Source organism: Pristis pectinata, chromosome 8 (genome assembly GCF_009764475.1).
Source record: "Pristis pectinata isolate sPriPec2 chromosome 8, sPriPec2.1.pri, whole genome shotgun sequence".
In the NCBI taxonomy this organism is placed as follows: Eukaryota; Metazoa; Chordata; class Chondrichthyes; order Rhinopristiformes; family Pristidae; genus Pristis; species Pristis pectinata.
In genome coordinates this window covers 77,981,134-78,113,039 of record NC_067412.1, presented here as the reverse complement: position 1 = coordinate 78,113,039, position 131,906 = coordinate 77,981,134, and the positions used below count along the sequence as shown (strand labels likewise).

The window sequence follows — 131,906 nt, the reverse complement described above, 5'->3', positions numbered from 1 at the left end:
CGGGGTCACCAATGTAGCGGCTAGCTACACACTACAAAATGAAGACACAGAGTCGCTGGTTCGAAATCAGAAGGCGAATGAATGACAGGGGCGCAGTGCACCTTTAATGTCCCAAAACTTCCCGCGCTACAGTTCCCGCGCTGACGTCACGCGCGGGTCACCTGACCTTCCCGCACACAGGCTTTCCTAGCCCGACGATGGGGAAGAAGGAGGGCCCCGTGCCATCTTGGATCGGGGCCTCCGACAACGTTCGCGATGTCGGGAGCTGGTTCGATGCCGGTGCGGTGAGTTGCTACAACACCACAATAAAACCCTTCACTTTCTTTACTTTGTCTTCAGGCTACTTTTCAGCTAACCAGTAAAAACTTACTATTTGTTCTGAGAGAGGAAAATGGTAAACATAATCACTATATGGGTATCATAACAAATGGTCACCTTGAGAAATATATAGCAACATTCTAAGATAAGATATTTTTATTAGTCACATGTATATTGAAACACACAGTAAAGTACATCTTCTGCTTAGAATGTTCTGGGGGCAGCCCACAAGTGTTGCCACGCTTCCAGCGGCAACATAGCATGCCTACAACTTCCTACATCTTTAGAATGTGGGAGGAAACCAGAGCGCCCGTAGAAAACACACGCAATCACGGGGAGAACATACAAACTCCTTACAGACAGTGGCCGGAATTGAACTCGGGTCGCTAGCGCTGTAATAGCGTTACGCTAACTGCTACACTACTATAATCACTAATGTTGTGAATTGTGGCAAACTTATCCTTGCACTGTGGCCAATAGTCATTCCTAAAACACTTTCCACGTGATCGTAAAATTTTATCCCAACACACTGCTCACTCAGTCAAGAGTTGCAGCATGAAGGAAGTCATTTGGGACTGGGGCATCAATCATCCCAATGAAATTGATATCTTTTCACTGCCATGTCTTTTGCGCGTCAAATGTCTTCTGAGCCCAAACTAGAAGCTACTTCCTATCCTGCCTTAAAAGGGAAACAAGTAAAATAGTCCCATTAAACTCCGATTTGTAACGTTCTTGAGAAATTTCATGCAACCCTGGAGTGTCTTCCTGATGTCCTAAGATTGCACTGGTTTGCTGAACTGACAGTTACTAGAAAATTCAAGGTATCACAATAACATTAGCAACAGTTGATAATAATGAGTCTCAAGACTCAATATCGAGTGTCTGGTGCATCCATTCAATTGCAAAGGCCAAAATCTATCAGCTAAGTTTATCACTATTCTTTGTTTTCAGACTTTGATCTCTGCCAATATTATCCCTGTTACATATTCTGAGATTCTTGGCGTCATTACTAAATCTACCCTCTCCTCATTTCCCTACAGGTCATGGCCCAATTTTTTCTTAAAGTCTGAATGCATACCTGCTCTTTGAATGAATTTCTGTCTGCAGCCATTTCAGCAGCAGCTACCTTGTAACTGCTGGAAAATGTGATCAGCTGCCAAAGTTCCACCCTGCAATTTCACCAATGATGTTAAGAAAATTTGAAGCTCACACACAGAGACTGGCCACTATGGTTAGGTACAAGAGATATTTCCCAGCAGAAAGCAGTACTTTCAGAAAAGTATAGAGGAACAGGATTTTAATTACTTTCTGAGCTTCCCTGGGAGTGAGAAACTTACAGGTTTTGCTATTAAGATGTCAACAATGATTCAGGTTTCCTAGTTTATTTTGTTTTAGTCCATGGTTATATGCTCTAGTGGGGAAATGAACTGGTTACATGAAAAAAGAAATCCCTCCTTTCTGGAGGACCTCTTTTCGATGTTGAGGCTGTCATGATGTGGAGCACATAAAGACCAGTTGATTCATCAGGACTACCCCACACCATGATCATGACTAGCCATCTTCTAACATTCCACCTAACCAATCCCACGACCCCACCACACCCTTTATTATCTCCTGCCCTTCACCCCATCACACCACAGCCTTTTAATGTCTTGTGGGAGGCCAATATACTTCAGCAATTCACTTCTCTTTGAAGCAAAAAAAACAATCTCCAGTCAATTCCTATCTTTACAAACTTCCATTTAAAAAAAAGATGTTAGTCTCGTCAAGTTTTCTACATTAAAACATACTTTGCTCACCCACAAAAATAAAACAAAGTGAAAATAAAAAAACCTGCAGATACTGTAAATCTAAAATAAAAATAGAAAACACTGGAAATACCCAAAAGGTCAGGCTGCACATATGGGAAGTGGAACAGAGCTAACATTTCAGGTTGAAAACCTTCCTTTGGAACTGAGGAGACAAAAGAAGCTTGAAGGTAAATTTTTAATGACAGACTTTTGAAGAGGCACAGATCCAGAGTGCCATCTTTGGCTAGTTAGCGCAAAGCCTAAAATGGAAGACTCATATTTATACAACACATGATTAATGATCAAAAAGCATTGTACAAAAAGCAGAGACATTTTGAAAGATACATATTGACATTTTTGGTATGGAATCAGGTGTGCTTTCTCCATTGTGAGCCCAAATATGGTATTCAGTCATAACTTTCAATGGAAAGTGAATCCAGTTCACTTCTCATCCATTGACAATAGAAATGGACAATCCAGCAGTGTTAATGGATTATGTATGGGAACACTAGTTGATTTGTCCATTTCACAAGTGGTGAGGCTAATTATCACCCTCACGTTCCCACCTGACTGCGAATTGCTAAGTCAGTCAATATCAGTTGTATGAAACGGTTCTTTTGGAATCTTAAAGGTAGAGGAACTCTGGAGACAGTCTTTTTAATTTGAAAATGGTTTATTAACAAAGACAAACACAAGGATAGAAAGAATGGGAACAGATGCACACTCACACACACGCAGGAGACCGCAAACGTGAGGGGGAAACCGCAACGAGGATGAGATACACACACACACACACACACACACAAACACACAATAAACAAGGTACAGCTTATTGAGAGATAAACACTTCAATGCCTGAGTACCTTGACTCAAACAAGCATTGGCCCTAACACTCCCTGGAATCTGACTAAGACGCTCCCAGACCACATGGTAGTGCAGATTCTTACCAGTGGTCTCTGCAGCATTGTCTCACTATTCCTGGGGCTATCAAAAAAGCAAGGGCTAGGGGAGTGCAACACTCTTTTATAGTGCTGGGTGGAGCCTGGCCAGGTGATTTAGACAGGAATGGTCAGGCAGGTTCAGGAATGAAGGTGCTCTCTAGGTCCAATCCCTATGCCCACACCTGATGGGTGGGGTGAAGCCACACCTTGATTGACAGTGGTGTCACTTCCGATCCGAGGAGCAATGCTGTCCTCTGACCAGAGGGGTCAGTGTTGTTACTGTCACGTGACAGCCATGTGCTCTCCTACTACAATATCAGGAGTCAAATCTGGGATATTATATTGTCTGCTGCTAAGAATTACACTGTGCATTGCTGTTGTCCATATGGTCAGCAACATAGCTCTACTTTTTCATATCTTTAAAATAGCAGACATAGAAACATCAAATAGTGTGAATGGTAATGGATTTCTCGCGAGCAATTATTTCATATGATAGCTTGACTAGAAATGATTGAATTAGCATTTGTGTGAGGAAACAAAATGATTGAGAACCTACCTCATGGGAGGCTCATTCAGAAGATTAAGATGCATGGGATCCACGGTGAGTTGGCCATTTGGATTCAGAATTGGCTTGCCCATAGAAAACAGAGGGCAGCGGTAGATGGGTCTTGTACTAGCTGGAGGTCCAAGGCCAGTGGTGTTCCACAGGGATCCATACTGGGACCTCTATTATTTGTGATAGATATAAATGACTAGGATGAAAATATGGATGGGTGGGTTAGTAAGTTTGCAAATGACACAAAGATTGGTGGCATTTTGGATAGTGTAGAAGATTGTCAAAGGACGCAATGGGATATAGATCAGTTGCATATATGGGCGGAGAACTGGCAGATGAAGTTTAATCTGGACAAGTCTGAGGTGTTGCACATTGTGAGTTCAAATGTAAAGGGAAAGTACAAAGTTAATGGCAGGACCCTTAACAGCATTGACGTACAGAAGGATTTTGGGGTCCAAGTCCATAGCTCCCTAAAAGTGGCTGCAAAGGTTGATAGGGTGGTAAAGAAGGTGTATGGCATGCTTGCCTTTATTAGTCGAGGCACTGAGCTCAAGAGTCAGGAAGTTATGTTGCAGCTTTATAGAACTCTGGATAGGTCATATCTGGAGTATTGCATTCAGTTCTGGTTGCCCCATTATAGGAAGGATGTGGAGGTTTTGGAGAGGGTGCAGAGGAGGTTTACCAGGATGCTGCCTGGATTAGGGGGCCATGTGCTAAAAGAAGTTGAACAAGCTAGAGTTGTTTTCCCTGGAGCGGCAGAGGCTGAGGGGAGACCTGATAGAAAGTTATAAAATTACAAGAGGCATAGGTATCTTTTTCCCAGGGTCGAAATGTCTAATACTAGAGGGCATGCATTTAAGGTGAGAGGGGGAAAGTTCAAACGAGATGTGCGAGGCAAGTTTCTTACAGAGAGTGGTGGGTGCCTGGAATGTGCTGCCAGGGGTAGCGGTGGAGGCAGATATCATAGAGGTGTTTAAGGGGCTCTTAGATATGCACAGAATGGAGGGATATGGACCATGTGCAGGTAGAAGGGATTAATTAGGTGTCATTACTTTAATTAGTTCAGCACATCGTCATGAGCCAAAGGGACCATTCCTGTGCTGTACTATTCTATGTTCATGTTCTATGGGAGAAATGCTAAACAGGAAGTTGTCTCATAGGAAGATGTTCAAAGGATTATTAGAATCAAGGAGAATTTAAATCATGGACATCAAGAGACCTTTTGAGGGCAGTTTGAGTGGGCATTAAATGTCACTTTCTGCTAAGTGCTGATGAATTTCCTCATTGCTAATGCAGACGTGGAAATTGAGACCAGTGGGTCAAAAACACTGAATATCCACAGTTCAGATGAAAAATTGGATAAAACTTCTGTCAAATGTTATGATGGTTGAACTCTGAACTCTTACAGCACTGAATGTTCCAATACAAATTTAGAGGAACTCAATTCTGCTGATCAGAGGGAAATGCAGTTAGCTTTGATAAGTTCCATGTGCAGTTCAATGTAAAATTCACATACAGAAAGACAGAAAGGAAGGGCTCTTCTGATGGCTCAGTTGCTTTTGGAAGTCAACAGCTGAGTCAGGAGGGCAGTTCCATTTCCTGTCTCTGCTGAGTTAACAAGTCACACCCAGGAGGCAATAAAGGAGATATTTTTGGCCTTAGAAAGCTAAGGTCAAAGAAGAGATAATTTGCCAGAGATACCTTTTAATCCTTATTCAGAGACCCATTGGAAATGCATGTGTGTAGATGAATAACAATTCAGTCAGACATTTCCCATGGCTATGTTACTTGTTGGCAGTCACTGGTAAGTTTCATTTAAGAGATATGGTGGCTTCAATGGGACAATAGAATATGTAAACTATTTGTGGAACCATACCCTACTTAGGAAGTAGTAAAGGAAGGATGGTGTCATTAAAAAGATATTAAACAAAAAAACAAATGTGAGAAAAAGAATCATGGCAATATTTATTAATAATAATGAGTAGATAGTCTTAAATTTGATGCAATATGATACTAGATATACAAGAAGATTTTCCAAATCAGTAAAGAGTGGATGGAGTATCACAGTGATTCTGGTGCTGTTTTAGTGAAATCAGAGGCTGTATGTTCAAATCTTATGGTAGTAAATTTTGAAACTGACGTTGATTATTGTGACAATTTTTTAGGCTACATCAGAAAGTAAAGATTGCAGTTACTGTTTTGATGTAGAACACCAAATAATGTACTAAATAATGTACACTCTCACCCATATTTCCTATATTTGACATTTAATGTTACTTTCTGTCAATGTTCTCAGGGTTACAAGGATTATGCAATAAATACTGGCTTAGGAAAATCAAGTCTATATGTGATTTAACAAACAGTTCCATTTTCTGGTATCTACTGAGTTAACAGGTCACACCCAATAGGCAATAAGGGCGACATGTTTGGCCTTTGAAAGCCAGGGTCAAAGATAAGATAATTAGCCAGAGACATCTTCTGTTGCAAGATGTGACCAAGGTAAGGTTATAAAATATACTTATCTGTAAAGCTGGGAGTAGGAGGAGTGCACCTCCTGGCCCCCAAATGCAGGGTATTTACTCCCCAATTTCTCTTACTAATTCCATTTCCAATTGCTCTGATCATCATTTCCTGAGGTAGTGCTACCTTCCCAACCCAAACATTTCTTGCAGCCTGCACAGCAAATCCTCCTGTCATCCCAGCAGCCTAAACAGCTGATGCACATCACCCAGTGTTCAACTCCTTCCACATTATCCTTCTTCCCAATTGTTCCTTTCTTGGATCCCTCTGTTTAGGACTTAACCAAATGGCGCTGGATGATTGACAACGTCACGATCTTCAATGATGCCTTGGCAGCACACTGCCTATTACTGCCTGAAACTTGATAGCTAGATGAAACCTGAAGCTAAGTGGACTCATAGAGTTATACAGCAAGGAAACAGGCCCTTCAGCTCAACTCATCAATGCCGACAAAGGTGCCTACCTGAGCTAGTCCCACGTGCCTACATTTGGCCCATATCCCTCAAAACCTTTCTTATCCATGTAACGATCCAAATGTCTTTTAAATGCTGCAATCGTACCCATGTCTATCACTTCTTCCAGCAATTCATTCCATATACCCACCATCCTCTGTGTGAAAAACTTGCCCCTCAGGTCCCCTTTAAATCTTTCCCCTCTCAACTTAAACCTATGCCCTCTAGTTTTAGACTCCCCTACACTGGGAAAAAGATTGTGACCATCCACTTTATCTCTGCCCCTCAGGACTTTATAAACCTCTCTAAGGTTACCCCTTTAGCATCCTATGCTCCAAGGAAAACAGTCCCAGACTATCCAATCTCTCTTTATAATTCAAGCCCTCCAGTCCTGGCGACATCCTTGTGAATCTTTTCTGTAGACACAAGAAACTGCAGATGCTGGAATCTTATCTGTACCCTCTCTAGTTTAATCACAACCTTCCTATAGTATGGCCACCAAATACCACACACAATACTCCAGCTGCTGTTTCACCGGTGCCTTTTACAGCTGTAACATGACATCTCAATTCTTGTATTCAACACCCTGACCGATTAAGTCAAGCGTGCCATACACTTTGTCCACCGTCCTGTCTACCTGTGTCACCGCTTTCAGGGAACAATGTACTTGTTCCCCTAGGTCTCTCTATTATACTACATTTCCCAGTGCCCTGCTGTTCTGGGTCCAATACTGCATGCTCCTTGGATGTCACCATCTGGGTGCAGCAACATTCTTAAGAACAACAGAACATAAGGAAAGGAGAACAGAACATTATAAGAGTTTTTCACCATCTTCTGCCCCTAGGCTGTTTCACAATTAAGTTAATTAGAAGGACACCAAGTGCCATTTCCAGCTCAGGCTACTAACTTAGCATTGCATTGGGTCATAACATCTCAGGAACCTGAAATGGACATGTTTAAATGGACCCCACTTGTTTTGGGTGGGAGTCTTTTCTGTTTGTTCAGCATACCATGTGACAATGTGAACCAGTAAGCATCTGTTGGATCCAAGCAGGATAAACGACAAAGTTATTTTCACAACTTATGCGAATTCCATTCATAGATAAGGCTCAAATCACCCTTTTATGTTCAACGCCAATGTTTGCTATAAACGCTGGTTTTCTGATGGCTCAGTTGCTTCCTAATGTCAGCAGCTGAGTTAGACAGAGCAGTTCCATTTCCTGGATGTCAAACATAAATCCAGATTACTAAAATGTTAAGATTGTAGGAGAAAAAAAATTTTTAGGAACATGATTGTCTGGGATAAATTAATTATTGCAAGAAAATATATGATGAATTTTGATTTTAGATTGTGAGGATGCAGGAAGAATAAATAAGACAATTCCTTTGAAAGAACCATCAATAAGACTGAAAAACATTGATAGAAAATATAAGTTACAATAGCATCATATTCTTAATTCATTTTGGATTAACTTTAAAGAGATTGGTTGTATCTAAAAAGTACAGATTATAGAGGAGTTAGTGCATCAGTATAGAATATAGTCAGAGCATTTCTTTGCATGAAATGTTTGTACTATTAAAAGAAAGAAATTCCTCTAATTAGACAGTGCATGAATGTCAAAATTAACCAGACAGAAACCTTCTAATTAAAGGTTTTAACAGAATGGAAACTAAATTTAACAACTCAAATAGACAAACTCCTAATTTCTACGTACAAAATTAATCAGAATACCACTTCAAAATGAATTTAATACAAGAACATATGCTTCAAACAGTGATTTAAAATATAAAAATGATCATGCATCCTGCTGGAACTTGCAACAGATGCATAAGTTGTACTTCAAATGCAACGCCACTCTTCTAATTTAAAAAGGAAATGTTTTGTTTGTGATAAGATCCATGTCTGGATTTGTAGTTTAAAAGCTGGAAATCATACATTGGCACCTTTTAAAATGACAATAACAGGAAATGTTCTGTTTAAAAATGGCAGTGCCTTTTGGATGACGGAGGTGTATTTGCAAGGAATTTAGGGATAACTGTTGTTCAGGCTTCTCTGCCTTCCTGGCTGAAGCAGGATGTACGGTAGTGAGGGTCTGTAAGGCTAACGACAAAACCCTTTCTTTAGAGAAACTCAGATCTTATTTAACAAAGCAAATCCAAAGGTTACACCAAACAGTCAGTATGAAATTACAAAGAACGAAAACTGTTAAAAGCTGATGCTATTCATCAGTAATTTGATGGTACCAAGTTTGGGTTTTAAATATCTTTTTGTAGGAGGAAGGAAAGACCAGAGTGAAGAGGTGCACAGTTCTGGGCAACCTGGGTAAGAATCAGTTGCTACCAGATGTGATGCAATGAGTTGAACTATGGGCAATAAGGTTGCAGGAAGCAGGAAGATTATTTGTAGTTTACAGGGGACAAGAAAGGTCAGAGGAATACTGGAAATGATATGGATAATAAAATGGAGGGAAGCAATTTTATTCCATTTGCATTATTCTCAGCAAACTAGTTAATGTGCCACATTAAACAGTTTAATGATATTGCTGAAGGAGCATGAGTAAGAATTTACTATATATGTGTTAATGAATCACAGTGGTAAAAGAAATGTAAATTGGTGTTGACACTTCAGAGGGAGATTACAGACTAAAGAGTAGATTTTAACATCTGGGTGCACTATTGGCAAAGTGTTCGGACTAACTGCCAATCCTAAAAGTATAAACAAGCAAAAGTCTATTGATGCTATAAATTTTAAATAAAAACAGAAAATGCTGGAAATACTCAGGCAACATCTGGAGAGCGAGACGAACTGTATTAATGCTTCATGTTGATGACGTTTCATGCTTAAAGTTGCAGAGAATAGGAAGAGGCGGACAGAATAAGGTGAAATGTCTGTGAAAGGCTAGAGATCAAGGGAGACTGAAAGTCATAAATGGCAGTGGTATCAGCTGAGAAAGGATGATGGAGGCTTGTTAATTGCAGATATTCTCTATACTGCGGATATTAATTTATGTTCCTGAAATTGTAAGGCATGCCACATTAGGCCATTTTTAAAGTAAGGTCACATTGCCATAAAGCCAATGAGATTTAAACCCTGAATGACTGTCCTATAGCAGTTAGCATAATATGCGATGGCTCAGAAGCCAGTACAGCTAGCAGAATGCAAGTTGAAGAGGACAACTGCAGTAGATTAGGAGTTGGGGCAGTGGAGGTCCATTTCATTATTGGACAGGTCATTAAATTCTGGAAGAAGTGCTGCTGCTGACACAAGAAAATGTTGTTTCTGTTATCTTTTTGTATTCTTTTTGCCACCCAGTACTACTGGGCAGAGATGGCACAGTATATGCTGTGCTTAGCTATGCCTCAAAATTACATCAGATCCCTTTATAATAACAACTTACATTTATAGAGCACCTTAAAGGAGTAAAATACCTCAAGGTACTTCACTGGACAGTCATCAAACAAAATATTTCACCAAGCTACACTGAGAAATATTAGAATAATGAAGAACAGCTTGATCCAAGAAGAAGGCTTTAAGATATTCTGAAAAATGAATAATTAGAGAAGAAGCAGATGGTAAGGTTTGGAGTGAGAATTATAGAAATTAGTCCCTAAACCAATAATGGGGTGATGCAAATTGAGGGCTACATGAGCCCAGATTGGAGAAGCACAGATACTTCAAATTTCCCAATTTGCTAAGAGTTGTATAGCTCTAGCTAGGCCCCAGAAAATATGACAGCTGAACAGGAGCATTCAGTTAAGTTCACTGCAGCTATTTAAGTTCCCACATCTGAATGAGGATTTGTATATCAAATTTAAAAATAATTTAGAACATAGGACATAGAACTTTACAGCACAGCACAGGCCCTTCGGCCCATGATGTTGAGCCGACATTTTATATTGCTCTAATGTCTATCTAATTCTTCCCTCCCACATAGCCCTCCATTTTTCTATCATTCATGTGTCTATCTAAGAGTATCTTAAATGTCCCTAATGTATCTGCCCCCACAACCTCTACCAGCAGTGCATTCCATGCACTCACCACTCTGCGTAAAAAAAACTTACCTCTGATGTCCCCCTCATACCTTCCTCCAATCACCTTAAAATTATGTCCCCTCATGTTAGCCATTTTCGCCCTGGGAAAAGCTCTCTGACTGTCCACTCAATCTGTGCCTCTTATCATCTTGTACAACTCTATCAAGTCACCTCTCATCCTCCTTCTCTCCAAAGAGAAAAGCCCTAGTTCACTCAACCTATCCTCATAAGACATGCTCTCCAATCCAGGCAGCATCCTGGTAAATCTCCTCTGCACCATCTCTAAAATGTCCACATCCTTCCGATAATGAGGTGGCCAGAACTGAACATAATACTCCAAGTGTGGTCTAACCATTGTTCTATAGAGCTGCAACATCACCTCGCAGCTCTTGAACTCAATACTCCGGCTAATGAAGGCACCATACACCTTCTTAACAACCCTACTGACCTGTGTGGCAACCTTGAGGGATCTATGGACGTGGACCCCAAGATCTCTCTGTTCCTCCACACTGCTAAGAGTCCTGCCATTAACTTTGTATTCTGCCTTCAAATTTGATCTTCCAAAGTGGATCACTTCACACTTTCCCGGGTTGAACTCCATCTGCCACTTCTCAACCCAGCTCTGCATCCTATCAATGTCCTGTTGTAATCCACAGCAACCTTCTACACTATCCACAACACCACCAACCTTTGTATCATCAGCAAACTTACTAACCCAACCTTCCACATCCTCATCCAAGTCAGTTATAAAAATCACAAAAAACAGGAGTCCCAGAACAGATCCCTGCGGAACACCACTGGTCACCGACCTCCAGGCAGAATAGGCTCCATCTACCAGCACCCTCTGTCTTCTACGGGCGAGCCAATTCTGAATCCACACAGCCAAGTTTTCCTGTATCCCATGCCTCCTGACTTTCTGAATGAGCCTTCCATGAGGAACCTTATCAAATGCCTTACTAAAATCCATGTACACCACATCCACTGCTCTACCTTCATCAATATGCTTTGTCACATCCTCAAAGAATTCAATCAGGCTCGCGAGACACGAGCTGCCCCTCACAAAGCCATGCTGACTATGCCTAATCAGCCTATGCTTCTCCAAATGCCCATAAATCCTATCTCTAAGAATCTTCTCCAGTAATTTGCCCACCACTGAAGTAAGACTCACTGGTCTGTAATTCCCAGGGTTATCCCTACTCCCTTTCTTAAACAAAGGAACAACATTTGCCACCCTCCAATTTCCTTGCACTCTATCCAAAACTAGAAAACAAAGAGCTTGTGTCTTTAGTTTTTCACAGAAATCAGTTTGTAATTCTAAAAGTGAGGCCCAGTTCATATTCTTGATGCCATGGTAATTATATATAGTTCCGGTCACAATAACCCAAACTCAATACAATTCTCCACATTCTATATGAAAAACTTGCTTTGAGTCAGTTCACCTGCCAAGCAGAATTAAGTCTGTAATCTGACACAGACCCTGGGTCCTCACTTCCAGCGGAAACCAGTGAGAGATTCGTACAAAAGCTTTTATACTACCATGCCATGAATTTCACATTTTAAAGATACCAACAATGCTAATGTTAATGGTGGGGACAATCTTGGGTTTGAGTAAATGACTACTTTTTTAGGAACACATCTGAAAAGCCTATTTACTAATTTCCATCTCTTAACGCTGTTTGTAAAAAATGAAGAACGTGCCATTTTTAGAGACTTTCATGTCCTCGGGATGTGCTGAAGCACTTTGCAGCCAATTAAGTACGTTTGATTTAAATGAACCATTGAAGCATGGTCAAACTTGACAGCCTATTTGCACACAATAAATTCCCAAAAATAGAAGTGAGATAATTGGATAAGTCTTCAGCTTCATAATGTTGTTGGTTGGGGTCAAAAGATAGCCAGGTTACGGGGGAAGTACTGTGCTCTTTTTCAACAGTGTTAGAGGATTATGTTTGTTCGCCTGGGAGAGCAAACAAGATCCAAGTTTGAGATCTCATCTGAAAAGCAGCACATCAAATAGTTGTAGTGCTCCCCGCCAATTGTTTGGTGAGCTGGTCTTTGAAATGGGACTTAAAAATCATTTCTTTTTATTACAGTGTGGGGACTGCTACCTGAGTCAAAATGATTAGTTCAAAACTTTGACCTTACAGAGATGTACTTTGTGTATGGTACAGTTTCTATTATCTCATTGAAATGCATATTCTTCATCTGTGAACCCAGAGAAGTGTGCTAATGAGCAGCTGTGGAAAATGTCACTGCAAAATCTGATCTTTTCTTCACCGGATAGCTTTGCATTAAGAATCTCTGAATAAGAATCAGGAACAGAAGCACTGGTTGATTTTTACCTCCTCAAGTCGGGACCATTCAAACCAATTATAATGAATCCATCTCCATAAGGGATTTTGCAAAATGTGCAAATGACATCATCAATGGCAGATGACATTTTGTGATCAATTGTGCAGACAAGAGAACCGGAGTCCCCAATCTGTGTTCCTTTCAAGGATCACAAGGGACACATGACTTAGGAATTTTGCCTTTAGCTGTCTTTAAAGGTAAAATAGCTGAAAAAAACAACAAGAATTCCAGTGTGTTAGTAGACTCAGTCTAGTTACTGGGGACTAACACTAAGCAAAACAACAATTATACAGTTGAATACAAGTTGGATGAATTCATGCTGCATTGTACTTTGATCAGACCACATCTTTGCTAAGGTGTGAGTAGCACTTCTACTCACAAGGCCAATGATAGAATAAAATGAACAACTAAATAATCCCCTCTACAATGCTGCAAATGTACATTTCTTTAAAATTTGTGTCACAATCTCCCAGACTGTTCAAACATAATTGACAGTCACTTCAGTTGAGTCAGGCTTTGAAATGAAAAGTTCTCCTCCTGGTTGCTAGCATTATTTTTCTGAGTTGAATTATCTAGCCAGCATTATTCTTCATGTGCATTGAATTAGAGGAGCCCTGTTTTAAAACCCACAGATTCATATTTAGTTCAGGTAGTCTTGACCTTACACAAAATATTAAAAAATAGTTGATCATCTGACCCCTCCAGTCTGCTCCCCCATTCGATATCATGGCTGGTTTGACCTTGGGCTCAGTTCCACTTTCCTTCATGTTCCCCATTAGCCTTGATTCACCCATAGTCCAAAACTCACCTACCTTGAAATAGTAGAATCTACTTGCAAAAAGGTGCAGATATAAGTGATTTTACAATTTGGGGCAGTATTTTCAAAGTTGACACCACAAGAGACAAAAAGTAACCTCACCCCCATTCTTTCTGAGTGTAGATGCAATGATTATTTTGAGTTCCTTATCGAATCCTAAATTTCTGGAGTGAGACAAGTATACCCACTTAATATCATTAAATACTTTGGCTATGAATTTAGATAGATATTTTAATGGTCTCCTTATGTAATATTAACAGTTGGCTGGTTGAGCCCCAAAGATGTGAAGGAAACCTGATTGTGTTAAATATCTTTAATTTCTGGCAGTTTACACATTCCTTTATGAATGGTGGGATTTCTTTCCACTGCTTTTATGACAAATAATAATCCATGGCTGCATCCAAGGGATGGATTTGCTAAACTGGATGTTTCTGCCTCAGATGTGGCCCGATCAGACGCAACATTAGGGAACATTAAACTTCTTCTCTCACATCCTCCAAAAAATATTATTAGTACTTCTATGATACTGTATTCTTTTTAAAGTACTTCAGTTTTCCCTTAAATGTGCTGATTGGCCTAGATTAATATTCTCCTTAAAGCCTGCTTACTCAAAGAATACCTACAGTTCATATATACCTTAGATATTCTCAGATTGTTCACGTGCACATAAAAAATGATCCAGCCTACTTAGTATCGCCACCAGCAGTGCCTGTTGCAACATTGAGGCGGGGTCTGTTTCCTCATTGCTTAAAATGTGAACGTTTTCCTGGGTGTGGTGTCACATTCAGATATTCAAGTTCCGTTAGCAGGAAGTTGGAGTTGTGTTCCATGCTAAATTCAAGTAGCGACCGTTTTCAGCGTGTGGTTAACGTAGCTCAAGATCCTTCTAACTATCCGCTTCTGAAGTCGTGTAATTGATCCGTTTGTGCTGATTTCCATTTCTGAATCGCAGCAGAGCGGCGAGTAGCCGATGGGTGGAGCGAATATCTGGCTTTGAGCAAAAAGCGGCGATTAGTAGAAAAGAAATTTAAGTCTCTATTGCAAGTGGACTGAGAGTAGTAATAAAGCAAAATGCCCAAAACGGTAAGCAGGCAACCATTTGTATAAATGTGACATCAGTGTTTACTGCCCTGTGTGTGATTGAATGTTAACTTCACTCCAGTCAACGTTGCCGGAATATGTTTATTCATGGGTATTTCTGAGCTTTGTTCGTTGCTTTTATTGCCAGTTTATTCTCTTGGCCCTTTGTCACTCGCACAGACCTTTCGAAAGTTCAGTTTCCGCCGTTGCTGCTCCACTTGACTGTTGAGGTTACTGAATTTGGCCGAGGCGGTGCGTTGCCGGCTGCCTGCCAGCGTTGGCCGGGACCGCCCTCCGCTCTCGCTGCGGATCGGTGCAGCTCCCCGTGAGTGGTCGCATCGCTGCGAGTTCCGGCTGCCGTTCAGCCGGGGGGGGGGGGGGGGGAGCAACGGAGTGCGCTGTTACTTCTGTAACGTGGTTTTGCACTCGCTCTCCGGCTTGACAGTTTCACAAAGTACACGATTCGTTACGGTCCCTTTTTTTGGGGTCAAGCTAATTTTAAATCTTTTTGGTAATTAGTGCTGATTTTTACTACATGCATTTCCCTTTGCTTGGAAATCTCCCGCTTTTGGGAAGTGCGTTAATATTTCAATAAAGTTCTTAATTCTACATTTTGGCTGTTGTCCAACTTATAACGGAACTCAAATGACTCAAAGCTTCCTGAAATGCGTCATGTATGGGATTCTTTCCTAACAGTAGTCTGGTTGGTAATGGAAGCGCCTTATTTGGCATTCTGGCTGTTCTTGCGCTCTAGGGTCACAGCCTCGGGACAATGGCTCTGTTTTATCGGAGTCTAGCTTGGTTTAATCATTCTCTCCGTCTTGCTTCCCCACCCTCGGCAAGTCAGTTTACTCAAGTCCCGCTTCATTGCAACAGGGCAGTTTCTCATGAACCACCCACTCTCACTTCAGCTTTTTTTGGTCTTGGTTAATATTGGCAACGTGTACATTTTTATGAACTGTTTCCGACTAAATAAGGTGAAGTTCGAAAAGTTAATTTGAAGTGATGCAACCTACTGATCTTGAGTCCTTTTTAATCATGCTTTCATTGAAGTGCCAATGAAAATCCACGAATAGCATGACTTTATCAAAAGGAAATTTAAAAGCAGTCGTTTCAACAATTCCAAATTTAACAAAGTGGCTTTCTGTATTTTTTGAGTTAGCATGTCAATCTTTCGTACCCACAATTTTAATTCGGATAATAGGGGAGAAATATTTACTGACGGTCAACAAAGTTGCAGCACTGGAGTTCTTTTTTTAAGCATGTTGTGAGCATCAAGTATAGTGCTCCTATGCACCAGAATTTATTTGCTATTTCCGTCACTACCTGCTTCTCTCATGAAATGTAACATTCTTCCTCCGTCCCCCAACCATTTTTATGTTGATGGGCCTCTTCAAAAGTGCCGATTCATGATGGAAGTAGAGCTATAGAAGATGAGGAATGCCTCGCCCAAGGAGCCCGCCCTGTGTAAATTCTTGCTTTTGTGTCAATAACTGAAGTTAGTTGGTAGGATCAAAAGTGGTTTGGTACCACTTTTCATGAGTCTTCATGATTTTTATCTGTTTTAATCAAGTACTCTTGAAGTTGATCTTCAAAATTGCCCTTGGTTTAAGGGTTGATGTTGGGTTGCAGGACACTGACCTGTGAGAATGGAGATTTGTCATTTGTTTATACCAGCCCTCTTGAGTTTTTAAACTTTGGGTATTTAAAATCTTATTGTTAGGGTGCAAAACGTGAGGTACTTATTCATGAATTGATCATTACGCACCACCTTTCCCTTCTCCTATCTGCACTTCCCTCCCAATAACTTGTTGAATGGATTCCATTATTTAGCATTGAATGGCGAGTTCTTTCTTTAGCTTCAGTGACACACCCAAATGTAGAAACTGGAAAGCTGCTGACTTCAGATAGTAGTTTAGAGCCTTTAAGGTCAGTGGTCTTTTTTCCCATTCTTCCCCAGCCTTCTGCTCCAAAAATTGCTGGTTGCTTTTCCAGAAGTACCAGTTTAGTATTTTCCATGTTTTCAATTGAAACACTTGGAACTAGCAACCTATCTCTGGCAGTAGCACAAAAATGGGTCAATGTCAGATCAGCCACCTATTTTACACAATGCCTGATATTTAATTCCATTGCAGTCAATGGAATTAAATATCAGCCACTGTATAAAACAATGTAATGCTGCTCATTTGTGGCACTGGAACAAGTTTCCATCATTTTCTCTCAGCAGGCTTTTAAACCATGAAGTGAGGAATTAAGAATTAAATCTTGGAGTGGTTTCATCCATGTATGTACTAGCAAAGTTTACTTTTGAGAGGCAGTACTGTTATCTTTCCTTCTAATTCCTGGCTGCTTAGGCTACTTTGGTGCTATTGCTTTTGCTGATCTCAATCAGCAACTCAACACAAAAGGGTCAAGTCTGAGTGCTTCATGATCCATTTACACAATACTTCTGGTATGCAAGTTAACTTGTTCTTTAGGGTGGGGGGGGGGAGAGAAGTTTGTAGTGAGGCTTTTTCTAACATTTTGCAAACCTGTAGCGAATCCTATTTGTACTGGAGTCACCTATCTCATTGCTCGCCATCACCACAAGGCAGATGGTATGCTTTATAAACAGTTAAGTAATGTGTAATCTGCATTCTGTATCTCATACAAGTAAGCCAAACTGTCAAGTAAATCATGTCAACAGTTTTGCTGTCTATCTATGGGACTATAATGTACCAGTTTATCAGCAGCTTTTAATTGTGCACCTGAAGTGTCGTATGAAATCATCCCAGTGACACTTTTGGCATAAGATTATCATTTGTGGTAGTTGCTTGCAACAGAACTATTATTTTCCTTATTCCCAAGTGGCCTTAAAATTGCTTGCTCGGGTCCTCAATGTCTTGGAGTATTTTTAAAGAAATATTGTTATTTGGCAGCTATTGGAAATGCTGGAATCACTTATTAGGTCAGACAGAGTAGCAGAATTTAGCATTTTCTAAGACACTTCATTCGTTCTGGCATTTATTTTAAACTATTTTAACTTGGCAGCATCACAGGTAAGCAGTTTGCAAGTAGTAATGGAACATCACGTGATATATTTTGCCATCACACCTTGTTTGGATACATAGCAAATATTGGATGCTGCTTGGCTTTTGTTTTTGCTCCCATTTTCCTTTCTCCACCTCATTGTTAGTCAAAGGTAAATATCAATTTGATGTAGCCGTCTGATCATTAACTGAAAGCATTATCCACGCCAGCCCAGCAGGAGTTATAGAACCATAGTATATAGGAGTTATAGTACAGCACAATACAGGCCCTTTGGCCCACAATGTTGTGCCGACCTTTAAACCTCGCCTAAGACTACCTAACCCCTTCTTCCCACATATCCCTCTTTTAAATTCTTCCATATGCTTATCTAACAATCTCTTGAATTTGACCAATGTACCTGCCTCCATCACCACCCCAGGCAGCGCATTCCACACACCAACCACTCTCTGGGTTGAAAAAAAACCTCCCTGTGATATCTCCCTTGATGCTTATTTAGAGTAGGAACACCGATGTACATTCCTGGCATAGTTCAGAACTGTTTTCTGATTTGGCCTTAACTTCTATGCTGGCTATCATCAATTAAGTACATAACAAGAATCCTGAGGCTGTCCAGTTCAGGGGATCTGATGGAATGTGAATAGACTGTATAATTTATTACATAAACACAGATGGAAGATCAGTGAAGTTTCTGTTGTGTCACTTGATACAGTGAGGCTGGGTTGGAATCCATGTGATTTGATGCCAGATCAAGGTTTAGAGTTTGCTGAAGTAGCACTGAGTGATGAGGTATTTGGTGTATATACAAAGTAAGCAAACAATTTGCTGCTAACTTTACACAGCATCCACAAACTAAAGTGTCCGATACTGAAGGTTGTAATCCTTTACAGTAACTTTAGGATTTGGTGTTCTTAGTTTTGTATTAAAGTTACCTGTCTGAGGCTGGGATCCAACATCAACAAACTGTATCTATAAAGCCACTCCATGTGTATACCCAATTTGGAGCATGATGCAAATCCCAGTCAAGTCAAATGGGTAATTCAAATAGGTTTACTGAGTAGCTGAAATCAAATCACTGGACAGCTGCCAAAAATGTTGACTCTTAGTGACTTTTTTTTACTTTTCCACTGAACATGTTATACTTCACCCCACACCAATTTCCCTCCCACAATGTCTCTCCTGGAGTGATGTAAGCAAAATGAAGATAAGTGGTATATTTGAATTGTTGACCATTAACTTGCACTTCCTTTTCCCACTCTTCTGCATATCCCATGATAACTTGTAACTAGGATATTTCAGCTAATGAGCAACCAAACACGCAGTCATCCATGGTGCTACGTTCTCAATACCACAATCTATGGCAATATTTCTTGTGTTTTGGTGCCCAATTTCAGTACATTTGAACTAAATAACCTTTGTTGGAGTATTGTTCTTCTGATTTGTGCAATTTACTAAAGGGAACTTCAGTTAAAGTTTAGATGTTATGGTGGTTCAGTTTTTAAACAAAAACAAATTTGCTCCTAAGTTCATGGGCAAACTTTTTTAGTTGATACAACAAGCAAATCAAAAGTTAAGGCCACAACAACATGGAGTTAACCTTGGGATATAATGGGGTTTAGACTTTCAGATTGTCTATTTATTTAAAAAAAAGTTCCTTCTTTACTCCATGGTTATTAAAGTGATGACTTTTATTGCTGGGCCTCCATGTAGATATTTCCATGTTTAGTTGTATGTGCTTAAAAGATTAGGCTAACTAATTAAGTAATGATATTAAACTTCCTAAACAAGTCATTGACAGATTCTTTAACAATTCAATTTCATGTCTTGTGCTAACTTGTCTACAGATGTATTTGCATAAACTGTTATTTTGTAGAGTGGCAGCACAGCTGATTTGCACATACTATTTATTTCCTTATCACTTGAATGGCATTCATTCAACCCATTGAGTCTACTGTAGTTTACAGAACAAACCCAGCTGTTCCCACTAATTTTCCTGTAATCTATTCTCTTTATATTCCCATGCACCTACACCAAGCATTTTGCAGTGGCTAATTAACCTACGAATCTGGGATGTGGGAGAAGATCCTCGTGGTCATGAGGAGAATATCCACAGAGAGCCCACAGGAGGTCAGAATAGAACCTAGGTCGCTGGAGCTGTGAGGTAGCAGCTCTGGATCTGTGCCACCCACATCCTGAGCATCCTGTGTATCTGCTGTTATCCAAAGGAGATTTGCTACATGTAGTGGAGATTATTGGCTGTAGAATTAGTTTCTTTTCAAACTGGGTGGTAATAGTCTTAATTTTGAGAGCTGCAATTACTGAGACCTGCATGTCAGGAGCCACTATTCTTAGTGCCACTCCAATCAAAGACTGTAAGTTTTGCTTTTACCATTAAAAGATAACCTCCTTGAACCTTGATTTTGTTTTTTTTTCTGACCACACACACATTAGAGTTAATACTATCCCATCTGAGACCAGCACATTCTAGATTAGGAAGATCCCATGATTCCTTAGTCAGTATGGTTCACCTCCTGACAAGAAACCTGAAGCGGAATGCAGAAAGCATTTACTCCATCAATTTTCCATCATATAACTTGTTCATGTTGAATCAAAAGCTTTTAGGAAATGCAGGATTCAATTTCATTTCAGATCCGAAGGATTTGTAGTCATAGAGACTTCTGTGGCAAAGGTCTGATTATACTGAAAGTCTTGGGGCCATGGAGATAAATAATGGGCAGATTTTAGTACCGTGGTCAACTGGATGGAGACCATGAAACCAGTTTAAAATTAGATACGGTATCCTCAATGTTGGGTGGTGGAGAGGAGAGAGAAATGGGTTTAAAAATTTGATACCTCGTAGTGTGGTACTCAAATGAAAATTGAACAATTTATTGTATGTTTTTAATGTGGGTATGTAATTTAGTTATTTTAGTTAACTGTCAGTTTGACTATAAACATGGACATCTTTTGAGAGAAAGGACTGGATACTTTTATTCTCCTTCCAGTAGTACTACATCTTGCCTCAGAATACCAAATGTAACTGCCTCATTGCACAGTACAAACACAAATCAAACCTCCCATTTGAAGAACAAACAGCAAGAACTTGACATTCACCCGGCTTCTGACCACTTGTACACAGAACACCAGCCAAAGAAATGAAACAGTAGGTGAGCAACTATGCCTCAGGATGATACTGAATATTTTCAAAAGTTCTCCATTTATTTAGCACAAAATTGAATTTTTTCATGCAAGGTAGAATTGCTTTTATTTCAAAAATCTTCATTTCTAAATGGAGCAGTGGGTAGAGGGAGTGGTACCACATTCAAAATGGAACTGATAGATTGAGGTGGATCAGAGGAGCACAAGTCTGACCTTGGTGTAGGGCTGAATAACAAGGAGAGACTAGCAGCATTAGAAATGAGTTTTTTGCAACTTTCACATCTTGAGAATCTCATCCATATAGAGCCAATGAATTTACCTATTCAAGTTTTGTCACTGTTACGTAGGTAAATATGGACCCAAATTATTGTAAGGTAAATTCCTGGTGAATCAGTTTTGGTGTCATTTGTATACCCCACATGGGGAATAGTGCTGATCTTACCCTTTATCTTTCAACTCTAAATGGTGACTTCTCTATTTCTTCACTAGCTCTTGTGATCACAGACCTCTAATTTTTGTCATGTTTGATTTAAATCCTTTGCACTTTAATTAGAATAAGGTAACAAACTCTGAGTAGATATGCTTGTCTCTGACATCAGTTTTGCTGCCCTACTATTTTGTGATGATGGCAAAGAAACTATTTTTGAGGAAAGCAACTTTTATGTTACACAAGTGTTTGCTTGGTTCCAAAGTCTTACCTACAGTGTAGATAGCTAATGCTGGGACATTCAAGGTCTTTATTTCCCCCAAACATTCAAGTGTCAAGCCCATTAAGTAGGGCAGCAAGCTTGGAAAGTATAGAAGATGAATCATTAACTTCCAATTTGTGGGAACCTAATGCAATTTTGTTTGGTCAAGGGAGGAAAAGGAATTCTATAATTGAGTATGCTGAGATTTAGGGGGCTGCAAAGGTGAGGAAACTTTTTCTAAAGAGCACTTCATTTTTCTTGAACTTAGTGTTAGCTGAAAGATCTTTGTTTTGATGTTATTTGATTGGGGAGATGAGGATACTGTGTATCGATTTAGTGACTAAATGTGCTAAATGTCAAGGCTTTAATGTTCAATTGTGCAGAATTGCACCAGTGGTGCATTACTATTGGAAAAATAATATCCAAGTCAAATAGCAAATTCAAACAGGGTTAACATTGAGAACTTGGGAAGCTAGAATCTAGGGCCCTCTAACCAATACTGTAAATATTCCATTTAACTATCTTATACAATGTTAACACCTTGTCAATTTAGCTTGAAGGTGGATTTAAAAACTTTGATCATCTCATACATTTAAAGCCTGGGAGTAAATTCTTGACAGAAGTTTTGCTCATTGAAGAAGTGACGTCGTCTCTCGACCACAGAACATTTGATGTGTAAAGCTGACTTTGCTTCTGGGAAGGAAAACATTGTAAATACTTTTTCCAAAACAATACACTTTGGAATAATCTTTCCTCCTTTATACCTAGTAGCAATGAGCTGCAGAATAACAGCCTGGATTGTACCACATTTTTTTTATTTAATATCCCAAAGTGCTTTATTTTGCATTTAAAATCATCTGCAAATTATATTAGTTGATTTGAAAACCTCTTGAATGTGTGGTTCATGTTGAGATCCATTTAGTCTGTTGTGAAGCTTCATAAATTTTCATGAAAATCGGTTATTATAAATTCTAGTCAAGCAATTTTATCACTTCAATACTTAGTTTGTTTTGAGAGCTAAAGATTTTATTTGAAAATCCAAGTTTTCTGACTAATTTGCTATGAGGTTAAGCTGTTAGTTTAAGAAAATTCTTTCTAGAATGCAAGGGGGCAGATTTTAACCTTATTTTGTTACCTCGTTTCTCTTGCACCCCCCCCCCCCCCCCCCCAAAATCACAAGGACCACTTATTAACAATCTAATAAAAGTAGAAATCTATCTCATCACATTTGCTGTGAGTCCAATGTCCATGATGCTGTGACAGCTTTGGAATTGTGTTCGGCACGTCACAGTTAGGGTTCCACTTTCCATCCTCCATAAACTTCAGTTTGTCGAAATTTGCTGCATGCGTTTTAACTGACAGTCCTATTCTTTCTCCCCCTTCTCCCCGCCCCCATGTACACACCACAAATGGTTTTGGTGCAAGTTGCTGTCTTTAAAGATATAGCTGCTGCTTTGCAATGTTAGTGTTTTGTAAAGTAGCTTGTTTACTGTGCTTCATTGTACTTGTAGATTGCAGTCTGTGATATACCTACTGGGATTTTCAAATACACTTTTTGTTTTTTTTTTGTTGTTCTTCTTAAATGAAACCTGACTTGGCCTTCAAATTAAAACTAGAGTTGTATGGGGGACTAACCATTAGTTGCAGAGTATTAGCAGGGAGTAATCTCATTTCCACTATCCAGCAAAATGGTAGGTATCCACACTGGGATTGTTGTCTGTGATTAAGCAATATCCAGTTATTTTTGCACCTCCTGAGTGTTGAGTTAATCTATTTTCATTTGTTTTCCATTGCCCTTCTTGTTATCACACCTGCCTTCATTTCAAATCTCTTAAGGTCCACTGCTCTTTTATGTCATTGCCTCAACTACTTTTGGTGTTCTTCTTTCACTGTGCCACAAGTAACTAAAGTTGGCCTAGAGCTTCCTCTGTGTGCTGTTTTGACATTATCTGAAGTGTTCTTTGAGCAGTAACCACAAAAGGTCTTCCTGTTTGTCGCTCTTGCTGGAGGCAAATGTTTCTGATCTTTCCTTCCTGCACAGATCACCATTACGAGTAATGACTATGTGACCTTGCCAATGGGCCAGCTGTCACTTGCCTTCTGCATCACCCACAATCTACTCACTGGGTGGGGGGGGGGGGGGGGGGGGGGGGGTAGGTGGAGGAGGGGGGAGAGAAAGGCCCTTATTAATAGATTCTTTAATAGAGGCACTCATGGGTTTGATGAAAATTTGGATGTTATGTGAGCCCAACTCCCTCCCATGCAAGCTTCCCTGCCTGAGTATACGTTCCTCCACTTCCTCTCCCCAAAGCTGTGGTAGTGTGGCTGTTATCTGCCTATTGGTCTATCCTCCCTACTCCCCTGCACTTCCTCCTGTGAACACTTCTTTATCACACACACCCTCTCCTCTCAATTAAAACGTGTTTGTCATGCATCCAAGTCTATCTTGACAGTTCAAGGCAGAATTGGCTAGATTCTTGATGAGCAAGGGGGTGAGAAGCTCCTGTGGAAATATGGAGTTGTTTATAATTGGATCAGTCATGATCCTATTAAATGACAGAACTTGTTCGAGTGAGCGAGTAGTTTAATTCTGCTCCTGATTCATGTCTTTAGAAGAAACGTTTTTCAGACTTTATTTCTTTCAGCCTTTCAGAATCAGGTTTATTATTACTGATGTATTTCGTGAAATTTGTTGTTTTGCAGCAGTACAGTGCAAGACATTAAAAATTACTATAAGTCACAAAAATGGTGTAAAAGAGGAAAAATGAGGTAGTATTCATGGGTTCATAGACCATTCAGAAATCTGATGGCGGAAGGGAAGAAGTTGTTCCTGAAACACTGAGTATGGGTCTTCAGGCTCTTGTACATCCCCGATGGTAGTAACGTGAAGAGGGCATGTCCCAGATGGTGAGGGTCCTTAATGATGGATGTCGCCACTTTGATTTCCTCAATGGAGGGGAGGGTTATGCCCAAGATGGCTGAGTCTACAACCCTCCGCAGCCTCTTTCGATGCTGTGTATTGGAACCTCCATACCAAGCAGTGATGCATCCAGTCAGAGTGCTCTCCACCATACATCTGTAGAAATTTGCAAGAGTCTTTGGTGACATACCAAATCTCCTCAGACTCCTAATGAAGTAGAGCCACTGGCATGCCACCTTCGTGATTGCATCAATGTGTTCATGATTTATACCAAATGATTTCTCGTTCTGATTTCAGCCTTGCATTTTGCTTTCCTTCTCTCTAATTTCTCCCCCCATGTAAGCCCCAACATATTCTACTTCCTCCTCTTCACCTTGCTGAATTAAAGGCCTCTGGTCCTATGTTCTCAGTCACTGTGGCCATCTGTAATTGCTTCCTAATCCTAATTTCATTTTTGTACAGTCTAAGAACAAGCTCTCTTGATTTGTGGCTGCGCTATCTAATTCCTGATCTGGTCAATAACACCCTAGAGCACTTATCTTCAGTCTTTAGGCATAGAGGATGTAGACTTGAATGGAATTTGATTTGCCTCCTAATATTGTTGTTAAATGAACAAAAATTTCATCCAATTAAGTACTGAGAAAGCTGCAGGCCATGTCTGCTCTCTGCCTTGTGTAATCACATCACTATTAACACTTATGGATATGACTAGTATTGCAGTAGATTTCTGAATGTTATCACTTGCTCCTTCCCATCAAGCTTCTAAGTTTTGTTCAATAACTTGATTTGGAATAACTGCATTCAGTTACGATCTTTGCATGTTGAGAGATGAAACCAAACCAGTCTTTCCAACTGAAATGTTTGTTATCAGCACTTGGATGCAATAGAGAATGTTTTTTTTTTGGGGGGGGGGAAGGGAAGGGGAAGGGAAGGTGCAAGTAGAATACATGCATTAATTCTTAAATGCTTGTTCTTTATTCTATATAAACTGATGAGAAAACCACCACTTTGGTCCTTATGTGCACGGAACTGTTTTGATCTGAAGTTGTATTTGACTATATAATGCAATAAGTAATTCTGTATGGAAATCACAATCCATGAATGATTTTGTCTGGGCTGTGTGCAACTTCATTTATGTCCTGCAAGATCCAGCAGTTCACTAAATGTACTGTTCTGATGAATCTAAATTGTTGCCAGATAGAACACTTTAGCATGATAATAATGTTAAGGTTAAAACTTATTTGAGGATAAATTGGGATATGGTGACTTTTGTACACAACCACACCTTAAGGTTTGCTCATAGTGAACAAAATAACCAGGCGATAATTCAGTAATGTTTTAATCTCATTTGCTATGGCTGTAATAGTTCTTTTATAAGAGACAAATAATGTACAACATGTGACTGTCTTGGCTTTTTTAAACTGCAGTAAAGTGTCTAGTTCAGCTGAGGTGCAATGTTTTGGGAGCCAGTTTTCATTTGCTGACCTGCACAGCAGGCCAATGGAGTGGTCCTAGAAGTAGCTTGTAAACTGCGTCCCAGAGTTGTGCACCTCTCTTATTGTAAAGTCGGGCTCCTGCCCAGGATGAGTGCTGGAGCACCAGGGTGGGCAGCCACTCTTTCGACAGTCCCTTTTGCCGAATTTCTTGTCTTGCTGCTTTCGGACCTTTTTTACAGCCATTCCTTTGTGCCCACTGGAGTTAGTGAACATGCCATCAGAGTGTCACTGGGCCTGCCAAAATAATGCTAGAAGTTCTGTAACAAAATTTTGTCTGGAGTATACATTCAGCTGTACAACACAGATGAAACCATGGTCATTTCATGCTGTAATGATAGCAGGAGTAAGAACACCTAAGTGTGATTTCTTTATGCTGCCATAACTATGATATGTTAATTCTTTTATGTCCAACTTGGATCTGTCTTTTTGAATCTTATTGAATGTAAAATCATCAATTTTTCCTCAATGGAAGGTTGGGATTTGGTGGGTATATATTGCTTTCATTAACTTTAGTTCAATTGCAGAGTTTCTGTAAGGGTAGGCATTCAATTTGCTGCTGAAGTTTAATAGTAGGAAATTCAGAAATAGAATTTGAACACATAATGACTTTATTATGAAATAAGAGGAAACCTTGGTGTACTCTATCTGAAAATGATTCTCACAGTGCAGTAACTCGATTTAACAGTTGCCTTTCTATCAATTCTTAATCTTAGAGCTTGGTTTTTTTTCTCAATCGAGTTGTATCTGGAGAATTACCTTCTATTTGCAGTGTCATCTGGTGGAATTAATCCCTGGTTCCTTCTCGATTGTTTCCTGTTAGCATGTAACTCACCATCATTTTCCATAAATACTAAGGTCCACATTCTTCTACATGAATTCTGACTCTCTAATAAACCATACAGTCCTTGTCACAATTGTTCCCTGGCTACTCTTGGCTGAACCTATTTGGAGTGGATGAAATGATGTCTTTGTGACACCATGACCACCTACCCTTGTCTCCAAAGCATTGTCCAATAACTCTGTCTCTGTCCCTGCCTCTGCCCTCCTGGAACTCTCGTCCAATCCTTTCACTCTGGATCAGATTTCTTTAAAAATACATAAATTCCATTGCTCTGGTCTTCTGGCTAGCTTCTCATTTTTGTCTGAAGGTATTTGATCTACAATGTCAGATTTGTAAAATTCTCATTCTTGTTTTCAAAATCTCAACGTGATCCTTTTCTATAATCCCCTTGGCCTTGCAATCTCTGGTCCCCCAATTCTAACCACCTTGTATCCCTGAACATAATCATTCCTCTGCTGGTCGAGATACCTTGGGTATAAACTTGAGGATCATCTTCATATTCTCACCAAAACTTTCTTATTGCTTTCCTTTTAATGGCTTTATGTAAAGTTATGCTTATTACTCCTGTGAAGTGGCTTGAGAGTATGTTCATGCATTAAAGGTGTTATATGATGCAAACTACTTCTAATGGGTTGAAATGAGGGGAAAGTGGTTCTGACTTGTATGTGTTTGGCAAGATACTGTTCTATTTCTATATTAAACCTTGCACAGATCACTTTGTTTAACTTTCAAGATGAGCAAAAGACTTCAATTGAAAACCTTGAGTGATGGAGGGGAAAAGAGGACAAAGTGAAAATCCTTTTCCATTAAATTGCCAGAATCTGCAAATTAAAATGCTTGCATCAATTAGGCTCCCTGTTCTTGGTATTGTTTCTAAGATCCCCATTGAGTTCAGAATAGTTGAACTTATTGGTATCAAGACAGAAATCATTTGGTTCTTGTGCATTACACATTAAGCTAATAAGAGAAACAAACTATCACTGCATTGTCAAGCTACATTTCAAAGGGTTAGGCCTGTAACAAGACTGTTTCATGATGTGGTTTTCAAAGGCTAGACGTTGAATGTTGTCAGTGTATACTATTTAATTCCTCAGTAATAGTATATAAATGTTATATTACAAGCTAAACTTTATTTGCCCCTTTCCTGGTGCAGAGAGGGATGAATGTGCAGCCCTGTTTTTGTTGTGCCGAATTTAGCCAGAGCACCAAGTCTGAACATTAAACCTTATCTGTAGGGAATGGAACTCTACAACATGTTGCAGACCTTTTTTTTGTTGATGCCACTGTTTATACAGTGGAACAGAATTCATGCTCTCAGAACAATCATATAGATGAGCAGAAACAGGGAAAAGCATTCTACTTAGCTGCTGACACCATGTATGCAACATTCCTAAATCCATCACACATGTTCTTACAAGAGACTCAATTGTTAGAACTGCATATGTTGTAATGAATTTGCCATCTGGCTGAGGCAGCTGTTCTGCCATACAGCAACACATTTTGCAACTTCTTTGCTTACAGTGACATTGAACTTCCATTTAGATTCTTTTTACAAATGTTTTTTTTCTTTGGGATGGATAACTTGGAATATTATTCTACGCCCTTTGCATCTTGATTTTACTAATTTCAGTACCCTGTGTGTATATTTTAGCCTTAGCAAGGGTCTAAATTAGTACATGGATTAGCAAATTGAAAATTTTTGGCAATTTCCAGTAGTTCTATTTGCCTAGAGATCAGCCCTGAAGTACTATTAAACAGAGTGCCATAGTGACAGTTTGCATAGCAATAAGCAGCAACACTACTATTCAATGCCATTTTGGCAGAAGAGCATTACTGCTTACAGTAAGTTGTTGGCACACCTAAAGAAACTAGAAGAGTTCTAACTCTTAGAAGCTGAGAAAATTTGCCAACTGCACACACGGCCTACAAAGCTATAATTCTCTGTGCAGTCTGAGATTTGCAACCTTATTTTGTATTCACTCTTTAAGGGGTCTGATACACTGTACCAATGACTGGTGCTCTGTATGCAAAAACAAAGTATTTAAAAGACTGACTTTTTAAATGGAGGTATCCCATGAACATTCAAGCATTTTGAAAGCTTGTTTATAGAATTGCTGTTCAATCTGGGCTACAAATTACCTTTTTGATGCTTTCAGCTTTTTAATGGTTTTGTAGCAGGTATTTTTGCACCAAAATGGTAGTTTACAATTTTAAAGACCTGTCGAGGCAAGAATGGAATCCACTAGATCTTCCTGATTTATTTCTTTGAATAAAGTTGTTAAGATAAGTTCAAAGGACCAAGAAATGCCATAATATTTTGCACAATATTTACCATTTCAGTCTGGATAGTGTTATGAACTGCTACTGTTTTTGACCATTTAACAGACTTGTGGTTTAACCATTGAACAGATCACAAAGTATTACATGAAGGACTAATCTGTGTTCTGGATTTAATATGGAACTGGGCTGAGTTTTTCAAATCTGCACTTCAGAGAAGGGTAAAGGAGAGAATTGGCAGAATTTTTTTTTTCCTTCCAGCACATTCAGTAATGACATGGTTTTAAACTGGATGTAAATCTTGTATACACTTGTGGAGGGCAAGCTGCTGCAGGTCAGCGATCTTTCCTCGGAGTTTTGATGAACAGCTTTGGTTCATTCACCTAACATGGTTTCCTCCTCTCGCTTGCTCACTTTCCAGCACGTGCAATGTTTAGCTTTTGCAGACTATTTTTTGTCACCTTATGATTTTTAAAAATGCCACCTTTTTTTTAAAAGCCAGACCTTGAGACAAATGAGGGTCATGTGTTGGTCCACTACGTGCATTATGAATTTGTATGGTTTCCATGGAAGTCCCACTGCTTATCGGTCAGTAAATAGCTTTTTAAGTAAATCTTGTTGCTTTGACCAAGCTAAGTGACTAAGCTGTCTGTTTTTGGAAGCATTTGTTAGGTGTTGGGATTTGAATCCATCCCTCAACTAATTTCATCAACCTCAAGTATGTGATAATATCCTTTGCACTTTGTCCTGACTGCTGCTGTCAGGTTTAACATTTTAAAATGACTTGACTTATTTTCTTCCCTAGCCCAATCTGTTGACTGACATTAATTGCTTGCAAATATATTGAGATTATCCCTGGTATGGTGTAATGTAATACTCCACCCAACACTGTATTGTACTGCTCAGCTGTGCTTTTCTGTAGCAAACTTTAACAAGTCACACAGCATGGAAACAGGCCCTTTTGGCCCACTGCGTCCATGCTGGCCACTTGGTACCTATCAATGCTAATCCCAATTTCCATAATAGAATTCAACATTGTTCGGAGAATTTTTTTTGTGGAATGAGATTTGGGTAAAGGATCTGATTTTATTTTATCTTTTTTCTCTTTTCTTCCCCCCCACCAAGAAGTGAGTGCTTCTATGGTTACTACTACATAGGTACTGTTTCTTTTGAGTTTTTAAAAGGCTGTTGTAGCGGTTGCTACCGCGGAATAAAACAAGACTCTACTCGGAGGATTGCCAAACAGAACTGGTTTATTTTCCCGCCTTGTGCGGGCCCTTTAAGGGAGAAAAACTCCCGCCCAAAAAAACCGGCAATGACGTAAGTCCTACGTCATCAGGACTTTCCCGCGCGCGGGTTCTCCCCGTCGCTCGGAAAGACGAGGCCCGCCGCCATCTTGGGCCTCGTCGCTCCGACGCCGCGTGACCCGACTGCCGAGCCGGTTCGCCCGACTAGACGGTGAGTCGCCACACTGTCTTGTTTGGGGCATACTTTGCATGAATACTAAATAAAACATGAAATGCAGGAAATACTGTATCTGTGGGAAGAGAAACAATGTTTCAGGTTGAAGACCTTTTTGTCAGAAACTTTGATTTTTATTTATTCATGAATACTAACAGCTTTAAATTCCAATCATAGTATGACATAAAGCATTTATTGTCACTGGTACGTAAAGGTTCTGTGAGGTCATCTTCATTTGAGTGCTGGGGGGGGTGGGGAGAAAGACATTATTTACATAGTTAATTACCTGTATTATGTATTCTGTGCAGTCAGCTACCAAAAGTGTCATACAACTATATTATCACTTTATATTACAAATGGAACGTCACTTTTATATCTTAAAGCAAAGAGATCTGAGGAGGCAACTGATTTGTAGAGTAACTCTGTGGTAGCATATTTAAAGAGACATTGCACAATTCTTTGCAATTTATTAGCTATGCATCAGAAGTGAGGGGATGGTGTGGAAGCCACCCCATCGCTCCCACCCAGGAGTCTTGGACCATAGTCAGGGGCTAACCAAAGCAGAGCAGAAATTGTTGAAGTCACAAGAATAGCAAATAACACAACCAAAATGATACAATGGCTGTGGATGAAGCTATGCCCAAAAAGTGCAGTTGATCATATTTTTGATTTTTCATTGGACAGGTTGACTGCTTCCTGTGCCTGCTGTCAGAGCCTTCCTATCAGTCTCATTCTCCTACTTATTTCTGTCACATGCCTTGACTTTCCTGTCACTTGCCCTCACTAAGGGCAATTTGCACAAGCTAGTTAACCTACCAACATCTCTTTGAGATGCGAGGAGAAACTAGGGCTGATGGGGAGACCCACATGACTACAGGGAAAACATGCAAACTCCACTCAGCTCCCAATCTCAAAATTGAACCCTAGAGCTGTGCATCAGCAGCATAACCTACTGTGTCAATATGCCGTGCTCCTTATCCTTCAAGTGCACCATGCTTGTGTCACCAAGTTTTTGTTGCAGATCACAAACGATTGTAATGCTGACAAGTGCTGTGAGGAACAGGCTGGTCCCTAATTTCAAAGGAATTGGCTACCAAGGACACCCCAGGGGATTTTAAGCCTGAAAATGGGATCCCGTGTAGCTAGGTGACAATAAATAGAATGAATAAAGTACATAAGCTTTTTTCAATTGTAGGAGAAACAGAGTATGAAGTAATTTTGGTTCAATGCCAGTAAGTTTCCTTTGCATGTTGATCCATATAAATAGAATAGATTCCATATAGATACATGTTACTATCTGAGTGCTTAAAAACTGAGCTTGAGTGGATGACTGTAATTTAGATGAATTGAATAGACTTGTATAGTCCATAATCTGTTTTTGAATACATTTGAGGTCTGGCACATTTTTCGTATAGTAGCTGTTCCAATGGAATGTGCTTGAAAAATAGTTTTAATATTTTAACTTTTGAATTGGGTCCTTCAAGTTGTCAGCCAACAAAGACTAGTTAAAACACAGAAGGTAGTTGAAGTATATTCCGAATAGTGTGAAGTGTTTTTTTTAAGAGAAGGTTTAAACTTGCTTCATTCATCAACCAAGATGGTGCTTGAAATACTTGCACTTAACCACAGATTTGGTGTGGAATGTTGCCTTAGTCCTTTCCCCCAACACTGTTCAGCCCTTTTTTTAAACAAAAGCATTATCAACTGTAATTTTATAGTCGAGGCCAGTGTACCTCTTGCCTTGTAGCAAGATGCTCTCCACTTCAGGATGTAACACGCAAGTTATTAAATTTCATGTACAATAAATCTTTACTGGTTTAGATGGAATACTAGTTCTGTTTCAGCTTTGCTGCTTTTTCCTCTCGCCTAGTTTATTGCCTCCCTGAATCACTTTCCTTTGACTCCTTTGTTTGCCCCATGAGCCTTGATTCTTTATCTGGACGAGTATTATTAAGAATTCTTTTGAATTGTAGCACAGGGAAACGAAGACTTGTCAAAGTATAGTTCTGTGTAGCTACATGCATTTTGAAGTGCTGCTGGAGGCTGTATAGTTTTATCCAAAGAGGGTTGTGTCTGGCAGAATCCTTCTGTTGATTTGGATTTGTAGGAATGAATAGTTCTTAAATCGAGCCAAAATAGGCATGGCTTTAATTATATGTAATCCTCACAAAAATTGAAAGCTCTTTCATGTGACTTAATTTGAGATCTGAGCTGTTCTGTAAGCTTGTGTTTTCCTGGGAATAAAAGACCAAGCATCCCAAGGTTTGGCAATGTATAATTTTTGTTTTTTGTCTTGGAACACATTTGCAACAAAGAAGTGAATATTTAGTGGCTTTCAGTACTGCCATCTTTGGTAATCAAACACAGCACTGGTGATAGAGGGGAAGGCAGGATGGGTTGTGGGTAGCGGAAAGAGTCGAATGTTGTATATGGTTAGCTTAGCCTTCCTTGGCAAAATCAAGCTACTCAGTCTCCCAGCTTACCTACTTGCTAAGTCGGCATTTCTCTTTAATTGGGAACTTCCACAAAGCTGGGTTTAACCTGTTGGCTAGGCCCTATAAAAGGAGCAGGGATTTCCACTCCAGTCGGATGGGCCCTTGCAAGCACCATCCACAAATGCTGAGTAAACTTTGCCCAGTTGCTTCTAGGCTCAGCCGGCTTTAAAACAATATGAATGTTCTTCACATTCACAAGCTAGTTTTAGCACATTTTTAAAAGTTAATCACAAACTATAGTTAAAGAAAATGTAAATTACCTTAAATTTACCTATATTACTCATACTTGTTCTTTTCTGAAACAGTCAAGTTTAACCTGACATTGGTTTTCCACATTAGATGGCCCATTGGCAAGCATCTCTAGAAATTCTGGACTTCCTGTAGGCTTGCGCAGGAGTTCTGAGCTACCTGACACTTGTGTAGGAATGAATGGCATTTCTTGGGAAAATCTGTCCCACTTGAAAGAATGTTAAAACACACTAGGATCTTTTGAGAGGCCAGAACTATCACCTTTTATGATAAATGAAAGAAGTAGACAAATATTTGGAGCAACATACAAAATGCTGGAGGAACTAAGCAGCATCTATGGAAGGAAATGGACAGTTGATGTTTTGAGTCGAGACCCTTCCTCGGGACTGGAAAGAGAAGGGGGAGAAGCCAGTGTAAAAGAGTGGGAGGAGGGAATGGAGCGAGAGGTGACAGGTGAATCCAAGTTTTGGGGGGGAGAAAGAAAGGCAGAGGGGGGAGTGGGAATAATGTAAGAAGCTGAGAGGTGGAAGTGGCAAAGGGCTGAAGAAGATTAAATCTGATGGGAGGACAGTGGACCATGGAATAAAAAGAAGGAGGGGTACTGGAGGGGGGAATGTGTGGGTGAAGGGCAGATTTCTCCAACTTCCAGTAACCATTCCTCTCTGTCCCCACCACTTTTTGTTTTCCCTTTTCCCACTGGCCCCTATACTTTTTATCCCCCTCCTGTTTTCTTCCCCCCCCCCCCCCCCCGCCCATCACCCACACATTCCTCCTTCCAGTTCTCTTAATTGCCTCTTTCCCTTTTATTCTCTAGTCCTATCAGATTCCATCTTCAGCCCACCTATCATCTCCCAGCTTCTTGCATCATTCCCACTCTTCCCCGTCCCCCACCTGCCTACCTTCGCTCTCACTTGGATCCACCTATCACCCGCCAGCTCTTGCTCCACTCCGTCCCCCCACACCCCCCCCCCACTCTCTTATAAGATGCCTTTATTAGTCACATGTACATCGAAACACAGTGAAATGCATCTTTGCGTAGAGTGTCCTAGGGGCAGCCCGCAGGTGTCGCCACGCTTCTGGTACCGACATAACATAGTATACTAGGTTCTCCCCTCTTTCCATCCTGAGGAAGGGTCCTGACCTGAAATGTCAACTGTCCATTTCCCTCCATAGATGCTGCCTGACCTGAGTTCCTCCAGCGTTTTGTTTGTTGCTCCAGATTCTAGCATCTGAGGTCTTTCTTGTGTCTCCAGATAAATATTTGGTATTTCCAGAAAAAACGGTGTATTCTGAAATCCTTTTTTTTAAAAAAAAATTCTTGGGCAAGTTTAAATGAAAGACAGCACCAAAACTGTACAGGGAAACATCCTAAGGTAGGAACCAGCAGGACCCACTGTTTTTATTTCAGATGTCCCCTTTGTGGGTGAGCGTCTTAACCTTAGAAAATGTAACACTAGCAGTGAGATGAAATGTGTGTATAGAGAAGTTGTATGAATGTGGATAATCTACTGAAAAATATGCATATTTGGGACTTAAAGTCATGAAGGGTTTTGGCAGCTGCAAAATTAAATTTTGGCCAGAAGAGAAACTAAGATGAAGAAACAGAATTCTTTCCTGCCCAACTAGAAGTCTTGCTTTTGGTGAAAGAACTAGAGCAGATGAGCAGTTTTTAAAAAGTAGAACATCAAAACATTTATGACTCTAATAGAACATATTTGGCAAGGCAGACTCAGGAAATGTTGGAGAAATGTTTTTTTTAATGGTGTTGAGAATAGAATTTCTATGTAAAATGGACAAAAAATGACGAACTATGGTGTTGGCAATGATGGGAAGGCAATTTAATTATTTAACAAGGGTCAGGAAAATGCTCTCCATTTAACATCAGGAACCATAGATGAAAAAAAGACCCAGAAGAGATCAGTTAATGGTAAAGGGAAAAAGATAACCAGGGAACAACATTTTTAAAGAGATTAGGATTTTTTTATTGGTTTATTATTGTCACTTGTACTGAGGTACAGTGAAAAGCTTGTCTTACAAACCGATAGTACAGGTCAATTCATTACACAGTGCAGTTACATTGAGTTAGTACAGAGTGCATTGATGTAGTACAGGTAAAAAACAATAACAGTACAGAGTAAAGTGTCTCTGCTACAGAGAGTGCAGTGCAGTGCAATAAGGTGCAAGGTCACAACAAGGTAGATCGTGAGGTCATAGTCCATCTCATTGTATAAGGGAACCGTTCAATAGTCTTATCACAGTTGGGTAGAAGCTGTCCTTAAGTCTGGTGGTACGTGCCCTCAGGCACCTGTATCTTCTACCTGATGGAAGAAGAGAGAATGTCCTGGGTGGGTGGGGTCTTTGATTATGCTGGCTGCTTCACCAAGACAACGAGAGGTAAAGAGAGAGTCCAAGGAGGGGAGGCTGGTGTCCGTGATGCGCTGGGCTGTGTCCACAGCTCTCTGCAGCTTCTTGCGGTCTTGGGCAGAGCAGTTGCTGTACCAAGCCGTGATACATCCAGATAGGATGCTTTCTATGGTGCACCAGTAAAAGTTGGTGAGAGTCAAAGGGGACAAACTAAATTTCTTTAGCCTCCTGAGGAAGTAGAGACGCTGGTGAGCTTTCTTGGCTGTGGCATCTACGTGATTTGACCAGGACAGGCTGTTGGTGATGTTCACACCCAGGAACTTGAAGCTCTCAACCCTCTCGACCTCGGCACCATTGATTTTAGACAGGTGCATGTACACTACCCCCTTTCCTGAAGTCAATGACCAGCTCTTTTGTTGACATTGAGGGAAAGGTTGTTGTCATGACACCATTCCACTAAGCTCTCTATCTCCTTCCTGTACTCCGACTCATCGCTGTTTGAGATGTGGCCTACAACAGTGGTATCATCTGCAAACTTGTAGATGGAATTAGAGCAGAATCTGGCCGCAGTCGTGAGTGTATAGGGAGTAGAGTAGAGGGCTGAGGATGCAGCCTTGTGGGGCACCAGTTTTGAGAATAATTCTGCCGGAGGTATTGCTGCCTATTTGAGATAGAAATATTTTGAGGTTTTACTGGTACATTTACCAAAGTCCATGCTCCATTCCTATCTTGACATTAAGGGACTGGCATGATAAAATTGCTGGCAACAACAAAATGACCGAAATACTAGTAATGGAGCAGATCTTCTGCTGGGGCCTGCCTGGATATCCTCCCAAAGTATTTGTTCCTAACACTGTTGGTCTAAGCCAGTTATGGGTCTCCCCGAGTACAGAAACAGAGTGGTTATCAGTGGACTAACAGCCAGAGTATTGGACCATTTAATCAAATGACCCAAGTCTGAATCTCTCTGTGGCAGCTGTAGGATTCCAAGTTCAAGTATTTGAATATGGAATTTAAAACTATAGTCCTGAAACTGCTAGATCATTGTTTTCAAAATCCCAGCTGGATCACCAAGGGCCACAAAAAGAAAATCAGCCAACCTTGCTTTGTTTAGCCCATATGCGGTTCCAGATTTCTGTGTGGTTGCTTCCTCAATTTGGGGCAAATGGGGATGGACAATAAGAATCTGCATCCTGAGAATACTCGAGGAAACATTTGGGCTGGTTTACACCTGTCACAAGAACAGTAGTACCTATTCAAACAAATGAGAGAATATGGACTTCGAACATTACTAAAATTTTGGTTTCAAAGCGAATAACATCGAATGTCACAGATGCCTCACAAACAGCTCTAAAACTAATATTTTGACAGCCACTGAGGCTCTGGTCTTGGTGTCAAGGTGGTTGTCTGTACTGAGACAGCCACAGTGCTGTGGAGGGCCAGGCTAACACGCTGGAAGCTATGGTTGTAGAAGAAAAATGTGCTGGGGTCACGCTGACAAATTTCATGATCCAGGGATGGGCAGCCAGCAATTTTGGAGCAAAGGAATATCTGCCTCAATTACTTTTGTTGTATTATAGAACTGGGTAGATTGGATAACAATGACTTTCAAAATTATTAGGTTAGAAATTATATTTATAAAACAGAAAACTGATCATAAAGGCACAAAAATAATCCTGTTCTTGATTTATGTCAGTGCATTTTAACCATGTAAGAAAATGGTGCAAAGTACTAGTCAATTTAAAGTGTGACAGTAGATATCTAAAATACCCACATTTTAAAAGGGGTGGTTGAGGTATTGGTGATAGGAACACCATTTTTCCTATCAAAAGATCACACATTATGTGGTACAGAAAATGAGTTTCAAAAGGGAAACATTCTTGACCAATTTCGTTGAATAGTATGTAAGATTCAGTGTAATATGTAGAGGAAGTGCCTTCCAAGTCTTTGAAGCTCAGAGTAATGTTGCAGAATGGATAGATAACTGGTGGCAAAATGAACTAGAGCAGAGGGGTTTTAAGAAGTAGTTTCTAAGCTGAGATAGGAAGAACATTTCAAGGATCAGCGCAGGAAATTTTGTTAACTTTAACTTCATTAGTTTTTGACTCCCAATTCAAAAGTTTTCTAAATATGTGGATGCAATCAAAATAAAGATGGGAGATTCCTCAAAGTTGAAGTGGGCAACAAATCAATTATTGGCACGTTAAAGCTGCTGCTTGGGTGTAGAATTAGCAAATCTATGGATAAGGGAAGTATCTCACTCTGGTAAGAATGAGGTTGGGTAGTTAGAAATCTAACTTTTGTAGAGGAACAAAGGAATTGAAGTCTAAATGGAAATTGCAGCACAGCAATAGGGAGGTACAAGCTAGGGTTTTCTTGAAAGGAGAAGACAGGGATGCCCTTTTTCTAGGTCTATAAAATCATGAGAGTTTGTGGGATTGGATACAGTGAGACCAAAGACCATCAGTATAAAATGGTCACTGAGAAATCTGTTAATAGTTAAATGTCATTTCCCAGATTGAGTGTGTGGTACTTATCATGGGACCGATTGCAGCAATGGTTCTCAATGTATGCAAAAGAGTTGAGGTTGAATTAAAGAATACAGGGGTTTGCTGAGACAGGATGGATGAGATTTGTGTGCCACATGGTTGGGATAAATAACCTGTTTCTGTATGTCTTGATATTTGTGTTAACCCAAATCTTAGCTTTGATGTAGTTGTAGGAATTGATACACACAATGATCAGAAATGAACAGGGATGGTATTCAAAAGGGATGATAGCACGTGTCTTGTCAAATAACTTGAAGCTTGTTAACAGAGATGGGAGAGTGCAGTGGGTTTTTGAAAATCATGGAGTTGAATTAAGATGTCAAAGTGCATTGAGAACTAGTTGGAAGGTGAAGTCTTTTTCAGAGCAGTGGTATTGGTTACCTCCCACACCACCCAGGGTTTAGTTTGGGAGCCACAATTACTTATCAGATGCATGCAAATGTTAATCTGTTATATATGGTACTGAAATTTGCTGATGCCAAATAGATTGCATACTTTGAGCCAAAACAAGGAAAATAGGCCAAACTACAGAGAGCATTTGGTGTTGGTGAGCATGAGAAGGTCTTTAGGATAAATTTAGTGCTGTTGCTTTATTTGCAAAGTAGGCCCTACTTAATAATGTACTTGCCTTACTTTCACTCGTGCTTTTAAAGGCTTCAGTACTGCTTATTTAAATAATTTGGATGGCTGCTTTTCAACAGAGGGTTTTTTGCATCAACGCAGTTACCTTTAGCTTGGCAAAAATCAGTCATAAAGCAAGGAACCTGTCCGCTGATTCTGTGCCAACATCCAAGCACCCATTTGCACTATCCCATTTTATTTTCCCAGCTTTCCTATCAACTCTACCAGATTCTGGCACTTACACACTTGGTCAGTTTGGTGTCCAATCCTTTCAACGGGATGTGTATAGAACTTTTTCACTCTTCTGAAAACTTCAGAATGCCTAATGGTCGATAGGAAGTGTTTTGTTTAATCCACTTCAGTGGTGCTGCAAGAGCAAATGTCTGTCTTGTGGTTCCATTGATACTAGTGTCCTGTAGATGTGGCAGCTTTTCACATACCATTGAGCAGTCACCTGAGTTTTCTAGGATTACCCACTCAAAAAGGAGCAAAAAAAATAGCTGACACTGTTTGGAGCTACCATTCCAGCCACCTCAGTTTTTATCAGTATTTATTTTTATTGGAAATGTACGATAGTCACATTTGTATCCCGGGGATAGAATGCACTACTGTTTGTGGAGACTATTCATCAACCAAATGCATTTTTTCCATTTTTACATAACTGCTTACAGATCCCACTTTTTTTCCATTCCAGTGAAGATTTTCTTGTTGACTTGTTACTGAATGATCTGTGATAAATACCACTATAGGATCAATAGATTAGAAACTTGTCTCTGGTAACTGTGCTGACTTCATTCACAAGTGGTGGCAATATTCAGCTAGGTTATGTGCCTGTGGTTTTTCTTTTAAGCAGGAAGGGACAAAACTGTGAGGCAAAATAACATTTTACCTAAAATATGGGTTTGGAGAGCTTTTTGAAGAAAATAAGTGTTTTGAGTATTGGTATGAAATTTGACCTTGTGGATGAGGATGAACACCATGTATTAATCCATTTTCTTGGAATATTTCCATCTTCACTTAAACTCATTAATATTAGTACTTTGTCAGCACAACATTGTGGGCTGAAGGGCCTGTTCTGTGCTGTACTGTTCTATGTTCAGGTACATTTACTGTTGCATGTGAAACTGCAGATTTTTTAAATTCCTGGACTGAAGAGGTTTTCCAGGATGCTGCCTGGATTAGAGGGTATGAGCTTATAAGGAGAGGTTGGACAAACTTGGGTTGTTTTCCTTGGAGCATCAGAGGCTGAGGGGAGACCTGATAGAAGTTTAAGATTTATGAGAGGCATAGATAGGGTAGACAGCCAGATTATTTTTCCCAGTAGTGCAAATACTAGAGGACATGCATTTAAGGTGAGAGGAGGAACGTTTTTAAAAGGAACTGTGCAAGGCAAGTTTTTCTTTACACAGACGGTAGGTGCCTGGAATGGGCTGCTGGGGAGGGGGTGGTGTAGTGGAAGCAGATATGATAATGGCATTTAAGAAGCTGTTAAATTGACGCACGAAAATGGAGGGAATATGGGCCATGTACAGGCAGAAAAGAATTTAGTTTAATTTGGCATCCTGTTCAGCGCAGACATTGTGGGTCGAAGGGCCTGTTCCTGTGCCATAATGTTCTGATCCTTAAGTGATTTTTTTTTTATATGGCATTTGGTGGCTTCAAGCTAGAAATTGGTTATCCTTTGGAGGCTATTATTGAGTGAGGGTAATCTGTTCACTTCCCTGTTACTGAAAACTAACATACCAAAAGCCCATCCCTCTTACTGAAACAAAGTGAAACTGTTACTAACTTGATGGGAAGCTGCTGGGTGCGGGAGATAGATGCAAATGAGCTTGACTGCAGTTCTCTGCAAGTCATTTGAGTAACTGCTGCAATTGATTTCTGATCCACACTTCAGTCAAAATTTACTACAAGATTTTGTCATAGCTCGTTCAAATCATGAAGCTCCATTTAGTTTTGGTAGGTTATCAGCTAGCATTTGATATGGAGGAGTAGCTTCTCATCATACTAGGGGATTCAAATTTTGGTTTGAGGAATGGGGATTTTAAAAAGTGTGGTTGGTCAAAAGTAGTGGTTTGTTTCTTTTTCTCTCCCTTCTCATCTTGGCCAATGAGGGCAGTCTGTGTCAATAAAAGTCTAGGATAAGTTACTGGTGAAGTATTTTACCACAAAGCACTACACATCAAGTTGGGTATTTGACTATCAGAAAAATGTGGGAGGATTTGAAGATTACTTTGATCAACATCAAATACATGCAAAAAGTTTTGTAATTGCAGTGTGTAGATTAAACATCACATTTCCACTGTAGAAGGATGCTGCAGTTTTGTCCCACTGTGGGTGTTACCTTTTAAAAATGCATATTGTGTTTGGAGCAAGCCTACAATGGAATGGTTTTTTTCTCTCCGTTCTCTGCAGTTTGATAACTAACTGCAAACAAGCCCTGAATGTTTTTACTTCCTGTTTGAATATGAAGCCTACAAGTGCTTTCCTCAAACTAAATTAATCTTGAAAATAGAAAGGAAACTGTCAAGCTAAGAATGCAAAAGGAAATGGCGACATTTTGGGGTGGAGGAAAAGTCCCTCTGGCCTTGCAGGTGTCTGCAACGTGAAACTTGCCAGTCTTAGTTGTCCTTTTGTTCTCCTTTCTACATATTCTCCAAACAATTTTATTGCAACTTCAGAGACCAATTATCTGTGAATTTGCACCATTTAGCTATTGATTTAAAAGGTAGATTTTCCTTGTCTGATTGGAAAGCTTTTTAAACAGTGGAAGTTCGGTAGGGAAAAAAAACACATTTTCTTTTCTCCCCTTTTTTTTGGAGTCTGGCTACTCAATACTTTGAGAATCTCAAGTAGTGATATCAATAGAATTCCCATTTGTAATTTATGTACACTGCCATGTAATTCAGTATGGTTTGTAGGAACTGTCAATTTTTTTTAAAACCCATAAGATAATTGTGGGGATAAATGCTTCATAAAAAGTTAATTTTGGACCAATTGAACTTTTACTGTGATCAAGATGGGACTAGGGTACTGTTGATAGTGGGATGGCAGAGAGCATTCCAATCACCAAAAATTAGCTAGAATAACCTTTTGTAGTTCTGGAATGTGTTGGGATCTATCAATTGATAGTAGTTGGGTGATTTAAAATTGGAGTTCTCAATTAATCTGTGTAAAAGGTATGATTTAACTTGAAGGTAATTTTAATGCATCAATCATGCCAGTTGATTTTAAGATTTTTAGGGAGCCTTGCTGTAATGCTTCATTAAGTTGAGAATATTGTTGTGTAATTTGAAGACCCAGCTTTACCTAATGTCCTGACCAACAATTGTTTTAAACTGACCATTCATAATATGTAAACATTTGTGGGCTGTTTGATTTGTTGAACTTGCCCAGTTTACACGAAGCGCTTTGAGATGTTGGGATGCAAATTTAGTTTCCCCCCAAGTAGAGTTGAATTTCATTTGTGCTTTGCTTCTAAGAGGTAATCACAGTGGAAACAATAGCTTGGAGAAATGAGTCATGAAAATTTGTTGAAATATCTAGGAGCCTGGGTCCACCATCTTGAGTTATTTGAGTGTGGGCTGATTTGTAATTATTCCAGCTGGATTCAGATTAAAGGTCAGGGCTTCACTGCTACTTCAGTGTAGTGCACCCTTTGCTTTAGAGCAGAGCTGTCCTGATATTTGGAACATGGTGGGTTTTTTTTTGGGGGGGGTGGTGGAGAGGAGACCATTTTAATGTTGGAACAGGAGACTGGGCCAACATTGGCAGCTCTGTATACATGCAAATGTAGAGACTACTGAACGTGTGTAGTGACATTAAATAACAACACTTGTTATTGCAAATTTCTACCATCCCTGAGCCTGCAAGAACATCTTAAATTGGCCTTAATGAGAGGTTTGATGCCTTGTTCATTGAAGGTGTTTACTAGATGTACAGGCTTTTGTCTCTGATTTCTTTAGTAACTATAGCAGTGTTAATCAGTGCATTGGATTTTTCCACACTTTATTTTGTCTTTGAACAAACTCCTAGGAAGCTGAAATTCCTAGTTAATTGAAATGATCAGATTTCGCATTCTTGCGGAGATTTGTGTAACACATAAGCCCTTTCAGCTGTGCACAGTAAAATAGCAAATTGCTCAAGGCCTACACCTAGGGACTTTTGGGTAGGAATATGACAGTTTTTATGGACCTTAAAAATAGCAAGTCATTCTATGTTCAGCACAAGATATTGCTAAACTATCATGTATCTCGTGTCTGACAAGCATTGTGACAGCAGTAATGGAAAGCCAAGTCTGCTATGAAGGAGAATGACTTCAGTGGGACTGTAACAGTTGTACACCTGGGGAGGGAGGAGCTGATTGGATGATGTCTACTTGGGACCTACTCATGGTGACTGTACTCCCTTTTGGCTAAAAGTTGAGGTTGAAATTAGTTCCTACAACATAAAGAATAGAGGAGATTTCATTTGGAGTGTACTATAAAATTGCAAACATTTATTTTAAACCATTTTAAAATGCACTCAAGTTATATAGTCATATAGCTATATGTCCCTACCTGTACTACTACCTCTGGCCCATTAAACTTGTTCACATCCTGCAAGTTAAATGGTTACATCTAGCCTATCCCTATACTTGACAGGATGGATATTCCTACTCTGATTTCCTATCCAGATTAAATTGTTTACAGATTGCTAATACTTGACTCTCATAGGTTCAAGATTAAAAACCTAATATGGAGGATCTCTCTTTTATACAGAAAGCTCACTGATAAAGTACAGAAGTATGATGAGCATGCAGTCCTCCAAGGTTCAATGTTTGAAAAATGATCCTAGCCTTGCTTAAGTGACCATTTTACATGTACAATTTCAATGCAAAAGCAGGAACTGTACTTCCACATCTGAATCTAAGGAAGCTTCCTGCTCCAGTATTTCCAGAAATTTCAACCAGTTTGCAGCATCAGCAATACTTGATACGTTGGCTAGCAAGATGGCTTTTACGTGGGACCTCTTGGTGATTTCTTCTATTGAATCTGTTCCAGTGCTGGAATTTTTGTATAATACATTAAATATTGGCTTATTTGGGTCTGCTAGTATGAAATTGACTAATAGAGCACAGTTTCCATATGATAATCTCATTCCTTTTTTGGGTCTTATGCAAATTTCTCTTTTCAACAGATCAATGTTCGGGTTACCACTATGGATGCAGAGCTGGAGTTTGCTATTCAGCCCAACACCACTGGCAAGCAGCTGTTTGATCAGGTATGTTGAACTTTGCATCTTGTTCTACCTAAACCATGGTTAACTTGTACTGTATCCTAGAACACTTGCTGAAGAGCATTGGTACATTTCACTGTTAGTATTCATAATATAATGGTTCAAAACTATATCATTCCAATTTTCCCCAAATTCAAACCCACCTTTGCTGTTCAACCAAGTACTCCATCACAGTGCTTGATGTATTCCATAAATGAAAGTGGCTGGCCTTTATTGAATTGATTCGGCCTTCCAAACTTTGACTGTTATCAAGCTTTTTTTTAAACCATTTTTCTATTTGTGCACAAAAACCATTTCTCTATTCAAATCAATATGCTTGGTAAACAGAGCATTGCTTTGTTGCAAAATTGTATCTAAATATCCTTGCCAGCAAAGTTACTTCATGCATGGTTACATTTTTGACTTTGGGAGAAGATGTGATTTCATACTTGGAGAGAGCCAAAGTTCTGAAGTGAGGCAACCCAGCCTCTTCACCCTCTGGCCTTAAGATTTTGACAATTCTTAAGTCATCATGTTGGGTTGTGTGTGTGTGTGTGTGTTTGTTTTAATATAAGAGATTTGGGGATTTTTTAAAAAGTGGAGAATAATGCATTTAAAAGGTCTTAATCTTAATTTCCAATGCTGCAAATGGCAAGGTATGTACTTGTTTCCATAGCAATTTTATAAGTAATATTGGATAAAGTTAAATTATATCAAGGCAAGTCAATAAATTATTGCATATTGCTTCTGAACTACTGCTTTCCATGCTCTTTTGTGGCATTGTTCATCTCAAAATTGATTGCATGAACTTTGTAAGAAGGTTTTTTTAAATCTTGTAAAGGGCAGGAGCTGTGCAAGAAATAAATCCCTGGGTTCTGCCAAAACATATTTTTAATTGCCTGTTCTACCTAACTTCAGGCTATTATGCTCTTGCCTTTTCTAAATTGGGGTGGGAATGGTTAGATACTAAGTGTGCCAGTGGCCTGTACTTAATCAGATAAAGCATGTTATCACATGTAATGTGTGGCAGTTTAAGCTTGAAATGGGGTTTTCCCCCTTGCCTTTCAGTCAAGGGCAGGATATGAGAATTTCCGGTGTATTTGGGGCTGAGTGGGGCAACATTCATGCTGATCCTTTTTATCTTGTATGAATAAGTTAACATTCTGTTCTCTTGCTCTTTGCCAATGCTTTATGGAAGATGGGGTGGGGGGGTGGGTGCTGGTATGTTACACAAGGTTGGCTGGGATAGCAAGCTCCTTGTACTGATACTTTGGGGAGAGTTGGAGTATATTTTTCGACTGTATCCCTTTTTTATTCCAGATCCAATCAAACCTAGGTATTCATTTGCTGCTGCTCTTTTGTAAAGATTTTATCTCCAGTAATAACAATACTATACTTTTTCATGCCACAATAATCTTCCTCATTTTGAATGGGGGGGGGGGGGGGGTGGAGTAATTTTCAAATGCAATCATGTGCATGGTCTTTGGCCCTACTTATTCAGCCAAACTGCTCTCGCTGTGTCTGGTACACAGGATGTCCATTTAATTGAAAATGTACAAGTATCTGCTCGTTGGTATTTCGACGAGGTCGTATTACCTTATTTTGCAGTTCAATTACTAGACTGCTATTAATCACTCTGAATAGCTTGATTAACTTTTTTCCATCTCCTTTCCAAATGTATTCAGAAATTTAAATTTATTTTGCAGTTTTAATTTAATTAAAATTCCTCTTTGGAACTGGGATGATGCCTGTCTGTCCTAAATGCTAAGGCCAAGTCTAGACCAACTAAAACAATGCTGGGACTCTGCTCTTCCCTCTTCCCAAGAACACACCAAGGCAAACATCTGCTGCTCTTGGAAGGCCTTCAACTCTGAAAGCCAGCCTTTGTTCTGGCCAAAATTTTTAACTGCTAGTCCAAAGGACTGTCCTTGTATACCCTAGGATCCATGGTTATGTGCTAAGGAACAAGCTGAACTTTGGTACAGCTGAAGGGTCATTGGGGAAAGTGTACAGTTTAGGACCTTCCTGCTGTTGAATGCTGAAGTTGTGGAGCCAGTGTGCTTTTTTTTAAAAAAAACAACCTTTTGAGTAGCATTGGGGATGTTTTAATGTTGGTGGAATCTGCTGTGTGCATGGATTGCAACTCCCCTGAGTGTCATGTGCTATATTTAATCAAACTATTGTGTGACATTTCTGTCATAGAGAAAAGGTGCCCGGTTCAATTCTGCTTATAGCCAATATACTGCAATAATTGAATGACTCTAGCAGCACTAACTGCAATACATGACCTTTCTCAACCCCACTAAAGCCTTTGATTCTGTAAACCAGAAGGGACAGTGGACCATTGAGCAATTTCAGTTGGCCACAGAAATTCATCACCATCTTGTTTGCTTCATGACCGCATACAAGCCATGCTCCTAACAGTGGAGTTTACAACAAAGCCAATCTTGGTGTCAACAGGGCTGTGCCACCTACTCCAACAATTGCCTGTTGCAAAGCTGCACCTTCTCTTCTAATAAACTTCCCTTGGAAGTAAGGATAATCTTTAAAACTAATGAGGAAACTGGTTAGCCTACAGTGATTATATGACAGAAGTGAGGTCACCACAACTGCAGTATGCAGATGATATCTGCCTTTGCCTGTGTTTCAAGACCAAGTTCCAAGCAATCATCAACTCATTCACTGAGACATGCGAGAGGATGGTCCTTGCATTCAATATTCTCAAACCAAAAGTCCTGGTGTAGAAGGGCAGGTTGGTAAAGGTTTGTGGCGAGGCCCTGGAAAATGTGGACCACTGCATATCTTGGGATCCACCTCTCAGCAAAGGCAGATTAAAGTGCCTTTTATCTGGGGGGGGGGGAAGTATTTGAAGGTCAGGACCTCAGACTTAGCACAAAGCTAATGGTCTCCTGGGCAGCAGTGATCCCTGCCCTCTGCTTCTGAGACCTGGACTACCTTCAACAGGCTCCCTGAGGCACTTGAATGATGCCACCAGCACTTGGCAAAATCCTCAGTTCACTGGAAGGACAAGCAAACTGATGTCATTCTCTTGTTCTGAGACAACTTCCTGGCATTGAGTCCTTAATTGATTAAATCCCCAGAGCTGGATGAGATCTATTCCAGGATGCCATGGGAAGCAAAGGTGGAGGTAGCTTTGTTAGCCATAGATGAGATGCCAGAAGATGAGGATAGCTAATGTTCTCTTACTTAAGAAGGACTGCATGGATACGTCAGTAAACTACAGGCCTGTGAGCTTTAAGAGTGGTACAGAAATTTATTAGAGACAGTCCTAAGGGATTTCTGTGTATTTGGACAGACAGGGGATGGCCAGTGATGGTTAGTATGGCTTTGTGTTGGGGAAATCCTGCCTCACTGAATTTTTTTTGTGGTGGTAACTAACAGGATTGAAAGAGGTTGCTACCTGTGTTGACACATCCAGGAAACTGTATGTGTACCCTAGGTCTCTTTGTTCTACAACACTCTCCAGGGCATTGCTATTTACCGTGCAAGTCTTGCCCTGGTTTAACTTCCCAAAATGCAACATTTCGCACCTTGTCTGAATTAAATTCCATCTGCCATTCCTTGGCCCACTTTCCCAGTTGATCCACTTGGAGTACTGTGTCCTGTTCTGGTCACCTCATTACAGGAAGGATGTGGAAGTGTTGGAAAGGGTGCAGAGGAGATTTGCCAGGATGCTGACTGGTTTGGAGAGTATGCATTATGAGGAGAGACTAAGGGAGCTGGGGCTTCTCTCTTTGGAGAGGAGGATGATGAAGGGAGACATGATAAAGGTATACAAAATATTAAGAGGAATTGATAGACAGCCAGTGCCTCTTTCCCAGGGCACCAGTGCTCAATACAAGAGGGCATGGCTTTAAAGTAATGGGTGGGAAGCTCAAGGGAGATATCAGAGGGATGTTTTTACCCAGAGAGTGGTTGGAGCATGGAATGCGCTGCCTGGCGTGGTGGTGGAGGCAGGTACGTTGGTCAAATTCAAGAGATTGTTAGATAAGCATATGGAGGAATTTAAAATAAGGGGATATGTGGGAGGAAGGGGTTAGTCAAGTGTAGTTTAAAGGTTGGCACAACGTGGTGGGCCAAAGGACTGGTATTGTGCTGTACTGTTTTATGGTTCTATAACCTCTTGTAATCTTGGATAACCTTCTGTCTGTTATACCACCAATTCTGGTGTCTTCCACAGGGTGTGGGTTTACGGTTAGTGGAAGGAGTTTTAAAAGGGAGGTGGGGGGAAAGTTTTGCACAGAATGGTTGAAATTTGGAACTTGTTGGGAGAGGTAGTGGTGGAATCGGATACAATCACAACATTTAGGTAGGCACTTAAATAGCCAAAGTATAAGTGTACTGAACTAGTATGGGCAAGTGAGGTTGGTGTAAATGGGCAAAAAGGTAGGCATGGATTTGGTAGGCTGATGGTCCCATTTCTGTGCTCTACAACTCTAATTATGATCAGTCAGCTCCATTGGACATGTCTGACACCAGATTACTGAAACAGACACCATGTCTATTCAAAACTCTGTCATGGGAAGAAAGAACCAGGAAGATTTGAGGCTATGCTCAAAGCCTTTTTGTGGCAGGGAGGGTGGGTGGTGGGATGTGACATCCCCACTGCCTCAGGAATCCCTGAGCCATGACAGTTCAAAGTGAAGAATGAGAATTTGAGACAGTTTTGAGAACTACTACTAGTCCATGTCTCAGGAGCACACAGAGCCCCATGTCAACAGCAGAAAGAGCACCACAATCTGTAAAAGAGTCTGTGGTTCCCATATTGGCCTCTGTCACCTCACAAACCACAAAACCAGAGTGGAAGCAAGACTTCCTCAATCCTGAAGGATTGTTTAAGGTAACTAATTTCTCAGCTCTGACTTAAAGGTGGGTATATTTACTTCAGACTCTCTCCTCAATTTACACTCTACCCTAAAATTAGAACTGTGCAAAGATTGGTTGATTACACCTTGGAAACAGAAAAATGAAAATTCCTTATGCCAGTTGAGTATAACTTCTGCTGTGTGTGTGTCTATCTTGCATGTTAAAAATCTTAATGTAAAGTATGAAGGTGGGATGAAATGTGGAGAGTCTACCCATAAATTTATTGATTATTTCAGTGCCCATCATTCATACCAACCCTCTGAGCACTGTCTATTGTATTCTTGATGCTTGCCATAACTAGAATGTATTTAGGACCTGCAATATACAGGGAAAATTTAGTATAATGTTTAGGAGCCATGAAAAAATTAATAATGAAATTTGTACAAGTTTTTAATTGGCTGTAATGAGATTTATAGGAAGTTATTCAGTGTTCTATAGATGTAAATTTTTGTATGGGTCAAGTCAAAGGGAAATGCAAGTGATGGTGACAGCTTGGTTTAAATGATTTTAAAAGTATCATGTAAACTTCTTGCAGTGCACTACATTTTATTCAACCTTTGGCATCAATGCATTGAATAAAGTGAGAAAACACTATTGGCTGGGAAACATGCCAATTTATGTGTTGCTGACAGCAAGACTTGAATCTCCCACTGTTTGCTGGTTGACTTGCATTAGCATTTTACACAAGCCTCAACATGCTGTGTCTTGTACTGTTGGCAAGTGTCCTTCAATAATGTCCTTGATAAGGACAGCTTTGCTGCATTTTTACCTGGGCATTGAATTGAGTTTGCAAGTTTCTTGATCATTGCATGTATGATGTCCCTGAGGATATTAAGCAGATGCATTTACTAAAGCATTTTGCATTATCTACCTTGTGCAAGCTAGCTGACATACAAGTGTTCTTTTTGCAAAGTAGCAAGCATTTCCTGTCTTTGTGCTTTGGAGTGCCTTGCAAGTTCAATCTGTATGGCCATATATGGCCTTGTACTTGTTGATTACCTCAGCCAAGAATATTAATGTAGTGCCAGGGTGACCACAGACATTCCAGTCTCTTGTGTTATGTCTGAATGGAAGTCCTATGTAGATCATTGGACTTTAGATCACAATGAAGTGGTGTGAATGAATGACTTTTAAAAGACAGCTTTGAGAGCCTTCAAAACAATACATTTAAGCCCTTCTGAAACCTATTATGAAAACTGCAGATCAAAATCTAATCAGTAACTGGTTGATTTTTAACTGTTTTTGGAGGCAGCTTGGTTACTCAGATGTATTTTGTGCAGATATTGCCCCACCCACCCTCACAAGCATGGCTCTTTTGTGAGTCTAGCTAGTGAATGTGTTCAAGAGATCAGTGGTAGGGGAGCATTATGAATTGTCCTGAGGTCAACTGACTTTATTTTAAATATCCCAGCTAAGTACAAAGACTACATTGCAAATACTCTGCAGATCAGTTGGCATTGTGAGGAGCAAGAGTTTGGGAGATGACCTCATCAGAACTATTTTTTAACATTACTGCTAGCCTCTGCAGACCCTCTCTAAAGTGTTGTTTTAGCATCTTTCTGCTTTTTTTAAAAGATTTTCAGTAGCTACAGCATTCTGTTTACTAATAAAATCAGTTTTACACTTTGATTTGGCTATTCAAAACTTAAATCTTATGGTAAAGAATCTATACATGAAAGATTTTCAAAGGTACTTGAGTTTTGGTCCTCTAAGGATACAATGCCATTGGACACAGTCCAAGGGAGAGTCACCAGGTTGCTTTCTGGGATGAGAGTTTCTTTAGAACATAACAGCACAGACCCATCAGCCCACAAAGTTGTGCTGACCTTTTAACCCAAGATCAATCTAACCATTCCCATCCACATACCCCTCCATTTTTCTGTCATCCATGTGCCAATCTAAGAGTCTCTTAAATGTCCCTAATGTACCTGCCTCTACCAGCACCCCTGGCAGTGTGTTCCACACACCCACCACCTTTTTGCTCCATCCACAGCCACCCTCCACAGGCAAGCCAATTCTGAATCCATACAGCCAAGTTTCCCTGGATCCCATGCCTCCCAATCTGCTGAATGAGCCTATCATGGGGAACCCTATCAAACTCCTTACTAAAGTCAATATACACCACATCCACTGCCCTGCCTTCAATATGCTTCGTCATATCCTCAAAGAATTCAGTCAGGCTCATGAAGCATGACCTAACCCTCAAAGCTATGCTGACTATCCCTAATCAGACTGCTTCTCCAAATGCTCAAATCCTGTCCCTAAGAATCTTTTCCAATTATTTGCCCACCACTGAAGAAAGACTCACTGGTCTATAATTCTTAGGGTTATCCCTACTCCCTTTCTTGAGCAAAGGAACAACATTTGCCACCCTCCAATCATCTGGTACTACTCCTGTGGCCAGTGAGGATGCAAAGATAATCACCGAGGGCTCAGATGTCTTCCTGTAGTATCCTGGGATATATCCTGTCTGGTCCCAGTGACTTATTTATCCTAATGTTTTTCAAAAGTTCTAGCACATCCTCCTTAACACCAACATGTTCTAGCTCATCAGCCCATTTTACACTGTCCTCACAAACATTAAGGTCTCTCACAGGTAAATAGTGAGCCAAAGTGTTCATTAAGGACCTCCCCTACCTCCTCAGACTCCAGGCACATTTCCTCCTCAATACCTAATCAGTCCCACCTTCACTCTAGTCATCCTCCTGTTCCTCACAAGTAGAATGCCTTGGGTTTTTCTTAATCCTACTCACCAAGACCTTCTCATGCCCCCTTCTAGCTCTCCTAAGTCCATTCTTAAGCTCCTTCCTGGCTACCTTGTAACTCTAGAGCCCTATCTGATCTTTGCTTCCTAGACCTTAAGCAAGCTTCTTTCTGCCTCCTTCACTAGATATGCTATATCTCTTGTCAACCATGGTCCTTCACCCTACCATCCTTTTCCTGCCTCAATGGGACAAACCTATCCAGAACCCCCTGCAGATGATCTCTTAAAAACCTCCACATTTCCATTGTGCATTTCCCCCAAGTACATCTGCTCTCAATTTACACTCCCAAGTTCTACTTAATAGCATCATAATTCCCCCTCTTTCCCCCCCCCCCATTGCAGTTTTGCCTTATCAACTGCCTATCCTTCCTCAGTCTCTCCACACTCTGCATCAACTTGTACACCAACTACCCCATCCTCTGACTTATCACTCAGGTTCCCATCCCCCCACCAAACTAGACTAAACCCTCTGCAACAGCTCTAGCAAACCTGCCTGAAAGGATATTGGTTCCCCTCCAGTTCAGGTGTAACCCACCCCTTTGTATAGGTCATACCTTCCCCAGAAGAGGTCCCAATGATTCACAACTCTGAAACCCTGCCCCTACACCAACTTTTCAGGCACTCATTCATCTGCCAAATCAACCTATTCTTACCCTCACTGGCATATGGCACAGGCAGCAATCCAGAGATTATTACTAGAGGTTCTGCTGTTCAACATCCTACCTAGTTCCCCATATTCACTTTTCAGGACCTTGTTCTTTCTCTGACCTACATTGTTGGCACCAATGTGTACTACATCTTCTGGATGCTCACCCTCCCCCTTCAGAATGCTGTGGACCCAATCTGAGACATCCCTGACCCTGGCACTTAGGAGACAACATGCCATCTTGGAGTCTTTCACATCCACAGAATCTCCTGTCTGCTCCCCTAACTATCAAGTCTATCACTATTGCTCTTCTCTTCCACCACCCACCCCTTCTGAGCCACAGAGCCAGATTCAATGCTAGCAACCTGACCACTGTGGTTTTCCCCTGATTGGTTGTCACCCACCAACAGTATGCGAAGCAGTATACCTGTTATTGAGGGGAACAGCCGCAGGGGTACTCTGCACTATCTGCCTATTCCCTTCCCCTTTCCTGACAGTCACCTAGCTACCTGCCTCCTGCAGCACAGGTGTGGCTACCTCCCTATAGCTTTTATCAATCACCTCCGCATTCTCCCAAATGAGCCAAAGGTCATCCAGCTGCAGTTTGTTTCCCAACACAGTCTGTGAGGAGCTGAAGCTGGATACACCTCCTGCAGGTGTAGCTATCAGGGTGACTAGAGATCTCCTACATCTGGCAGGAAGAACACACCACTGACCCTGGATCCACTGTCACTACTTTAGCTAGGGACTAATAGACAGAAAAAAACCTGCCTTAGCCTCTTCTCACCAAAGCCTCAGCTGTCCACTCCAACAGTGGCTGCTCTGCTTGACCCTACCTTTTTATTGGTTGTTGCCAATTAGCTAATTTCCTATTCAATTATTACCTAACAATTTGCAGCGGTGCCTCTTATTGTCTGGAAGTACCTGGAAAAGAACTGGGTCTGACACTCATCTCTTTGTATGGCTCCCATTTCTCACACCAAGAGTCCTGCTTCTCGCTCCAAGTCACAGCCCTTGCCAGCTGGAAAAGCTTCCCGACAGAAACAGCAAGAGAAATTGGATCCATATTTTTAGGAGTTTGGAAGAGTGAAGGGTGCTCTTATTAAAACAGGTGATCCATAGCAGGCATGAGAGGGTAGATGTTGAGATGTTTCTACTAGTGGGGGGATCACATCGTTACAAGATTAGGGAGCAGTCATTTAAAACTGTGATGTATAAGAACTTCTTAAAGGGTTGTGAAGGCTGGATCAATGGGGGTATTCAAAGAGGAAGTAGATTTTTTTTATTGTTGAAAGATTGGGCAATTGAAGGCCATGGAAAATTGGCACATAAGAGGAGATGAGGCCTGGGGCAGATCAGCCATGACACTGAATTGCAGAACAGGCTTGAGTGGCCTATTCCTGCTATTTTCTTATGATCTTGTGAGTTAGCTATGGCAGATTACTCATTTGCCCAATGGCTGTCATTTGAAGAATTAATACCATATCTTATACAAATGTAAATATCCCTTGAGGCACAGAAGCCCAAGAGGAAAAGTGGTCTAGCTGTGGCAAATGAAAGATCGTATTAAATTAAAGGAAGAGGATGTTCCGTGTTGCCAAAGAGAACAATAAAACTGAGGAAAATTTCAGATTTCATCAAAGGACAAAGAAATTGAAGAAAAAGTGAGGTTTAGAGAAATGCATACTGGTAAATGCTTCTATAGACTAGTGAAAAGGAAAAGGTGCATACAAGTTTGAGTTTCTTATAGACTGGGATGGGAGAAATTAAACTGGGGAATAAGAATTGATCTTGTGTCTGTGGAAACCTTCCTGAAAATGGAGAACAATAGGGCAAAGTGAATGAGGAGTAAAGACTAGTATTAGAGAAATTAATGGCACTGAAGGTGATAAATCCCTAGGACCCAATGACCTGAATCCCATGGCTATGGCAACAATGAAGGCATTGGTGGTCACTTTCCAAAATTCCATAAATTCTAGAATGGTTTCCACGGATTGGCAGGTAGTAAATGCAATCCCACAAAGAAAGAAGGATGAAAACTTTACAACAGATAGCTTAATTCTGAAATTATTAACGCTTGGAATTGGGTAGAGTCAATGTGGCTTTTATGAAGCCAAATCACTTTTGACAAATTAAGGGTGTAACTAGCAAATTAAATAAGGGAGTTGCAGTGTATTTAGACTCTCAGAAAGCCTTTTAAGGTACTATATAAGGTTGCTAAATGAAATTGGAGCACGTGGAATTGGGTATAATGCACTATGGGTTGAGGATTGGCTACAAGGCAAAACAGAAGGAATAAACAGATCATTTTTAGTTATAAAGGCTGTGATTAGTGGGAACTGCTAGGACCCTTAATGTTGATCTACAATACCAAACATATGTTCTGCTTTGAAACTAAACTGGATAATAGTGTGGGCTGTGAGGAGGATTATAGATGGTCTTAATTAATGGGTAAGAATGAGGTAATTGGCAAATAATATGGAGACAAATAGGAGATTGTCCAACAGGAAAGAATGGAGTATTTAAATAATGAGACTGAATGAAAGGTGTTGGTATTCGGAGAGACGTGGTTGTCCTTGAGCATGTCACTTAGTTACTGTCCAAGCACTGGAGGTAATTAATGCACATGGTATACAGGGCATTTGTTACAGGAGGATTAGAGTACCAAAGTAAAGATGCCTTCCCTACTCTTGGTGAGACTGCAGTATGGTTATGAAGTGACCGTGCTTAGCCTCCCTATCCAAAAGAAGGATATTCATGTGACAGGTGCTCAAGAAGGGTTGCCAAGTGATCCTTGGATGGCAGATGTTTGTATGAGGAGATATTTAAACAGACTGAGTGAGCTTATTCTCTAGTGTAGAAGAATCGGAAGGGATCTCATCGAAACATTTTTAGGGGGCTTGACAGAATAGCTTTTCTCTGGTTGGGATGCCTAGAACTGGGGGTCACGTTCTCAAAATAAGGGATTGATCAATCAGGATAGTTAAATTCCTCCATCCAGTATGCAGTGAATCTTTGAAATTCTTTACCCATGAGACCTGTGGAGGTTCGGGTGCTGAGTACATTTGAGATTGGTAAATTATTGGATATTAAGCAGATTGAGGAATATAGGTTTAATGGAGGAAAGTGGTGTTGTGGTAAAAGATTGGTCAAGACTTTATTGAGTGGTAGAGGAGCCCTGAGGGGCTGAATAGCCTACTGCAGCTTCCACTAATGTGTGTTTTTTTTTAAATTTTACTTGGTACATGGTAAAAGGAGCAACGACAGAACAAGTACTGGAAGGATAACATTCTAAGAGACTGGCTTTGTATGGGAGGTATACACTCAGATGGAGAGATGATATGATGAGCACTTAAAGAGGTCTGAGTGTATTGTGTGTGAAGTAAGTATGCAAAGGTCTTGAAAGATATTGTCTGGGTGCAACTACACTAGGAAATTCATAGTCTCCTGCTGCTAGCATTTGTTCACTCAGTCTCTCTATGTTCTAGTAGTTGGACACCTACTACATCCTTGTGGCAATCTAGGAGACCATTGGCTATAATCTAGGCTTTTTACTAAAGATTGGGAAGCTTCAGATTAAATTTTGGGTTTAATCCTCCTTGCCCTTGCAGAGGAGCACTTGCTTCGCTCCAGTTCTGTGGTTTTTGAGGTACCTAAATACTTTGTGGACTCTGACAGTTCTGGGTAGGTGGTCAATTCTGGATAGTTTGGGATGTCGTCTACTGTTTATAATGTTTGTGCATGTATTCTGCATATTCCTGTCAGAGACTGAAGTTGGTGCCATCTGTAGATGCTCAACTCAAATTTGAGCAGTCACTGACCAGAAATTCCCATGAGTTGGTGAGGATGTTGCATGTTTGCAAAGAGACTGAGGGTCTCCTCCAGGTGGTTTTTAAGTCCTCCTTGGATCTCTTGTCACAGCAGAGGTCGAAGTAGTTTTGTTTGGAAGATGTATGGATTACAACCTGACTATCAGAACTATTTGTGAATGGCCACAACTTTATTTTTTCCTGGGAGAGGAAATTGTCTTTTTCACCTATCTGACCAGTGGGTTTGGAGGATCTTAAGACAATATTGGTGCTAATTCTCTAATGCTTTGTGGTACTAACTGCAGGTTGTCTCTGAAGCATACAGGAGGATGGGGATCCAAGAGGTTGCAGATACTGAAGTCTGGAATCTAGAGCAAAAAATCAAAGTGCTGGAGTAGCTTATCTGGTCAAGCAGCGTCTGTCCTGATGTAGGGTCGCGACCTAAAATGTCAACCATCCCTTTGCCTGCACAGCTCCCGACAATTTCTTTCAGCAGGTTGTATTTTTTTTGCGGGCAAATGGGGATCATTCTGTTTAGTGGACAATAAGTTTAATGTGAGGTTTGTGCTTTTGGTTGGGTGTTCAGAGACTGTGGTGGTGCACTGGATGTAGTAGTGAATTTTGTTCTCAATAGCTGCCTTCACCCACAAATGCCCAACTAAACACACATGCTGTAAATACATCCCAACAGCATCTGTGGAAAGAAACTATTTAATATTTTGAGTAAATTTTCTTTGTTTACCTGAAATATTAACTTGGATGCTGCCTGAGCATTTATTACCTGCTTTCGTTCTGGCTTATCTGAAACAATTGTTCTTGCTACTTATCATAAGATACACAACCTTTTATTCCCACAGGTTGTGAAGACCATTGGGCTACGTGAAGTCTGGTTCTTTGGGCTGCAGTACCAAGACACAAAAGGTTTCTCCACCTGGTTGAAACTCAACAAAAAGGTATGTGGCTATGAAATATTCCAAGTAACATGTACTGATGAGTTGTTATTTTGCCAGTATTGAGATAAAATGTTTGAGGGAAGAAGTTTCTCTGCTCCTCGCCTATATCAGTTTTTCTGAAGGAGGTTTATTCAGTGATTACAGCATCACATTTTTCCAATGCTACAATATCCCATGATTCACACTATTGACACTTAATAGCTTCAAATTAAAATATAGTCCTCTCTATCCAGAATGCACTCGAGTCTCGGTGGGTGCCCACCACTCCTGGAAGGCCTCCAGTGTACCAGTGGATACTATGTGCTGCACCTGTATCAAGTTTGGCATTGTATGACACTCTAACATGAATGTTTTAAAGTCGAGCATCACAAGGCACATATTGATTTTAAAAAAAGCATGTAGGTTGGTATAAGTTATATTCGACCCACGCTGACTCAGTGGAATTAGCCATGACATTCTAAGTACAAATTCTGGAGGTCGCTATAGTTACTTTAACTATGCTTTCTGAAATGCACATGAAATGATGTATTTCAAAAATCAGTCAACATTTTTCAGCAGTAATCCAAGAGATGAATATGTTCTGTGCTAAAAGTCCTACAGACTAGATGCACCACCAGGCCTGTCCTTGTAATGATTTGAATTGGAATTTACTGTATGAATGAAAGCACCAGACCCCCTGGTGTCTCATTCATTATGTTTAGGGTTTTCCAGTAACTGCTTATTCCTGGAATCATAATGAAAGTGAGCTAATAGCATACGTGTTTGGGGGGTGGGGAGAGAAGTTGTTCAGAAATGGAGAATTTCCAAACTTGGCATTATCCCGACACTTTTTTTTATTTAGACTGGTTGTCATTGCTCTTTAGGCATTGTGACTCTTAAGCCATTGATGGTGGCAATTCCTCTGAGTTTCTTACTATTGGTCTGCTGACCAGAATGCCTGTTCTATGTATGTCTGTCTGATTAGTTAATTGAATAGCTTATCTTTTTTTTTTGAAAATCTACCATTGGCATGTAATACAAAATCAGATGTGTCTACTTTGAACAAAGACCTGCTGATAAAACACTTTTTCCCATGAATCACTTGTATCACATGAATAAACCAATGTGTCCACTCAGATTGCCTGAGAGGTAAATATGACAGTTGGCAGAATGCCCTACTATTGAATCTTGTGTTTATTAAAAGGTTAAATTGTAAACTGGGCTGACCATAACAAGGTATCTTCACAGTCAAGCAGTTAATTCCTTTTAAGTGTGAACCAATCTTTGAAGCACTTCTGTGACCTTTCTCTGTCCTGAGTAAACATCATTTCCACTCCTGTTTGCTAAGACCTAATAAATAAACTCCCATCATGCTGTGGTATAGCTGGAAATGGCATATTGCCCTGCAATAACTGGCAGACATTCAGAAAGGTGTCTCATTTTAATCATAACCAGAATTAGTAATGACTGTATTGAACAAATAAAGTAATAGCTCAACAGAACATTCTTTTGTTGAAAAGTATATGGCTCGCTCTCGCACATACGGTTCTTTGAATTGGGTGGTGAAATGGACAAAATAATATTACTTGAGAAATATTTTCTAACTAAGTAGTGTCCTTTGGGTGAGATGCCCAAGATCCAGCATGTCTATTTTGGGTGGATGTCAAGATTCCATGATGTTGTTAAAAGAAAAGCAGGAAATATGCCCTTTATCTTGGCCAATATTCAGTTGTCTCATTGCTATTTTTGGTATATTACTCACATAGAACGATTGCTATATTTGCAGAAACAATTCATCCTCTTTAAGAGTTTCATTTTTGTACTTTACGAAATCTGGTCATGCACTATAAACACTTGTGTTACTTGTCTGGGTGTGCAAGCAGCTGGTTTCCAGGCCCCCGGCAATGTTGTCATTATCAAAACCGTTGTAGATATGAAAGAATAGCCTATTGAAATGCTTAACGTATGAGGAGCATTTGATGTCTCTGGGCCTGTACTCAATGGAGTTCAGAAGGATGCGGGGGGGGGGGGGGGGGTGGATCTCATTGAAACCTACTGGATACTGAAAGGACTGGAAAGAGTGGACGTGGAGAGGATGTTTCCATTAGTAGGAGAGTCTAGGATCGGAGGGCACAGCCTCTGAATAAAGGGATGACCCTTTAAAACAGATGAGGAGGAATTTCTTCAGCCAGAGGGTGGTGAATCTGTGGAATTTGTTGCCACGGAGGGCCGTGGATGCCAAGTCATTGGGTGTATTTAAGTCAGAGATTGATAGGTTCTTGATTGGTAAAGAGGTTAAGGATTATGGAAAGAAGGCAGGAGAACGGGATTGGGAAAAAAAGCAGCCATGATTGAATGGCAGGGCAGACTCGATCAGCCAGATGGCCTAATTCTGCTCTTGTATCTTTATAGTCTTGTGGGTCAGATGAAAATGGTGGGGAAAATTGAGGTGACATTTTGATGAGAAGAATGAGGAAAAATTGCACTGAGTACAAGATACAATCTTAAGTGGTGCAAAGATTGTACACCCCTTGAGGTCACCCAACTGTTTAAAGGTTGTAGGACAGTATGATTAGTAAGATGCTAGTTTGACCTCTTTGTTCTGAATTCTAGGGATCTTACAAGGGCACACAGGGTTTGGGCAGGATTGTTCCAGAAATATTTGTGTGAATAGACTGCTGAAGCTGGGGTAGTCCTTAGAAGATCGAGCTGATTCAAAATCCATAAAGGGTTTACCTTGGACAACAAAACTATTTCCAGTATCTGGTCAGAACCCAAATGTGCACATTTAAGTTGATTGCCCCCTTTTTTTTTTGCCAATGTGAGGAAATGTTTTGAGCAATAATAGGCTAGGGTATTGAGTGCACTCCATGATCAAGTCATCGAAACTAGTAGTTGCCTTCCGAAGGAGAAAGTAAATATTTGAGATAGAAGGGAAAGAATTGCAGGGCTCCTTTGCAGCAGGAGTTGGGGAAGAGAAATTGGGGAGTATCTGAAGTGATCTTCAAAGGCTGGCCATGTCCTAATATATAATGTCGGCACAACATTGTGGACCAAAGGGCCTGTACTGTGATGTAGTGTTCTATGTTCTATCATACTGTGGAAAAACAGTGGAGCCTGTTTTTTTTTCCATTGAGCATCACCTGGTTACTTTTTCATAGGCATGAAAGGGACTTTGATATAACTGAAGTGCGTTCTAGGTTATAGTGCTCAATCTTATACAGTCTTTTCTAATAGGCCAAAATGATAGAGCTGACACTGTACTGGGTTATGTTACAGCTGGTGCTTATGCAGATCCTGTAGCTATTTTACAAGGAGCAGTAACATGCCCAAGTTCAGTGTGTCAGAAAATTGAAAGGGCCACTATAGTCCTTGTGCAATCACACGTGAGTTGTGATCAGGACACTAAAATTTAAAGAAAAACACAAGTACTCTGTCCCTATTTGAACATTACTTTTTTCTCCTTCTAGGTAACTCAACAGGATGTCCGTAAGGAAAGCCCACTTCTTTTCAAGTTCAGAGCAAAATTCTTCCCAGAAGACGTATCTGAGGAACTGATTCAGGAGATTACCCAGCGCCTCTTCTTTCTACAAGTGAAAGAAGGTATTCTGAATGATGATATCTACTGTCCCCCAGAAACTGCAGTGCTACTGGCTTCTTATGCTGTACAGGTCAAATATGGGGATTTCAATAAAGAGACCCACAAAACTGGTTACCTGTCAAGTGATCACCTACTTCCACAGCGGTGAGTGTCTTTGTTTCAAAAATAACCATAATTTGAACTTGTTTCACTTCAGTGTGCACCACCTAGATAATTTCTGTCAAAGTAGTATGGTTGTGATGTAAGATCTAATTCCTAGCATGTGGTCTGAGTTTCTTTCACAGTTTGCATTGTGCCTAGGCACAATTTTTTTTCTAGTTCCAAAATGATTTAAAATATAGAATGGAAGCCATTAGTTCAGGGATTCTTTGGAGGGGCAAAAAATAAAAACATTGCTTTTGGAGGTTTTAAAATTTGAGAATCTGCTTAGTTATCAATGTAACAATGATCAAATGTGGTCAGTAGCCAGACTAAGTAAGATTTCTACCATAAGGTCACTCTGACTACGACTGTGAACCATGTAACCTCAAGCCATGCAGACTAAAGGTCACTTTTTTAATTTGGAGGGTCTGTGAAATTAAATGTCTTCCATCATGGCAACCAATTCAAGATTGGGTAAGAGGATTAATAATTGTTCTTGCTCCTGACCACTGTCTAGATTCCACTCCATCCTTGGATGTTGATTGGGCATATGATTTGGTCTTGGTGGAATTGCTTTTTACGTAGGAATAACTTGCTGCCCATGGCAAGAAATGAAGAAAGGCACCATTAGTGCAGATGGTACCTAGTTTGTAGTATGGAAGAGTTGAGAAAATTGGTTTAACTACACAAGTGACCACCATTTGAAAAAGTTTTTATACATTACATTGAATTTTGACTTGTTTTAGAACTTGAATTAGTTTCATATAATATTGATGTGGGCTTGTTTTTTATGCCAGTCATAGTATATTCATTACCTGTTTACATAATCTTAAAAAAAATGCTTTTGCTACTTATGGCCAGTCTTAACCATCCCTGTCTCTATTTTATGTTGGTTAATGACTTCTTTAGGTAGCTTTTGTGTTATGATGCCATTGCCTTGTTTGTGCAAACAGTTTCTCAGTTTTCCTTTGGGCATGTCTGCAAATGTTCTCTGCCTTGTGGTCTGTTTGTAACAATTGGTCTGTTGCTTTTGTTTTTGATTACAGTGTGTTAATTGTTGAACAAGTTATATTTTTTGTAAACCTAGATTGCTGCTTAGATTTTTAATCCAAGTTAAATATTAACTCTTTTTCAGTGTCAAGACAAACAGGTGACTTTGTTTTTAAATAAATTTTATTCTCTCTTGCCCTAGAATGGGATAATTCATATTCCAAAGGACCCAGGTCCTGGTATCCTAAAGCTCTGTATTCTGTACAAAAAAAAAAGGTTCTCTATTCAATCTTAGTGCTCAATGCTACACTATTCTATAGAATCCATGCGGGGAGGTCTGACATTTACAACAAACCATATTCTTTAATGATATGAGCCCAAAGCTGCTAAGAACTGGAATAAGATTCCATGGAACCTGTTCTCTCAAAGCAAAAGGTGTTCCTCTGATAACTAATCCAGCTGGATCAATGTGGGACACTGAGGTAGAAAGAGACTTGGGAAGGGAGTTCCAGAGTTAGTACGTTGGTAGATGACACTGTGAATGATGGAATGATTTAAATTTGGATGCATAGAAAGCCAGGATTAAAGAAATGTACATCTGATGGTTAGAAGGCCAGAGGTGGATAGAAATGTTGGAGGGTAAGACCCATGACTTTAAAAAAAAAAACAAAACATTAGTTTAAGTGAAATAGATTTTAAAATGGCGGTCATGGTGGATTGACTGAATGGATTTGGTGTGAGCTGTGGCCATGAGCAACAGATTTGGGTAATCTCAAATTGAGACAGAATGAGGGAGACTGGATAGGATTTTACTGGAATAGTGGAGCCAATAGGTAATGAAGTATGGAGGAGAGTTTCATTAGAAGATGATCAGGAGTGAAGTTGGACATTAAGGAAATGGGAATCACTGGTGTACTGTGATATATGGCACAAAGTGAAACACTGTCAAATGATGTGGGTTGCAAATAGCATGGTTTGGTTTCACAGTTCCTAGGGGAGAAATAGGGGTGACTAGGGACTGAAATTTATGGAGAACACTTCTTCCATCCAGTACTGAATGTCCAATAGATTGACAATTTGGAGATTGAGAAATGAGGAAAAGGCAGTAAAAATTTCTCCTGTTTGGCCAAACTGTTGCATTAAGGCTAACTTCATGACAGTTAGGAGTTGAGATTGCACAAACCTGGTTCATTCGCAGCCCTTGTAATCAGTGGTTAGGGTATCTTGAATTTTAAACAAGATGAGTAAATATTCTTATACACCTTGGACACTTGCACTTCCCCCAACGCAATGCTTTAAGGTTGCAGGTTCTCTCCTCTTTGTAATAATTCAGATATTTTCTGAGTTCTAATTTTGTTGTAGTTCATTTGATGGGAATAGCGAGTGAGCTATGCCACATTTAAATTTTTTCCTCCATTTTGTTTATCTTCTTTGTGTCTGCAAGTACTTTTATTGTCTGCTCCAGGTTCTTTAATCACCCCTTGTCCCCAGTAAAGGTGTATCCTTGCCACTTGGGACATTATCTTGTTTACAGATGGGGAACTCTATAGTAGTGATGATCAGAGGCAAATTGGCTGTAATATATGCTGCCTTTTCAAGTCTGTCTCTGGCTCACTGCGGATTTTCAAAGCTATCCTTTCAGGAAACTCTATAATCCCAGAGCTGCCTTTCCTCTTGCACTTTAAATTTTTGAAAACATAGTCTTAACATCACCTGTATTTCTTCAAATTTGGCATCCTGAAAGTAGGATTGCCCTATTAATTGTCATTATGGGTTTGGTATATAGTAAATTAGTGGTTCAGTTGTCCGTCAACAGCTGCTGCATTGTTGCTCCATTCCATGGGAAGAATAGGAACACTGCGAGCTGGTTTTTCATCTGCCCACTCCATCCAAATTACTGGAGCTCTTGTTGATTAAAATTTATTCCAAACGTGATCTATTTGTGCACATGAAACCCAATGCAGACTGACTACTGAAGCTGTTCTCCATTTTGTGTGGGATTAATTTTTGTCTAATAATTGTGTGAACCATTTGCTTCTCCCTTCAGTGTCCTGGAACAGCACAAGTTGAACAAAGAACAGTGGGAGGATCGAATCCAAATCTGGCATGAGGAGCACAGAGGAATGATCAGGTCTTTGTTTAACCTTTTTAATGAATCTGAAATTTTAATTTGAGTTGTTTTACCCAGAGTTGGGATTACTGCAGTATTCAATCATTATTCTTTTCATCCTGATTTCTATTATAGCCATGGAAATGGCTTTTCCTTCATTACCTGGAATGCCTTGCTCAGCTCAAAAATGGTAACTTTATATATATATCAATGTTAGTAACAGCACTGAACATCATCAATGTTGTAATTTTAAGATGATCTAAGAATGCACATAATTTTGTGATGGGCTTTTAAGTTTTGCTGTGGAAACTTTTGGCCACATCTTTCACCAAAGTACTTGACTTCATTCTCTAAAGTGCACCCTGTTTTCTTTTCTCTCCGTATGGTGTCAAATTTACACATTTTAGCTCCTGCTTTTGCAATGTGTTGTAATAAGCTTTAGGCGTGCTTTAAATTGAAGTGAGGTTCCAGGAGTCTTGATTAATCTCTCCTGGATTGAAAAAGCCCAGGGTTTATTTAGACAACCCAACATTTAAGCTTACTAATTCATACATAATTTTAATAGCTACTATTTAGTTGGTAACAATGGTGGGAGCAATATCAAGTGATATTTGTTTATTTGTTGAAGTATAACTTTTTGGATTAATGATACTGATAGAAAATCTAGTGATGGGAAATGTTAAATCCATAAATGCTAAGTTTGTAATTGAAGCTATTTGTGCTTGAAGTAAAATGGTTTGACTCTGAATTTTTTTTAATGAATTTGCAATGATGTGTTTTGCTTGTACCAATGTCTAAGGTGATGGTTTTATTTTTTTTAAATTTGGGCTCTGAATCTATTGAGAATAAGGGCTAGTGGAAATATGTGGGTTTTTGCTTTCTTTTCTTTTTTTTTGCCCAAATCCAATTTCATTACTCAATACTGAACTAAAGCTATTGTATCAACAATGTTTTTATCAGATTTGTTATTGCAAATGAGTCCCATTGAAAAGTTAAACCAAGTGCCAAGCACTTTGATGTGCTGATTTAATAGATTATGTACCAGGTTCCATGAATCCAACCAAATGAAAACTGAAAATGATCCTGGTAACGTAAAGGTTTTTTTCAGTCAACCGTATAATTTTCCATTCTCTAATTTCCTTTTAAGGAGGAGGAAAGTGTTTTTTTATATAAATGGCTTTGCTTTAAATGGATTATGTAATTTGTTGTTTTAACTTTTAATTCAAGCAGTTTTTAATGATCTGTGGCAATGTTATAGCAGAAAATATTAAAGAAGCAGTTCTATCTTTGCCCATTCTGACTAAGGGTCCTTGACCTGAAACAGCAGCTCTGTTTCTTGCTCCACAGATGCTGCCTAAGATTGTGTTTCTAGTATTTTCAAATTTGGTTTCACATTTCCAGTATCTGAAGTTTTGTGATTTTTTTTAAAATCTCTGCCCTCAGTTTGTTGACACCTGTTTTCATTAATAGAGAGGATGCTATGATGGAATATCTGAAAATTGCTCAAGATCTTGAAATGTATGGAGTCAACTACTTCAGCATCAAAAACAAAAAAGGTTCTGAGCTCTGGCTTGGAGTTGATGCTCTTGGATTGAACATCTATGAACATGATGACAGGTAACTTCATCAAGGGAATCTACCTGTAATATGGAAGATATTTTGAAGGAACCTTTAACAACTTTGTCCTTCCCTGCTGACCTAACATAAGTTACCTTGTGCCCAGACCAGTGTTGGCTATATTATATTAATTAGAATTCAAATATGGTTGCATATTTAGTATAGGTAACATATGCGGTCATTTAATTGGTGAAAAATGGCTAGCAATATTTCATGGAACATGAGGCTATTATTGTGGTTAGTTTCACTGGAATAAAATTTTCAGGACCACCATAAGCAATCCAACCAGTAATGAGAACAACCCTAACTGAGCATGTCACGGCAATGGGTAAGCAGCAACTAACTGCTTTGTAGCGAGTCTGTATCTCCTTATGTTTGTGAATTTGGCACTTGTGACTGTTGGACAAAAGGCCAAACATTGTACAAAGATGTGCCTTCTGTTTTAAAAGCCATGTCATTATTGCAAGGATGGGGAGTGACCCCTTGGGTAAACATTTGAGAATGTTTACCTATGTTAAATGCCTAATGTGTTGTACTAAGGTACTGCATTTGATTTACAGCAGTGGTTAGTCATAGTCATACAGCATGGAAACACGTGGTTCATTAAGATTTCCATTTAAGCGAGTCCCGTTTGCCTGCATTTGGCCCATATCCCTCTAAACCTTTCCTATCGATGTGCCTGTCCAAGTTCCTTTTAAATGGTGTTAATGTACCTGCCTCTGGCAGCTCATTCCATACACTGACCACCCTCTGGGTGGAAGATGTTGCCCCTCAAGTTCCTATTAAACCTATTCCTATCTCATCCTAAACCTATGTCCTCCAGTTCTTGATTCCTCAATCCTGGGATAGACCCTATCTAGGGCCCCTCATGATTTTGTACACCTCTATAAAGTTGCCCCTCATTCTCCTACACTCCAATGAGAAAAGTCCCAACCTGCTCAACCTCACTCCATAACTCAATTCCTTGAGTCCCGCCAACATCCTTGTAGATCTCCTCTACTCTTTCCAGCTTAATGGCATCTTTCCTGTCGTAGTGTGACTAAAACTGAAGACAATATTAATCAATTTTTACTGGTCAGGAGGCTTAGAGGTGCATGGCTGGATTTTTTAAAGCATGCTATACCACCAAAACTCCACTCTTGTCCCTGCCTGGAAGCTGCATTCACTTCATAGCAATACTGCTGATGTAAAATTTTCCTTTGCTCTCCCCACCTCCGCTTCTCAATCTGCCACTTTGTCCCAAACTCCCAATTGCTCTATCCCACTGGGAGTAGAGTTCTTTCCCATAAGAAGAAACCAATGACTCAATTGTTTTGGGTGAACCTTGGTGCTGTTTTCCCTTTTGTAGATACAAATCAAGTTCCTAGGAGTGAACATCAACAATAGCCTGTTCTGGACTAATACTTTTGATACATCCTTTGTTGTGGGAGCTTGGAATTTTAGTGTTGAATCTGGGAGCAGTTTAATTTCAAAGGGTAGGGCTGATGGGAGATGAGAGAAAGTTATATGAAATCGATGTTGGATGCAGAATAAGGAGTTGGAAGTAGTTGTTTGGCTCAAAACTCTCTTTATTTCAAGGTTGACACCCAAGATTGGATTCCCATGGAGTGAAATCCGAAACATTTCGTTTAATGACAAAAAGTTTATTATCAAACCAATTGATAAAAAAGCACCAGTAAGTACTTATGATGTATGCAAATTGCTCTACAATGGCTTTGAATAGGGAAGACCTCTGCCTCAATTGATCTCTGCCTAAATACCAATCCTACCATCTCTTTACAGCATTTAGTCTGTATCCTGGCCTCTACCACTCTATTCCCGTAGTCCAGATGCAGCCTGACCAGAGCATTGTATGGCTTACTGTGTCTGCTGAGGATATGAACAATTTTTGATTTGGTAATGCAATCCCAGTACTTGGTATTCTTAAGAATGGACGGGAACTTGTGTTCCAAATCAGTCAGCATGGTGGTGATGTGTGTCAGTATATTTTACAATGAATGTGATTACATGTCACAATGAATTTGAATCTGGTTGTGACTAGGATTCAAAACTCAAGCATGCAAACTGCACTTAAATTGTTTGCTTCAAATGCTGGTGTTTTTGGATCCTGATTCAGGACTTCCCTGCTGCATGTAAACTTAACTGTAAATGTGTAATGTGAAGATGGACATGAATTCAGTGCTACCATTTTCCCAGTCCTTCCTACCATAAATTTGGTGCAATCGTCTTTGCTTTCCCAATCCTTCCTACCCATGAAACCACTGGTGATTAAGCTTGTATTCCATCCATCCACTGTTCACCTGTGCAAGATTCTCCAGTCTGTGCTGAATACAGAGCACTGCTTGCAACAATTTATGTGACAAAGTCTCGAGCTTGTGTTCATATAACTTTGCTAGCTGAAGAGGACTGGGAGACCGTTGAAGAGCAAAAGATAAAATTTGTGGGTAGGTGGGGGAAGAGAAAATGTTGATGGTTTGTGTTATAATGATGCAGTCACCCTTTGCATGATGCTGCCTGTAGAATGGACCTGTTTTTTTAATGGAAGCATTTTTAATACTGAAATGTGTCAAGCCAGGTTCCCCTCTCTCTCTCTCTCTCTCTCTCTCATTTTCATAGGATTTTGTATTCTATGCTCCTCGTCTCCGCATTAACAAGCGCATCCTGGCACTGTGCATGGGGAACCATGAACTGTATATGCGCAGGCGTAAGCCTGATACAATTGAAGTCCAGCAGATGAAGGCCCAGGCTAGAGAAGAGAAGCACCAGAAACAGCTGGAAAGGTAAGGAATATCTTGGGATTTAAGGAAAATTATGGATTTTGACTTATGGACAATGAAATGATAGCAGCTCATTAATCTGAGCTATGTGGATTTGTATCTACATCCTTTATCACACATTACAGCATGATTTCCTACCAGTCCAAATGAAGGCTCTTAACCTGAAAGGCTGGCTGTTCATTTCCCTCCACAGATGCTACCTAACCTGCCGAGTTCCTCCAGCAATTTGTTTGATTTTCACTAAAGCTAATTTTGAAGAAGTGACTTCTAATTGTGTTCTTGTGGTCTCTAGGGCACAGCTGGAAAATGAGAGAAAGAAGAGAGAACAAGCAGAGAAAGACAGAGAAAATATTGAACGGGAGAAGGAGGAATTGATGGAAAGGCTGAAACAGATTGAAGAGCAGACTCAAAAAGCTCAAAGAGGTAACTCTGGGAGGCAAAACTGGTGCAAGTGAGAAGCATATATTTAGAGTCTTCACTGAGTTTCAGTGCAAAGCTCCTGTATAGTGTTGCTAATGAAGAATAGTGTTTTTTGGAATTTCTTTTAGAACTAGTCTAGACCAATGCAACATAGTAAGCTATGCCATTATATGAATACAGTGATTCCTCCATTCCACCAGCATAACCGAAAGGAACTTTCCAGGAAGTTTAACAGTTTCTTCCACCTAATAATGAGCAACATATCAGAATAGCCTCAACTGAATTCCTGACATCAGCTGAGTTAAGTGTGATGGTTAATGCAATGTTACTGCAGAAGTGGTACTGTTGACCAACCTTTGGAGAGTGTAATTGGCCAGGAGGGTTCCTACTACTTGGTAGCTTTGCTGAAGACCATTTATTTAACATCAACAGGAATATGATTTGATGGTGGAATCCCCTTTTCATAACTCTAAAACTTTAAGTCCTCAAGCATCATTGTGCAAGGCACCAGAGAGTAGGCAGAACACCTGAGGATGGAACAAAAATTGGTTAAAGCAACAGAAATTGTGGTGGGCTAAAGTCAGCATTGGGCTCTATCGGAGACTTTACCCTTTTCAGACACATCATCCACCCTCCCTACAGCTTAACAAGCTTGCTTGTTTTCTCTCCTTCCCAGTTCTGATAAAGTGTCTTTGACTTGAAACATTAACTCTGTTTCTTTTCCCACAGGTGCAGCCTGACCTGCTGAGTATTTCCAGTACTTCCTGTTTTTATTTTAGATTTCCAGCATCTGCAGTCTTTTTTATTTTTCACTTTAGTGACTTCAGCAGGATACTGGCAGCATTTGTACTTTTGCATTTTTGTTCAGTAAACAGAAGCTGGAAAGGTCAATGATTGCCTTTAGGGTTGTGGAGGAGGGTCTTGGGATTTTTTTTAATCAGACCCATGAAATAGCCTACTTTTAAGATTTGCTCAAGTCTGCAGTATGTATTGTCATCAGAACTGACCAATGAGGAGGCTGAGAAGGCTAAAGTCCATCTAATATATGAAGTTATAATTAGAAATGGCAATGTTTTTCAGGTTTTTTTCTAGCATTAATATAGTGTGACTAGAAAATGTAGCACAGTAAAACCAGCTTTGTATTCTGTGCATGCAATGCATAGGTTATGATGCATGATGCAGCAATTCTAACATGAAAGCAATTTGCTTCCTTCCAGAACTGGAAGAACAAACTCGCAAAGCACTGGAGCTCGATCAAGAGAGGAAATCTGCCCAGGAGGAGGCTGAACGACTGGAACAAGAGCGCAGGTCTGCAGAGGAGACCAAGCAGGCCTTGATTGAGCAATCCAAAAACCAGATGAAAAATCAGGAGCAGCTGGTAAATGGCATTTTGTATCAAAGGAATTTTGCACTCTTATGGTTATTCTGTGTATCGTACAGAGGAATTTCAACCCAATAGGTGAATGGCTTTGAGTTGTATTCACCTTTTACTTTGCCAGATTTCAAATTTGGCTTTCCTACAACGAAGGGTCACATCAGAGAGAAGGCCCACTACTTATTTATTGGGTGCCCTGCTGACAATCCAACTTGCCATGATGTATAATTCAGCAGCAGCCTTCAAACAGTGGAGCATCCTCTGAACGTGGAGCATTTTCCTATAGTGTACATCAGTCATTCTGTAGTCTCTCGTGTAATATGGGTGTATTAGTTTTGTGCTGTGTTCCTGATAACTTTGGTGCTTCCCAGCCTCAATTGGCTGGCCATGCCTGAACCTAGGAAATAGATTTCTATTATTACGAATATCAATGTTTACACACACTTGTTTATGGCCTAATATTTCTACTTGGTTGTATTGCAGCTTGCCCAAAATGGTGGAGAATGAATTACTTACAAAAATTGAATTGATTTCACTGGTCGATAGCAGATTTTTTTTGTGTGAAAATGCAGATGTGCATGGAATCTTGAAAGGAAAACTTCTCAAAACCAGTATAATTTTCACTGAATTGCTGACTTCAGGCAAAGCTGAAACTGTGTTAAACATTGCTACGTAGTTTCCCAATTATCTGTTGGTCATCATTTATGGATTTTCTTTTTCAGAAGCATGGAATAATAGTTAACTTGTTTGCATGACTTTATTTCTGTTTTGAAACAAGTGGTAGAAAAGTAACACTGAACATTAATTCCAGGCTGCTGAACTCACGGAGCTCACTTCCAAAATAAATCTATTGGAGGAAACAAAGAAAAAGAAGGAGGATGAGGCTTCTGAGTGGCAACAGAAGGTAAGGCTTTGGAATATCCTAGTTGTTTGATTAAAGCTTTTCTCTCCTGAATGACATCTTGATGAGCTCCAGTTCTGTGTCATCCAGATCATGATCTGATTGAGTTCTTGCAGGAGTCTGGATTTGAAAAGAGGTCTCTGTGCTTGTGAGTTTCACCTTACAAGAGTCTAAAAGAGGCACATTTACAAGTTGTTAAGTGTTGATTGGCTCATTGGCTAGTTAACAGCAGCCAATAAAAGTAAATAAGGGTCAAGTGGAGCAGCCATTTTGGAAGGGGCTGCTGTCTAGTCAAAGTGCTGCTGGTTGTCTAAGGGTCGCTTTTGGCGAATACCAGGCTTCAGTGAGGAGGGCAAACAACATTAAGGTGAGGGTAGGTTTTTCTTTTTTTTTCTGTCTCTTTATTTTCCCTCAAAGATTGTTAGTCATGGCAGGTAAGCTCAGACCTGTGTCATGCTCCTCCTGCGCAATGTGGGAACTCTGGGAGGCTGCCACTGTCCCTGATGACTACGTGTGCAGGAACTGTGTCCAGCTGCAGCTCCTGACGGAACGCATGATGGCACTGGAGCTACGCATGGATTCACTTTGGAGCATCCGTGATGCTGGGAATGTCCTGGATAGCACGTTTATCGAGTTGATAACACTGCAGCTTAAAGGCCTAGGGAAAGCTAGGGACTGGGTGACCGGCAGGCAGAGCAGTAGCAGGAAGGTAGTGCAAGAGTCCCCTGTGGTCATTGGGGGGGGGGGATTAAACTAATGTGGTAGGGGGATGGGCATCCATGCAGAAAGACAGGGAAGCAAAGCAGAGACCAGAGCAAAAGTTAGAAAAGAGAAAAGTAAGAGTGGAGAACAGAAAAGTCAAATGTAAAGAACACAAAGTTTACTAGATTCTAAAAGGACAATGAGTGTAAGGGCACATTATCTGAATGCCCGTAGTATTCAAGACAAGGCCAGTGAACTTGTGGCACAAATCAGTACAAAGGGGTCTGACTTATTGGCCATTACAGAAGGGTGGAATTAAATATCCAAGGGTATCAGGTAACATAGAAGGACAGGCTGGAAGGTAAGGGAGGTGTGGTAGCGCTCTTAATTAAGGATGACATCAGGGTGATAGTGAGAGATGATATAAGATCTAAGCAGCAGAATGATGAGTCCATCTGGGTAGAGATTAGGAATAGTAAAGGGAAAAAAATCACTGGTGGGAGTTGTCTATAGGTTACCAAATAATAACATTACAGTGGCACGGGCAATAAACCAAGAAATGTTTAATGCATGTAAGAATGGAATGGCAGTTGCCATGGGGGACTTTAACATCCACACAGATTAGGCGGATCAAGTTGGTCAAGGCAGTCCCGGAGGACTTCATCAAATGCATCCGTGATAGCTTTCTTGGACATCATGTTAGTGAACCTGCAAGGGAAAATGCTATCTTAAACCCGGTCCTGTGCAATAAGATGGGTAAAATTTAACAATTTTGTAGTTGGGGATCCTCTTGGAAAGAGTGATCATAGTATGATTGAATTTATCATACAAATGGAGGGTGCAATAGTTTGATCTAAAACCAGTTATGCCTAAACAAGGGAGACGACAACAGAATGAGGGAGGAGCCGACTAGCATAAAGTGGAAATACAGGCTATATGGTGGGACAGTTGAGGATCAGTGGAAGACTTTCCAAAGAGATTTTTCACTGTGATCAACAAAATTATATTCCAGTTAAAAGCAAGGACAGTAAAGGTGGGAAGAGCCAGCCTTGGATAACTAAGGAAATAAAAGAAGGCATCAAGCTAAAAGCTCATGCATACAAAGTTGCCAAGAGTAGTGGGAAACTGGAAGACTGGGAAAACTTTAAAAAGCAACAAAGAACCACTAAGCAAGCAATAAGGAAAGGGAAGATAGATTATTAAAGTAAACCAGCACAAAATATAAAAACAGATAGTAAAAGTTTCTACAATTATATAAAGTGGAAAAGAGTGGCTAAAGTGAATGTAGATCCCTTGGAAGATGAGAAGGGGAAATTAGTATTGGGTAATGTAGAAATGGCCGAGGCCTTGAACGATTATTTTGTGTCCGTCTTCACGGTGGAGGACACATCTAACATGCCAAAGAGAGATGTTATGGATGCGAAGGGAGATGAGGACCTTGATACAATCACTGTCACTAAAGAGGTAGTGATGAGCAAACTAGTGGGCCTAAAGCAGACATGTCCGCTGGTCCTGATGGGATGTATCCCAGGATGGTGGAAGTTATGCTAGAGGTGTTTGTGACAATTTACCAAAATTCTCTGGACTCTGGGCAGGTCCCAGAGGATTGCAAGTCAGCAAATGTTACGCCACTTTTTTTTTTAAAAAAGGATGTAGGCAAAAGGCAGGTAACCATAGCTTAATGTCTGTAGTCAAGGAAATGCTTGAAGCGATCATTAAAGAAGAAATAGCGAGACATCTGGACAGAAGTAGTTCCATCAGGTAGACACAGCATGGATTCAGGATGGGTAGGTCCTGTTTGATAAACTTACTGGAGTTCTTTGAACACAGTGGGTAGAGGGGAACAGGTGGATATTGTATACTTGGATTTCCAGAAGGCATTCAATAAGGATCTGCATAAAAGACTTGAGAAGGATGCATGGAGTTGGTGGTAATGTATTAGCATGGATAGAGGATTGGTTAACCTATAGGAGGCAGAGTTGGGATAAATGGGTGTTTCTCTGGTTGGCAATCAGTGGTGAGCAGGGTGCCGCAGGGGTTAGTGCTGGGCCCACAACTGTTCATGATATACATTAACTGTTTTGAAGAAGGGACTGAGTGTAACGTGTCTAAGTTTGCTGATGACACTAAATTGAGTGGAAAAGCAAATTGCAGAGGGTCTGCAAAGAGATATAGATAGGTTAAGTGAGTGGGCAAGGGTCTGGCAGATGGAGTACAACATTAGTAAATGCAAGGTCATCCACTTTGGAAGGGAAAATAGTTCAGATTATTATTTAAATGGTGAAAGATTGCAGCATGCTGTTGTGCAGAAGGACTTGAGCGCTTGTGCATGAATCACAAAATGTTGGTTTGCAGGTGCAACAGGTTATCAAGAAGACAAATGGAATGTTGGCCTTCATTGCTGGAAGGAGGTTATGCAGGGTACTGGTGAGGCAGCACCTGGAGTACTGTGTGCAGTTCTGGTCTCCTTACTTGAGAAAAGATAGACTGGCTTTGGAGGAGGTGCAGAGGAGGTTCACCAGGTTGATTCTGGAGATGAGGGGGTTAGCTTATGAGGAGAGATTGAGTCACCTGGGACTGTACTCACTAGAATTCAGAAGAATGAGGGGGCATCTTATAGAAACATATAAAATTATGAAAGGAATAGATAAGGCAGCATAACCTCCCTCCAGCAATGAAGGCCAACATTCCATTTGTTGTCTTGATGACCTGTTGCACCTGCAAACCAACATTTTGTGATTCATGAACAAGTGCTCAAGTCCTTCTGCACAACAGCATGCTGCAATCTTTCACCATTTAAATAATAATCTGATCTATTTTTCCTTCAAAGTGGATGACCTTTGGAAAAGAATAGATAAGAGGCAGGAAGGTTGTCTCTGCTGGTAGGTGAGACTAGAACAAGGGGACATGGCCTCAAGGTTTGTGGGAGTAGATTTACGACGGAGATGAGGAAGAACTGCTTTTTGCAGAGAGTAGTGAATCTATGGAATTCTCTGCCTAGAAAGCAGTAGAGGCTTCCTCATTTAACATATTTAAGACACAGATAGATTTTGTATAGTAGAGGAATTAAGGTTTATGGGAGGAAAAGGCAGGTAGGTGAATCTGAGTCCATGGCCAGATCAGCCATAATATTATTGAATGGCAGAGCTGGCTTGAAGGGCCAGATGGCCTACTCCTCCAATTTCTTGTGTTATGAATGCAGATGACGGATGTCATCAGGTTATTGACAATATCGCTGAATAATTTAATCTTTTTGCAATGTGTACATATTACCTACTTTCAGCAGGAAGCTTCCCTCAATCCTGTGGAATGTTGATAAAATAGTTTTCCCATTGCAGACTTGACATGAATAATTTCATTATTAGTCACTACAGTGCTTATGGCTAGCAATGCATTGTAATTTGTTAACAAAACTTAAGGAATATTTTTAAAGCAAACACTTAAGGATTAACTTTCTCCAGTTTTGAGGTGTTTAGCTTTTTGTCTGTAAATGGTAGATCTTGTTCTCCTTTGTTTTTGTGTATATGCTAGTTACATGTTTTAACACAAGTTGGTTTCTGTTCTCCTGCTTGTCACAGGTTGCTGAGATGCCCAGAACAGATAGGGATGTTACGTTGTTCGAAGGGTAGGGGGAGGAAACGTTCTCTGTTCTGTTCACAATACTGTACTTTGACTGGAAAATACTTTTGTGATTATGGTGCTTCCCCTTTGGACAACAGCCTGTCAACAAATGGTCTGTTTTGTAATGCAGCTTTATCAAGATAGCTGGAGTGTGTTCAATTCAGTGTCACATCCTGGTAGAACACTGCTTTGTCATAGAGACACTATTAGGGACACATTTACTAGCACTTGTTTCATAGCTTTCTATGTCTTGGTAATTCAAGTGTTTGTCTAAATACTAAAATAGTGTGAGTACTTGCCTCCACCACCACTCCAGGCACCTCCAGATTCCAACCACCCTTTGGATAGGAAGTTATTCATCAGATACCCTCTTACCCCCATGCCTTTAAGCCTGTGTCCTTTAGCGTTTCACACTCCTATTATGAGGAAATGTTTTATATAATCTACCCTATCTATGCCCTCATAATTATGTATAACTCCATCAGGATCCCTTCAACTGCCTCAGTTCAGAGGAAAACAAACGCAGCTCGTCATTCTCTCTTCACGTGTGAAACTTGCCATCCCAGGCAATATCCTCTGCATTCTCTACAGTCCTCCTTGTAATCCAGTGACCAGAATTGCACCCAGTTCTCCAGCTGTAGCCTAACCAATGTTTTATGCAGTTGTATTATGACTCCTGTGCTCTTTTTTTTTTCCCCCATCTAAGGCAAGCTAGTATCCCATACATGTTTATCACTGCCTTGTCTGCCTGTGCTAGTACCTTCAGAGATTGTACACCTTGGTGTTCCCTAGGGCCCTGCCTTTCACTGTGTAATTCCTAGTCCCTACAATTCTTTAAATCACATTCATACCAGGAGTAGAAGAATCCAGAAGAAAGTCCCATCTTAACTACCACAGCACCAGTTTTGAGTGGAATCTGGTAGTGGACAAAGGTGCTGGCTTTCAAATAAGATGTTAAACCAAGGTCCTGTCCAGTGTCTTGTGGATATAAAAGCTTCCATGGTATTTTGAAGAAGTGCAGGAAATTTACTCCTAGTGTCCTGGTCAGTATTTCTTCCTCATTTAAGATTAGAACATAAAACAGTACAGCACAGGAATAGACCCTTCAGCCCACGATGTCTGTGTGAACACAATGCTAAATTATACAAAATGTCTTCTGCCTGTCTGTGATCCATAACCCTCCATTCCCTGCATATTCATGTTTCTGTCTAAAAGCCTCTTAAATGCCACTGTCGTATCAGCTTCCACCACTACCCCTGGCAGGCATTTCCACGCACCTACCACTCTGTATTGGGAAAACAACAACTTGCTGCACAAACCTTTTTTTTTAAAGTTGCCCCCTCTTGCCTTTTTAAATGCATGCCCTCAAGTATTTGACATTTATACCCTGGGATGGGGGGGGGGGGGGGTGGAGATTCTGACTATCTACCCTATCCGTGCCTCTCATAACCTGCGTAAAGTTTATAAAATTATCTGGTCACATTGCTGTTTGTGGGACCTTCCATTGGACATGTTGGTTATTGAATTTCCTCCGCCACAACAGTAACCACTTCTTTGGCTGTAAAGTTCAAAGGCATTTTTTTTAAAAAAAAGCCTGGAAGATGTATAAATGCAGTCAGTTGGATGTCACTAGGCCCAGTTGTTCTGGATGATTTGGCTTTTTACTGTTTTAATACTGCATTGATTGGTACATCCAATATCTTGCACTGTAGTAAAGGCATTTAGACACCAATTGTCAAAAAGTATTATGTACTTGGGTCACTTAGTTTGGAAATCAAGAGTTAAATTGAAAAATGTGCTTGTCAGGAGTTGCAATGTAATGCATGTCAGAATTAACAAACCTGGGAATTCTGGATGGAAGGTGATCTTCATTGCACACGAGATTGCAGATTTTTCTTTCACCACCCACTCCTTTTGTCCATTTACCGTCATTCACTCCCAATGTTAACTTGTGTTGGTAAATGTTGCAGTGAGCATTGACTCTTGTGGCACTTCTGTGTCAGTTATTGGCTCCAGCTTAGTGCTAGCTGACTGAGCCACTTGGTTTCTATTTTAAACTGAAAACTGTCAGCAACGTGTTATTTTTGGTTTGATTCTCATGGGATTGTCAACAAATTTGCTCATCAGGAGGAACATTTGAATATCTGTAATCAGGTAATCCTGCCCAGATTGATTGTTATATCTGTAGGCTGGATTTTGAGTAAATAAAATCTCACAAGGTTATATCTTCTGATACCACACAGAACCAGAAATGGTTGTGATGCAGCCACTATATCCCATGTGCATTTTCTCAGGAAATTTGTGTCTGAAGCTTTTATTGTTGAATTCAATATAGCTGAAATTCATGGTCATGTGGTAGTAATTGCAATAACTTGTTGGCTGGCAGGCTGCTCTAGCACAGAGAGATCTGGAAAGGACCAAAGAGGAACTTAAAGTAGCTACAACAACCCCTCCCATCCTGCAAGCTGAGGATGAACGTGCAGATGAACATGATGAGAATAATGCAGAGGCGAGTGCCGAGCTCAGCTCTGAGGGGACCGTTCAGGATCGCAGTGAGGAGGAACGGCTGACTGAGGCAGAGAAAAACCTACGTGTTCAGAAGCAGCTGCAGGTAAGTGTGTTTCCTAGCCTGACCCACAGATATGATGTGGTTAGTTTTACTCCCATTAATTAACTTTCAATAGGCTGTCTGAAAATTTGAGTGACAAACCAAAAGTTTGCTTGCCAGTTTCCCACCAGCTGCCTCCCAAGTCAAGTTTATTGTCATATGCGCAAGTACAGTGAGTTACAGGTACAATGAAAACTTGCTTGTAGCAGCATTACAGGCATGTAGATTCAGATAACACAATATAATTTATACAAGACTTTTTCTTTGTGCAAAAACAAGGTATTAGTGCAATCAGATCGGAGTCTGTGCTGGTGCAAGAGGTGGTCATTACTGTTACATTGCTAAGATAGGATTAATGTTGTGAAGATCAGTTGGGAAAGTAACTGTTCCTGAACCTGGTGGTGTGGGACTTCAGGCTTCTTTACCTCCTTACCTGATGGCAGCAGCAAGAACAAGGCATAGACCGGATGGTGGGGGTCCTTTGATCCCTTTTAATTTCTGGCTCGTGTGTGCAGGCATCAATTACAGCTAATTTAAGGGACGTCATGAATTTTTACCAAAAAAGTTGGCAATTCTTTTGCAGCCAAATGGATGCTGGCCTGGTGTTTGTAGAGAGGCTGGGCTCTGGTGGTGGGATACCAGAGGTATAATTGGGACCTATGCTGTGGTCTGGGAAGGGAAGTGGGAAAGAATAACCAGGGCCTTTGCTTGTCAGAGGGGGTGGAGTGAGGGATGGGTGGGAGATGGGGGGAAGAGGATCTGAATTGATTGGTTCCTGGGATAGGGAGACGCAAAGTGCCTTGGATGATGGGGGCTGAGAACTGGGTGCTGATCAGGTAAGTGGTGGCAGAGGATTGGCGATTGGATAGTTGTAAATTTTTTGTGGGGGTAGTTGGAGGGTGTAATGATTGGCATTGATTGTGGTGTCATTGGAAGAGCGAAGCAAAAATGAAGATTAAAGTGTGCTTTCCAGAGCTGCACACAGAAGCTGTGCAGTAATAGTTCAAAGTGAATGATGACTGCTCCTGGGACAACAGTTTCCCTTGCCACACCCTAAAAGGAGTATTGGAGGGGAGTGATGTGATCCACACAAAACTGATGCAGAAGTTATGTCATGGTTATGTCTTGCTTTGGTTACTGTCCATTCAAATTTCCTGAGCAATACAAATGACCTGGAAATGAAGTTTGTGTTTCACTTAGAAGAAAAAGACATTTCAATTGATTACCACTCGGTGGGGGTGGCATTGAATTTCTGGGTACCGAACTCTTGCTCTGGACTTGTGGGAAGATTGTAAAGTTTAACATGGAGAGCATATTTTCCTCATTTATCCACTTCATGGTCAACTCCTTCCACTGACTTCAGTACCCACACTACCCTATTCAAACCAAAAGTTGCCTTTTAGTCTCACTTCCCATTAAGTGAAGGATCAGGGGAGAGCAAAGAAGGGTATGGTTAATGAAAGTGAGACAAGTATTTTGGAAAAATCCTTTCAAAATTGAACAATAGTTGGGACATGATATTCATTGAAGTCAGTGATTTGAGCACATCCTTTGGCACTCTATTGTTCTGATATAAATAATCACAAGCACCCTAGAGTAGGTTTTTAAATTGGCATTTGGGGACATCTGGAAATATATTTTGGAAGTTAACAGATTGTAGCAGCAAGCATTTAATGGTGGCTGATGAATGCTACATTTTCTTTTCCTCAAAGGCATTAACTTCTGAGCTGGCCCAGGCACGGGATGAGACCAAGAAAACACGGAATGACATGTTACATGCAGAAAACTTGAAGGCAGGACGAGACAAGTACAAAACTCTGAGGCAGATTCGACAGGGCAACACCAAGCAGCGGATAGATGAATTTGAATCCATGTAAATCCTCATTTCCTGTGACCTGCAAAGTCACTATAAGGGAATGAATTTGGTTTCATTAGGAGTTACCGAGAAACCCTTACTTTTCTATTTAATATACAGCTTGTGCAAATCGGCAATAGAGATGTATTAAATTGTTCTTGTGTAGCACAAAACATAGTCTTTGGTTATGAAGTTTGGAAAATTGTTTATTCTATTTGCGATTCCACCAACCAGATTTCTATAAAAGCCATGTTCTATTCATCTGTTTTTGTAAACCATCTATTATTTTGAACTTAAGCTAAAATTGGTATTATGATCCACAATGTCCATATTCTAAGCTGTATATTTAATTAAACTGTTTTAAAATAGTTGAAATTAGATACAAAGTTGGTTTTTAAAAAGTCTTCCTTCTCACAAAGGTGGGGCTCCTGAAATGGGTGGATTTCAAATTAATACCTTTTCATTTGTCATCTCATTTGTGCCTGTTTTTCATTTTTTTTGTTATCTAAATATTATAATCCTTGCCTAGATTACACTCTGGTATAACTCATTCATAAATGGACATGTAGCTCCATTCATGTAAAACCACCTAATTAATATAAATGATTTCTGTATTTGGGATATTTATCTTGTTTAATTCCCCTAAGGTATTACACATGCACATGTTTTGGCTGAAGGTCGTGTGGCTTTTAAAGGAATCTATATAGAATTCAGCTGTGTAAACTTGTTCTGACTAGAGTACATTGCACTAAAACTTTAAATTTGTAAAAACATTTGCTAAATTTGTAGGGGTCCTTATTTGTAAGCCTGTGGTACCTGGGAGGTGCTACCACTCGAGTGCAATGCCACTTTGTTAATAGGAAGAGTTAATTTGGAAAAACTTCAGCAGATTGTAAATTGCAGCTCTACTAACTTGTAGATTCCAAGGTGTATGTCAGGGTTTGGCATACAACTTACTGCAATTAAAATCTTTCAAGTTGTATATTAAAAGTATTATAAATGCAGACACTTCTGAGCTTTCTACTCCTAACTGAACATCTGTTGCCAAGAGCTGCCATTTGGTGCTGATTCTCATTCTTTTTTTATTATATGTAGAAGTGCCAAAAGTCCTTTCAGTGTTACAATACATATGCTTGCAGCCACGATCATTCTTTGTGTCAATGGTTGCTCTTTATTTTCCTAGTGTTATGTACTTAATGTAGTTACTTTGGAATAACTATGCAAAGTAGGAAGATCAAAATTTATTGTGTAACTGGTTTATTGGTTTGCAAACTACCATGTAACCTTTGTGTATTTTGCAGGATAATAAGAAGTATGCAGTATTATATTAAGGAGCCAACTGTTCATTTAGAATCCAGTGTTGTTTTTTTTGGTTTATATTGCAATGACTTTGTAAAGTAGGCAATGTCATTTGGTAATTATTAATGGGGCTCTTCAGCTCTTTGACAAAAGCTGCTTAATCTCCTTCAGTGGTTTAAATTTTCTGTATATTGAAAATTGGCCAGTGTAAATTTTTTTTCTGGTGAAATCTGCTTCCTATTTAACAATTATCAAAGGGATCTCGGTAACAAACTATATGCTGTTTTTGGGGGTTTGTATTCAATTTGTCCTTTCTGCTCTAATAAATTTTCACATTTTCTGCAGTTTTGATTTTTCTTTCCTTTTTGATCCTTAAATATGTTTAATCGGGCTTGTACTTGGCTTAAAAGGAGTTTGTATTGTGTGGGGGAAATTTCTGCAAATATTGACACAATCTGATACTTAACTTCCAAGTAACCTTTGTGAAAGGTGCAAAAAAAATACTTCTATTGATATATTAAATGGAATAAATGTTACACAGAGGAATTGGGACTTGAGGGCACCCTGGAATCATTGGGTCCCAGTGTTTGAAAATCTATTTGGCACAATGTGGTTTTTTTTTGTTTTAAAGAAGTATCCAAACTCTATCCAGAATCAACTTTGAGGAATAAAAAGATGGGTATATTTCCTTGCCCTTTCTAGTGCAGTAAATGTTGAGTAGGGGAAGTTAGTTACACCCTGCTCTTTACCTTCCCTCATCTGTATTTAAGAAGGTCACCACTGCCCTTTTCTTTAACAATATACAATCATTTCAGGTAACCAATGGGATCTTTCTAGGGCAAAGTGTAGGCATGCATCTTGTGTAATTTGACCTTGGAGAGGAAGTCAAGTTAGTTTGGAATTGGAGACTGATAGATGGAGTTACAGTTTATAGCTTCCTAAAGTATATGATGCAATCAGTGATGCCTGCAGAGCGTCCATTTTGCTTAGTTAAGCAGCTGTATTTCACTCCTTCAGCTCCCCAGATAACCAATGGGATCATGTTAGGATCTGGTGTGCAACTTCCTCCCTATCAGTCTCTGTTGCAGCTTGGTCCAGTTCCCTTCACAGAAGTGTATCAAAAATCTTTCTGGCCTTCCCCCTTCAGTTGTTGCTGGGACCCAGTCCCAGATCACAGGCTCTCTCGTTTCTGCAGCAGACTCTGTGGACTGGATAATGACCTGCAGTGCACTAAGGGTTGTGTCGCAACAGTGGTGTGTTTGGCTGGGGAAAGGAAGGAATAATTAAACAAATATACATTTTGTTTCTGTTTTAAAAATATTTAGTCAGTTTAAGCTGTCTTTTTCCCACACATACGCACCAAATATGCCTGCTGACTTTTACAAATTATAGCGATCAAAAAAAATAATTTTTGCAACTCAAATGTGATCTTAAGTCCAGATATGATTTGGTTAAGTCTTTGGTGACTATTGTGAGCAGGAACAGAAATCTTTCTGTACCTTCCTATCTCATTCTGTTTTGGTGATGCAATGACAATGACTTGAAGTGACCAAATAGCTGCAAATAATGCAATGATGATGTTTTTAAAATTTCTCCCCTACTTCCTAAAATGGACTGCAGCACAGAAAGGTGTCCTTCTGCCACTTTTTGTCCCGCTGTTTATGTTGTGCATGTGCCTTCCTCCAAGCTTACCCCTTTTACCCTTTCAGCATATTCTTGTATTCCTTTCTCCTCGTGTTTACCTAGCTTCCCCATAAATATCTTCTGTTTCAACCACCAGTTGTGGCATGTTCCATATTTGAACTCTAAGAGATGCCTTGCTTAATGAATCATTCTGTTTTGCTGGATTTATTAATTACTACCAGCACTTAAAAGTTTGTACATAAATGGTATTTTCACTACATCATAGACCTTAAGCTGAGCTTGGAAGAGCTTGTTTTTTCTGTAAGTATATCCTCTGTCTGAGCTCCCAGTTCAATACAAGTTGTTTCCTATTACAGCACAGATTCAAAAACTGGAGATTTTATTTTTGCTGAGGTGGGAATGCACATAGCACCAATGAGCTATGGAAACTACCAGTGGTGAATTACAAATGAGCTGAGGATTGTGCAAAAAAAAGTGCATTTCCTACATTTTTGGTTACCATCAGGAGTTGAAATTGTAGGTGTGGAAAACATAGTTTCTACAATTTTCACATCACTGCAATGTCAAGTTGTATTTTTAATGCCTTTTTAAGAAATTTTATTTGAATATCTTTGCCTGTCCAACATTTCCCTGAGGATGCAATTCTATCAGCTGTTTGAGGTTTTCTCATGGTGGTTTGGGAAACCAAATACATTTAAACAATGACTTATGGTTACAGACTTACTGTTGCTTCTGTATTTAAATGGTACAAGCTTCATCTCTCCAAATGAAAGATGAAACTGATTACTACATTCTATTTCATTTTTGCTCTTGCACATGCTATTTAGTACAAATTACTAAAATATCTTATTCACTAAAGGAGTCTGGTACTAAAATATATTGGAGATCCAGATTCTTGAAATTCTGAAGCAGTTAAATTGCACGATTAGAGAAAGCATCAGGGTACCTGTTTAAAAAGAGATCATTTGTATTCTAAGTCCAATGCTTTGAGATGCCAACTAAGTGTTCCACTAGCTGTATGTATTTCAAGTACAGTAAAAAGCACTAAGCCTAGATGGTCAGTCAAGGCTATTTTGCGGATAACCAGCAGCACTGCACTTGCATAAGTAACAGATAATGTAAATAATCAGCACAGTTATTATACTACTCTTTTATAATAGATTTGTTCACTAGAATCTAAAAGCCAGCAACATTTTTAAATTTTAGTGTTGGTTTCTGCTAAACAGACACTAAATATTTAGTTGAAAATTTGTTGGGAACCTTGAAAGTTCTTGAGCTCGAGTTTACGTTCATACAAAGAGTTTAAAACAAGTAGGCCATTCAGCATATGTAATATCAGACTTCTAGGCTACCAACCAAATTAGCATCATTGTTTCAACAATGCAACCCATTCCAGCTGTTTAACCTTTGTCAATAAATATGCTGACTTTTTCCTGAACTTTTCCTTCATAACTACAATAGCTGCAGGACCCAAGGTCAACTTCTGAACAGGGTTTCACAGCTCTGCTTAAATGCTGTTAAGCATACATACAATATGCACACATTTGCATGCACCGTTATTAGAATTAAGAATTTTTAAGAACAGAAATATTTTTGGAATTCTAGAAAGACCAGTTAATCATTGTAACCTGTTCAACTTGTCTAGAACATAAGTCAGAGGATGCAGACTATGGCTGATCTGACATAAATTCTAAATTCCTAAAAATTGTGAATAATATTTACAACAATAAAACAAGCAAGTAGCCAATCTATGTAATAGGCTTGCAAGGGATAATAATGAATTCAAATGAAAATTGGAAGCATTTAATTTGATAGCTAACACTTTGCAATTGAGCATTTAAATAATTTTTAACATTTATTGAACAGTTGACCTAGAGAAGTAGTAAAAAGAATCAGAGGAAAAAACAATTGGCAGGGGAGAGGCAATGAGATTGACGGCACCTGCTCTACTGGGAGATGGCATGGATCCAATGGGCTGAATTTCCTCATTTGTAGTAGGTAACGTGTTAGCCAATGATTCACAAAACTCTCCTCCACTAGAACTTCCCACATGTCCTGTCTGGGTTAATTGAAGAGTAATCAAAAGATTTTTTTGCATTAATAGTCAACAACTCCATTGTTGTCATCGTATTAGGTAATTACTTGGTAGATAAAATAACCAATGGCTATCTGGATATTTTTCATCTAATTCTTCCCATTTTCCTAGTGTTCTCAATTTAGTATCCTTGGCATAAAGTAAAACATTGCTTGCTACTGCTACCTTGTGGTAAAAGGAGATAGTAGGGGATAGTTTTCACTGTTGTGCCAAATGAATGTGATGCTGCTTTGAACATTTTGATGTTAAATATCTGATGGCAGCACAATGGTTAACACAATTGTATAGAATTCCATCATCCACTGCCTGTAATATTTAACAGCCAGAGCACTTTCAGAGGAAGTTAACATTCTTTGTTCTGGAATGAAACATTAATTTTCTTTGACACCTTGATGTTAAACCTTCCTGCAATTCCATCGTGTTTACAATTTAGGCTAAATAGTTATTTTTAAGTTTGGACCACTGTTTGCATCATCAATATATTCCTTTTTTTTGCCTGGTGCTACTGACTTTTGTTAGACTGTAGTGTGGATTGGGCAAATAGGCCCTTTCCTCTTGCTTATAGCCATCTAACACCACTCCTCTAGCACCACCCCCCCCCCCATTCCCCACACACCCACACCCCCACACCCCCAACTGACTCCTACCAGTTCCCTAGAATTACAAAGGCTGTCAGACTGCAGGCCAGCAGCTTCTGCATGCACAGGATGTCTGTCTGTGATGGGCATTAGCCACCCTGCCTTAATACACATCAGGGTCCTAATGTCTTTTATATGACCTCCATCAAAATTGGGCAGCAAGTCAGCAGAAGTTGGGCTGCATGTTGTTGCAGCACTTCAGTAGGTTAACCAGTCCCCCTTTACTTTTCACTGGAGACCAAAGTAAACAAATATGCACACAATTTTTTTTCTATACATTCTCTAGAGGAAAAAGGGAGTGAAACCATCCAGCTCTGGTCTTCCTGAGGTCTGGTCACCCCTTTCCTTCTAAGTAACTTCCATCCCATCAACCAACACAACACCTTTACCCAACATTTTTCCAGCCCTTTCTGTGGGCTGGATTGGAGCTTGGATATCCACAAAAATTGTAAGGTCCATACTAGGGATGGCATTTATACAATGGGATTTTATAAGTCCTCAAGTGGATCAAGTGAAAAGGCACATGCGCAATGGTAAAGCTTGATCCCTGAAGATCCAACCACTTTCTCTTCATATTTAATTAAGTCTCAAGTGTAAGAGGGAATTTTTATGACTTAAGCCAACAACTGGATAATTGGGGCAAAAGCAGCCTCAACCAATTAATGGGTGTGTTTTAGGTGCCTAATGGATTAGGAGTAGCAGATTTTTACACAAGCATGTTCTCCTATCTGTGAGGTCTTGTGTGTGTGTGTTTGGTGAGTTGATTGATAACTGGGGTGGCAACAAAACCACCGTAACTGGTGTCAGTGCATCGCATTAGGAAGGAAAAAAGCTGGAATTTCTTTTGGTTGCTCACCATTGTCCCCTAGTGGTAAGCCTGTGTATTGATGTGAGGACCAGGTGAGGTCAGTATTGGGATTGGTTGGGATGCTGCTCCACATCTGAAAATCTGCTGATTCTCCTCTCAAGAATTCCATAAGAAGAGTCTTGAGGGGAGCAGATGAGCCTGGGAGGGCTGGCGCATCTCGGTACCCCAACTAATCTGTGCCTTCAGGAAAGCAGAGAATATGAAAAACAATAGCAGTGCACATTGTTTCTGTGGTGGACGGAATGTTCTCTCCCAACTGTTTCCTTTTACTTCTTGCACAATATGTCATATCTATCCACGCTTATGAATAATGTTAAAATGTGTTTCTTTTAAATTCAATTTTAAGTTGGTTACTCCCAAAACAGGAAATGATACAATGAAGCTTCCCCTAGGCATAGTTCTGCATTACAAACACAAAATGGCATCTTTATTAAATTTAACATCTCAAGGGAACTGCTTGGGATTTTTCCACACAATCAGCTTGGGTAATTTTTTTAAAAATTAACATTAACTCATCAAGAATCTCAATGATGCAGAGGAGCCTAGGGATAAAGACACAAATCATTAACATAGTAACGTAGGCCTTATTTTTATAAAGCCATAAAATATCTACTGGTTCATTTCTGGTCAGATAGAACAGGAAGCAGAGAATTTATGTTAAACTTGTATAGTGTCTTAGTTGGGCCACACAGTGTACCTTAAACAGTTCAAGCTTAAAAAGAGTAATATACCGTTACAGGATGTTTCATGATTATGAGGAAATATTATCAAGAAAGACTGAACAGGCAGAAACATTTTCCCCAGGAAAGTGAAAATTGGGGTTGAGGTAGGGGTCCAGTTTGTCAGGAATGATATGGAAACTAGTTGCACTTGCAAGGGTCTGAAACTATAGGTCATAAATATTATACTGAGTTATAGGGTAATACAGCATGGAAACAGGCCCTTCAGTCCAACTGGTCCATGCTGATCACAGCATCCTCCCTGCTAGTCCCAGTTGCCTGCATTCGGCCCATAACCTTTCAAGCCCCTCCCCTCCATGTACCTATCCAAATGCCTCTTAAGTCTTGCAGTTGCATCTCGCCATATATTTTATGGTTGCTAATAAATCCAATAGAAATTAAGGAAAAAAAATTCTTCACCCAAAGAATCATAAATACACACAGCTTGGATGGATACTATTTGGCTTGTGAGCCCCTACTGACTCTTTGCAAGAGAATTCAGCGAGTCCCTGCCCTCTGCCAATAATCCAGTAGATATTTTCCTTTCAAGTCCTTATCCAGCACTATCTTGGAGCCCACCATTGAATTAACCTCTCCTACCACACCAAGGAAATATTTGGGTGAATGACCAAGAACTTGTTCATAGAGAGAGGTTTCAAGAAATGTCTTAACAGAACTGCAGAGATTACAATAGTGGTTAAAAAGATGATGCAAGACTTTGCAGATTGGGCCATTTTTTACTCTGTAGTGAAAATTGTTTTAACTAGACATTTTTCTTGAAGTTATTTACCAGTCCATGCTGCATGTTTCAAAGGGAAATCTCAGATTTGCCAACAGATACCTGTCACCCTCCTGCCACTGTCCAGCTCTGCTACAGCTGTACCACCCTGCACGCAGCATGTCACCCTCATCACTCAGATATCGATGTGCCTCCCACACATTCACTTGTTTTTGTTGGTGGTGCATACTAAAAAGTTTCTCCTGCAATGCACAAGCTCAGCAAAATTGGTCCTATGCACTTCAGTAGTCTTGGTACACTGGCTGTAGAGTCGGAGAAAACTGTGCTGAGTTTTATCATCTCTAAACCCCTAATTCAAATACCTTCCAAGTTCTTGGCTTCTGCCACCAACATGGGTAGGTGCAGCAGACAGAAGATAATGCCACCACCTGGAGTTTCCTCTCCTAGTTGTGAACCATTGTCATGAAATTCCCTCCCCAGCAAAATTGTGGGAATGCCTTCACCAGATAGACTGCAACAGCTCAAGAAGGCAGATCATCCCCATTTTCTCTAAGGACAGTTAGGAATGGGCAATAGGGATTGGCCTTTCCATCAATACCCTTTTCTTGTGAACACGAATAATCAAAAACTGAAGATGTTTTTTGTCCAAGGAATCTGCAGTGCACTTGCCCAAGGAGCGCAAAATTGAACAAGGCAGAATACTTCACGTGCTGCAGCTTGTTACAAAAGGAAGGTCACTACCAAGAGTATTAATAATGATACAGTGTGAACAAGTGAGGCAAAATGGTTCCATGCAGTAAAAGAAAGAGCCAGGCCATTCTACCTTAAAGGCATGAAATTTTGATGTGCCTCTGCTACTACATTTTAACAATTGTGAGAAACAGACATGCTTACAATGTCCCTGGTTTCACCTGCTCCAAATGTTCTCTCCTGGTCTAAAATATATATATGATGGAAGCTTGAAATCTGGGGCTGAATTACATTGAAAACAATATTCATTGTCTTTTACCATTGTGATTGCTAAATGATAATACTCTGATTATTTGATGTTTTCATCTGCTTTCTGGAAATATATTTCCTACTCCTTCAAACTATTTACAACAGAACATTTTCAGATGCACATAGGGCTGTTAGGAATGAAACTCAAGTGACACTGCAGTCACTTTCTTAATCTTAGAATGAATGAAATAACATGCAGATTTCATTTTTGCCATCCCTGCTAGCACTAGTTGTTTCCTCCTATACTATAGCAGTGAAGCCTTTTGATTAGGAACATAAAGGCAGGAATCTGCAAGTTGGTAAGCAATAGAAATTGCTGTAAGTGATGCAGATGATGTTTATTCACTGGGATGTAGTAGCAGACCCAATATTCCAGGTCCCACTGAGTTTCCATAGGTGTCGACAATGTGATCTCACAACAGCTACGTACGTGATTTTGTTTGAGCCGGTTTCTTTAATTTATACCATTTTCTCTTGTTTTGTTCATAAGTCTTGTAACGATAATGCAGGGAGCCCAACTGCCATATCTTGGATGCTGTGGGGTATCACAATCTTGTGGGAAGGATTCAAACAGCGCAAAACATAGTCACATTACAGCAATCAGAATTCTGGCTTCCTTATCCCAATAAGCATGTATCAAAATATTCGTATTGTTATATTCTCTAAACCTAGAGGTTATACTTTCCAATAGTAAATTTGAAATTTAGGGCTGAAATGAGGGAGACCATCTCTCGGAGTTGAGGATGAATTGTTGCTGCATCACTTTTCTGTGCTCCGAGATGGCTGACGAGGCCAATGTGCAACTCGCAGACTCTGTCACAGGTGGGACAGAAGGTGCTTGATGGGATGGATAGGTGGATAGTTTGCAAGGTGAAAAACTCTTTAGGCTTTACACTGGGCCCCAGTGATGGACTCGAGATTCTCAGTGCTGTATCCCTTCTCCACTCTGAGTGGTTGTGAGCCAGGGAACCACGAGAGTCAGTGGGCAAGTTACATTTTTTCATGAAAGCCCAAAGAACATGCTTGAATTGTTTCCTCGGTCTACCAGAAAATCTCAAATGGGAGTTCCTGCTTAGGGAGTATTGTTTTAGAACATAGAACATAGAACAGTACAACAGAGGAACAGGGCCTTCAACCCATGATATCCATGCCGATCATGATGCCAATTTAAACTAATCTCATCTACCTTCTCATGGTCTATATTCCTCCATTCCCTGCCTATTCGTGTGCCTGTCTAAATGCCTCTTAAACTTTGCTGTCATATCTGCTTCTACTACTTCCCCAGGCAATGTATCCCAGGTACCTATCACTCTCTATGTAAAAAAACCTACCTCATAAATCTCCTTTATACTGTCAGTAGGGGGGAAGGGTTTTGTGGAGGTAACGTTGGTGGTATCTCCTCAGTGCTTTAAGGTACTTGCTGTAGGTGATCCACATGAAACACACCAGAGGGCAGAGATCCCTGCTGCCCATAAGCCATGAGCTTCCTGTGGGGCCTGAGGTCTTGATCTTCAAATGTTCTTTTCCTCAGACAACTAGAGGCTGTGTTGGCACAGTGAAGTGGCAATGTGAACAGTGACACAGTGGCACAGTGAAGTTGGCAATGTGAATTTCATCATCAGGGACTGTTTTCACTGAAGCGTGGCTTCCAAAAAAGGAAAGTGGTCTGTGTTTCCAGGGTCTTGTAGACCTTTGTGGTCGGAGGGGTGTGATACACAGCTGGGAGAGGCTGCTGAAGGATTTTTCTGTGAATGTTAAGTGTAAGGCCCATGCCTTTTATGTTTCAGGGAAGAGCTGCTGTTGACTGGGAGTCCTGTGGCAGACAATAGGGAGACATCTTTGCATTTGCATTTGTCTCCTTTCTTGAAGACAGTCACAATTACAGCATCTCTGAAGTGTGCTGACATGTCCTCCTCTTCCAGATGTGCAAGATAAGGTTGTGAATTTGTGACTATATTCTCTCCACCTAATTTGAGAACTTCTGCAGGGATACCGTCTGCTTCTGATTTTTATTTCAGCATGCATGTGGCCTGTACAGCTTCTTGTCAGTCAGGGGATGATGGTGAGACTAAACCAGATGGTTTGCCTAGGGATGGAATCAAGAGCGATCATATCAAGGACAGAGTCATGGCTTGTGACCATTGCTTGTGCATGAATCACAAAAGGTTGGTTTGCAGGTGCAACAGGTTATCAAGAAGACAAATGGAATGTTGGCCTTCATTGCTGGAGGGATCGAATTTAAGAGCAGGGAGGTTACGCTGCAACTGTACAGGGTACTGGTGAGGCTGCACCTGGAGTACTGTGTGCAGTTCTGGTCTTCTGACTTGAGGAAAGATAGACTGGTTTTGGAGGCGGTGCAGAGGAGGTTCACCAGGTTGATTCTGGAGATGAGGGGGTTAGCTTATGAGGAGAGATTGAGTCACCTGGGACTATACTCCCTGGAATTCAGAAGAATGAGAGGGGATCTTATAGAAACATATAAAATTATGAAAGGGATAGATAAGACAGAGGCAGGAAGGTTGTTTCCACTGGTAGGTGAGACTAGAACTAGGGGACATAGCCTCAAGATTCGGGGGAATAGATTTAAGAAAGAGATGAAGAGAAACTGCTTTTCCCAGAGAGTAGTGAATCTATGGAATTCTCTGCCCAGGGAAGCAGTAGAGGCTACCTCATTAAACATATTTAAGATACAGTTAGATAGATTTTTGCAAAGTAGGGGAATTAAGGGTTATGGGGAAAAGGCAGGGAGGTAAATCTGAGTCCACGGCCAGATCAGCCATGATCTTATTGAATGGCGGAGCAGACTCGACGGGCCAGATGGCCTACTCCTGCTCCTATTTCTTATGTTCTTATTATGTTCTTATGGGGTGCTGCTTCCCTGCAGCTGATGTGGCCTTCATTTATAACAGCGGGCTGTCACCAGGATGTCCAACTAGCTCATTCTTTACATCACTAAGGTAACATTTCTCTTATGGTTTGCTCCTCCAGAGAAGATGTACACACCATCTGGTTCCTTGATCTGGCCATCCACTGTCCAGTGTGTTTCATTCAAGGTAATAATGTCAATGTCAAGATGTCCAATCCTGGGCTGGGAGAGTAGAGCTACATTCAGGTTTGTTTCTGTTTGCACTGTCCTTGAGAGACCTGACCTTTATAATGAGAAGAGGAAGTTTCCTGTGGTGGTTCCTTTTAAATGGATAGATGTTGCACACCAATTACTACACAGCCTTGATAGAGGGACGTTTTAATCCAGTAGCAAGGAGGTCCAAGGCGACAGGAGACCAGACTCTACTGCATGGATATCAACATTCACACAAAAGTGGACACGTGCTTAACGCAGTAGGTTCAGGCACAGATGCTCTTGCCCACTGCTTCATCTTTGCTTACCCTCCAACATCTCCCGTGACCACTTTAACCGTCAGTCTTTCCTACCCCATGAACCTCTCTCCATCAGTGTTCACCCTTCCCTTTACCTTCTTCTCAGCCTCTTTCTGACCTGCCCCTCCAAACCCTACACATTCTTTTTCTCTCTCTCTCACTCGGTTACCTGGCTCCCTCCTTCCTTTCCTCCACGAGGCACTTTGCCCCCTCACCTTTCTCTGCCTTTCTGTGTTATATTTCAAAACGCATCTGTTAAAATATGACTGAGTTTCATCCTTTAAGAAATGTATTTATTATCATCGAGCCTGCTGAGTGCACAGGTCTCCAAACAATTAACCAAAATGGCATCTGCCAAAGAACAAAAGAGTGAAACATTATAAGTCCCCAAGTGCTCCATGACCTCCTGTTGCCCTGTAGAAGAACAACTATCAATTATATGCATTCAATTAAATGTGTTATTACATAAATTATATACGTTACTGCTCTCTGCTCTCCATCTTCTCTCCCGCCACCTCACTTATCCTCCCTTCCTCATGCCCCAGCCTTGAAAAAAGCCCTGTGAGCCATCAGTAATGGCAGTGAGCTTGACCTGGCAGGCCTTCGCTGTGGTAGTTTGACGGGATGTTGCAGTGAGGAGCAGGGCAGTGGAGTAAACCCGAAAAGGGACCACTGGCCCCTCCTCCTCATCTTTCTCTCCATTCACTCACACCTCCCTCTTAGACCCTTCCCCCTCCCTTTCCCTCTCAGTTCCCCAGTTACGCTCCCACATTTCCGACTGCCTTCCAGCAACCTGCAGTCTAAGCCATGCCCCTGAAACTATTTCAGAAAAACCCTGGGAGAAAACAGTCTGCCAGTTGCTGTTTGGTGTCAACAGATTGCAGTCCCCTAGTTCTCAGAGTACCAGCCCATAGGTTGTAGTTCAGTTACCACCAAGACTGCCTCTAAACTCTGTCTCCTATGCCTAAGCCAACCAGACCTCTGTCTCAGGTACTGTCCCTGAACCCACGGGGCTTCTGTCTCTTGTGCTGCCTTTAAACTCCTGTGATATCTGTCTCCCTAAACAAATAGTCCCATGAAATTCCAACCCTTGACCTTGAGAGTAGCAGTTAGAGGGTTGCAACATGCTGCTGAAGGATTCTTAGTAAGTTGCTGCACTGCGTCTTGTAAATAGTACGCACTGTAGCAATGGTACACCAGTGGCAGAGGGAGGGGATACTCAGGGTGGTGAATGGGTTACCAATCAAAGCAGACCACTTTAAAATTTCTGTCAGTCTGGCATAAAGACAGAAAACATTTGAAGTACAGAGTAGGACAAAAGGAACATGAAAAAAGGCAGAGAAGCCATTCATATGTCTCCCAAAATATTCTGATCAGGGCTGCTAGATGAAAATGTTGATCTGTGTTTTTCTCTTTCCAGTTGCTGGTACTTACTGTAATTTTCTAGGTTAAACTTAAGAAAATCTCTCATTTCTAAACAAATCTTCTGTTAAAGCTTGAGTTTTCTTTGTGATCCATTTGGCATGAAGAGCTGGCATTGGCTCGATGCCTTGTGTTGTCTGGAAACTTAACCTTGAACATTGAATGATGTTGGCTCTGGGCAGAATGCTAAGTTCTACTTCATTACTACCAAAAACTGAGGTTTAACTCTGGAGTCAATGATGATGAAAATAAAATCCATGGTAACCATTTGTGTGATAACTTCACGACTTTTACACACAGTTTTTATTCAGTACAAATCAATATTGATAACATTGGAATTGCAATCACATCAGACACAAATGTGAAACTAAGAGGTGTATTAATGTTTTTGATGCAGATCCCTATTCAAACCATAGACATTTCAAGGTAAAGGTTTGCTACTTGGTGTGTTAATCTGCAATTTGTTTTCTTTTCAAACAGATCTAGTGCACATTTCCAGCTTTTTAGATTTACAGCACACAATATTTTTATGCTTATCTGACTCTTGCACTAACACAGAATGATAGTGATAAAAGGAACAAACAAAACTATTATAATTGCAACACTTCCTAACCTTGAGACAAATCTGACAAGCCCAGCCCCCTTTTTCTTAGTTATCACATAAGGCTATTTGTTCTCAAGACAAATCACAGGGGAAAGGATCCACAGCCAGTCCAGTCCACAGCAGCAAACTCTCCAACATTTGTCAGTATGATGGGCCATGGTGTTTTCAGGCTACAATCCCTGTGTGGATTGCTTTGTGAGGGAGCACGATTTTACAGCAGGACACCAGTAGTTAAAGGTTTTGAAGTACTGCAGCCTGCTGTGAACCAACAGAAAAGATCCATCAGCTTGTCCGCTGTATCAAGGAACGGCAGGTGAGACATCATTCCAATTGTTTCTTCAAAGAGAATGAACAAAAACTAAGTTGGGAACATGAGACTAAACTTTATAACTTTAGGTTACACTTTAGTCCACTCCACCTTTCAAAAAGGTTGTGATTTATTTTTTACTTTCACATTTCCACCTAATCTCTCAATTCCCTCGGATTCCAAAATCAATTTCTGCTTTGAACATGCCTAACGATTCAGCCTCCACAGCTCTGTGAAGTAAAGATTTTCAAAGATTCATGACTATCAGAACAGAGATCCCCATTAACCTTAGTTCTAATCCTGAAATGGTGTCCTCCAGTCCTAGAGGCTCTCAGCCTTTGTTCTGACAAGCCCCTCAAAATCTTTTCTTTTAATGCTTTCTCCCCCAACATTCTTCTAAACTCCAGAGAATCTTTTGAATCCCTTCTTATTGGTTAGTCTTTTCCTCCTGGGAATAAATCTGCTGGTGTGGTCTCAACAAAGCCCTGTACAATTGTAACAAGACTCTTGTACTCCATCGTCCTTGACACAAAAACCAGCTTAATGTTTGCTTTCTAAGTAGTTCATCATTATACTAACTTTCATTGTAACTTTATATGACTCACATACAAGGATCTTTAAATTTCTCTGAACACAATGTTTGCATTTGATTTTAAAAAATATTCTCATAGAATCATACAACAAGGAAACAGGGCCTTTGGCTTATTGAGTCCATGGAGATCATCGAGCTCCCATTTAATCAATCCTACACTAATCCCATTTTATGCTTCCTGTATTCCTATCAATTCCCTCAAGATTCTGCCACTCACCCACACACTAGGGCCAGTTTACCATAGGAAACTACAGCACAGAAAAACAGGCCATTCAGCCCTTCTAGTCTGTGCCGAAACATTATTCTGCTAGTCCCATTTACCTGCCCCCAGCCTATACCCCTCCAGACCTCTCTCATCCATGTACCTATCCAATTTACTCTTAAAAGTTAAGAGCAAGCCCACATTTACCACATCAGATGGCAGCCCATTCCACACTCCCACCACTCTTTGAGTGAAGAAGTTCCCTCTAATGTTCCCCCGTAAACCTTTCCCCTTTCACCCTAAAGCCATGTCCTCTTGTACTTATCTCTCCTAATCTAGGTGGAAAGAGCCTACTTGCATGAACTCTGTCTATGCCCCTCATCATTTTGTAAACTTCTATCATATCTCCCCTCATTCTGCTCCGCTCCAAGGAATAAAGTCCTAACATGCTCAATCTTTCCCTGTAACTCAACTCCTGAAGACCCGGCAACATTCTAGTAAATCTCCTCTGCACTCTTTCAATCTTACTGACATCTTTCCTGTAGTTCAGCGACCAGAATTGCACACAATATTCCAAATTTGGTCTCACCAATGACTTTTCCATCTCACTGAAACATCCCAACTCCTATACTCAATACTTTGATTTATAATGCCAACTGGGATGTGGGAGGAAATTGGTGCACGTGGAGGAAAACCATGTCGTCACAGACAGAATGTGCAAACACTACACAGAAGACACAAGAGGTCAGGATTGAACCCTGGTTGCTGGAAAATGAGGCAGTAGCTCAACTAGTTTCACCATTGTGCCACACCTGTGCCTCTGTACTGCCCATTCCGTTCTGCTATTCTTCCCCACAAAGTAACTAACCTTCCATTTGGCTACATTATCCTCCACCTACAGCTACCTGCTCACACATTTAACCCATGCAACTTCTTTGAACCCTTCTTACTGCTTACCTTCCCACCTAGCCTTTGCCATGCCTGAATCAGCTATGACATGCAGGCCAAAACTTCCATTCCAAAGTTCTGTCCTGAGACACCCCCATTAAATAATTTATTTCATAGTTAAGTTCTGAGACAACTGCTTGCTAGGCTGAGCCTTCTCTGAAGACTTCCTGAGGTGTTTGATCAATCAGCAGTAAGTTCTGGAATTCCCTCATAAAGTATCCTGATATCAGCAGAGTGGCTCTTTACATGACAAGAGTTTGACGTATGCCTTGTTGTAAATGTTAAAGAGCAGACTTTTACTGGAACTGGGAACTTCAGTTTATGTTGGTTTGGTTTGAAATGTGTGCTGCATGACAACTGAAATCATTAGATGCAGATCTAACCCTGGGAGAGCATTGAAAATGCTAACATGGATTGTAACCAGAAATGCCCAGTACAATTTCCCAATTACAATAGGAAATGATCATGAGCACAATTTACCCCAGGTCAGATCAATCTTGGTTCACACAGCACAGGAGAAAAAGCATAGCATGACCCATTTTCTAAGACATTATTTTTTATGGATCAATGCAAGTTTACAGAGTTTGCCATCAGCTCACTAATTATAATGCACAATATCTTTCCATTTTATCCATCCATCAAATTGCTTAACGATCGTTCTTGGGTGATCTGCAATTTCCCCCCGTTAAATATTAATAAGGTTGAAGTCCACGGGCTGGACTTCTCTGGACCCAGCCCATCTCTTGGCGTTGCCACTTCCAATCCCTACAGCTCCACGCTTACCTTGGTATCTGGGCCAGATGCAGAGTGTTGAGCTTGAGTCAGCTGGCAAGGTCTCAGTGGTTACATGACGTCAAGAAGCAAGTTGCAGAAATCCTGTTCTCAGACAGGAAGAAAGCAGGGGTTGCAGCATTGACTCCTGTCAAAGCCTGAACTTACTTTTATGGGTTTAAATACTGTATCTCCAACATTCAGAGATTTTTAAAAATTATTAAAATTGAAGTAAATGATATAAAAGATAAATGTAATTAAAAAATTAAAACTATTACTTAGAAATAAGTAAACTAATTTGAAATAATTACTTACATCTGCCTGCTAATTCATCGGCCTTGAAGTTCTATGGAAATCAATGGGATTTCCAATCATGCACCAAGTCTGATCTAGCACAGGATCAGTAGGTGAATCCATGGCATAATGCTGGAGTATCCCAGCAAGACCAGGCTCAGTTACTTGGAATTCTGACATAGGAAGCATATGTGGAATACCAAAATTTAAGCTTCAGCAGTTGAAAGAATGTGTCCCAATCACAATGGTCAATTCCAGCCAAACAGTTTCACTCCATTATCTTCAGCCCCTATCACAATCCACACATCCTGACAAAGGATTCTGTGCCTGATACTGTTGTTGATCGTATGGAGGGTAGCCTTAGGCTACAGGATGATATTGAGAAGTCAGTAAGAGCAAGGGCACATGGAATTTAATTCTGATAAGTGTGATGTGATGCATTTTCGGCAGTCTAATAAGGGTGGACATAGACAATGAATACAAGTTCCTTTGGGATTATTGAGGAATTTGGGACCTTAGTATACCAGTCCAAGGATCATTTAGATAAATACATAGATAGGAAATGTTTAGAGGGATATGGGCCAAACACGGACAAATGGGACTAGCTTAGGTGAGTACCTTGGTCAGCATGGACAAGTTGGGCTGAAGGGCCAGTTTCTCTGCTGTGTTAATCTATGACCCTATGACAAGTTGTCAGAATTTTATTTCCTATAACATTCTTAAAATGGGTAATAGTGGATTTCATCTACTATTGATGATATCTAAGTTGTTCAGTCAGAACTCTCCATAGCAAGAGCTATTCAGTCTTTCCAACCTGTGTTAGAACTGCTGGAACAATTAAATCGATCTCTTGACCCCTGATTTTGAACATTTCTACCAAACCACCTCTCTAGATTTGTGGGCAGTACAGTGGCTCGGCAGGTAGTGCTGCTGCCTTACGTCTCCAGTTATCCAGATTTGATCTGGTGCTCTCTCTGTGTGGAGTTTGAATGTTCTTCTAGCGCTCCAGTTTCCTCCAACATCCCAAAGGTGTGGGGGTTTGTAGGTTAATTGGCAATTGTAGATTACATTCTTTCCTTCTACAAACAATACCATGAGATTTTTAAAATCCACATATATCACTACAATAAGGTATTTATTTTGACTTCTCAGTCAAAACATAGCATCATTTGTGCAGGTGGCACAAAAGTCAGCTTAAATCATTCTCTCAAGTTCTACTTGCCAGCATGCATTTTCTGGGCTTGTGCACATGTCATTTCACTTGGGTACTGGAAGTCCTTCTAGCGCCCATTGAATTACTTCAACATGGAGAAAATAGAATCATTGAAAGAAAATGATATTGCTATACAAATTATTTATTAAATATATATTGAACTTTGCATTTTTCTCCAAACTATTTTTATCAAACTGTGACCAAAGATTCATATGTGCAAGACACAATGACCACACATTTTTCATCAACTGCCTTCCTTTCATGCACGTCCTGGCCAACCTTCACATGAATCACCAATAAATTTCACAGGCAACCTTGCAGATAAAGAATGCGTTGCATTCAAGGCTATGGGTCATGGTTTTGGTATCAAATTTATCATGATACAAATTGATAAATAGTCAGAAGTTGTCCTTACTCTGGTGATTGAGTTGAACCTTGTCCAGTGGTGCCATAACAACAAACTCTCGCTCAATGTCAGCAAAACTAAAGAGCTGATTGTCGACTTCAGGAAGGGGAAGGAGGGCGAACATGTGCCAGTCTATATTGGGGGATTGGTGGTGGAGAGAGTCAGCAGCTTTAAATTCCTGGGTGTTAATATATTGGATGAACTGTCCTAGGCCCAGCACATATATGCAACCATAAGGAAAGCACGCCAGAGTCTCTACTTTCTTAGGAAGCTAAGGAGGTTCGACTTGTCACCGAACACTCTATCAAACTTCTATAGATACTGTTGAAAGTATCCTGACTGGTTGCATCATGGCAATTCGAATGCACAGGAACATAAGAAGCTGCAGAGAGTAATGGACTCAGCCCAATACTTCACGGACACATCCCTCCCCATCATCGATAGTATCTACAGGAGGCGTTGCCTCAAGAAGGCAATATCTATCATCAAAGATCATCTAGGTCATGCCATCTTTTCGCAGCTACCATTGGGCAAGAGGTACAGTAGCCTGAAGTCCCACACCACCAGGTTCAAGAACAGCTACTTCCCTTCAACCATACGGTTCTTGAACCAACCAGCTAAACCCAAATCATTACGGTTTAGCAACACTATGCTCACTTTGATCACTTTGCACTAAAATAGACATTTTATTTTGTTCTAGTCGTGTTCTTTCTTGTAAAAGTTGTATATAATTTATGTTTAATTTGTGTTTTTCTTGTGAATTGCTGCTTATATGATGCTAAGTGTCTGTGATGCTGCTGCAGGTAAGTTTTTAATTGCACCTGTGCGTACATGAGTATATACCAATGTACTCGACTTTGACATTAACTCTGATACTATTCACCACCATTGTTAGTCTTCCTCTTGCATATCTATCTGCCTTTGTTTCCTCACGACGTGCAGTAATTGATGCAGTCATATCCATGTTTATCTGTAAACTCCTGGTGGCTATGCTTACAGGTATACTAAGATTTCCAGGCTAATTTTCCCAGCCTGTCACAGATGAGTGGTCTAAATTCAAGGAAATCTCTAGCTCTGAGGCAACAAAAACAAATCATTTGCATTGTTTTTTCTATGTAATGATACAAATTAGTTTTAAAATGAACTTTTTTCCAGAAAATGCAGAGAGACTTGTTATTTTGAAATGGACCAATTAAGGGCAGAAAATTGGCATTGGCAAATCTGGGAAAAAGTAGATGTTGCTTAAAATAGCAGTAAGAGTCAGTGGCCCATTGACCCACAGTAAAGGATTTCATTTCTATTTAGAGCAGTCAAAATGTGTATCTGTTATTTATCCTGCATTCCAAGTATGGATAGTTAGGCCTGAAACTACAGTAAATCTACAATGGGCCTTGACTTCTTATCACTTGACAATTTATTGGGCAGTAAATCTGTTTTGCAAAGAAGCCAAGGCCATGCTTTAGTGAAGTCAAAGAAGATTATGTGAGAGAGTTTGATATAACTAGAAAATAAAATACATTAAGAAGGTTTTCTAGTTAATCTCTGAACTCAAAGAAACAAAGACTTGCATTGATATAATATGTTTTACAGCCTCAGGTTATTCCCAAACAGTTTACAGGCAATAATACGGATTCTGAAATGCAGCAATACAGCAGCTCATTTGTACACAATGAACTCCCACACACAGTGACGTGATAATGATCAGACTGGTTTGGTGAAAGCAGTTGTGGGATCATTATTAGACAGAGCATTGGAGATAACCCTCTTCCTCTTCTATAAAATAGTCAATGGGATCTTGCCAGTTAGAAGAACCCATGTGTGGACCTGAAATAGGAACAGGGTGAGATCAGGTTGAGGTGAACCTTTCATTCCCTGCCCCTCTTGCCAACCCATGCTCAAATGATTACTGATCGGACACTAAGCTGCATTCAGAGAAACCAACCTGAATAAATAACCTATCTGAGTGTAGAGCTGGGAGAAGTCTCCCTACTCCATCCCAAATATAAATCTGTGGCCCATTTTGACCAATGAACCAGATCACAACCAGATTTCTCTCCTTAATCCTCTGACCCTGTCAAAACCTTTCACCCTAAAACTGTTTGTGACTTATCATCTCACTTTCTAACTTCTCTTATTGAGTGCCAATGTCCTGACTGGATCCCCTATAATCTAAGAAGCATTGCAGCATTCTTATCACCTTGACTGCTTGGTGTTAATAAGGTTTGAGACCCAACATCTAAACCACCTCAGACCTCACAATTAATGCAGCGCACTGACCTCAATGGAATTGAATATGTAGAGATGTGAATCAGCAGTTTACAGTCTCTTGCATGTTTTACACTGGAGAACAAAGACAAATTTCTCCACCATGTGGAAGAACAGGACTAGTGGAGATAATGTTTTTTTTATTATTCCATACTTTATCATGCTCCCTTTACTTAGAGCATTTAAATTATTGATGAGTAGAGCATTTAGTTTTGGATCAACCAGAGATTTATTGGCTTCTTGTTTAATGTTCCAACAGGTCAGATGAAAAATTAACAGTCCACTTTATCAATCAACATAACAAGAAATTAACTGTAGTGGCAGAGGAGGATGAAAGTCTGCTTGATGTTGTGTTAAACCACAACTTAGATATTGAAGGATTTGGTGAGTGTCCAAAATGCAGAATGCAAATCATGTCCAGTATTTGTATTCAGATTTCATGCAATCAATGAGTTAAGTTGGATGTTTATTTAGTTTTCAAAACAGTAGTTTGGATCTTTTTCTCTTCTTATGTTTTGAAACTGGGTATTTCTGTTGAATCCAGTCCCTCAGGACCTTGCCTTAGTGACAAATCATTTTGTTTTGGCAAGGATATGAATGCCAATAAGCATTCTACCACAACGCATACCATTACTGCCCCCTGAATGATTATGCTGCTCATCATGGAATACTGTTTCAGCTGCTAATCATTCTTTGTATTAATGTCTTGCTGAACTGTTCCACTTTCCACCAAGCAGAGCCGTGTAATCCAATTTTAGTGAATCTATAGCAAAAAACAAACTGCTGGAGGAACTTAGCAGATCGGGCAGCATCTGTAGAGGGAAATGAACAGTCGATATTTCAGATCAAGACACTTCATCTGTATTGAATGAGAAGAGGGGAATAGCCGGTATAGGGATGTGAGGGGAAGGGGTGGGGCAAGAGCTGGCAAGTGATAGGTGGATCCAGGTGAGGAGAGATGATTGGCACGTGGAGGAGGGAAGGGTGGAAGTAGTGACAGAAGCTGGAAGATGATTGGTAGAGGCAACAAAGGGCTGTAGATCCGCTGAGATCGTCCTGCAGTTTGTTATTTGCTTCAGATTCCAGTATCTGCAGACTTTTGTGTCTCCATTAGTGAATCTTTTGTTAGCCTCAATAGGGAACTGATTTGGTAATCTTTCAGGTACCTGTGGCAATTAGTCAAGAGATAAACTTGAATAAGATTTAGAATACAGGTCCACATGGGAAACAAAAAAAAAGAAAATTAACTTTACAGGAACATGTAGACAGCATTCAGTGGTGTTTTGCCTTTTGAATGAATAAATCCCACTCCTGTGAACCACTGGAGGGCTGCCAAGAAGAGAGAAAAGGAAGTTAACGTGTGTTATTATTACAGGTTCATGTGAAGGAACCCTGGCTTGTTCAACATGCCATTTAATCTTTGACAAGGAGAATTTTGACAGTTTGGATAAGATTTCTGTTGAAGAATTGGACATGTTGGATTTAGCCTTTGGACTGACAGACACGTAAGAAATACTTTTGCAGCAAAGAGCATGCTCTGGATTATCGACTATTGTGCATAATTTTTGTCAAATTCCTTTTAGCTCATTTTTTAAACAATCCTCCATGAACTGCCTGTTATTTTAGACTGGTAGTTCTTCTTCATGTGTGATCCCAGAGAATACATATCAACAGATTATTCAAGCTTGGGGGAATTTTAGCAAAATCTGATGCTGTCCTCGACCGACATGCAATATCTCGAAAACAGTCATGATGGCAATTTAATAGGAAAGGCTATTTAGTCCATTCATTCAAAAACAAAGTGCCCAATTACAGCATTTGATTTTGCTTCTAAAATGATTCAACCAGAATGCAGGCTGAATTATTTTCCTCTCCTGGTAATATACAAATGCAGATACTTCTACCTATCAACTGATCAGCTAACCCAACACAGATCAGGAGCTGAAACCAAAAACTTCTGCTTATTTTTATGGTTTCACATATGACTGAAATACCAAGGGAGTTACAGAGAAAGCAACCAAATGTAAATTCAGGTGTTCCTCCAGGGTCATTCCAGTGAGAATCCAACATGACCCCTGTAAACAAAGGCAGAGGCTTAGTTACACCACGTTCCATGCTGCTCCAGTAATTAACAATTGCCTTCATCGTAGTTTTTATTTTCCTATTATATTCAACTTCAACTGTTTTCTCCTTCCAATGATGTGCTTTGATACATTTTACTGCACATGAAAAATAATAGTTGATGTTGCCTACTGACAATATCAATCAGACATTTGGTAAGATGATGGCCAAAGAAAAATATGTTGATGAAATGTACCATGCTCCTAACAGCATGGGATAAAGTTGAAGGGCTTCATGAGACACTTAATAAGACTGTACTCTTGGTTACTGGTGGCTGTCTTCAGCCTTATGGAATGCAAGGTCCTATGTTCTCCAATACGAACATACTTGACCTCAGTGATGATTAAAAAGAAGAAAGCGTATGTTCTAGCAGACAAAAGAACCTTTGCCTTGTCAAGTAGTAGTAAAGTTCAGTGACTGTAGAGTAAACTTGAAGCCAAGACTTAGCACTATTTCAAAGAAAATGCTAAAAGGCAAGAGTTCTGGAATGGAAGAAAATTGTTGATTCATTCATCAAATGTCCTTTCAAAGCAGCAAAATGCCAGCGTCTTGTGCGTGACCAAATCTATTTGATTTATGTGCATTACAGGGACCACAGTTGTAAATGATCTTTCGTGCTGGTGAACTGTCTCTGGTGCTTCAACTTTACTCTGTCAAAATCCTACTTACTACTGTACATAGAACATAGAACAGTACAATACAGGAACAGGCCCTTTGGCCCACGATTTGAGTCAAACATGATGCTGAATTAAACTAAATCTCTTCCATCTGTACCTGATCCATGCTCCCCTCCCCCCCACCCCCACCCCCACCCCCCACCATTCCCTGCATATCCATGTGCCTATCTAACAGCTTCCGAAACACCACAATCATAGGTGCTTTCACCATTACCCTGCAGCCCGTTCCAGGCACCTACCACTATCCTTTAAACCTTCCCCCCTCACCTTAAATGCATGTCCTCTAGATTTGACATTCCTACTCTGGGAAGAAAGATTCTGACTGTCTACCCTATCTATGCCTCATAATTTTATAAACTTCGTTTGGGTCTCTCTTCAGCCTCTGAGAAAACAACTCAGGTTTGTCCAACCTCTCCTTATAGCTCATACCCTCCAATCCAGGCTGTGTCCTGGTAAACCTCTTCTGCTCCTTTTCCAAAGCCTCCATATCCTTCCTGTAATGGAGTGACCAGAATTGCACACAATACTCCAAGCATGGCCTAACCAAAGTTTTATATAGCTGCAATATGACTTCCTTACTCAGTGCCCTGACCAATGAAGGCAAGCATGCCATGCGCCTTCTTTACCACCCTATCTACTTGCATGGCCACTTATAAGGAGCTATGGACTTGGACCCCAAGATCCCTTTGTACATCAATGCTTTTAAGGGTCCTGCCATTAACTGTATATTTTCCCCCTATATTTGACCTCCCAAAGTATAACATCTCATACTTTCTCAGATTAAGCCCAATCTGCCATTTCTCTGCCCATTTCTGTAACTGATTTATATCCTGCTGTATCCTTTGACAGCCCTCTATACTGTCCACAACTCTACGAATCTTTGTGTCATCCACAAACTTTCTACCACACCCATCTACATTTATATACATCACAAACAACAGAGGCCCCAGCACAGATCCGCTGGTCAGGGACCTCCAACCACAATAACACCATTCCACCACTAGCCTCTGTTAACTATGGGCAAGTCAATTTTGAAGCCAGACTACCAAGTCACTGTGGATCCCATGCCACTCTGGATCAGCCTACCACGAGGGACCTTGTCAAATGCAATTATTGTCCAAACACATTTCATAACAAGTGTCTATAATGCACATTCTAGTCATTCCAATGGTGAAGGGAATCATGATGGGTCTCTCTATATTTCCTTTTCTCCTGAAGGCTATAAGGTTCCACAGCACCAGTTCCGTCCAGTAATTGAGCAAAGTAGCATTTTTTTAATGTGAAACCTGGGAGCATCTGCCAACAAGCTATTCTATTGTAGACACAACCTAAGAAGCCAATTTACATCCCTCTTTAATGCATAATATTAAAGTGTAAGGGTGATTTGATGCCAGTGTGGAGAGCTCAATACAAGAAAGGATGGCTGCATATCAGACCAAGTAACATGGTCAGTTGGTTTTCCATTGTTCTCAGATATAATCACTTCTGATTACAAAATTATTAACCATTTCAGAAATATGAAACCAAAATACTGAAGACTCCGGAAATCTAAAGCAAAATAAAATGTTGAAAATACTCAGCAAATCAGAAGTGCGCAGAGAAAAACAATGTTAACCTTTCAGGTCAATGAGCCTTCAGTTGAGAAGTCATTAACTTGAAATGTTAACACTGTTTATCTCCACAGTTATTACTCGATCTGCTGAGTATTTCCAGCATTTTCTGAGAAAATCGGGTTGTTTTACTAAAAGAACCCATCAGAACCTGAAAACACTGAAAAAATTATAATTCAAAGAGCTGTGGAACAATCCTAACCAGAATGCTTAATTAGCAACACATCTGGTCAAGTAAAGGTCAGAAGCTTTTATGTTTGGGAGGGTTTAAACTAGTTTGGCAGGGGGATGGGAACCCGAGTGATAGGTCAGAGGTTGGTGCATTTTGTATACAAATAGAGGTAGCATGTAGAAAGACTGTGAGGAAGGATAGGCAGTTGAAAGGCCAAAATTGTAGTCAGTTGGATGGGCTGAAGTGTGTCTACTTTAATGCGAGAAGTATCAGGAACAAGGGTGGTGAACACAAAGCATGACGTGGTGGCCATTACATTGTGACACCCTTGTGCCCTGGCTGTCACAAGGGCAGAAATGGCCCCTGGATATTCCGGGGTTTAGATATTTCAAAAGGGACAGGGATGGAGGTAACAGAGGTGGGGGAGTGGCTTTGCTGATCAGGGACAGTATCACAGCTGTAGAAAGGGAGGATGTCCTGGAGGGATCATCTACTGAGTCAGTGTGGGTGGAAGTCAGAAACAGGAAGGGAGCGATCACTCTATTGGGAGTATTCTACTGACCCTGCAATAGCAGCAGAGACACTGAGGAGCAGATCGGGTGGCAGATTTTGGAGAAGTGCAAAAATAACAGGATTGTTGTCGTGGGTGATTTCAACTTCCCTAATATTGATTGGCACCTCCTCAGTGGAAAGGGGATAGATGGGTCAAAGTTTGCTAGGTGTGTCCAGGAAGGATTCCTGACACAGTATGTGGACAGGTCAACTAGAGGGGAGGCCATACTGGACCTAGTAAAATGCAATGAGTCTGATCAGGTTTTAGACCTCTTTGTGGGAGGGCATTTTAGAGACAGTGACCATTACTCCCTTGACCTTTACCACAGCCTCGGAGAGGGATCGGAGCAGACGATATGGGAAAGTATTTAACTGGGGAGGGGGAATTATGATACTATTAGGCAGGAACTTGGGAGCATAAATTGGGAACAGATGTTCTTGGGGAAGTGCACAGCGGAAATGTGGAGGGAGTACTTGCATGGGGTTCTGGATAGGTTTGTCCCATTGAGGCAGGGTAAGGATGGTAGAGTGAAGGAACCATGGCCGACAAAAGATGTAGAAAATCTTGTCAAGAGGAAGAAAGAAGATTACCTAAGGTTTAGAAAGCAAGGATCAAAAAGGGCCCTGGAAAGTTAGCAAGGTAGCCAGGAGGGAGCTTAAGAATGGACTTAGAAGAGCTAGAAGGGGGCATGAGAAGGCCTTGGCAAGTAGGATTAAGAAAAAGCCATTCTACACCTATGTGAAGAATAGGAAGATGACTAGAGTGAGGGTAGGACCGATCAGGTATAAAAGAGGAAACATATGCCTGGAGTCGGAAGAGGTAGGGGAGGTCCTTAATGAATACTTTGCTTCAGTACTCACCAGTGAGAGAGACCTTAACATTTGTGAGGATGGTGTACAACAGGCTGAAACGCCAGGGCATGTCGACATGAGGATAGAGGATGTGCTGGAACTTTTGAAAAACATTAGGATAGATAAGTCACCAGGGCCGGACGGGATATATCCACGGTTATTACAACAAATGAGGGAAGAGATTGCTGCACATTTGGCAATGATCTTTGCATCCTCACTGGTGACAGGAGTAGTACCAGATGATTGGAGGGTGGCAAATATTGTTCCTTTGTTTAAGAAAGGGAGTAGGGATAATTCTGGGAATTACAGACCAGTGAGTCTTACTTCAGTGGTGGGCAAATTACTGGAGAAGATTCTTAGACACAGGATTTATGGGCATTTGGAGAAGCATAGGCTGATTAGGGACAGTCAGCATGGCTTTGTGAGGGGCAGTTCGTGCCTCACGAGCCTGATTGTATTCTTTGAGGATATGACAAAGCACATTGATGAAGGCAGAGCAGTGGATGTGGTGTACATGGATTTTAGTAAGCATTTGATAAGGTTCCTCATGGAAGGCTCATTTAGAAAGTCAGGAGGCATGGGATCCAGGGAAACTTGGCTGTGTGGATTCAGAATTGGCTCGCTCATAGAAGACAGAGGGTGGTGGTAGATGGAGCGTATTCTGCCTGGAGGTCAGTGACTAGTGGTGTTCCGCAGGGATCTGTTCTGGCACCCATACTCTTGTGATTTTTATAAATGACTTGGATGAGGATGTGGAAGGGTGGGTGGTAAGTTTGCTAATGACATGAAGGTTGGTGGTGTTGTGAATAGTGTAGAAGGTTACTGTAGATTACAACAGGACATTGATAGGTTGCAGAGCTGGGCTGAGAAGTGGCAGATGGAGTTCAACCTGGAAAAGTGTGAAGTGATACACTTCGGAAGATCGAATTTGAAGGCAGAATACCAGGTTAATGGCAGGACTCTTAGCAGTGTGGAGGATCAGATGGATCTTGGTGTCCACGTCCATAGATCCCTCAAGGTTGCCACACAGACCGATAGGGTTGTCAAGAAGGCGTATGGTATGTTGGCCATTACTATAGAACCATAGAACAATACAACATAATACAGGCCCTTCATCCCACTACGTTGTGCTGCCCTTCAAACCACACCTAAGACTATCTAACCCCTTCCTCCCACATATCCCTCTATCTTAAATTCCTCCATATGCTTATCTAACAATCTCTTGAACTTGTCCAATGTATCAGCCTCCACCACCACCCCAAGCAGCGCATTCCATGCACCAACCACTCTCTGGGTGAAAAACCTCCCTCTGACATCTCCCTTGAACTTCCCACCCATTACCTTAAAGTCATGTCCTCTTGTTTTGAGCATTGGTGCCGTGGGAAAGAGGCGCTGGCTGTCCACTCTATCTATTCCTCTCAATATCTTGTATACCTCTATCATGTCTCCTCTCATCCTCCTCCTCTCCAAAGAGTAAAGCCCTATCTCCCTTAGTCTCTCCTCATAATGCATACTCTCTAAACCAGGCAGCATCCTGGTAAATCTCCTCTGCACCCTTTCCAATGCCTCCACATCCTTCCTATAATGAGGTGACCAGAACTGGACACAGTACTCTAAGTGTGGCCTAACCAGAGTTTTGTAAAGCTGCATCATCACTTCGCGGCTCTTAAACTCGATCTCCCGACTTATGAAAGCTAACATCCCATAAGTTTTCTTAACTACCCTATCTACCTCTGAGGTGACTTTCAGTGATCTGTGGATATGAACCCCCAGATCCCTCTGCTCCTCCACACTGCCCAGAATCCTGCCATTTACCTTGTACTCCGCCTTGGAGTTTGTCCTTCCAAAGTGTACTACCTCACACTTCTCTGGATTGAACTCCATCTGCCACTTGTTAGCCCAGCTCTGCATCCTATCAATATCCCTCTGCAAGCTTCGACAGCCCTCCACACTATCCACAACACCACCGATCTTTGTGTCATCTGCAAACTTGCTAACCCAGCCTTCCACCTCCTCATCTAAGTCGTTAATAAATATCACAAGAAGTAGAGGTCCCAGAACCGATCCCTGTGGGACACCACTAGTCACAGCCCTCCAATCCGAATGCACTCCCTCCACCACAACCCTCTGCTTTCTACAGGCAAGCCAATTCTGAATCCACACAGCCAAGCTTCCCTGGATCCCTTGGCCTCTGACCTTCTGAAGAAGCCTACCATGCAGAACCTTGTCAAACGCCTTACTAAAATCCATGTAGACCACATCCACTGCACTACCCTCATCAATCTTCCTGGTCATCTCCTCAAAGAACCATATCAGGCTTGTGAGGCAAGATCTTCCCTTCACAAAGCCATGCTGGCTGTCCCTAATCAGTCCATGATTCTCTAAATGCTCATAGATCCTATCTCTTAGAATCCTTTCTAACAGCTTACCCACCACAGACATAAGGCTCACCGGCCTGTAATTCCCTGGACTATCCCTACTACCTTTCTTGAATAAGAGGACAACATTCGCCACCCTCCAATCCTCCAGTACCATCCCCATGGACAACGAGGACTCAAAGATCCTAACCAACGGTTCAGCAATCTCCTCTCTCGCCTCACGAAGCAGCCTGGGGAATATTCCGTCAGGCCCTGGGGACTTATCTGTCCTAATATTTTCTAACAACTCCAACACATCCTCTCTCTTAATATCTACATACTCTAGAACATTACCCTCACCAACACTGTCCTCAGCATCATCAAGACCTCTCTCCTTGGTGAATACTGAAGAGAAGTATTCATTAAGAACCTCACCCACTTCCACAGCTTCCAGGCACATCCTCCCACCTTTGTCTTTAATTGGACCTACATTTACCCTTGCCATCCTTCTGCTCTTCATGTACGAGGAAAAAGCCTTGGGATTCTCCCTAACTCTACTCGCCAAAGCCTTTTCATGTCCCCTTCTCACCTTCCTCAGCCCTTTCTTAAGTTTCTTCCTTGCTACTCTATATTCGTCACGAGCCCTATCTGATCCTTGCTGCTTACACCTTATGTATGCTGCCTTCTTCTTCCTAACTAGTTGCTCCACCTCTCCCATCACCCACGGGGTATTGAGTTCAAGAGCCGTGAGGTAATGTTGCAGATCTATAGAACTCTGGTTCGACCACACTTGGAGTATTATGTTCAGTTCTGGTTGCCTCATTATAGGAAGGATGTGGAAGCTTTGGAGAGGGTGCAGAGGAGATTTCCCAGGATGCTGCCTGGATTGAAGAGCACGTCTTATGAGGACAAACTGAGTGAGCTATGGCTTTTCTCTTTGGAGAGAAGGAGGATGAGAGGTGACTTGATGGAGGTGTATAAGATGATGAGGCATTGATCGAGTGGACAGTCAGAGACTTTTTCCCAATGCGACAATGGCTAACACGAGGGGGCCTAATTTTAAGGTGATTGGAGGAAGGTATAAGCAGGATGTCAGAGGTAAGCTTTTTACACAGAGTGGTGGGTGCGTGGATCGCACTGCTGGCAGAGGTTGTGGGGGCAAATACATCAGGGACATTTAAGAGACTCTTAGATAGCCACATGAATGATAGAGAAACGGAGGGTTATGTGAGAGGGAAGAGTTAGATAGATCTTAGAGCAGGATAAAATGTTGGCACAACATCGTGGACTGAAGGGCCTGTACTGTGCTGTAGTGTTCTATGTTCTCTAAATGAGATGTGGCCTTCAACAAAATGTTCCCAAAGGCCATGCACACATTCATTCTGCCTTAATTACAACCTTTTGCTGAATCTAAAGCTGAGCAAAAGGACAAGATCTGAAAGGTGATCACACAAAAATGTATACATTTCTTAAGGGATTTGACTAGATAAAGCTGAGGGGATTTTTCAGCCAAGAGGAAGGGATGAGAACTGGGAATCATAGTCTCAGAACCGAGTTAAGGGATACTAGATGAAAATTTTAAAAAATTAGGAGCCTGAAATAGAAAGAGAAAGGTGGAAAAACACAGCAGGGCAGGAAGAGGAACAGTTAAATTTCAGGTCAAAGGCCTTACGTCAGAACAATATGGACATTTGGGACTCAGAAGGGAAGAAATTTGTTCACACAATGAGTAGATATTCTTTGGAATTCTCTACCAGCAGAGGGCCATAGATGTTCAGTTATTGAGCATGTTCAAGACAGTAATTAATAGCTTTTTTGATACTAAAGGAATCAAGAGACAGAGGAATAATGTGGGAAGATGGAAGTAGGATAATACATGGGTTAAGATTTTACAGAATTCCAGTGTAGGGTTAAGGGACTGAATTGCCAACTTATGCCCCCAGTTCTTAGTTTCTTATCAGTTGATGAAAATGAATTGAACCATAGTAATCCCATGGCGTCAAAGGGGAAAAACAATTAAAATAATATTCTCACAACACAACCATTCTCATTTCCAGGTCCCGGCTGGGTTGTCAGGTTCATATGAAGAAATCATTGGATGGAATGACTGTGAAAGTACCAAAAGCATTTGATGTGAGAAAGGCAACTAATGCAAAGCAGCAGTCATAAAAGGGAGCCGTCGCAATCCTGTTACATATCTTGGTAACAAGTTTCAATCTACTCTTTCACAATTTATGCAACAAACATCCACCCATCAGGTCATTTAATTAAAGCTAGATTTAGATAAAGTTGCTGTATCCCAGCCATATTCCAAGAGGAAATTCTTTACAGCAGCAATATCATTATTTCCACCTGAAACTGAATTTTTTTTGGGAAGAGATTCATGCACAGGTTCAGTTTTGGGGTTTTCTTTTCACTGGTGAATAATACTGAAAGCTACTTACTCCACCTGGTGTCAAATGCACACATGTACGGTTATAAAAAGGTACATTTGCATTGAATATAAGAAATATGGGAGTACGCCATCTGGCCCATCAAACCTGCTCCACCATTCAATAAGATAATGGCTGATCTGGCCATGGACTCAGAACTACCTATCTGCCTTTTCCCCATAACCCTTAATTCACCTACTATTCAATAATCCATCTAACTGTGCCTTAAATATATTTAATAAGGTATCCTCTACTGCTTACCTGGACAGAGAATTCCATAGATTCACTGCTCTCTGGGAAAAGCAGTTTCTCCTCATCTCTTTCCTAAATCTATTCCCCCGAATCTTGAGGCTATGTCCCCTAGTTCTAGTCTCACCTACCAGTGGAAACAACCTTCCTGCCTCTGTCTTATCTATCTCTTTCATAATTTTAAATTTTTCTATAAGATCCCCTCTCATTTTTCTAAATTCCAGTGAGTATAGAACATAGAACAATTACAGCACAATTCGGGCCCTTCGGCCCAGAAAGCTGTGCTGAACATGTCCCTACCCTAGAAATTACTAGGCTTACCCATAGCCCTCTATTTTACTCAGCTCCATGTACCTATCTAACAGTCTCTTGAAAGACCCTATCGTATCCACCTCCACCACCGTTTCCGGCAGCCCATTCCACACACTCACCACTCTGAGTAAAAAACTTACCCCTGACATCTTCTCTAAATTTACTCCCCAGCACCTTAAACCTATGTCCTCTTGTGGCCACCAATTCAGCCCTGGAGAAAGGCCTCTGACTAGCTACCCTATCAATGCCTCTCATCATCTTATACACCTCAATCAGGTCCCCCCTCATCCTCTGTCTCTCCAAGGAGAAAAGGCCGAGTTCCCTCAACCTGCTTTCATAAGGCATGCTCCGCATCCCAGGCATCATCCTTGTAAATCTCCTCTGCACCCTCTCTATGGCTTCTACATCTTTCCTGTAGTGAGGCGACCAGAACTGAGCACAATACTCCAAGTGGGGTCTGACCAGGGACCAATATAGCTGCAACAATACCTCATGGCTCCTAAATTCAATTCCCCGATCGATGAAGGACAATACACCATATGCCTTCTTAACCACAGAGTCAACCTGCGCCGCCACTTTGGGCGTCCTATGAACTCAGACCCCAAGATCTCTCTGATCCTCCAAACTGCCAAGAGTCCTACCATTAAGACTATATTCCGCCAACATATTTGACCTACCAAAATGAACCACTTCACACTTAGCTGGGTTGAACTGCATCTGCCACTTCTCACCCAAATCTGCAGCCTATCTATATCCCCTGTAACCTCTGACAGCCCTCCAAACTATCCACAACACCCCCAACCTTCGTGTCATCCACAAACTTACTAACCCACCCCTCCACTTCCTCATCCAGGTCATTTATAAAAATCACAGAGTAAGGGTCCCTGTACAGATCCCTGAGGTACACCACTGGTCACCGACCTCCACTCAGAATACGACCCTTCAACAACCACTCTTTGCCTTCTGTGGGCCAGCCAGTTCTGGATCCACACTGCAATGTCCCCTAGGATCCCATGTCTCCTCACCTTCTCCATAAGCCTCGCATGGGGTACCTTATCAAACGCCTTGCTGAAATCCATATGCACTACATCTACTGCTCTCCCTTCATTGATGTGCTTAGTCACATCCTCAAAAAATTCAATCAGGCTGGTAAGGCAGGACCTGCCCTTAACAAAGCCATGCTGACTATTTCTAATCATATTATATCTCTTCAAATGTTCATAAATCCTGCCTCTCAGGATCTTCTCCATCAGCATACCAACCACTGAGGTAAGACTCACCAGTCTATAATATCCTGGATTATCCCTACTCCTCTTCTTGAATAAGGGAACAACATCCGCAACCCTCCAATCTTCCGGAACCTCTCCCATCTCCATGGATGACACAAAGATCATCGTCAGAGGTTCCGCAATCTCCTCTCTCGCCTCCCACAGCAACCTGGGGTACATCTCATCTGGTCCTGGCAACTTATCTAACTTGATGCTTTCCAAAAGTTTCAGCACCACCTCTTTTCTAATATCTACATGCTCAAGCTTTTCAGGCCACTGCAAGTCCCCACTACAATCCCCCAGATCTTTTTCCATGGTGAATACTGACATAAAGTATTCATTAAGTACCTCCGTTATTCCTTCCAGATCCATATACACTTTCCCACTGCTGCACTTGATAGGCCCTATCCTTTCGCATTTCATCCTCTCACTCTTCACATACTTGTAAAACGCCTTGGGGTTTTCCTTGATCCTGCTCGCCAAGGCCTTCTCATGTCCCCTTCTGGCTCTCCTAATCTCTTTCTTAAGTTCCTTCCTTTTAGCCTTGTACTCTTCCAGATCTCTAACATTACCTAGCTCTCTGTACCTTTTGTATGCTTTTCTTTTCCTTTTGACTAGATTTATTATAGCCTTCGTACACCACGGTTCCTGTATCCTATCATGACTCCCCTGTCTCATCGGAACATGTCTGTTCAGAGCTCCACACAAATATCCCTTGAATATTTGCCACATATCTTCCGTACTTTTCCCAGAGAACATCTGTTCCCAATTTAATCTTCCAATTTCCTGCCTGAGAGTCTCATAATTCCCTTTACTCCAAGTGAACACCTTTCTAGCCTGTCTGTTCCTATCCCTCTCTAGTGTTAACGTAAAGGAGATAGAATTATGATCACTATCACCAAAATGTTCACCCACTGAGAGATCTGACACCTGACCAGGTTTGTTACCCAATATCAAATCAAGCACAGCCTCTCCTCTTGTAGGTCTATCTACATACCGTGTCAAGAACCCATCCTGAACACACCTAACAAACCCCACGCCATCTAAACCCCTCACTGTCTGGAGATGCCAATCGATGTTTGGGAAATTAAAATCCCCCATCACAACAACTCTGTTATTCTCACACCTTTCTAGGATCTGCTTCCCTATCTGCTCCTCAATAACCCTGTCACTATTGGGCAGCCTATAAAAAACACCCGGCACCGTTATCGATCCCTTCCTGTTCCTAATCTCCACCCACAGAGACTCCGTAGACAGTCCCTCCACGACATCCACCTTTTCCTCAGCCGTGACACTATCTCTGATCAACAGTGCCACTCCCCCACCTCTCTTGCCTCCCTACCTGTCCTTCCTGAAACATCTAAAACCCAGCACTTGAATCAACCATTCCAGCCCCGGAGCTATCCGAGTCTCCGTAATGGCCACCACATCATAGCTCCAAGTATTGATCCAAGCTCTAAGCTCATCCGCCTTGTTCACAACACTCCTTGCATTAAAATAGACACATCTCAAACCTGTCCGAACACGTCCCTTCTCTATCACCTGCCCACGGCACCCACTCCTAGCCTCCTCCACTCGAGAGCCAAACACCTCCTCCCCAGTCTCTCCAGTATGGATCCCACCCCCCAACAATTCTAGTTTAAACTCTCTGCCAGTATGTTGGTCCCCCTGGGATTCAAGTGCAACCTGTTCTCTTTGAACAGGTCATACCTGCCCCAAAAGAGGCCCCAATGATCCAGAAAATTGAATCCCTGCTCCTTACTCCAATCCCTCAACCACGCATTTAACCTCCTCCTCATTCTGTTCCTATACCCACTGTCGCTTAGCACAGGCAGTAATCCAGAAATTACTACCTTTGAGGTCCTGCTTCTCAACTTCCTTCCTAATTCTCTATAGTCTCTTTTCAGGACCTCATTCCTTTCCCTACCTATGTCGTTGGTACCACTATGTACCACGACCTCTGGCTGTTCTCCCTCCCCCTGCAGGATATCTTGGACGCAATCAGAAACATCCCAGACCCTGGCACCTGGGAGGCAAACTACCTTCCGAGTTTCTTTCCTGCGTCCACAGAATCGCTTGTCTGCCCACCTAACTATAGAGTCCCCTATCATTAGTGCCCTCCTCTCTCCTTCCCTACCCATCTGAGCCACAGGGCCGGGCTCTGTGCCAGAGCCACTGCCACTGTTGCTTCCCCCAGGTAGGCTGTCTCCCCCAACAGTACTCAAGCAGGAGTTATTGTCAAGGGATACAGCCACAGGGGTACTCTCTAGTACCTGACTCTTCCCCTTCCCCTTCCCCTTCCCCCTCCCCTTCCCCCTCCTGACTGTGACCCAATTGCCTGATTCCGATGGTCCCGGCGTGACCACCTGCCTATAACCCCTCCCTATCACCTCCTCACTCTCCCTGACCAGATGAAGGTCATCGAGCTGCATCTCCAGTTCCCTAACACGGTCCCTCAGGAGCTGCAGCTCAACACACTGGGTGCAGATGTAGCCCTCCCGGAGGCAGGGAGACTCCGGGAACTCCCACATCTGACACTGAGTACAGGATACCGCACTCATACTCCTTCCTTAACTCAAGTCACCTACCTTTCCTCGCCCCTTTATGTCGAAGTTCCTTGAGCCAAAGCCCAGAACACTCTGCTCCCTCTCACTCCGCTGCCCACTCCGATGCTGCCCGCTGGATATGGTGGTTGGCTTTTTAAACTGCCCGCACCGCGCCTGCGCAGTCCAGCCCCCACTCTACCACTTAAAACTTTTACAACCCTTATAGAAGTACCTTATAAGAACACTAACCCTATTAAATTACAAACCTATTAAAAACTAAGCCTTATACTTAAAACCCTAATAAAAAGATAAAGAAAAACTTATCTGCTCCGAAGTCCTCCAAAGCGAAGCCCACAAAGCCTCCGGTTTTTTTTTTTATATAGTCCCAGGTGACTCAATCTCTCCTCATAGGCTAACCCGCTCATCTCTGGAATCAACCTGGTGAACATCCTCTGTACCACCTCCAAAGCCAGTATGTCCTTCCTCAAGTAAGGAGACCAGAACTTCATGCAATCCTCCAGGTGCGGCCTCACCGGTACCCTGCACAGTTGCAGCATGACCTCCCTCCAGCAATGAAGGCCAACATTCCATTTATCTTCTTGATAACCTGTTGCACCTGCAAACCTTTTGCGATTCATGCACAAGCACTCCCAAGTCCCTCTGCACAACAGCATGGTCCAATCTTTTACCATTTAAACAATAATCTGATCTTCTATTTTTCCTTCCAAAGTGGATGACCTCGCATTTACCAACATTGTACTCCATCTGCCAGACCCTTGCCCATTCATTTAGCCTACCTATATCTCTCAGCAGAATCTCCACATCCTCTGCACAGTTTGTTTTTCCATTCAATTTTGTGTCATCAGCAAACTTAGATAGGCTACACTTGGTCCCCTCTTCCAAATCGTTAATGTATATTGTGAACAGTTGTGGGCCCAGCACCAACCCATGCAGCACCCTGCTCACCACTGATTGCCAACCAGAGAAACACCAATTTATCCCAACTCGCTGCCTTCTATTGGTTAACCAATCCTCTATCCATGCTAATATATTACCCCCAACTCCATGCATCCTTATCTTATGGATATGTCTTTTATGTGGCACCTTATCAAATGCCTTCTGGAAATCCAAGTAAACAAAATCCACCTGTTCCCCTTTATCTACTGAGCTCATAAGATCCTCAAAGATCTCCAGGAAGTTTGTCAAACAGGACCTGCCCTTCCTGAATCCATGCTGTGTCTGCCTGGCCAAGCTAACTGGCCTATAGTTACCTGCCTTTTGCCTACATCCTTTTTAAACAGTGGTGTGACATTCGCTGTCTTCCAATCTGTCGGGATCTACCCAGAATCCAGAGAATTTTGGTAAATTATCACAAACACCTCTACTATAACTTCCACCATTTCTTTCAGTACCCTGGGGTGGATCCCATCAGGACCAGGGGACATGTCTGCCTTTAGGCCACTAGTTTGCTCATCACTACCTCTTTAGTGACGATGATTGTATCGAGGTCCTCACCTCCCTTCACATCCATAACATCTTCTTTGGCATGTTGGATGTGTCCTCCACTGACACAACATAGTCATTCAAGGTGTCAGCCATTTCCACATTACCCAATACTAATTCCCCCTTCTCATCTTCCAAGGGATCTACATTCACTTTAGGCACCCTTTTCCGCTTCATGTAATTATAAAATCTTTTACTATCTGTTTTTATATTTTGTGCTGGTTTACTTTCATAATCTATCTCCCTTTCCTTATTGCTTGCTTAGTGGTTCTTTGTTGCTTTTTAAAGTTTTCCCAATCTTCCAGTTTCCAACTAGTCTTGGCAACTTTGTATGCATGAGCTTTTAGCTTGATGCCTTCTTTTATTTCCTTAGTTATCCAAGGCTGGCTCTTCCCACCTTTACTGTCCTTGCTTTTAACTGGAATATATATTTTGGTTGATCACCATGAAAAATCTCTTTGGAAGTCTTCCACTGTTCCTCAACTGTCCCACTATGTAGCCTGTGTTTCTATTCTACGCGAGCCAACTCCTCCCTCATCCCATTGTAGTCTCCCTTGTTTGGGCATAATACGCTGGTTCTAGATCAAACTATTGCACCCTCATTTGTATGAGAAATTCAATCAATCTTTGATCACTCTTTCTAAGAGGATCCCTAACTACAAGATTGTTAATTTTACCTGTCTTATTGCACAGGACCAGGTCTAAGATAGCATTTTTCCTTGCAGGTTCACTAACATGATGTTCAAGAAAGCTATCACGGATGCATTCTATGAAGTCTTCCTCAAGACCGCCTCGACCAACTTGATTCGCCCAATCTATGTGGAAGTTAAAGTCCCCCATGACAACTGCTGCTCCATTCTTACATGTATCAAACATTTTTTGGTTTATTGCCTGTGCCACTGTAATGTTATTATTTGGTAACCTATAGACAACTCTCGCCAGTGATTCTTTCCCTTTTACTATTCCTAATCTCTACCCAGATGGACTCATCATTCTGCTGCTTAGATCTTATGTCATCTCTCACTATCACCCTGATGTCATCCTTAATTAAGAGCGCTACCCCACCTCCCTTACCTTCCAGCCTGTCCTTCTATATTACCTGATAACCTTGGATACTTAATTCCACCCTTCTGTAATGGCCAATAAGTCAGACCCCTTTGTAATGATTTATGCCACAAGTTCACTGGCTTTGTCTTGAATACTACGGGCATTCAGATAATGTGCCCTTACACTCATTGTCCTTTTAGAATCTAGTAACCTTTGTGTTCTTTGCGTTTGACTTTTCTGTTCTCCACTCTTACTTTTCTCTTTTCTAACTTTTGCTCTGGTCTCTGCCTTGCTTCCCTCTGTCTTTCTACATGGATTCCCCTCCCCCTGCCATTTTAGTTTAAACCCTCCCAAACAGCACTAGAAGACAATCCCCCTGGGACATTGATCCCAGTCCTGTCCAGGTGTAGACTGTCAGGTTTGTGCTGGTCCCACCTCCCCCAGAACCAGTTCCAATGCCCCAGGAATGTAAAACCCTCCCTCCTGCACCACTGCTCAAGCCACATATTCATCCTAACTATGTTGCTATTCCTACTCTGACTAGCATGTGGCACAGGTTGTAATCCTGTGATCGTTACCTTTGAGGTCCTACTTTTTAATCTATCTTGTAGCTCCTGAAATTCGGCTCGTAGGACCTCATCCCGCTTTTGCGTATTGTGTAAATGAAATTGGCAGAATGATCAGAGAGCTCGTATTGACTTGCACTCGATCTGATTAGATTCTCTTCCAATTGCATGGCCCCAACCCCCACTATCACCTCCTGTTGCATGTCCCTTAATAATTGTACTGTATCCTTGGCAAACAGATCACCACATGGGTAACAAATTAGGAGCAGTTGGTGTGGGCTGAGATGATGCAAATTCATCTCACAGCTAGCTTCAAAACAAACATTTGTTAATCTGAAAGGGCTTTAAGCCCAGATCCTGAAGGTGAAAGTTTAGTGTCTAAACCACTGCACCATAATGTGACCTAAAGAAACATAGTTCTCTCAGAGCTGTAGGCCTAATTGATTCAACGGAAGGCAGTGACTGCAAGTTTTAAACTTGAGTGGAGTTATGTTTGTATCTTATTGATGGCGTAATGGGTCAAAAGCCAAATCCTCAACTCCAGTGACAGCCTCTGTTAAAATCCAGAGTTTCTCAGAATCAGATTTATTATCATTGACTTAAATGATGTGAAATTTGTCATTTTGTGGCAGCAGTAGAGTGCAAAGACATAAAATTACTATAACTTATAAATTACTATATCTTATATATAACTCCTTATACCTTATATTGCTATACCTTATATATAACTATAAATAAATAGTGCAAAATAAAAAGGAATAATGAGGTAGTGACAATGGCTTCATGGACCATTCAGAAGTCTGATGGTGGAGGAGAAGAAGCTGTACCTGAATCGTTGAGTGTGGGTCTTCAGGCTCCTCTACCTCCTCCCCGATGGCAATAACGAGAAGAGGGCACATTCCAGATGGTGAAGGTCCTTAATGATGAATGCTGCCTTCTTGAGGCATCACCTCTTGAACATGTCCTCGATGGTAGAGAAGGTTATACCCATGATGGAGCTGGTTGGGTCTATAACCCTCTGCAGCCTCTTGCGATCCTGTGCATTGGAGGCCCCATACCAGGCTGTGATGCAACCAGTCAGAATGCTCTCCACCGTACATCTATAGAAATTTGTTTCTCACTCCCCTCTCTCACTTAGTACCTGACACGTCATATGTACCACATAAGAATTGGCTCATTCTCCTTGACAGGATTTAGTGTTCTCTGTTCTTGAAGTCAGAAAGATTTTAGGAGGAAGTGTGGATACATTACCAACAACATTGTTCTTTATCTGAGTTTGTTACTGTAGCCAACATTTTTGCTATTTATTGCAGGACACTCTGCACAGTAACCAGAAAGGCCATTTATTTCCTCTCAGTCATTCAGGATCCTGAAGATATCACTATCTGTATAACTATCACTGTTATGCAGGAGGGTTTAGCCAAAGTGCATGGAAGTTGAACCTGAAACTTTTAATACTGTTTGGTATTAGTTTTGTTATGTGGCTCCAACAATTTCCATTCTGAATTTATTCAGATTCAAACATAAGCTTAATATGAGAGTTCTGCACAAGCAAAGGCACAAACATTTGACCTTCAACTTATTTAGCTCAAGCAAGAGAATTATGAAAATTACAATTCAGACAGACAGTGTTAAATCTGACATTTCAATCTTTATTATTAGTGAGAATACATAGGGTGCTTATCAGCAGACAGTAGTAGTGACAAGAGAAATAGCAATAACTATATCCAATATATTAAACAGCAGTGATTATACCCATTATTTTAACAAAGCAGCATGGCAACTCAAGTAGTCAAGGTGCTGAAGAAAGCACATGGCATGCTTGTCTTCGTCGGATGGGACACTGAGTACCAGTGTTGGGACGTCATGTTACAACTGGACCAGGTGTTGGTGAGACCACACCAGGCATATTGTGTGCTATTCTGGTCGCCATACTGTATGAAGGATGTGATTAAAAGAGGGTACAGAAAAAATTCACAAGAATGTTGCTGGGACTGGAAGGCTTGAGTTATAAGAAGAGACTGGATAGGCTGGGACTGGTTTCCCTGGAGCATAGTAGGCTGATGAACTGTACGGACGAACTGTATGGAGAACGCGGCGAATGATTCGATTGATCATTGGGCAGCCTATCGCTCAGCGGAGCGACGACGCCCTCTGACATGCACAATTTAATTTTTGGCGTGGGACTTCGGGAACTTGCGTACATTTAGGTCTCCGCAGATCTTCTCGTGGATCTACAATTGTAAGTTGCTCAGTTTCTGTATTTTGATTAATATGAATCAGTAAAGATATTTATTCTACCACACCATTGTCGTTCCTGCTCCGCGCATATGTAACAATTGGCGACAAGGATGAAAACAAGAATGGCCTCTCTATTTCAAGCACCCAATCCATTTTGGGCTGCAACTATGACAAATCCAACACCAGAAACCTGGCTACAATGGAAGAAAATTGAACTTATACTAGTTTTAACACGATGGTATTGGAGGAATCTACTAAACTCGAGTTGCTTCACATGCACTTGGGTGAACTTGGGCAGAAATGCTTCAATGCTCCGCACCTACAGAACAAAGCTGAAGTGACCAGCACGTTTGAGGCTTTAGACAACGTTTGGAGGATGCAGGACAATGTCTTTATGGCATACCTCAGGTTCTCGCGGTTGCAACAGACCCCTGTTGTGCCAATGTTAAGCAGGATTGTTTGCAGATCCGATAGAAATAAGCCTTACACACGCAATGCTGCACACAACACACTTTATTGCTAAGTTACAACAAGTGGTACTTATCTCAGAAGTGCAGTTGAGCCTGTTTAACTGCAGCGCCCTGTTCCAATCGGTCGACAGCATCAGTCGCGACCTAACCTGTGGTGAGACCAAATCCAAGAGACCTCCCCACTGGTGTGCTCACACTTTTATACCCTGGTCACTTCTCTCCGCCCCTGCCTGGGTCCATCCTTTGTCCAGGTTGACCCATCACGTGACCATTGCCTCGAGCACTGCAGGCTCATGTCTGCAGAGACAATACCTTGGTTACCTAGCACCGAGGTTACTCTTCCCCCACGCACACACAGATTTGATCCCAGCAATTGTTCCTTGCGCTCTCTGGCTGACATTTCAGGATTCTTACTACATTCCACCCCTCGGCCAGAGGGCGCTCACAATCTAAGACATCCCCGCGCACGCCCGCATTATACATTATATTATTACAAAGTCAGTACAACCCCCTCGATTTATTCGTCAGCATACATATACAGGGGCGTAATATAAAAGCCAATATTATTACCCCTATTGTCAGAGCCCAATGTACCATAGTGGACCACCAACACCCTATTGTTCCAAAGGGCCACCAACCCCCAGGAGTGTAATAATCATGATACTGTTCCCCGACATTGTGCATCTTTTCCACTGTCCCTTAAATGTGGTTAGCCAGGTTTGTGATATTATCAGAGCCGTCGGGAATATAGGTACAGCGCTCTTGGCCAGTTAATGTGCGTGTACCCCCTTTCTTGGCCAGGGTGAAGTCTTTGGCCATCCGGTTCTGCAGGGCTACTGTCCGGACAGCCACTAATTCTGCTGACAGCTCAGTGAGGGCTTCTGTAACCTCTCTAAAGGCAGTGGAAGTCCTTTTTTTTTCTTTTTCAATCTTTTTGTTAATTTTCAAATTAGTACAAAATAATATATATAACATTAGTAATTATACATATGGTGCAAAGGGATCAGGATAGCAATCATAACAGTTAATGTATATAATCACAAGGAGTAAAAAAAAAGTAATCTAGACCTCCCGTTCTCTTATTAAGTGAACGAATACAAAAGGAAAGGTTGAAAAGAAATGAAATTTAATTATATGAAAGAAGAACCCCCAAATCAAAAAAAATACTGATAATAAACCAAAAAAAAACAAAAACTTCAAAAAAAACTGGACTGATATCTCTTCAATTAAAAAGAAAAAAAATTACTATGTCGTCAACTCCACTCCTCTGCATTCAAGGGTTATTGAAAGGGATCTGAAAAAGGTCAGCTTATATCATATGGAAATATTGAATAAATGGACTCCAAACTTCCTCAAATTTAAGCGAAGGATCAACAGTACCACTGTAGTGGCCCAGACTCGCAGAACTCGAACCGCCATCGGCGGCTGCTGGTGCATGCGTGGGAGCGCTGCGTAGACTAACCATGCGGCAGACTTTCCGGCAGGGACCTTGAGTCACGTTCGCCGGAGAGGCTCTCGGGTACTTTTGCGAGCACGCACGTTTTGCTTCTCTCAGTAAAGTGTGCTCCGGTCCAGCCTCCACATCTCTGCATTTTCTTTTCTGCCACGCGCTGTGTTTCGACTACAATTGGTGACCCCGACACTCCCAGGTGGCATCTGGAACCCGCGACATGAATCCCAACAACTCGCACAACGCAGTCTCGCTCAAGCTCCCGACTTTCTGGGCCGCTCAGCCCCACGTTTGGTTCGAGCAGGCTGAGACCCAGTTCAGTATCAGAGGCATTACAGCCGACACCACGCGGTGCTACTACGTGGTCAGCGCACTCGACCAGGACATGGCAGGCCAGATCATTGACTTCCTGCACCGTCCACCTACGAAGGACAGGTACACTAAGATCAAGGCGCACGTCCTCCACACTTTCGGACTCTCCCACCACGAACGAGCCGTGCGGCTTCTGTGCATGGACGGCCTGGGCGACTGCAAGCCATCCGAGCTGATGGATGACATGCTGGCGCTCATGGATGGCCATAAGCCCTGCCTTCTATTCAAGCAGCTGTTCCTCGAGCAACTGCCAGAGGACATTCGCCTCTTCCTCATGGGTGAAGATTTCAGCGTCCCGCGCAGCCTTGCAGCCAGGGTGGACATTTTGTGGCAGAGTAAGCAGCGGGGAGCAGCTTCCATCTGCCTAACCACGACCGCGTAGCCTTAGGCCAAGACCCCACAATTGAAACCGCCGAGACCCACTGGGGACAAGGATGAAGGCTCGGATCAATGGTGCTTTTACCATCAGAGGTGGGGGTCAAACGCGCGCCGCTGCCGTCCACCGTCTGCCTTTCTGGGAAACGTCGGGGCCGGCCGTCGCTAGTGGCTTCGACGGCTGGCCATCGTGACAGCCTCCTGTTCCTCTGGTACCGACACTCCGGGCGACGTTTCCTGGTGGACACCGGGGCCGAGATCAGCTTCCTTCCCCCCTCAAACATGGACACCCGTACCGTGGCCCCAGGCCCCAACCTCACCGCCGTGAACGGCACCACCATCCAGACATACGGCTCACGTACCATCCCGCTGCGTTTCGGCCCCAGCTGTTTTACCTGGACCTTCATGGTAGCAGCGGTGTCGTAGCTGTTACTAGGGGCGGATTTCCTACGGGCCAACCGTCTTCTGGTCGACTTGAAGGGCCGGCGTTTGGTCCACGCCAAGACTTTCCAAACCTTCCAGCTCGGGGAAGCCCAGTTCCCAGGCCTCCACCTGGACTCTGTCACACTCTCGGGTGACGAGTTCGCCATGGTGCTGGCAGATTTCCTCTCTATCATCTCCCCACAGTTTTCCACTACTGGTCCCAAGCACGGCGTGCAGCACCACATTCCCACGCAAGGACCACTGCTGCACGCCCGGGCCCACAGGCTTCCACCCGACAAGCTCTGCCTCGCCAAGGAGGATTTCTGGAAGGTAGAGGAGATGGGGATCACCTGCCACTCGGACAGCCCTTGGGCATGTCCACTGCACATGGTGCCCAAGTCCGCAGGAGGTTGGAGGCCCTGCGGGGACTACAGGAGACTCAACGATGCCACAACCACCGACCAATATCCGGTGCCTCACATCCAGGATTTCATGGCCAACCTCCATGGGTCGACCATCTTTTCAAAAATCGATCTGGTCCGGGGGTACCATCAGATCCCCGTGCACCCCGACGATGTGCCCAAGACAGCCTTCATCACCCTCTTTGGGTTGTTTGAATTTCTAAGGATGCCCTTCGGCCTCAAGAGCGCCACTCAGACTTTCCAGAGGCTAATGGACTGGGTGGGGTGGGGCCTGGATTTCATCTTCATCTACCTAGACGATATCCTGGTGGCCAGCAAGTCACGCAAAGAGCACGTGGCACATTTGCGCCAACTCTGCCAGCTCCTGAGCGACCACGGACTGGCAACCAACCCGGCGAAGTGCCAGTTCAGGCTGACGGAATTCACCTTCTTGGGCCACAGGGTCAACCAGCATGGAGCCACCCCTCTGCTGGACAAGATCCAGGCCATCCGCCAGTTTCCCAAACCCAGCACAGTCAAGGGCCTGCAAGAGTTTGTGGGGATGGTAAATTTCTACCATCGGTTTGTGCCGGCAGTGGCATGCATCATGAGACCCTCGTTCAGCCTGATGGCCGGCAAGGCCAAGGAGGTGGCATGGGACGCGGAGTCCACGGAAGCTTTCGAGCGGACCAAACAGGCGTTGGTGAAGGTGGCCCTCCTAGTACACCCAAGAGAAATTGTACCCACAGCGCTCACAGTCGGCACTTCCAACACGGCGGTCGGCGGAGTCCTGGAGCAGCTCGTTGAGGGCCAGTGGCCTTTTTCAGCTGACACCTACGAACACCGGAGGTGAAGTACAGCACTTTCAACAGGGAGTTGCTAGCACTCTACCTAGCTATCCGGCACTTCCGGTATTTCCTTGAAGGAAGGGATTTCACTGCGTATACGGACCACAAGCGCCTAACCTTCGCCCTTGCAAAGGTATCGGACCCATGGTTGGCTCGGCAACGGAGGCACCTCTCGTTTATTTCGGAGTTCACCACAGACATCCGCCACATCGCGAGCAAGAACAACGTGGTCGCCGACATGCTATCTCATCCCTACATCCACTCAGTGACCACCTCAGCCCCAGGGATCGACTACATGGTGCTGGAGCAGGCACAACAAGCGGACACCGAGATCCTGGCCTATTGCACCGCCGTTTCAGGACTCCAGTTGGAGGATGTCTGCGTCGGCCCAACAGCGGTTTGGCTCCCGTGTGACACGTCTACTGGCGGACCTTGGCCCGTGGTACCAGCAGCATGGAGGTGGAGGGTGTTCGACACGCTACATGGCCTGGCCCACCCGTCCATCCGGGCATCTATCAAATTGGTATCGGACAAATTCATTTGGCACGGTCTGCGCAAGCAGGTCGGACACTGGGCCAGGACCTGTGTACACTGCCAGACCGCCAAAGTCCAGCGGCATGTGAAGGCTCCCCTCCAGTAGTTCCAACCGACGCTAGGCAGGTTTCAGCACATCCACGTGGACATGGTCGGCCCCCTGCCCGTCTCCCGGGGTGCCAGGTATATCTTCACCATGGTCGTCAGGTTCACCAGATGGCCAGAGGCCGTGCCGCTAGCGGACACGTCCACTGAGTCCTGACCAGGACACTTATCGCAAACTGGATCGCCAGGTTCAGACTCCCAGTGGACATCACCTCCAACAGAGGGGCACAGTTCACGTCAGGGTTGTGGACAGCACTGGCGCAGCTCCTGGGCACCCGGTTACACCACACCACAGCGTACCACTCACAGGCCAATGGCTTGGTTGAGCGGTTCCACAGGCACCTCAAGTTAGCCCTGATGGCGCGCCTCAGGAGGCCCAACTGGACAGATGAGCTTCCCTGGGTTCTACTGGGCATCCACACTGTCCCCAAGGAGGACCTGGGCACCTCCTCGGTGGAGTTGGTTTACGGCACCCCTCGATGGTCCCAGGCAAGTTTGTGCTAGAGGCCCAAGGTCCAGCAGGGACGCCAGCGGAAGTGCTGACGAAGCTGCGGGACAAGGTGGGGAGCCTGACATCGGTTCCAACCTCCAGACATGGTACTACACCATCCTTTATCCCTAAGGATCTCCGGGACTGTGAGTACGTTTTCATTCGCAGGGGCATGCACAAGTCACCTCTGTAGAGGCCGTACGAAGGACCCTTCAAGGTGATCCGGCGCAACGGATCTATGTGTGTCGTGGAGGTAGGTGGCCGCGAGGAGACCTTCACAGTGGACCACCTCAAACCGGCACATTTGGACATCGGGCAGCCCGTGAAGGTGCCCTCACCGTGCCGGCGGGGCAGGCCACCCAAGAGGGTCACACAGACTGGGGGTCCCACGCCCTCGATGGACATTTCTGGGGGGGGTGGTGTAGCGGCCTGGACTCGCAGAACTCGAACTGTCATCGGCGGCCGCAGGCGCATGTGCGGGAGCGCGGCGTAGGCTAACCGCGGGGCAGGCTTTCTGGCAGGGACCTTACATCACATCCGTCGGAGAGGCTCTCGGGTACTTTTGTGAGCACGCCCGTTTTGCTTCTCTCAGTAAAGTGTGCTCCGGTTCAGCCTCCACGTCTCTGCGTTTTCTTTTCTGCCACACGCCGCGTTTCGGCTACACCACTCCTAATTTGTTCTAAGTTTAAACATGCTATAGTTTGAGAAAACCACTGAAAAGTGGAGGGAGCTATCGGATCCTTCCATTTGAACAAAATGGATCGCTTGGCCATTAATGTGACAGAAGTGATCATACGACAAGCAGAAGCAGACAAATGACGAGATTCCATCATTGGTAACCCAAAAATTGCAGTAATAGGATGAGGTTGTAAATCAATATTCAATACAGATGAAATAATGTTAAAAATATCTTTCCAATATTTTTCTAAAAGGGGACAGGACCAAAACATATGTGTCAGGGAAGCCACCTTTGAATTACATCTGTCACATATAGGATTTATATGATGATAAAAACGGGCCAACTTGTCCTTGGACATATAGGTCCTGTGAACCACCTTAAACTGTATCAGAGTGTCTAGCACACATAGAAGATGTATTAACTAATTGAAGAATTTTCTTCCATGTCTCTGTAGGTAAAAGTATCTGGAGTTCTCTTTCCCATTCATTCTTAATTTTATCAAGTTCCCCCGAACGTATTTTCATAATCCGATCATAAATTATTGCTATTAGGCCCTTGTGATAAGGATTAAAACCTAAAATATTTTCCGTAATTTCAATTTTATATGGTGTCGGAAAAGAAGGTAAAGTAACTTTTAAAAAATTTCTATTATGTAAATATCGAAAAAATGTGATCTAGGAAGATTGTGTTTATTAGACAACTAACTGTTCAAAAGATAAAAAACAGTTATCAATTAATAAATCTCGAAAACATGTTATACCCTTCATTTTCCATACAGAAAAGTCTGAGTCAATTCTAGATGGTTGAAAGAAAAAAATTAGATTGAATAGGACTTGATAAATTTATTCAATCCAAAAAATTTACGAAATTGAAACGATATCCGTATTGTATGTTTAACTATTGGATTAGTCACTTGTTTACTCAATTTAGTAAGTGCAAAAGGGAATGAAGCTGCTAAAATAGAAACTAATTAAAATCCTTGCACTGATTCACACTCAAGGTGTACCCAACAGGGACAATGAGTTGCATCTAAATCTTGTGCCCAGAAAATTAAGTATCTAATATTAATTGCCCAATAGTAAAATCTAAAATTAGGCACAGCCATACCACCATCCTTTTTTAATCTTTGTAAATATTTCTTACTTAACCTTGGGTTTTTATTCTGCCATATATATGAAAGAATTTGGAATCAATAGTGTCGAAAAAGGATTTCCAAATAAAAGTTGGAATAGCTTGAAATAGATACAAAAATTTTGGTAAAATATTCATCTTAACTGCATTAATTCGGCCAATCAATGATAAAGAGAATGGGAACCATTTAGTAAATAATTGTTTAACGTAACTAATTAAAGGTAAAACGTTTACTTTAAATAAGTCCTTGTGTTTCTTGGTAATTTTAACACCCAGGTACGAAAAGTAATCAGTCACTAATCTAAATGGTATGTGGAAGTCCTATTTGCGAGAGCTTCTATGGCCAAGGCCATATTAATCAGCTCTCTGGCTGCTGTTGCCACTCCATAGGCAGGGAAGGCTGTCATCCAAAACCTTTCGGCCTTGGTGATAGCCCTTTTAGCTCAGGTGGGGGGGTGCTCCCTCAGCTCTTTCAGGTGCCGCGTGTGGAGTACCACATATACCAGGTAACAGCACCCTCTCCAGGGCTGAGGATCTGGCCATGAGGCCCACAGGTCACCTGGCATTCCAGGAAGCCAGGGGTCTGCTTTCCCTCCACATACCCAGTAGGTACCATTGACTGGGGCTGGGGGCTTTGCAGTGGTGTAACGAGTACATGAGCTGTCGCCAATGAAGGTCCCTTTCCCCTCATTATTATAGTACCAGGTGGCCTCTACTTGCTGCTCTCTGTGTACTGCCGGGGCCATTTTATTTAAATTGTTCGTGTCATTGGGGTGCAGGGGCGATGGGTGATGCCACCCCTCAAAACAGTGACACCGACAGTCAGTGCGATTGGCACAGGCCCTGGTTGCACTTCTCCTGGTCTTATTGGAGAAGGTCCATACAGACAACTGCTCACTCTCATTCAGGGGTATGGGCCCCAGTGGAATCCCTCCTTTGCCATAGTGAGGCACCAGTGGACAGTTCCAACAGGTGGATGAGTTTAGGCGCCCGGCGTATTCATAACCGAGGGAGAGGAAGGAGTTTCGGGTCAGATTGTAGGCAGAGGCATCCGTACAGTCGACCACCATCAGGACTAGAAATATCAGCTTCGTTTCCCCTGTGGATCAATCACAAACACTCACTGTCTTTTTGTCAACAGCTGGGTGTTCAAGCACATTAGCCCCGGTTCCCCCTCTACCACTACCCATTGTGTGTTACCAGGTCCACAGGCCACCACCTCTCCTTTCCCTGGCCCTTTCTAGGGGAAGCTAATCCATACCTTCCCTGAGTCCTGCCTTGGCAAAGTTATCTTGTCCCCCTTTGGGTTGGCGGCAATGGCCAGGTGTCGAGCCATAGGTGTGCCTCTGTATTTAGAGGGTCAGGCATTTAAATTGTCCACAGCCTGCTGCAGTCCTCCTAACCAGCCCTGCAATGTGTGAGTCAGCGACAGTAGTCTTATCTGCTGCTTCAGAAGTCCGTTCATCCACTCGATACATCCTGATGCCTGGGGGTAGTAGGGGATATGGAAGACCCACAATATACCGGAATCCGCAGCCCACTCCTGGACTTGTGATCCGGAGAAGTGCGATCCATTATCTGACTATCTCCCCTGGTGTTCCAGATAGTGATGATAGCTGTTGCAGTCCTTTTATAGTGCCCAGCTGCAGGGAAATGCAGTCAGTACTCCTGAATAAGTGTCCACGGCGGTCAAGATGTGCTTCTTCTTGTTCTGTGGTGGCAGCGGGCCAATGTAGTCAATCTGCCAAACTTCTCTGGCGCCACTTCCGTGTCGGATTGACCCCTTTTGCTCCCATGGGGAAGTTACGGGGCTTTACTGTCTGCCACTTCTCACATTGCTTTACCGCCGTCTTTGCTTCATCACAGGGTAGTGTTACCTCTCTTGCTTCGGCCCATATCCTGCATGCCTCCACCACTGGATGGCCAGTCTTCCGGTGCACCCAGTCCGCCAAGCACTCCAGCTGTGTGGTAGTGAGACTCATAATCTGCGCAGCCTTGTCGACGGTGGCGTTGTAAGTGGACTTTCCATCCTTCCCGGGAGTGCGGGCATCTGCATGGTAGATGGTGATGGGCTGCATCTGAGCCTGTTGCCAGATGTGTTCCCAGTGGGGCTGGCCCCATGATGAACGGCCATGGACATTCCAGTCCTGCTGGTGCCATGAGGTCATCTAAACAACCAAACCATTTGCAACAGCCCAGGAGTCCGCATACAGTCGGATGGGGCCCTTATCGTCTTTCAGAGGCAGGATGGCAGTCACAAGTTTGGCCAGTTGGCTAGACCCCCTATCACACTCTGTGACATGGGTAAGTCCTGCCACCTTCCAGCACTCTTTCCCATTCTTCCATCCACCAGACCCGTCAGTAAACCAAGCCTCTTTCTTTTCATCCTCAGTCAGCTCATCATATGGGCATCCCCAAGAGACTGGGGATTGAGGGCGGTCTTCCTGTGCGGGATGGGATTCCGCTTGAGGAAGATCCATCACCTGATCGTGCAACCGACTGACGGCGTCTGGCCCTTTCTTCGTACAGTCCGCGATGTACTTGACAATCGAGGAGCGCTGGCCCTCCTTGTGTGTGGTGTTCTTGGACTTCGCCCACTGCATGATGGGCAGGTCGGGCCTGAGGGTAACCAGAGATGCTCCTGTTTGGTGTTCCGTTGATGTCAATGCCCAGTAGCAATAATTATTTGCCGTTCAAACGGA

At 41.6% G+C, this 131,906-nt stretch overlaps 2 protein-coding genes across 3 annotated transcripts; both read left to right on the top strand.

The window, feature by feature from the left end:
* Window positions 1-14,551: 14,551 nt before the first annotated feature.
* msna (moesin a) lies at window positions 14,552-81,661 on the top strand. The gene is made up of 13 exons (XM_052020954.1): window positions 14,552-14,861; window positions 44,185-44,268; window positions 57,226-57,321; window positions 60,771-61,045; window positions 64,080-64,163; window positions 65,613-65,759; window positions 67,338-67,434; window positions 68,376-68,539; window positions 68,829-68,959; window positions 70,174-70,334; window positions 71,143-71,235; window positions 77,942-78,166; window positions 79,876-81,661. The coding sequence occupies exons 1-13, from the start codon at window positions 14,850-14,852 to the stop codon at window positions 80,038-80,040; spliced, it is 1,734 nt and encodes a 577-aa protein (XP_051876914.1). The 5' UTR covers window positions 14,552-14,849; the 3' UTR covers window positions 80,041-81,661.
* A 12,862-nt stretch (window positions 81,662-94,523) lies between these two features.
* Window positions 94,524-121,826, top strand: fdx1b (ferredoxin 1b). Of its 2 annotated transcripts, XM_052021900.1 has the most exons (5): window positions 94,524-94,736; window positions 101,681-101,805; window positions 102,797-102,926; window positions 111,820-111,964; window positions 118,798-121,826. In XM_052021900.1, the coding sequence occupies exons 1-4, from the start codon at window positions 94,570-94,572 to the stop codon at window positions 111,929-111,931; spliced, it is 534 nt and encodes a 177-aa protein (XP_051877860.1). In that variant the 5' UTR covers window positions 94,524-94,569; the 3' UTR covers window positions 111,932-111,964; window positions 118,798-121,826. The 2 variants fall into 2 exon arrangements, with proteins under 2 accessions (XP_051877860.1, XP_051877859.1); XM_052021899.1 differs by lacking the exon at window positions 111,820-111,964.
* The last annotated feature ends 10,080 nt before the right edge of the window (window positions 121,827-131,906 follow it).

Excerpts from the sequence above, each read along its gene's own strand:
- msna (XM_052020954.1), top strand. Across the intron at positions 57,322-60,770 it reads GGTTGAAACTCAACAAAAAG|GTAACTCAACAGGATGTCCG; the intron begins GTATGTGGCTAT and ends TTCTCCTTCTAG. Across the intron at positions 65,760-67,337 it reads ATCTATGAACATGATGACAG|GTTGACACCCAAGATTGGAT; the intron begins GTAACTTCATCA and ends CTTTATTTCAAG.
- fdx1b (XM_052021899.1), top strand. The coding sequence starts at position 94,570 with ATGATGGGCCATGGTGTTTTCAGGCTACAATCCCTGTGTGGATTGCTT. Across the intron at positions 101,806-102,796 it reads CTTAGATATTGAAGGATTTG|GTTCATGTGAAGGAACCCTG; the intron begins GTGAGTGTCCAA and ends TTATTATTACAG. Across the intron at positions 102,927-118,797 it reads GCCTTTGGACTGACAGACAC|GTTCACTAACATGATGTTCA; the intron begins GTAAGAAATACT and ends TTTTCCTTGCAG.